Genomic DNA, 144,179 nt, shown 5'->3' with positions numbered 1-144,179 from the left:
ATACCGAAATATAAAATTGCAAAAATGTGCTTAAAAGTTATGACACGTTGCTGAAAACAGCTTCACATGCTATCACAAGCAATCATAAAAACATGAAGGAACAAATTTGTTTTATGTTATTAAACTATTTATATGATGGAATGTTGACTCTCTAATCAGAAAATAAGAATGTTCTAGAAATGTGACACTGATGCCCCCAACATTCCACTGTATCCAGTCAGTCTACCTACGGACAGCTTGACAGCATAACGGAAGTGCAACAAAATTGGGATAAAGGGCCATTTCTATTGTAACAAATGTTATTTTCTTTTGTATAATAGACAATGGCCCCTTTCTCTATTGTTATGGAATGAACTCTATTGTTCTCTTTGTCCTGTTTACTATTAGATGGCCCCCTATCCCTATTCAGTTAGTTCCGACAGATAAAGGCAAATCTTTATGATCCCAAATCCCCTAAGTTGTTGGGGCATAATAACTGAGTAAACTTTCAAATTGAATTTCTACAATAAACTTATCAAACTTTCATTTTTGGAACTGTCCAATTATCAACTTATCAAGATGATATTAAAAGTTAATCAGCCAACAGTAAAGATCCTGGTCAGACTGCATTGACAATGCAGATTGGCCTGTATCCATATTGGTAACAAATGCTAATCAATATTATATATAGTTCCTTCACAACAACTTTAAGGAAGTCTTCTCTTTCTAACTGATATGAGGAGCAAGACTTTTTCATTGCTAACTTTGTAAAATAGATTGTCTCTGATTTAAATTTGAAAATATGGGATTAAGATATTGTATCCTCTTATATCATTCAGGCAATTATACATAAAGTGGCTCAACTGTATGGAAGTGTAAGCTGGCCTTTCTAAGGTTAGCATAAATAATCTAAAAGTAAGGTTAAACTTTTTTTGTATCTCAAGACATTAATCATGACCAAAAAGACCACCCTCTATTTACTTCAGAAGGTGCATGCATTCTACCAGAATGATTTGCTTATACATGAATCTTATGTCCTCTCCTGCTTTAGTTTGGTGTCTTCTGGATGCCCTGCTGGTAGGGCTGGATTTTGTCTTGCCTTGCCTTGTCTTGTTGATCTTTGTTCTTCTTTTCTTTAGGATTTAAGCTTCTTACTGATATTTTTTTTAACCATTTGGTCAAAGACAAATAATGTTTCAATTAATTTAGTTGTAAAAGTCTATAGTTATATGCTGGAAACATCTAAGCAGAGTCCATCTATTAGTTGTTCTTAGATAAATGACTTAAACTGGCAAAATCTCCACATTCCACTGTTTTGTCAGTTTATGTATGGACAACAGGTTAGCAAGAAAACTGGATGGAAACTGGATGGACAGAAGGCGCCAAATCTATATCTCCCCATGCTGCCTCGCCCCTTAGTAATGGGGCATGGATATGGATGCCTAAACATTCCACTGTTTTGCAAGTCAACAGACAGATAGAATGACAGTAAGACATTATGACAAATGAACAAGGGTAACTCTTTATGCCCCCTCACTCCTACCCCAAGAAGGGGAGGGGGAGCAAGAAACAAAACAAAAACAGAGAGCAAAATTCTATAATCTTGACAGTAAGCTTAATAAACTTCTTCTAACACATTTATACACCAGTTAACACAGACATAATTCATTGGCTATTACTCTTCTACTATCTAAATAATAGTGAACTGGAAATGTAAAATAGCAACATCACCGGCCTGTAAAATCTCTTTAATCAAAACAAATCTAGACAAATATACACAATACGATTAACAACATTTTAAAACTTTTAAATATTCCATACAACTCTGCAGGGAATCTTCCATAATGATCCTAAAAGTGGAACATTTGGCTAATTTTCGCAGTATTTCAATTATTTGAGAAATGCTGATTGATCAAGACCCACATTATGATGACTTAAGCACCTGCTAATAAACCAATACAGAGAAAAGAAAATATGCCAAAAAGCACACACTCTATGTGGCTTTTCAAAATGATTGCTTGGTTTTTGCTTGTTTGTTTGTTTTTGGTTTCTTTTCCTTGTGAAATTTAGACAAGCTTGCTTTGTAAAGTGAATGAACTGTTGGCCCTTATTGAATTAGACACACAAAAAACCTCTCTTATATTGGCCAGCAATTTTAATTGTGGTGCCAGCCTTATGAATTCAAATAACAAAAACTCCCATGATGTCTGCAGATGTCATAATTTGAGTATTTCAAAGCAAGATATTGTTGCATTCTATTGGTTACATTCACCATTTTCCAGCAGTTAAAGTCCTATGACAAGATGTTGCAAGGGTTGTTCCAGGAAAAAAAGTTTGATTTTGAAAAGATGTAACAAAAGAACAGCAAATATGTTCAAAAATCAATACCACATGCATTTGAAATTTATTTGTTGGAGAAATTATATTGTCAACCCTTTGATTGATAAAAGACTTGTGGGCTTGAGAGCCAGCTGTAAAACTCAGCCCAACCAGGTGTACATGACAGCACTCTATACTGTTGATAACAAATTAACTTTAACATAAAAAAAGTCCTATAAAAAACTAATGAACCAATCAAAATTAAGTACAGAGGGTGTGTCTCTTAAACCAACTTAGTTACCCAATAGGGCACATTGACATTTTCAATACATGCATAAATATAAAGCAAAATTATTATGTTCAGGGCTTCCATTCTTTGAATCATAGCGGCCGTTTAATAATATTAGGCTTCTTCCCCTCCGGAAAATTATTTTAAATCATGCAAGTTCCCCAAAATTCAGTTTATTTCAATTTTTATCTTCCTGTTTTCCATAAATGAATATTTATATACATTGTATAATATTTTTATCCCCAATTTAATGGGAAGGGCCCTATCCCCTACCTGTGAAGAAAAAAACCCTGATGTTTCAGAAATCATGAAAGCTTGATATGGAAATTCAGCGACTGAAAGTTCAAGTTTCTGTATAAAAATAACTTGAATACCAATAAAAGTCACAACTGTTGTAAATTTGAAGCAACAACATTTCTCAGAAACACCTACACAAAATCAAACTGCAAGAAATACAAAGCAAATAATGAATTTTATATCTAGCAACAGGAATAAAATGTTGCTGAAAATAACACATTTTAAATCGTTTACAGGTGTTTTTCACATTGCTCAAGTAAAAATTCAGGTACTCATTCAGCTATCAAATTTGATTCAGCTGATACAAAATTTATACACTGTAGACAATTCCTAGAATTTGGTGAAATTAATGTGTTATTTTTTGTTATTGTTATTTTTATGGATAATAAAATAAAAACATATCTTTTAAAAACACATAATACTTTTTCACTTTTCTGTCTTTTAAAATCAGTCATACAATGTTCAAGGTTAGTAAAATTGAAAAAACTTGAAGATAAGGATTTAAACCCTTAGCTTGCTGGAGGCAACTTATTCAGTTTAGGTTTAATTTTAAAATTTACCTAAATTTATGAAATGCAATGGTTTATGTTCAGATTGACTGATGGACAAGTCCATTTAAGATACTTGGTTCATAAACAAAGATTTGTAAAGGGAGGTAATATTCATAAACAAAGATTTGTAAAGGGAGATAATATTCATAAACAAAGATTTGTAAAGGGAGGTAATATTCATAAACAAAGATTTGTAAAGGGAGGTAATATTCATAAACAAAGATTTCATTAATACAAAGATAGAACAATTATTTTATGACTTTTTAAAACAATGAAAGTCCTTTAATAAATAATGTTTCCAACATTTATGTAATCTTTTTATTTATTTTTATTAAATTACTTCTTTGAATTCTAACTTAGGACTACACTTAAAACATTTTTTCTGAAAAAGGTCAGTCTGTTGTTCTTATTTTTTGTCAAAATATATAAAATGTGACCTTGACCTTAAGAGTCATTTTTTAAATCCTTGACCACCATTGACCTTGAATTCATGTTGTTATCATAATTTGTAAGGGTGTAAATATGTATCGAATCTGTTACATCATCATCATATTCTATTTTTGTAACTTATTTAATTATAATAATAATGCAATTGTTTTGTTTTTTAAATATTATTATGATGTAGTCTTTTTTTCTAATTTAAAACTGCTTTTTTATGCAGCTACAGATTTGTAACTTGTTTTGTTTTTTGTTATTTTTTGATTTTATGTTATTTAAATCATGTACAAATTTGTGTTATAAAGTGTCTGTAGTATGAATCATTGTGACTTTTGTGGTCAAGGTCATGACCTTCAATTATTAAGGTCACTAAAATTCCTTTCTGAATTTCTGAATGTCAGACATTACATGTTACTGCTGTAATATTTTATATAATCTCTTTGAGAAATGAAATTTGAGTAAATTTCTTTTTATTCTATATTCATGGATAACAAAGGGACTTAACTCTTCAAAAAATAAAACAAGAGAAACGACTCTTGAAAAGAGTATTTAAATACTTACAATATAAAATGTCTAATTAAAATTTTGTTAAAAAAACAAAATTTCAAAATGAACAATATACTGTGAGTGATATAGTTTGTATCTAACTGATGAAGTACAGAACTTCATCAGTTCATAATGAAATACTAATGAATATGCGATTAAATGAATAGAAAATGAAAGATCATTAAATTTTTATACAATAAATAAACTCAGCGACCTTGAAAGGTCAATGCATTACTAGAAAAGTCACAATGATTTTCTACAATACTTGCTCTGCCATTTTATATCATTATTTTATCACCAGCCAGTTCAACAACCTTCCAACATCACCATATTTATTCCAATATATGCCACCAAGAGATCATTTTTGCCTAAAGTTTAAGGGTCATGTGGGAAATCAACCACGCCTGAAGTAAAACTTCTCCTGAAACAAACCTGTGCTCAATATTCAACCCTTGATAAGGGCCCATAAATAAAAACTGTCCTTAAACATAACTTCTTCATCTATCATTTGAACTAAACATCTCTTAATAGTGTTATATTCAAAAAAGTCAAGAAAGACAAACCATTTTAATTTCCTGAACCATATACATGTACTTATATTTTTCAAACAATCATCATTCTTGAAAATTCTTCCTAAGTAAAAAAGATCGTTGGAAACATAATGCTCTAAAATTCGCCAAGACATCGATTATTCTCTACCCTGCCTCATCAATCCTTGTGGCATTTATTGGAATATATATGGTAAATGGAGATAATTAAATTCTCTTAAAAAACCTAGTAAAGTTTTATGCAATTTGTTTCTTAATAAACTCTGGTATCAATACATAATTGGTGTTGTTTGTTCTTGCCTTGTTTCATTAACAATATAATTTCCCACCTTGATTGATGGTTAAAGAAGCTTAAATACCTCCAAATTCATGGCTTTATGGATAATTTTAAGAAGTTTCAAGGCACTTACCTCCAAATTCATTGCTTTATGGATAATTTTAAGAAGTTTAAGGGAGCTTTCCTCCAAATTCATGGCTTCATAATTATATAATTTAATGAGGTTAAAGGAGCTTTATGTAACCTCCAAATTCATGGCTTCATAGATAATTTAATGAGGTTAAAGGAGCTTTATGTAACCTCCAAATTCATGGCTTCATAGACAATTTAATGAGGTTAAAGGAGCTAAGTTTCAAATTCATGGCTTCATAGATAACTTTAAGGAGGTTATTTCAGCAAAATTATTCAATAAGAAATGCAAAGTATTAAATAAATTGTGAAAATTTGCAAGTTAGTTAAATTATTTACATAATTATTGGTGGCTTTTAATTGGTTGAGGTGTCTGCCTCTCAACAATGGAAAAGTGGGTTTGAGCCCTAATAGGGTTACCATGTTTCCTTGAATGACACCGGTGCTGTTAAGTTTTGTTTGTTTGTTTGATTGGGTTTTACTTCACACTGACACAGTATAATAGACATATGGTGACATTCCAGCTTTACTAGAGGAGGGAGACCTCAGGTGCCCTTCTGTGCATTATTTCAGGCATGAACGGGCACCTGAGTAGAACCATCGATGTTCTGTAAGCTAGCTGGATAGCTTCCTCACATGAAAGAATCCAAAGTTCTTGTTGGGATTCGAACCCACAGCAGTGAGGGGCAAGTGGTTTGAAGTCAACTTGTTACATAATCCAGCTTGGATAAATCATCACCTTAGTGCAATAACTGGTTAACTCCTATTAAATTTATAAGGACTTAACTTGTTATTTCACAAAAGTGACAAAATATGGTTAGACTAAACTAAAAACATAATATTTTCTCAAGTATGAATTTTGGGAAATTTTGTATATACATCAGGAGGTGTGCCCCTTTAAGAAGTAATTTGTTCGTCTATTACTGAATTAATCTTCTCTTGAAATATTTATATAAAAAATTACAAAAAAGCGTCAAATGAAATTGCTATGATTAATTCTCTACATATTAGATACAGGTGATGCTTTTTTTACTTCTTATTTCTAGAACTAAGTTCAAACTTGAAACTATGGTGTTCTGTTCAGGCTATCACCTATGTATCTTCAACCTAAAACTTGAAAACACTAAAAACATGAAAGTACGGAAACAAAAACTACAAAAAACTTGAAGATATGAACAGGAAAACAAGAAAACACAAACCATGAAAGTACCAGGACAAAAATGTCAAAATCATAATCTAAAAAAAATAATGTTATATAATTTCTCATGTCTTTCAATGATATTCACTTCATACTTTTGCCTCCTCATACTTTATAGAGATTTTTGTGTTTTAACATTTCAGATAAACTTCATTTATAGGTGATGGCCTTAACAGAACACCATATGAAACTATTCTGACTATCTCCCAATGTCTATATGAAATTGACTAATTAATGTCTGGGCTGTTTGAACTTGAATTAAGCTGTATTTCATGATTGCTTCAACAACAATACTGACTGGGAATATTATTTAAAAGATCAGACATTTCCATTCAAATTTGAAATCAGAGTTCAAGCAAGTTTCAACAAGTAATATATAATTAAATCAAATATAAAATTGTTCATGCAAAAGTGACAATTATATATATAAATATATTTCTAAAATAAGCATTTACATATACAGTCGAACTTCGTTCGCTCGAACTCGGAGGGCCTGTGCAAATTTGTTCGAGAGATCGGTAGTTCGAGCCAACCGAGGTCGAACTATTATTACGTTGATCATATGCCTAAATGTTTATAGCATACATTGGTCGACTGATAAATACGTAAATATAAGTGTTTGTTAGTACATTTGTTCGTCGAATATGTCATATTCAGAATTATTATCCCAGTGTTTTCAATTATGTATTAACGGTATGTTGTGTTAATCTATATTCATGCATATTGTAATTGGTTGAGTTCGATTGGGCAATCAGACTAAACTTGTTGAACAATGTTCAAAATATATTTATATGTTTATAATGGGATTTTTTAATTTTACAAAATAAATTAATGAAATATTTAAGAAAAAGTTTTACAGCAGCATTTATTTGTAGTCATTTACTTAAATAAACACACGTACAAGTATCATTCAATAAATACATAACACTATTACAATTCACGTTATATAACACTATTACAATTCACGTTATATGAACTACGGTTGTAATTAAAGCCGTCCGGATAAACGTCATTCTTTATTAGCATTTGCATATTTCACTTATTTCACAAGTTCTTTTCTTTTTATGGTTACCATAAATGGCAAATAAACAATATAATTGTAACAAACAAATCGGTGACAACCGCTCTTATTTTGTATCAATTAACCTTAATTGCCTTTGTCATAATCACAAGGTGTTAAAAACATGTGTCGCTGACTGTCATTTATTTAGGACATGTCGACTTGTCTTCTCGTGTTTGACCGAAAAGGTGTGATTTTCACTATATATCTGCCGAAGGGACCAGAGATCAGGTTCGAGAGTTCGAGCGATCGGTGTTCGAGCGATCCGAGGTAGAACAATATATATTATATAGGAATTTTGCCGGGACCGGGCGATGCGTTCGAGCGAAGGGAGGTATTCGAGCGATCCGAGTTCGAGCGAACGAAGTTTAACTGTATTCTAAGCATTTATACATAAAATTGAATGATTCATTTAACATTTACGACCATAAAAGACATTGTTGCTAAGACAGCATTGATACTTTAATATGATACAGCAACAAGATTGTGCTGAGATAACATAACAATGGTAAGAGGTGGTGATACTTTAATATGATACAGCAGCAATATGGTGCTGAGATAACATGATAATGGTAAGAGGTGTTGATACTTTAATATGATACAGCAACAAGATGATACTGAGATTACAGGATAATGGTTAGAGGTAGTGATACTTTAATATGATACAGCAATAAGTAGGTGCTGAAATAACATGATAATGGTCTGAGGTAGTAATACTTTAATATAACACAGCTTCAAGATTGTGCTGAAATAACATGATAATGGTAAGAGGTAGTGATACTTTAATATGATACAGCAACAAGATGGTGCTGAGAAAACATGATAATGGTAAGAGGTGGTGATACTTTAATATGATACAGCAACAAGATGATACTGAGATTACAGGATAATGGTTAGAGGTAGTGATACTTTAATATGATACAGCAATAAGTAGGTGCTGAAATAACAAGATAATGGTAAGAGTTAGTAATACTTTAATATTATACAGCAACAAGATGTTGCTGAGATAACATGGTAATGGTAAGAGGTAGTGATACTTTAATGTGATGCATCAACATTACAAGATGATTATGAGATAATGATAATGGTAAGAGGTAGTGATACTTTAATATGAAACAAGATAATTCTGAGATAACATTATAGTGGTAAGAGGTTGTGATACTTTAATATGATTCAGCAAGAGGATATTGCTGAGGTAACATGATGATTGTAAAAGGCAGTGTTACTTTAATTTGGTACAGCAACAAGATGGTGCCGAGATAATATGATTATGGTCAGAAGTAAACATACTTCAACATGGTATTACAACAAGATGATAATAAAAGCAAGAGATGGTGGTGAGAGAGAACAGAACTATGGTAAGAGGTAGTAAAACCCCAACATGATAGAGCAACAGGATGGTCCTGAGATAAATTAATAATAGAAAGAGATCATGAGACTTCATCATGATCCAGCAACAAGATGGTGCTGATCTTGTTGCTGAGATAACAGAATAATCATAAGGTGATACTCCAACATGGTACAACAACAAGATAATACTGAGATAACAAAATTAGAGTAAAAAGATAATGATACTTCAACATGATACTGCAACAAGATATTGCTTCAGTAACTGATTCAACATGATTATTATCACAAAATTTCTACTCCTCCAGAAAAAAAACCCAAAATCTCATTCACTCAAAAATTCCATTCAGTTTCAAGACAATGTTTGATTTAGTAGATTTTTATCTGCTGAATGAAGTTTTCTCTTCATTCAGTTTATTTATTAATAACATCAATTGCTATATAACTGCATTATGACATTATCTTGTGCAGCTAGGCAGTGCATATTTGCAAGGCAATTTTGTGGTGAGAAGAAATTCTACTGAACAAAGATAGGAAAAAAACACACACATAAAAACCCAAGAAAATATTCAAAGTACAGAACACATTTCTATAATGTTCCATACAGGAATAAGTTTTGCAAACAGATTATAACATGATGATGTAAGATTAGAACAGCTTCAGGATACTGGTAGAACATACAATAGCATTAAAAAAATGCTTATCCAATCAATACTGATGCATTTTGGCAACAATCTCATAGATATTCACAAGTATCTTTCTGTTTATAACAGCAAATAACAGCTCTATAGATATAGGTGCAACATTGCAACATTTCTTCCCCTAAAGGCACACTTCACACACTTATGATTTGGCCAGGTAGAAATATATGCAAAAGCATATGGTCTCACCAAAACGGCTTTCCGAAAAAACCCACGGCATGTTGTTCATGTAAACATGGTGCAAAACGATACTGTTTATTTGTCATCTTTTCATATATATAGTACGAAATATGCTTACAATGTAAGACACATTCTTTCTGCAGCTTTTATCATGTAGGTGCATCACTTGGCATCAACGCAATAACAATATCGTAGGATTATCTACAAATAACTGGCGATAACATGGAAGTCTAGCTGAACAATATTTAAAACACATGTCTGATGGTTTTTGTGACTTCCTGAGAATGGTTTGCATTTTTGAATAATCGTGAACACCCTAGCGAAAAAGAAATCATGTTATATGATTAAACATGATAAGATGTGTACAAACATGTTTTTTTCTTCATTGACCATGTTAGTCAATCATGTCTTATAAACATGTTTGACCATCAAACATGATTGTGGATGAAAATTACAATTTGTTCAATAAAACATCTGTATTTATTTCAACTAATATTATAATGACTTTCAGGGAGAGGTAAAAATCATAAACATTGTTTTTTTTTTCTGCAAACAATCTTACAAGAAATCAACATATTCAATCATGAATAAACATGATAAATTTATTAAAAAAATATCAAACAAATCTCTCTTTTTTCTTGTTACTTTCATCAAATAAGTTATTCTTTTGGATAAAAAAGTATCCATACATTTCAACTTTGTGTAAAAATAGCCTTAAACGCTTTAATAATTACTGACACATTGACCCATTTATTACTAAGAGAATAACATAGTCATACATGATCAAACATGGCTGAACATGATAAATTCCAAGTCAATATTTTTTAACAAATAAGCATTTTTTAAATTACATCTTACAACAGGATTTTACTTTCTGTGAAAACACTGATAAAAAGAATAGTTTCAGTTGTTTTGTTTACAATTTTTTTATAGGAAAGCAAACATGTTTAAACATGACTGAATTTTGAATATAACAAAATTTTTAGACAGCTCAGAGCATGATTCATCATTCAGCATCTCCTTGGTTATAATCCTAGAATCCATCTGCCAGGTCATAAATGGAGGTTAAACATATTGTCCCCATTTTCAACAGTTTTACAGCATTTATCGGAATACAAGATAAGCATTGATATAAAGCATCAAAGGGCACTGGGAAGAAGTAAATGTAGCAAAATTAATTAAAATGGTAAATTAAGGTGGGATCTTAATTTCAGAAGCCGGGGATTATGTACCACAATATGAGGCATAAATTGATAGTGGGATATATTACTTTTTACTGTAGCCATAAAAGCTAAATTACTAGGTAAGCTAAAAGTTTAGGTACAAAAATCACATAATTATGTTCCTACCAGTTACAAATATACATGTACATGTACAACAGACAAAATAAAATATTCCATACAGGACGCTGTTTGGCGCAAGTAAAAAAAAACTCAGTTAAGAATTACCAATTTTTTCATATGAAGGTTCTGGTTGCAAAGCAGAGCTCAAACTCGCCATCCACCATTTTTGGCAGACAAGAGTTACTGAAAATACTACTTAAACTTGAAAAAATTTATCAAAACAAAGGATAATATCTTGGAATAGAAAATATTTTCATGAAATTGAACACCTATGAAAGAATCTGAATTTATTTGTATCCGAAATCAATACTTTTTAGTTAACATATCATTTTAGTATCTATTATGAAAGACAGATTTGAAGAAGTGACCCGTAAATCACTACCACAGGGATTGTGCCTATAATATTTAACACTCAATGTCACATTAAAGTTGTATTTTGTAATATTAGACTTATATAAATTTACTGTCTCCAACTGCGATTCAAATGATGCAATCTAAAATACGCCAGTCACTTGAACAAATTTGGAACACAACTTACTTAAAAAATGTATTTTCAGTTTGAATAACAAACACTTCTTCAATTATCTTATCTATTAAACAACATGAACATCCTCTTCAGTTTTCATTCTTAACAGATCATCTGAGATGGTATCCAACATCACAAAAAGGATGTACTTGTTCTGTTGTTGTACATATATGTCCAACAGCAAACAACTTCTCATCCACAATATTTTCTATGAAATATGATATAGCTAATATCACACTATCCAGGCACAAAACAGTGTAACAGTTTTTTTCATTTGTTTGTACTTTTCGGAATAAAGAAATTTTCCTTTGTCCTAATATTCTGTGTGTTATTCTATAATCTTTTACATTGTTCAAACCAATCTTAGCAAGAACACAGCATTGTTGTTCTTTAGATGCAAAATTTCCTTTTGAATATTCAGTGCCAGAGGGTTTTTCATCACCGACATAAGTTAACCAGTTTTATTTGGACAAACTCTTGATAGAAAATCTAACCAACAGGGTTCGCATCAGCAATCATTTCTGTACTTTTAGTTCTGACATACAGATCTGTTAACTTGAAGTTTATTGTTTACATCCAAATTTATGTCCGAATTACTCTTTCTTGTATTTTTATGGTCAGAGAAATTGTCACACTCATACATGTTTAAGGGAGCACTCTACAGTTAATTTCAAGTTCCTCAGCCGTCAATGTCCTACAAGCAATACGTCTATTTATTCTGATACCAAACTACACAACCTGGAAAAAGAAAACACATTTTGTTGAGAACATATATGACATAATTAAGATTGCAAATCTACAAAGAAATTATCCCATCTGCAATAGGCAGGCAGTAAAAAAAATGCAATTCATTCCGTTGAAGCCCAAAATCTACAGTGGACGGAGCCCCAAAACAACACATTTCATCCCTCTGGCAAAAAATCAAATATACAGGCTAAAGGAATACCGTCTCTGCTTTAGCAACTTTCTATACATGCAAAATATCACAAAGTAACTGGTACTCAACCTTGTAGATTTTTTGCTACTGCTTTTTGTTTTGTTTTGGGTTTTACGTCACATCGACACAGTATAGGTCATATCGGGACGTTCCAGCTTTACTGGTGGAGGAAGACCTCAGGTGCCCTTCCGTGCATTATTTCAGGCACAAACGGGCACCTGAGTAGAACCACCGACGTTCCGTAAGCTAGCTGGATAGCTTCCTCACATGAAAGAATCCAAAGTCCCTGTCGGGATTCGAACCCTCAGCGGTGACGGGCAAGTGGTTTGAAGTCAACGACCTTAACCACTCGGCCATGGACGCCCTAAAAGTTGTCCTTATAAAATTAAATTAAAAAAAATAATATGATGGACACTTGTATGAAATAAAAAAAAAATTATACCCTAAAAATTTAATTTTGGACAACAAATATTATCATATCTTTATCATTAATTGCAATTATTAATGAATCTAGATCAGCAAATCAAATTTCACAAGTTAATTTTCTTAAAAATGTAAATAAAAGACAGTTACAGCCGGCTTATTCAAGTTATTTTATAAAAAATAATTTATTTTCTCATTACAAAAATAATTATATATTAGGCAAACAAAGATGAACATTACTATATTTGCCTTTTATTTGGGTGTATCTATTCTGGGTATAGTCGGAAACAGGACGATTCGGCCCCAAACCAAATCGGCCCCAGTCGAAAAATCGGCCCCTGGACGTTTCGGCCCTTTTCCACGAGACGTTTCGGCCCCACTATAGTATATTGCTTGATTGATTAACAACAATTAATTTAATAACAATTAAACAATTATGACACTTTAATTCTTTAAATAATTGTTTATCATCTTTTGATCTCTTGAACCATTTAGATGTACGTCAATGTTTTTAAAGGTGTAACAAACAATAAAGGCAGGTTACTTAATTTATAAAACAAACCATATATAATTGTTTGTTTGTGTATTATATTTTTTCAAATAAAGTTTTTGTTCTGTTCTGTTTGTATTAATAAAATATTATCTATATATGTTGTAAATAATTGTTTGTTTGTGTAATTGTATTATATTTTTTTAAATAAAGTTTTTGTTCTGTTCTGTTTGTATTAATAAAATATTATCTATATATGTTGTAAATAATTTTTTTTGTGTATTATATTTTTTATATTAATTGATTCATTTAATCATTGAAATGCTATTAATATATCGGTTTAAAATACAGTACATATTCTGGGGCCGATTTGGTAAAGGGCCGAAACGTCCGGGGCCGAAACGTCTTGGGTAGTTTTGGGCCGATACGTCTTGGGGCCGAAACGTCTCGAAATCGTATAGTCTGGGTACTTCGTGCGGGTCGATTTGTGCCGCCGGTTTACCATGTTTCCGTAGCCAAATATCCCCATAAATACCCCTCGGAATTAATTTCATTCAAGGACGGCCATCGCCAAATATTTGCAACATTCCTTTTTTCTCTAGGTCTATGGTATTTTGCCTCGCGGGCAGAAACTTCATGATGAGAATTTTTTTGTTTTGTTTTTTACGGAAGTACAAACTAGCCGGTCACTCGTTTTCTAAAATCTGATTCGACAATCACAACTTGTTCGACCAATCAGAAGCGTTGATTCATACCAAGGTGCGTAATGCACACAATTGTTCATAATGCACAAAAAAACTTTTTGTATTTAACGAAAGTCAAACGGACAAAAGCATCACCTGTTTATAAAATCAAATGGGCAATAGAGTTCTTACAGTTCTCACTCGAGATAAGAGGCAACCTATACCCCTCAGAAATCTAAACGGATTTACGCGATTCACAAAAATCCTGGAGGCTGGCTAAAATACGGAACTTACGGACTATTCCGGATGTTATTCTAATAATAAATATACAGCTAGCAAACGGGTTGCAGCATTTGCCATGGTGTCAGAACAAAACATATTGTTATATATAATGACATTTACCTTCTTCAGCTTCTAAAAACCTCGAAATCCACCAAAATCGCATGTTTACAGTTTCTTCAAGTGTTATCTTTCTATACTTCCGGTTTAGAAAATCACGTTACCTTCAGCGCCACCTAACCCAAAGTTTATATTTAGCAACCAATAGAATACAAGAATACATGTGCGGTTAGTTTTAAACGAGGGAAAAATCAAAATGGCTGAAAAATGAATGTGCTTATTTATTGGACTTTGGAGAACAACTGGTCGTTTGTCAGCACTGCCGCTGATCGGGGAGGGTTAATGCCTTGGACAAGAACATTTGCCATGTTCCAGGAGGAATGGTATCCTGCTATACCCATCGCAAGTAAGTTCTTCATCTGCACGCATGCTTCCGAGCACAATGACAATCTTGATAATTAAAATAAGACTGATCTTGCTTTCAATTAAAATTCAAAAGGTCATCCAAAATATACCTAGCAAAATGCCAGTCTTCTGGAAAGTTATCGGTCCAGACGGCCGACCGAAAATTTGGCAACCTGTCCGGATTTTTTTAAAGGAACAATCGACCATATATCTGGAGATTTTTGAGGAAATTATTTAAATTCTCATAGCCACAAAATTTCCACTTATAAATGAATGAAACTTAACTTAAAAAAGAGATTTTAACTGTCAAATTATAAAGTTTTTTTGTCATTTATTAACAATTTTTTCGGATAGCATGAAGTCCGGATAAGTACAGAAATAAAATGATTTATTTTGCTTGTGGCACTAGCACACGAATTTTGCCCGTTCTAACTTAATACAATTGAAAATACATTCTTATATTAATATGTATTGATTAATGTACCCACTTCCTGAAATCAGCATTTAATTTCAGCACCCACTAATTTCAATTGTCACATGTTGTCGCGATCCGATATTTTGATGATAAAACATTTTTTTAATAATAAAAGGTTTAAAAGTATGTAGGTGAATAAAACTGAATTACTATAGTAGCAGAAAACATTATTCAAAGTCAGTGCTTTCTTTGGCAGGTTTGCAACATTTGATCATCTGGAGGATGTCCTGGAGAGGTATGTTCTTCACCATCGAAGAAATTCAAAACCATAGTGCAGCTGGTAAAAAGGCCAACAAAGACAAAGTTTGATCCTGCCAAATTTAACTAAATCAGCAAGCTCGTTCAAAAACATTTTGATATCACTGACAAGGAAGTGGTCATTAAGACACAAAATGTGAAGCAGAAGTATTCCAAGTGACAATGTAAATCAAGTATTCATAATGAAAATTAACTTTTGTGCTGAAAAAAAAGAAAGAAAAGAAATAAAAAAGAATTGTGTCCAGGGTTCTGATCTTAAAAGGTGTAATTTAAGTATTACCTCATCTGAGCGTACTCCAGATGAACTTTTGTGATTGCCTTTGTCTGTTGACCTGTGCTGATGTTAAACAATGTCAGCTCTGTTCCTTTGACCTGTGCTGGTTTAAAACAATGTCAGCTTTGTTCTTTTGGAAATGTTTGAACATGTTTGAAAATGTCAAATGACCCCTTGATTTGGATATATTAACATGTTCTACCATGTTATGGGATCTTGATTTGTATATGTTTAAACATGTTTAGATGTGTTTGGATCATATTGCCATTTAATGTGAATGTTTAAACATGTTCCATCATGTTTTGGGGACATTTTTAATCATGTTTAGATGTGTTTGAAAGTAAAGTAGTAGTAACATGATCAACCATATTAAAACATGTTCTGTGAACGTTTTCAAACATGTCCAAAGCATGATTGCTGGATAGAACAAAAACATGTCAAAATGTGATTGACCATGTTACTCTTTTTTTGATCATCAAACATGACTAATCACGATTGTTGACTGATCATGTTAGATCATGGTGCCATTTCACGTGCATGTTTAAACATGTTTAAAACCTGTTCAAAACATGTTCAAACATTTCGAAATAACATGTAAGAACGTGTTTAAAACATGTTAAGACATGTTTCAATCATGAAATTTTCGCTAGGGCATTATTAAAGAACGTAAAGAAACTGAATCTTTTACAAAACAATACTAAAATAGACTTCAGCATGTCTTAAAATAATATCTCAAGATGTCAACAGCTGCATATTATGAAGTCAGAAAACAATCCTAATACCTGTTAATAAAGCACAGGATACAATTTTATAATTAAGCAAAGGGCAGTAACTCAGTAAACATTCATGTTAGATTATGGGTCTCCTCAATCAGTTACCTACATGCACGAGTAAATTGATCCACTTAAAGTACAATTTTTGTACCTTCACTGGTAAATGGCATATCATATAAAATTACACAAACTATTCTGTTCACATAACTTTTAAGTTAAAAAATTACTTTAATGTCAAAAGTTAAAACTACCACATTATCACAAATGATCTATATTAAGTTACTTTTTCATTTACAAGCATAAACATGTAGAAACTGCATCTAACAGGCAATAACAGAACCACTGTATCTGTAATCTAGGTGCTATTTTGTTCAACCATTTGTTAAAATGTTTTCTTTAGTTTTCTATTGTCTTTTTTTAACAGATTCATATTTTACTGTATTGTTTTTGTTTGTTTTTCGGTGCACCAACACAAGTCATGTAGCGCTGAAGCAGGAAGATGATTTTGGCTAACCTCGGGTGTTACAAACTTAAAGCAAAACCAGGGGTTGAAACAATCTCACCTGCTGGAGCTTAGAATTGCAGAGATTCCAGATATTTGAACCCATTTAGTTGCCCCTTACGATCACGTAGGGTTAAAACAATGGCTTCTATTCCCATGCCTCAATGCTTAAAGGCAACCCCTAAGCCAAAAGGGTTTCATATTTTGTCATAACCTGAAGTCAAATATAACTTATGTTTATATAACTCTATCCAATCAAAAAAATTATTATTCCAAAACATCATTTAAAATATGAATATCTGCAGTCTTATAAGTGAACTAGAAACAAAAGAACCAATAACTTGTAGTCTTATAAGTGAACTAGAAACAAAATGAACCAATAACTGGTAGTCTTATAAGTGAACTAGAAACAAAATGAACCAATAACTGGTAGTCTTATAAGTGAACTAGAAACAAAATGAACCAATAACTGGTAGTCTTATAAGTGAACTAGAAACAAAATGAACCAATAACTGGTAGTCTTATAAGTGAACTAGAAACAAAATGAACCAATAACTGGTAGTCTTATAAGTGAACTAGAAACAAAATGAACCAATAACTTGTAGTCTTATAAGTGAACTAAAAACAAAATGAACCAATAACTTTTAGTCTTATAAGTGAACTAGAAACAAAATGAACCAAAAACTTGTAATCTTATAAGTGAACTAGAAACAAAATGAACCAATAACTTGTAGTCTTATAAGTGAACTAGAAACAAAATGAACCAATAACTGGTAGTCTTATAAGTGAACTAGAAACAAAATGAACCAATAACTGGTAGTCTTCAAAGTGAACTAGAAACAAAATGAACGAATAACTAGTAGTCTTCTAAGTGAACTCAAAACAAAATGAACCAATAACTTGCAGTCTTATAAGTGAACTAGAAACAAAATGAACCTTAATAACTGGTAGTCTTATAAGTGAACTAAAACAAATTGAACCAATAACTGGTAATTTTATAAAAGAACTAAAACAAAATGAACCAATAACTTGTAGTCTTATAAGTGAACAAGAAACAAAATGAACCAATAACTGGTAGTCTTATAAGTGAACTAGAACCAAAATTAACCTATAACTTGTAGTCTTATAAGTGAACTAGAAACAAAATTAACCTATAACTTGTAGTCTTATAAATGAACTAGAATCAAAATTTACCTATAACTTGTAGTCTTATAAGTGAACTAGAAACAAAATGAACCAATAACTGGTAGTCTTATAAGTGATATAGAAACAAAATGAACCAATAACTGGTAGTCTTATAAGTGAACTAGAAACAAAATGAACCAATAACTGGTAGTCTTCTAAGTAAACTTGAAACAAAATGAACCAATAACTGGTAGTCTTATAAGTGAACTAGAAACAAAATGAACCAATAACTGGTAGTCTTATAAGTGAACTAGAAACAAAATGAACCAATAACTGGTAGTCTTCTAAGTAAACTAGAAACAAAATGAACCAATAACTGGTAGTCTTATAAGTGAACTAGAAACAAAATGAACCAATAACTGGTAGTCTTCTAAGTAAACTAGAAACAAAATGAACCAATAACTTGTAGGCTTATAAGTGAACTAGAAACAAAAATGAACCAATAACTGGTAGTCTTATAAGTAAACTAGAAACAAAATGAATCAATAACTGGTAGTCTTCTAAGTAAACTAGAAACAAAATTGAACCAATAACTTGTAGTCTTATAAGTGAACTAGAAACAAAATGAACCAATAACTGGTAGTCTTCTAATTAAACTAGAAACAAAATGAACCAATAACTGGTAGTCTTATAAGTAAACTAGAAACAAAATGAACCAATAACTGGTAGTCTTATAAGTGAACTAGAAACAAAATGAACCAATAACTGGTAGTCTTCTAATTAAACTAGAAACAAAATGAACCAATAACTGGTAGTCTTATAAGTGAACTAGAAACAAAATGAACCAATAACTGGTAGTCTTATAAGTAAACTAGAAACAAAATGAATCAATAACTGGTAGTCTTCTAAGTAAACTAGAAACAAAATGAACCAATAACTGGTAGTCTTATAAGTGAACTAGAAACAAAATGAACCAATAACTGGTAGTCTTATAAGTGAACTAGAAACAAAATGAACCAATAACTTGTAGTCTTATAAGTAAACTAGAAACAAAATGAACCAATAACTGGTAGTCTTCTAATTAAACTAGAAACAAAATGAACTTTATTAATGTTAAATATGGTATATTCATATAGGTGTATAAATTTTCCAATTACCTGCCAGTGGGTGTTGCCATCATTACTTTATTGTTCCAGTTTATTCTATTTTTGTGATAATATCTATGAGCTCCATTAGATATAAATTTTTTAAAAGTTGTAATAGTGTACAGGTCAGTCACTTTTTATTGTAAATAATCTATTGTTTCTTTTATTACATGTAATTAAATTTTAAAAGTGGTCCTAAAAAGTGGCCGTTAAACGGTGAGACAACTATATATTGCTTATTTATTTACATTTTTAATATATTTTAGTACATATTTCTTAAATACTGACTGTACACTATCACTTATTTTTATTGTCCCTGGTACATGATCAATCAAAATTGGGTTGTGGCTACATGATACCTACAATGTCACATAAAGACTCCATTTTATCCTCCCTATCTATATTTTTATCCCTTGTAAATAATAAACAGCTGGTCTGTTTGTAAATATATAATATATCTTCTTAATTTTTATTCATTCTTATATAGGGTACAATCTATAACATACTATATGGTAAAATTGAGCCCTATTCAATAATATGGAGCAAAGGCTATATAGGGCTCAATCAAGTATGAAGTCCTCTTTTATTTGTTAATAAGAGGACTTCATCACATTAGGGATGTCTTATTCTATTTCAAAACTAGCATAACAAGTCCCTATGGATTATAATGCTGTTCTTTTTTTTCTTAAAGACAACCTTAATGTTAGCAAAGACTCCATATAAGATTGTACCCATATAAACAAATATTTTATAAAACAGTTTATACTGTGATCTACATGTACTCAATGACAAAAATGGAGCATACGTCAATTCATTGAGTAGAACAAGTATGAGGCAGCTTTTTTCTTCTCTAAAAGGCAGTACTCATCACATTGTAGGTAACCAAGCAAGTTATTAATAGCCATTTTAGGGTATAATCTTTCTATCTCTCTATATTCTTTTTGTATAGGTCTATAGAGAGTCTAGAATAACAATATAATTACTGAATATCATTGTTATTCTTATAAGATCATGTACCAATTGTATCAGTACTATTCCCCTCCTTGTTTTTAAATATTTAAACAGCGGTGTCGTGGTTGGTCTCCAACAGACACCGTTGTTACTATTTTTAGCATTATATGGGAGACGGTGCAGAAATGTCAATACAGAGACCACGTGGTCTAGACCACAAAATTCTTCAAGCTAAGCTCCAAAATCGGATAGTAAATGCGCCAATGAATTCTGTTTACTATCAACCAATCATATCTTATCCTTAATTAGCCATACAAATCACACCATTTTTCGGCCAATCAAAATTTACCTACTAAACGTGGTTCGGCGCTATCTGTCAAAATCGTTTCTGCATTGTTCTCCCTACGAAAAGTAAATTATTAAATGATGGCCAATTGTAAAAAACTATGTTCTCGGGCGTGTTGCTAAGGTTTATACTTATAAACCTTCTCATGTGCTAAATAAAGTTTATAAAAAACTAAGATATACAAATCTAACTGTGTTGGTCTGTTATAGAAGGCGTACGCGTATAAGCGTCTTCCCCCCTTTTAATATTTGTTTTAACATTATAAATATGATTTGCAATAAATGAAGCTATCATTAAACATAATTATTAGGGGTTTTTTTTGTTCACTATATAGAAGACGTCCGCGTATAAGCGTCTTCCCCCCTTTTTAATTTAAGTTTAAATTTTAAATACAGCTTTTTAATCTTAGTGTGGGATGTAATCCCACCGTTTTCCGGCCCCATTCAGTGCAATTATTTTGCATTGTTGGGGCAGGAAATATTGTACTCACTAGTCACATATGCAGATATTAACTTAAATAAAGTGTTTTCCCTTTAATAAATGAAGCATATGCTCGCCCATATGGTTTTAAACCGGTGGCGAGGGTAAATAAACTCAACACACACACACAATTAACCTATAACTTGTAGTCTTATAAATGAACTAGAAACAAAATTAACCTGTAACTTGTAGTCTTATAAATGAACTAGAATCAAAATTAACCTATAACTTGTAGTCTTATAAGTGAACTAGAAACAAAATGAACCAATAACTGGTAGTCTTATAAGTGAACTAGAAACAAAATTAACCTATAACTTGTAGTCTTATAAATGAACTAGAAACATAATGAACCAATAACTGGTAGTCTTATAAGTGAACTAGAAACAAAATGAACCAATAACTGGTAGTCTTATAAGTGAAATAGAAACAAAATGAACCAATAACTGGTAGTCTTATAAGTGAACTAGAAACAAAATTAACCTATAACTTGTAGTCTTATAAATGAACTAGAAACAAAATGAACCAATAACTGGTAGTCTTATAAGTGAACTATAAACAAAATGAACCAATAAGTGGTAGTCTTCTAAGTGAAATAGAAACAAAATGAACCAATAAGTGGTAGTCTTCTAAGTGAAATAGAAACAAAATGAACCAATAACTTGTAGTCTTATAAGTGAACTAGAAACAAAATGAACCAATAAGTGGTAGTCTTATAAGTGAACTATTAACAAAATGAACCAATAAGTGGTAGTCTTATAAGTGAAATAGAAACAAAATGAACCAATAACTGGTAGTCTTATAAGTGAAATAGAAACAAAATGAACCAATAACTTGTAGTCTTATAAGTGAACTAGAAACAAAATGAACCAATAACTGGTAGTCTTATAAGTGAACTAGAAACAAAATGAACCAATAACTGGTAGTCTTATAAGTGAACTAGAAACAAAATGAACCAATAAGTGGTAGTCTTCTAAGTGAAATAGAAACAAAATGAACCAATAACTTGTAATCTTATAAGTGAAATAGAAACAAAATGAACCAATAACTGGTAGTCTTCTAAGTAAACTAGAAACAAAATAAACCAATAACTGGTAGTCTTATAAGTAAACTAGAAACAAAATGAATCAATAACTGGTAGTCTTATAAGTGAACTAGAAACAAAATAAACCAATAACTGGTAGTCTTCTAAGTAAACTAGAAACAAAATGAACCAATAACTGGTAGTCTTATAAGTGAACTAGAAACAAAATGAATCAATAACTGGTAGTCTTATAAGTAAACTAGAAACAAAATGAACCAATAACTTGTAGTCTTATAAGTGAACTAGAAACAAAATAACCCAATAATTATAAGTGAACTAGAAACAAAATGAACCAATAACTTGAAGTCTTATAAGTGAACTAGAAACAAAATGAACCAATAAATGGTAGTCGTATAAGTGAACTAGAAACAAAATAACCCATTAACTGGTATTCTTATAAGTGAACAAGAAACAAAATGAACCAATAACTGGTAGTCTTATAAGTGAACTAGAAACAAAATGAACCATTGAATAACTGGTAGTCTTATAAGTGAACTAGAAATAAAATGAACCAATAACTGGTAGTCTTATAAGTGAACTAGAAACAAAATGAACCAATAAATGGTAGTCTTATAAGTGAAATAGAAACAAAATGAACCAATAACTGGTAGTCTTATAAGTGAACAAGAAACAAAATGAACCAATAACTGGTAGTCTTATAAGTAAATTAGAAACAAAATGAACCAATAACTTGTAGTCTTATAAGTGAACTAGAAACAAAATGAACCATTGAATAACTGGTAGTCTTATAAGTGAACTAGAAATAAAATGAACCAATAACTGGTAGTCTTATAAGTGAACTAGAAACAAAATGAACCAATAACTTTTAGTCTTATAAGTGAACTAGAAACAAAATGAACCATTGAATAACTGGTAGTCTTATAAGTGAACTAGAAATAAAATGAACCAATAACTGGTAGTCTTATAAGTGAACTAGAAACAAAATGAACCAATAACTGGTAGTCTTATAAGTGAACTAGAAACAAAATGAACCATTGAATAACTGGTAGTCTCATATATAGATATATTTATATAATACTGCAATTCTACTGTAATTCAAATAACTCAGACAAATACAGTATACAAACTCAGTATCATAAGGTAATTGTTGCTTTCTCTACAGGATATCTTCTCCTGATTACCCCTGTTTAGCAAGCTATCCATAATGAGGGGTGATAAATCAGGTCTATGGTGATAAAATGTCGGATTTTACACGAATTTTTATGTAATTAAACATCTGTATGATATAAAAAATGAGGTATTGAATCAATAAGAATATTTTCTTGTTTCAAGTACTGCTTCTAAGAAAAAATAGACCCAATTTTCTCTTGGATAATCATTTTTTTGGAGGGTGAAATCCATTCAGATCTAAAGGAGATAGAATTTTTTTCAGGGAAAATACAATACATTAAACTTGTTATGTTTACAAAATCCATTAGAATAATTTAGTGATAACAAAAAACTGACTAAAACACTAAACTTTAATTTTGTCTGCATAAAAATTAAAGAGATAATGCTATAGAAAGTCTTTTTTTGCCAAATAAATCTAGGAATATTTCAAAGTACCACTTACGAGATTCAATACACAATATTTGATTGGTTTTAAGCATCATTTAGTGTTTTAAGTCATATGTCAATTTAGAAGCCTTTGTTTCAATTGTTCGAACCGATGACCCCTGGATTACATTTATCTGATGCTCTTCCTTTTGAGTCAACCGGGTGGGCAAGCAGTTTCAGGATTTTGTATGTTTGGTTCAGTTTTACATGCACCAACACAATCTTAAGGTCATTATATAATGGTACCGAAACAGGAAAGATGTTTTTGGCTAACCTCTGGACTTAAAGCAACACCATGGGTCGAAACCACCTTACCTGCTGGAGCTAAGAGATGCAGAGAGTGCATAGAAGTAAATCGAAACCCATTTAGTCACCTCTTACGATCACACAGGGGATAAACGGCGGCTGCAATTCTGATGCCTTAACCCTTAATTAAATGCAACCCCTCAGTTAAGGGATTTAATACTAAAATGTGAAAGTTTAACCAATCAACACAGTAAAGAATGTTAATAGAACACTAAACATATGTAAAGGATACTTATTGTTGCAGCTAGGTTTTAAATTAAGGCTTATTACCCCTTGCTTTGCTAAATATCTTAAATGGATTTGTCTATTTTCCATCTGGACAAAACCATTCATAAGTTTTTTTTAAGGAAAATTTCAAAATATGTAAATAATAATTTAGTAAATAGCATACAAAGCAGACCATGATAATATGGCATGGATCACTGTGCTGGCTGATATTGGTCTGCACTGGTTGCATGGGTAGAATCAGTTGCTGCTTTATTAGCAGGCTAAGTGTTAAAGAACTGATTGGAATTTGAAAATAAGCAATCTTGAAGTTGCCACAGGAAGGCCAAGTATTTAATCATTCTTCAATGAGCCAGACGGCTTTAAAAACAAAATCACCACACTGACAATGTAAAGGGAAATGAAAATAACACCAGCTGCATAAACATAATAATCATGGTAATATATGAGATAATCTGTATACTTTCTAACAGGTTTACTGCTGATTTCTATCAAAATTTCATAAAGTACAAGCACCGTGATGCAATTTAGTATTGCTGCCAGATAATACAACGAACAAACAAAAAATACTCCACTTCGCAAAAATAAGTCTGCACAAACAATTTAAGATAATTATTCTGATTCTGCTATTTTTTCTTTAATTATTCTTTACTAACTTCTTAAGCACCAATTTGAAAAATTTTTTTATGATCATCGAACAGTTCTGAGAGAGGTATTTTTTGGGGGGATTTTTTTTTTTTTTTTTTTTTTTTGGGGGGGGGCATGTTTTATTTCAAGCATTCTTTAAACACTATCTATCGGTATCTAGGACAAGAGAAAATAAATTAAAGCAAGATGATAATAAAAGATAATTTTTAAGTATGTTATCTGCAGAGATAACAAGTGTGCCAACTCCGGAACAGTAACAAGTTAACAGTGATTAGGCCTGCTATTACTGTCTTAAATCAGTGTAAAATGAGACTTCATGCAAATATGATGGAAATTTGAGATTTTTGTAGTCATCTTTTACATCTTTACACAACTTTAAAAATTGATAGATCCCTACTGCTTACTATACCAATAGATGTAAGTTCATGTAACCACAAACATCAACATGCGTTCTTTTATTTATAAATATGTTGTGGTGAAATTCTTATTGAATCCACTAATCTGATAGTTAAAATTAGACAGGTCAGTGATCTATGTATTGTAGGTAAGCAGATTTTTTTAATAAAACATATTAATACAAAAATATGAAAAATGTGACTTAAAGGCCCATTAAGCCTAAAAATCCTATATTTTGTATTGTTCAAAAACTCTTACAGTCCTGTTACAGTTTCCAAAACAATACACATTGGCCATATAACTGAGCTTTCTTTTGCTACATCTGCATCTTGGTGATAAGTACAGAACTGTTATAAAGAATTATTATTCTGTATGGAAGAGAAAATACTTTTATCGATACATTTTGATACTCTTATCAGGACTAGGCAATTTTCTTCAGGTGATAAGTAAGGCTCCTTTGATCTTTCAAAAGAGCGAAATTGGGACACAATGCAGAAAATGTGTGCCTACACAATCGTGATGAGCCCTGGACATTATTTATTTGTATATGTATTAAAAATAGAAAGTATGTCATCATTTGCCGACTCGAATACATGGTGTAGTATAGTACATAGAAGTACCACTGTTTAAACGGTATCGTTTCAGTTCTTAGCAATCGTGTAAACGTTTACAGAAAATTGTAAACGTGGGAGCCTTAGTGATAAGCATTTCACATGATCTTGATCTATTATTACAATATTTCATACATGTATGCCCTTTCGGAACAGTGAAAACTTGATTCATTTCTGACGCATAATGCGCCTTTAACACGTAAATAATGCTCTAAATTATTTATTAAAATTACAATCATATTTAGCTTAAACTCTCATCAGTGTTCTAATAGAAATATGGATAAATTCATTATAGCAAAGGGAAATAACTCTTGATGTAAAATCAAGGGAGATAACTTAAATATTACATCAAGGGAGATAATTTACAACATACTATAAATATTTACATTTTGCTAGTTATTTGATGGAGTTTAAATGATAATATATAGGTTTGAAAAATTATTTACATCTACAAAATGCTTTTCAAAAACACTAGTTCTTAGAAATTATACAAGAGCATAAAAATAGATTACAATCAAATGGGAGAGAATAAGTATTCATACAGTGCTAACTTATAAAATAACAAAACAATAACATAATTATTAATTAATTAATTATACGGTAAATTTCGCTTGTAACAATATCCAGGGGACTGCCTGATTTATATCACTATATCCGGATACCATTATATCTGAGAGGCAACGTATTCAAAAACAAGAGTCGAGACCACAGCAACAGCATTGTTATAAGCAGTAAGTTTGTTGTTAGCGATATGGTTATACATAAGTGGTGTTTACTGTATATATATACATTTGTGTATATCTTTTTTTTTTGTACCCTTACATATCAGAGGATATTTAACAGCTAGAAACACAACTAAAAATTCTGATGATGAAAATGATTTGGCTTAAAGTGCGATAATGAAATGATTCTAGAGAAGATGTTGATAAAGATGACAACAATATCAATACTAAAGCAGTCAGTCACCACTTAGAATCCGGGTCAGCTCGGCCCTAAAACGTACTCGGCCCCCGAGTCAGCTCGGCCCGATTCCAACTCGGCACGGGTCAACTCGGCCCACTTTTTAATTATTAATATTTAGGTTTGTGTTATCACTTTTTATAGTCATTATTGTAATTATTGATAAAACACAGATTGACAGTTTTAGAACTACATGTAGCAGCAGACAGGCTTTTCTTATCAATAGAATTGCGAGTAAAGATAATCGATGCGTATCTCACTGTTTTTCTGACACGTGGTAGGTTTAACCAGGTACGTATATAAATGTACCTGCCTTAATTTAAATACCTTCAGTGTCAAACAATGTGTTGAAATATATACTGAGAGGAAGCTAAGATCACCAGCTTTTATAATTAGCGTAACAAATTTTAAAATCGGACATTTAATCGCACCAAACTAGCGATTTAAACACGGCTGAATTTGCATTCTTTTGCATTCAAAGGGAAACTAAGGGAAACAAGTCTTGCTTTTTCACTCAATATACCTCGGACCTTATTTACGTAGTTTGACAGAGAGAGTTTATAAATATGAGACAGATAACTAAAAAAAAATCTAAATATACTTTATTTCGACCTAAGTACAATGTATAATTATATAATAATAAGATATTTCTTATTATTCTTTTACCTCAACAACATGCAAAGCAAAGTTAATACGTTATATATATATTTGTAAAGTGGGCCGAGTTGACCCGTGCCGAGTTGACCCGTGCCGAGTTGGTATAGGGCCGAGTTGACTCTTTTCCACCACTTACCTTGGCCCATTAATCTCTTCCTTTACATGCTTGTTTAGATGGAGACTGTCATGTACAAGTTTTTCAATGCTGGGATCCGTATTTGTAAGGTGACAATCTATTTGCTCATCAGCCTAAAATATATAGGATAAGAAATGGGATAAATATCTTCTTAGCTAAATTGTGTTTTTTTCGGGTTTTTCTTTAAAAAAAAAAAAGGTTGTAAGGCAACATTTCAGTTATACTGGTGGAGGAAAACATTTAAACATTTAGGAGACCTTCTATGCATTATTGTAGACACAAACAGGCACCTGAGTAGAACCACCATCATTATTCAAGCAAATTGGATAGATTCCTCACATAAACAAGTTTAAGGTGCCTAGAAACGAAAGATTCAAACCAACAGCAGTGAAAACCAAGTGAATTGAAATTAGAAACCTTATCTACAGCATTTAATTACCAACGAATAAACATAGTTTTACTGATTGATTCTGTGACCTTATTTTTTTTTCTTTGCTTATGGTTGTGCTTTAAGTTGCACCAACACAGTATACTGTATAGTGACTTTCCAGCTTTAATGTTGAAGGAAGACCTCAGGTGCATTATTTCAGGCATGAACTGGCATCTGATAGAACCACACACATTCTCTAAGCTTGCTGAATAGCTTCCTCACATGAGAGAATCCAAAAACCCTGTCAGGATTTGAACCTACAGCAGTGAGGAGCAATGGTTTGAAGTCAGTGACCTTAACTACTCGAACATGGATGCCCTGTGACTTTATTTGGTGACTATACATGCTAAGGCATTTTTCTCTTCCAAAAAAAAGATTTAATATTAGTAGTATTATTATTATTAGTAGTATTAAATAATATTTTGTCAATACTTTTCTGTTACAATGTATTTTTCTACTTTTAAAGCCTCTACTGCTTGCAAACCCTGTCTAGCAGTATGGGAGTCTTGTACTGCAAGACCTAACGCTTTTTTCCCCAAATCCCATGCTTAATATTATCACTTAATAAGCTAAGCCATTCAAGAATCATATAAAGATTGTGTGTTAGCAATGTTGGCTACATAAAAACAACAATTCATGTAACATTTCAGGATTTTATGAGTATAAAAGCACCCTGTAAAATACACTGTAAAATACCAAAGAAGGCATGCATGTGAGACAAAGGGTCACAAAGCCTTAATAGAAAACATTGCAGAAAATAGAATTAACCACTATCATTCTCAACCCATAGCCTGCTGGCTGCAACTGAATCAAACCATGTGACCATTGCAAACCAAAATCAGTCAACACATATGTGCCTTCAGATCATGGTCTCTACTGTTCACTTTTCCAGTCTTAAAATTTTCCCTAAAAATGATAAATGTTTTTATATACCAAGTTTGATTACAAGGGTGTCCAAAAACAATCCCAATTGGAGTCTTAAAAGGACTGCACTGAGGTTTAAAAACCTAAAAACATAACATTTGCATTTCTTACATAGATAAGCTGGGGCACTTTAAACAGAAATATATGCAAAGATAGTTAAGAAATATACTTTAAAAAAAAATTGAAAATCGTATTTTTATGATTTTCTTAGCCCAATTTGAGTGAAAAGCGTTTAAACGTTTTTTCATTTTAGGCCATTTTTTACAATATGAATAATTATTCTGGAAAAAAGAAGTCCGCGAATGATCTGAAATTTTGTACAAAAATTGGTGGTCTAAACCTACAACAAATGGTACATTTATCTGGAAAAAATATTTTCAGTCCCATCATGTCAAAAAACCTCAGTGGAGTCTCTTTAATATAAGCTTGTTATATACATGTACCAAGTTTGATTACAATATATCATCCCAAACTCTAGTCATTGTCCAGAAATCATTTCTCTATCTTTAGTAACAGTGACATTGACCTTGACCTAAGGGGGTCCAAAAGGAATCTCAACTGGGTTCTTCATATAAGCTTGCTATATACCAAGTTTGACTAAAATATCTCATCCCTAACTGTAGTTATTGTCCGGAAATTATTTTTTTATTTTTAGTAAACCGGACCTTGACCAAAGAGGGTTCAAAAGGTAACCCAACCAGGGTCTTCATATAAGCTTGCTACATACTAAGTTTGATTACAATATCTCATTTCCTAAATGTAGTTATTGTCCAGAAACTATTTTTCTATTTTTAGTAACAGTCACCTTGACCCAAGGCAGTCCAAAAGCAATCCCAACAGGGGTTTTCACATAACGTAGCTATATACCAAGTTTGATTATAATAACTCATTCCAAACTCTAGTTATCATCCATAAACCATGAAAAGGACCAACTGAAAGACAAACTGACTTCAATATAATAATACCCCCTAAACTTTGTATGTGGGCCAGGGGTATAGTAATTCCTTGCTGAAAAGAGCAATTTTTATTACAAAACTGGTTAATATTCATAACAGGTAAGCAGCGAACAAAATAAAGATATATAAATTCAGCACCACTTTACACTAATGAATATAATGTTTAATTAGTCTATAAAATTAATTTCTTACTTTAGGCAATAGGATAATGTAGCTCTTATTTAAGGATAAGTAATTTCAGAAACATTCACCTATTAATTCATTACAGAATATAAAAGTAATTTCTGAAAGATTTGCCTATTAATTCATTACGGAGTATAAACAAAATTCCGCAATGATACAATTTTCACGAATTAACAAGTTTCTGTAAAGTCCCACCTGGAAATTCTTCACGGGGAGCAAAAAAGAGTATCGGAAAAAAAGAAAGGCATTCCAATAGGTAGAGACCTAAAAAAAACATTTATTTGGTTGCAAACAATTTTGCCAAATGTAAACAATTAGAGAACGACTCTAATAATTTGCCATCGGCAAACGTTATTACATCATGTGGATTTTATTTTGTCTGAAGTGCCGTATTTTCTTTTAATTTTCTCATTCTGACACGATCGAATGGCAACAACAACAACAAGACAAGATGGAAACATTCGCCTAAAATTGCTCCAAATGAGATTTGCAGCTTAAACGTGGCTTAGTTAAATTTGGTGAAGATTCAAGAAGGATTGGACATTAATTGAAGAAAATCACAAACAAAATATTCATTTGCATACACAGTACATCTAGTGTGTGTGAAAAAAAAATTGATTATTCTATTAATTATTCTATTTTGGAATGGCCCATTATCAAGTTATTAACCCTTCAACTGCCAAATGAACTTGTCCATCTTCTATTTTGGAATGGTCCATTATCAAATTAAGGGATATCAAGATGAATAATACCTGAATGGACTTGTCCATCTTCTATTTAGGGCTTGTCCAATTTCTATTTTTGGACTTGTCCAACTTCTATTTTGGAACGGTCCATTATCAAGTTAACATAAGAAATCTTAATTTAAAGACTTACAAAGTTCATAATACAGTATAAATTACAACAAAATTTGTCACTGATATGACAGATCTTATTTGTGTAGGACTGGTACAGTCCCAATATCAGTATCCAAAAACTACAGTTCAGCAGTCAACGGAATAGAGTCTGGATATCAGAGTGCCATTTTTGTGAAAATACAGCAAAACTCAACCAATCATAACGGTTCAACATGTATTTGAAAAGCAGATTTGCTCAACATAAATCCTGGAAAATTTGAACCACCTTCAAACAGCCAAATTTTTTTAATGAAAGAAACTTGGATTGCCTTTTCCTCAGTAGGAGCTTTAGTATTGAATAGAATCCTTTGAAAAATCAAGATTGTTTGTTTGTTTGTTTCATTTTACGCCTTTTCCCAACAGTATTTCAGTCATATAGGCGGGTAGTTTCCTAACCATCATTCCTGGAGAGTTACACAAGTACTAGACTACCTTCCCCCGCACTTAACTACCAAAGCATCTCCCGGGGATCAAACCCACGCCAGAGAGGTAACTGGATTAGAAGTCATCGACTCTAACCCCTCGACCACGGAGGCGGTTGAAAAATCAAGAAAGGAGATCAACAAACAGGAGCTGTCAGATAGAAAGCTTGATGAACTAGATTGTATTCTCAGGGTTTGAAATTAAATCAAAATCAATGCAGAAATATACAATGTAATGTATGTGTTAACAAAGTGGAAAAAAATCAGTGAAATTCAATTCAAGAGTTATGGTTCTTGGTCAGACACCTATAATCAAGACAAAAAGACATGCCTGAGGTTTAAAATACTATTTGTTTTGTTTTGATTGGTTCTACAGCGCACCAACTCAGTTTAGGTCATATGGCCCCAAAATAGGAAAGTAATTTGGCTAACCTCACCTGCTGGAGCTATGAGATGCATAGACTTCAGTAATTCGAGCCCGTATAGTTGCCTCTTACGATCACACAAGGGTAAACGATGGCTGCAATTCTGATGCCTCAACCCTTAAAGGCAACCCCTCAGCCACAAGGGGGAGGTTTTAAATAAACACCTCAGGTACTTGTGGAGAAAGAACTTGCTAGGCAACTTTAACAAGGAATTTCTTCGTAACTATCATAAAGGGGTATAATTAAGTAAAAATCCATGCTAGAGTTATGTGTCTTGTGTGGGGATATACATGCATAACTAACTGTTCACAAAGATATACCAGTATGTGCTGTTTCAAGCGAATAATTGTTTCAAGTGAATAACTTTAGAAGTTTACAAGACAGGAGCTTGCAGGGACTTTGGATTTTTAATGTAACGAAACAATCCAGCTTTCTTACTTCTACTCAGGTGCCTGTTTGTGCTTGATTTGATGCATGGAGGGGCATCTGAGGTGTTACTCAACTAAGAGTTCTGGAAAGTCATTGTATCATCACCTTAGTGTAGTAACGAATTAACTTCTTATATAACATAATAGGAGTTAGACTGTTACTGCACTAAGGTAACGATATGACCTTAACAGTATCTGTGCAACTAAAAATCCAACAAAACATACAGAACAAAGTTAACTGTCATGGCTAACTTATACATGTACATGTATAACATATGAAATTCATACATATGCTTTTATGCATTAAAGGGACTCCACTGAGGTTTTTGACATGATGGGACTGAAAATATTTTTTCCAGATAATTGTACCATTTGATGTAGGTTTAGACCACTAATCTTTGTGCAAAATTTCAGATCATTTGCGCACACCGTTTTTCCAGAATAATTATTCAAATAGTAAAAAACTGACCTAAACTGACAAGCGTTTAAACGCTTTTCACTCAAATTAGGCTAAGAAAATCATAAAAGTACCATTTTCAATCTATTTCAAAGTATATTTCTTAACTATCTTTGCATATATTACTGTTTAAAGTGCCCCATCTCATTTATGTAAGAAATTCAAATTTTATGTCTTTAGACTTTTAAACCTCAGTGGAGTCCCTTTAATATTTGCAGAAAAAAAGGTATTCATACCATGTATTGATTTAACTAGTTTTTCTACAAGAATTTCTAAGAACATCTGCTTCAATGTGTATGAGAACTGATCAGTGACAAGATACTGAATTGCTTAATGGACTGCAATATCTTAATTGTTTAATCAAGGTCAACATCAAGGCATGAAAGAAATTTTTTCAACGCACATCAGTACATTTAAGCAATTCTGTAATCCATAACTTGATTAGGATAGCTAGAAAAAAAAGCTAGAAAGTAAAAAGCCTATATATCTTTTATCTTATTATTTATCTTTTATTGCAAGTTTTCATATTTTTCAATTTTGACTTTCTTTAATTTCAAAGAATCCTTAATCCTTAATGTTCTTTGCAGATAAACTGAAAATCTACCTCCAGAAATTTTTTAATATTGTTGTATCAAAGAAGTAAAAGGGAGATTACCTGTATCCAGACTTCCTTGTTGAGGTAGGAGAAAGGTTCAGGAGGGTTATCTCCCTTTAATGATGGTAGCACACTGAAGTCAATGGTGTTTTTGTCCAATCTAGGAGGAGTTCCTGTAAGTTAAATAAGAAAACAATAAGGCATGATTATAATCAATTTTAAAGTAAATATCACAGGCTAGAAATAAAACATCACATGGAACGTAAAACTATATATAAGCTTTGTACATGTATTTTTTCAATTGTGACTTTTGTTTTAAATGTTGAGTTAAGTCTAACTCAATCCTTAACTTGATGAATTTGTGTGATGAATATTCTTTCCTTTAAATCTATTCTATGGATTTCAATGGATTTCAATGATGAAATGCAAAAACAGGCTACCAACAGTATAGACCCGATGAGACTATGAATGTGCTTTTGGCTTGGCTCTATACTGTGACAAAGGCCAATCAATTTCTGTTTCCAGGTTAATGTACTTGAGTAAAAAAAAATCAAAAATTGCTTTTCTTAGTATGCTGACCAGTGAATATTATAGATAATTTTATTACACCATCTTGCCTCTTTTTCATATTCATAGTCCAAAAATTTCATATCAAATTTCTACTGTACTTAGTATAGTCTAGTGCTCATTAATTTTGTATTTTCAGGTTCATAACATCCATATCAAACCCATATCATACTCAAAATATCAAAGTTTCTGTCAAAAAGACAAAGTGACCTAGTGCTTAACGCATCAGACTAATGCTATCTTTGTGGCTTCAGCTCCAAATAGGGGCAAGCTATTTTTTGCGTGAGCCTGAAACTTTACACTGATTGCACAATGCATATCATGTATGATAAACTCATTGTATAAACTGCACATATTCCATTCACAAATAGGATTTGACGGAAAGAAAATTATTACTGTTAAAACACTGACTTACTGACCCAGAATGATGTTGCTGATGTCACAGCATTATTCTTGATTATATAATAGTTTGAATACAAGATGGTGTATACTTATGTAATTAAAGAGTCATTCAGAGTATTTTGACCTGTACTAGTATTTGACCTTGAAGGTTTTTATTAAGAGAGTTTCTGTCTCTCATGAGACAATGACTTTAAATAAAGAAAAACTTGTCAGAATGTATAATTAAGGAATTTTCAAACCTGTTTTCAGTCGCCCTACAGTAAAACCGACGTCTTCAAGACTTTTTGCCAGACCCACAGCTGGAGCGTCTCCCATGCGTCCCGCCGGGGTCACCGATAAACCGATATTGATACAGCCTCGTAGAAATGTTCCGGTTGTCAAGACAACTGTCTTACTGTAAACCATCTCTCCAGATTCTTCAAAAAATAAACATCAAATTCAGTATTCAGATTAAATTGAATTCAAGAAAATAATTTCACAATGACACCCATTCACAATTTCTTAGGCAAATGAGTTTTCCATTTATTTTCTACATGGAAGTAAATAATATGATAATTTTTAACAAGAACTGATATGTGTTTGATATGTTAGTTTTAACATTTTAATACAAGAGAATAATTCTAATTCTGTAAAGGATGCATTCCAGTTGGTGGCACCAATCCGATTGAAATCAGCTCTTAAATAACGCTACGCATCAGGATCTGATGATCAGCAATAGGTTGTCACCTTCTTCTGAATTTTCAAACAGCCAATCATCAGCGAACTTTCACAATTTTGAAAACAATGTGGTTTCTAATTCTAACCGCTGGAAAACAAATAAATTTTCACATTTTCGAGAACAAACATGGCCTTCTCCATATGGCCTGCAGGTAAACTGGCAAAACAATATTGCCCAATAGAAAATGAGTCTACTGTTTCCAGTTAACTTGTTTTCAAATACTTCAAACAATTTTTTTTCAACAAAAATCAACAATTTGTTTTACTTCCACAGGCAACTAAATTTTGATATTTTGTCTAATGCCTATCTGTAAAAACTGATTTGATTGCATGGTTAAAAATAGCTTTCTCGGGAAATCTGATTCATTATAAAGGTGAAACATATACTGTGGTCATCAGATCTACATGTAAGAAATAAGCAGATCTGAACTTTAGTCAGGTTGCTGGTGGCACAAGACCTCTGGTGCCCCTATGTGCATTATTTCAGGTACATGCAGGAACCTGTGAGTATCACCACCGTCTTTCATTGGTTCAAACACTATTTGGGTCACAATGATATTTCCTAATAATACATGTACTACACCAGTATTGGATTGTGTTGAGTGCTCCATATAAGCTAAACGGTTACATAATGACCGAGCTAAAATAAATAATGTTTGAACTTATACTATAATAAGTTAATAAGTCAGCAAATTTATATTATATTAATAAATATGTAAATCTACTTGCACTGAATCAATCTGAAAATAACACATTTATGAGAAACTTTCTACAAACTGTTCAATCACCACTTGTGCATGATTTTTTTATTTTCCATCATCAAAGGACACATCATAAACGTTATAAGTTACATATCAGTATAGGTCCATTTGTTTGTTATAATTCTTTGCCTACCAATCTCTTGTCCTGCTTTGTTATCATATATCAACAAAAAAATCTACATAAAAGCTTCCTAGTACATACCTAAAATCACTCCTTTACACATTTTTTTATTTACAGAATGACTGTCAATGGGAGAAGATTCCAGTAAAAGATCTTCTACCGGCGATTCTTTTACAGTTAAATTGTCCATATTTAAAACCATCTCTTGCATGTGTTGTTTATATAATTTTCTGTCAACCTGAGCTCTGGGTCCCTTGGAAAAAAATAAACAAATTTAGAATGTCCAACTCCATATGAGTACAATGTATATGCAATTAAATTAATACTGAAGCTGCATGAAGCCAGTTTTACTTAATTTGTGTAATTATGTCTTAATTTAATCATGGCTTATTGTAAAAAAAAATTTTTTGAAAAAAGTCAATGTATAGTACTGAAAATAAAAATTTGAATGTTGCCCATTAGAAAAAGAAGGCTTATGGACTTGCTATTTTCATTTATGTTTTAAATGAACAATGTAACAAAACACAGGTAGCTCAAATATTTGTTTAAAATAAAGGTAACTTAAATGATTGCACAAATGATTGCTTTTTAAACATGTAGGAATAATGTCAAATGTTGGCTTTACAAAGGGACAAATCAAATGTTGGCTTTACAAAGAGAAAAGTCTAATGTTGGCTTTACAAATGAATAAGACAAATGCTGGCTTAGCCTGGGTTCCAGTCTGTCGATTTTTTTTATGTGCTTCTGTTCGGCAAATCGACACTATCAAAACCAGAGATGTTGTGTTATCTATGACGATCGAGTATGAAATAGCGCGTAAGTTATGAATAAGCAAAAAAAAATATCAACGCCTGAATCCCAGGCTAATGCTGGCTTTACAAAGAGATAAGTCAAATGTTGGCTTTACAAAGGGATAAGATAAATGCTGACTTTGGAAATGGATAAGACAAATGATTGCTTTACATACATGTAGGAATAATGTCAAATGTTTGCGTTACAAAAGGACAAGTAAATGTTGGCTTTGCAACAGTACATGTCAAATGTTGGCTTTACAAAGGGATGTCAAATGCTGGATTTACCAAGGCAGAATTCAAATGTTTACTTTACAAAAGAACTGGTAAAATATTTGCTTTATATATTTACATGTACATAAAACTCAGGGGGTAAGTTTAGTTTACAAAGATACAAGCCAACCATGTGCTTTACAAAGGGTTAAGTTAAGGATTTAGGAGAAGAACTTTATAAGATTTCATATCTTTCATTCTAATCCATTTCAAAATTGTATATATTGAATGCATGTATTTTATGTACTGTGTATGATTATGAATAAAATGCTTATAAACTAAACTAGAGGGTAAAGTTAAGCATAAGCTTTTCAAAAGGGTTAGTTAACTGTTTGCATATGTATAGCAGAAAGTTAAAGCTATCCTACTGAACTTGAATAATGGACTTGCCCTGCTTTGACTTTGGAACAGTCTATTCATAGTGTCAGGGATTTCAATGTCAAAGATCAAGCAGCAAACAGTATAGGCTATACTGGTAGCATAGGTCAATTACTATCTCCACTAGCACTCAAAGAAGTTGTGAATTGATTTTTGTAGTAAATTTATATAACACTTACCCACACAGCAGCACCTTTTCTTTTGTTTAATACTTTATAATTCAGTCCAGATTTATCTGAAGAAAAAAGATAAATCAGAACAACCTATGAAGGATTTGGAAAATGTTTCATAAATCATAAACAAAGAGGCAAACGCATTAACCATTTAAAAAAAAATATTCATGGACAAACATACAAACAATTTGAAAATGTTTCGTGGACTTATTTTGCAGTTTCAACAGTCATTCTACACAAAGACCTACACATATGGTAGGCTATTGATAAATTAAAAATTTATGTCAATTCCCAGATTCAAAATTCATTGTGGAATTTTCCACAAACCATGCTTAACATTTAACAGCATCATTTTTTTCAAAGAAGGGTCAATTTCATGAAAACATTCATTTGACCCATTCTGTAATTGTTGTGGTTAAAATTCACAAGGGTACTTTAAATAAAAATTGTTTGAATCATCTTAATTTTTGATAATTTTACTATTTTCCAAGTTCATTGAAATAGGATGACTTTCATACTTACATTCTCACTAAATAAAAAAAATCTTAATTGAAAAACCTTTTGAATGAATTAAATTTTAATGACATGCCTTATTTGAAGTTATAGTAAAGTTGAATTTAGGGCATTTTAGCATCTGATATACATGTATTAAGTTATAATCCACTAAGGCCACTGACCACAGATAACAGCACAGAGTCCATCCAAGGCATCCACTTCTCTCATGAGATGACCTTTACCAATACCTCCAAACGATGGATTGCAAGACATCTCACCTATAATGTAATTACAATTATTATCTTACATGTATTATTATGACAGCTTGCAATCTAGAAATTATTTGATTATAAAATGTATGTATTGTGAAGCAAACGTAGTCAGCAAAACAGATCCCGTAGATTAAAGAATGAAGATGCTTTCAAAAATTTTGATGTCAAAATCCAGTTACACTGTAGCAATTTAGGTTGCACATTAATATTACTGATTAGCTGTTAGCAATAGAGCATAAAGGGGCAATACTTCCTCGAGTGATCTGATGATTCAACATCCTGAGCATTATTACTTGGTATGTTTTTTTTTACATAATATTTCTACTCTATTCAAACTTCTATGCTGAATCTAACTGATGATACAATGTGAGCAAACATCTGAATTAAATGCCTTGAGAAAGTGCTAAAACACCTGTATTTCATTTTTATTTTCTTCTATCTATTTAGCTTTTTCCATAACTCGGCTTCTAATTCGTAAATACTAACATATTAAAAATGTCAATTTTATTTAATCATATATATATACAGCATGATATCTAGTTAAGTACAAAATTGACAAACAAAACCTATAGTTTCTTTCTTGTGGGTAACTAGTAAAGTGTTTCTGCCCATCCTTGCAGCTGCCCCTGCAGCCTCCACTCCTGCATGTCCAGCTCCCACAACTATTACGTCATACTCTGGCACAGATGTTGAGGATGAGGTTACAGACTCCACACTGTATTTACGACCGATTCTTTTCCTCAAGCAAACACTCGACAACGACTTATGAAGTTTAATAAGTTTCCTATAGTTTACCAACATCATTTTGATATCCGAATATTAATTATCCGAAACAGCTATACCTTGACAAACTATACAAACATACATTTAAAGGTGATATAATGATAAAAGCCTTATTAAACATATAAATAAAACAACTGTTTCATTTTTGTAGCAAATATGCTATGTTTTATGTCTCAAAAATATAAATATAAAGAAAATTCCAACATGTTTAACTTTCCCGATATTTTTAAACGGTGTTACAGTAAATTATTCAATCGTTACCGTACAGAATTTGTACCGACTTTGAAATAGTCTGAAAAAGTACAAGCTGACCTTTGGGCCCGGACTATTTTAGACTCCTGATGCATGATTCATATCACTTTAGTATAGGTCTATGAGGCACTGATACAAGCCAAAAACTTAATCTCTATGACATTTGACAAAGATTTTTTTTGCATTCTCTAAGTTATAACCCACTAACCAACTGATCACAGATGACCGCACAGTCCATCCAAGGCATCCACTTCTCTCATTAGATAACCTTCACCAATAACTCCAAAGACTGATTACAAATTTATCTAACATGTGTTTGACAGCTTTCTTCTAGCAATTATTTGAGTATAAAATTGTGAATCAAATGTAAAGTCAGATCCATAAGAATAAAGAATGAAGATGGTAAGTTAAATCCACAAGTGAAAAAGGCAGCGATACCAGCCCAAAACTTAATCTCTATTACATATGGTTATTTGTAGTATATTATAATTATATACATATGTATATATACTGTCTAAAATGGATATAGACATAGGTGCCTATACCAGGAGATTATCCTGGGACAGACCCCGAGGTCTGGAAACTCCCTACAATGAATTGCTGATTATGACAGAGAGGTCGGGATAAGTAATTTATATTACTGTATAAAATATAGTCATAAGGGTCTATATTCCAGGAGATTACCTGTAGATTCACACAAGAATGTTTCAAATAGTTTTTCCTATATAGCTATTCATAAAGTAACTGAATATAAAGGACAGGGCTATGAATTATTGAAATTGTGTAGAGGGCCATATGTTAATGCTGCATTATAAATAGTTATTCTCTGGACGTAGTACAATGTAGTTTCTGAAATTTGTCATATTTAAGGTATAATTTACACGTGGCTTACATACAATTCAATATAATAAACATTGTCCCTGTACATTGAATATTATGATAAGAAAGTGATTGTCTAACTCTGCTGAATGAAGAAAGTCTTAAGTGTATCTCTGAGCCCAATTTTTAAGCATATGAAGGCATGAACCCATGTAAAACCACATGCTTGATGCAAGCTAGTTGAAGATCTACATCTATTTAACAAATGAAAAGGACTTGAAGGAGACGAATTGGTCATAAGAGTAAAACGATGTTCTTCTTTTAGTCCCCTACCGGTTTACCGGAGGGGACTTTAGGTTTACCCTCCGTCCGTCTGTCCGTTCGTCATTCCGTCCGTCCGTCTGTCCGTACAAACCAGAGCTACATATGGGGGTTTGGTCTATTGTTCTCATAACAATAGATGTCATTGATGTCATTCATTCCGTTTCTCTTGTGGGGTTATTTTCTGCATTGTGGAGTTAAAAAGAACAAAAGAAATAACAAAAGAAACCCCCATAATGTAGCTCTGGTAAGAATGTCCGTCCGTCAGTCCATCCGTCCACAAAACTAGATCCCGCGATAACGCAAAAAGTAATGAAAATATTTTTCTGAAACTTGATATATGGATAGATGGCGGTATGGAGATTATGCACATCTTTTTCTTTTCTTCCTATGTTGAAAATTTTAGTTGCTATGGCAACAAATAAACTGAAAATATGGCAAATTTTACACATAACCTTGATCCAGTGATAACGCAAAAAGTAATGAAAATATTTTTATGAAACTTGATATATGGATAGATGGCAGACTGGAGATTATGCACGTCTTTTTCTTTTCTTCCTATGTTGAAAATTCTGGTTGCTATGGCAACAAATAGACTGAAAATATGGCAAATTTTACACATAACCTGGATCCAGTGATAATGCAAAAAGTACTGAAAATATTTTTTATGAAACTTAAAATATGGTCAGATGGCAGACTGGAGATTATGCACATCCTTTTCCTTTCTTTCTATGTTGAAAATTCTGGTTACTATGGCAACAAATAGACTGAATTTCAAGATTATTGATTCTAGTTTTTACGTTTTATCACTATAAGTTCTTTATTTCTTAAGGTATTTTCTTCAAACTTTAAATATAAGTTTCTAGTCATCAACCACATCATATGTGACAAGGTTTACAACTCAACTTACAAATTTATCAGAATTTCCTCCCTTGATCTTAAAATTTTCATGAAAAAATATTGTTTTTTTAATAACTTCTTTTTTTCTGAATGTATCTACTTCAAACTTCATATATATGTTTCTTATTATCATTCAGCATTTGTGAGAAAGTTCAATACTCTAGCAAAACTATTTCCAGAATTATGCCCCTTTTGAACTTAGACTTTTTTCGAGAAATTGGTAATTTTTACTCCAACTGCTTCAATCATTATAGGATTTTCTTCTAACTCCCACATCATGATAATATGACAAGGTTTATAAATCTAGCATCCATATTTCCAGAATAATCTTCTCCTAAAACTTTGAATTTTTCTTATTTGTTCTTTTAACTTTCTTTTACTTCAAATTCAAAATAAACATTCATTATCAATACCTTCATTACTAATTGTTCTTTGTTACACTCACCTCATGTATGACGTCTTGCATCTTTATTTCAAGAGATATCTCCTTTTTAAGAATTTTGCTTTTAAAAAGGTTATATTTTAATCACAGGGATGTTTAGAAAAATAACTTTAGAGTGTCCTTCAGTCCGTCCGTCTGTCTGTACATAAAAACTGTTTCCTGTGATCACTTTTAAAGAACTTTTTCAACAAATTTACTTAAAATAGAAACATAAGTGAATGGCCAATGGCCCTTCAGAATGTTGCTGGGGTCCTATCCGGTAGGGGACTTATGGATTGCTTGCAATACTATGATAATTGCTTGTTAATTTTGGCTTACGGTCCATATCAACAATTAATAAATTTACAAGCATATACATTACAAACATGACATGATGTAGTTATAGAAACACCAATTCTATGTAAAAAGTTGTAAGCGTGGCATTTGGATATGTAGGTCCCTCTAGTGTAAGGGTTCAAGACACCATTTGCATGGCTTCAAGTGTTCACATTTGAGCAAAGGTGAGTCAAGATTTAGTAGCACAATTAATTTACGAGACTTTAATGGAGGGTTATACCCCATGTGATATACTATGATAAACACGCTAATAAAATGAATATGCAATCTAATAAGTGTTTACCTATGCTATTATACAACTTACTATGTGATTACTATTATTATTGCAGTCTGCTGATTTACATACATTGATAATTGTGTATAATAAATTTAATAATTATATTTCATTGTTTTATTTCAGGGTTGCATGCTTTGAAATTGATCTCTTAAAAAATCTCAATGTCCGCCTCATACTTGAAATATTTTTTATGGATTTACCAAGTGTACCTATCAATGAAGAAAAAGGGAAAAAGATCCCTAAAGAAACACAGTCCATTTCTTCATCATCACGATCTACTTCCTGTTCTTCTTCATGCTAATTGTATGGCATAACGTGTGGTATATCTCATATCAAAACCATTTCAAGTTTATTTACTAAATTTGGAAAACTTAGACATAAATGTGGTGTAAAATCTCTGAATACCATTTTTGCAGAAGTATTAAAAAACTGTCAAATTCTCATACAACAAGAATTTTATCGAGACAGAAAGATAATAGTGGTTATTATTTTTGCTATAATTAAGACAATTGTATGTGCATGTTACGTGTTTTCTTTTATTCTTGGTCTATTCTAACTACATGTATACAAGAGAGTATCTTAAGAGATTTTGTTTATGAAGATGAATTTATTTGGAATATTGTATGTTCTAGGATAGCACTGACTTACGGTTCACATTTCTACCGAATAACAGTATAATACTAAATATTTTACAATTTAAGTACAAATTTATGAACAAAAAATAGTTAATGCAACTTTCAGACAATGCTTTTGTGTTCTAAACAAATGAAGGTGAGCTATGTTTGGTGATTTATCATAAAGTGCAAAGAATGTTTGACTGGTTAATATTACTTTCTTTAAAATCAATCCATTTAAATAAGTGATCCATTGTATCACTTTATCTTTATAGTAAAATAATATTTTAATCCCTCTGACGTTTCTTTTTAATCAACAAAGTTACTAACCTTAATATATTACATTGAAACACGGATTTATATTACGTTATATTGCATTTATATAGGGTTAACTGGGAGTGTCCGATCCCTGTAATATAAATCTGTGGTTGAAATAAATCAAACATTTAAACTATTTATTTATTTTTCAACAATTACAAAGTTGTTTATCAGTAATAATGACATTGTTTTGACGTTTGTTATTGCGTAATAACTGTGAAATGAAAAATTAAATCAAATTTGATATTGATGTGTGTCGCAAAAATGCGGAATGAGGGGTGAAGTGTTTTACCGATTTTGGGGATAAATCTTCAAAGTCTTATTTGTTATATTATGAGTCAACATATTCATAAATTAAGTTTTGTTTTATTTTTTTGCATTTATATTTATTTTGTTTTACTTTTTTGCAGTTATTTCCTTTCAACTATGTAGATGAAATATGATTAGCCAGGAGAGTGCCAAGCATCTAAATTTGTAAAATATAGAGATACGGTATGAGACGGATTTTCTTATAGGTTTTTCTCATGTATTCTCGCGAGAAAATGTCACAGTCGCGTGATCCAATATGGTGACCTCAGGAATAATTTTGCAATGTTTATTTTAGAAATTTCAGTGTAATTTAGTGTAATTAACAATGTAAACTCTGATCATGGGTGGAAAAGATTCAAAATTATCGTATATTAGCCAGGAGGAGGCTTTAAAAAGAGGTATATAGTGACAAACTAATTGTACAAAGCTTTTTCTTGTAAATTCGTTAAAACTTCCTGAAAATTATCTTTTTTTTATTATCAAAATGATAAAAACGATCTTTCGAAAGTGTAACTGTACGTTTTTCATAATTTCGTTTCACAGTCATTAATAAAAATAAATATATATATCATTGCATTTATCAAACAATTCATAGAAGAAAATAGCCTTGCTGATATTTAAAAAAAAAAAAATAATTGCAATTTGAATCAAGTGTAAGTGTAACATACCCCAGATGATAAACAATACTAACACACTTTCTGATTTGGCTACTGCCCCCACACTCCTACTTTAATACATGCTTTTTTTCAAAGCTACAACACAATTCAGAATAGTACACTACTTCATTTACTTTAAAAACAGAATAAAAGCATAGTAACAAAATTGCATGCACACTTGGGTCTGCTAACCTAGTTTTTATAAGATTATAATATGAAAAGGCAAAGCCTCAAAGCGAGCTCGATTTTCTTTTACCTTATAAGCGTTCATTTTTATTTTACATTTTCCGTATTAATTTTGTCATTCGTTATTTTACACACTGCTTCTGTTTATTCTGGTTCCTCCTTTCTATTATGGTTCCCATATAAGTGCGCTGGACACCAGTCTACGCTTCCATTTTCAATCAGAGTACATCGGCTTGTATCGTTATCTTGTAATTCGAAAAGTTGCGATGTGTCAATACAGTACTTCGGACAAGTTTTCAAAACCATCACCTAGCAGGTACTCGCGTTACCGTAAAGCTCTCTTTGCTAGCAGGCCCTTTGGGCCCACTCGTCCAGCTTGCTAATAATATTTCTATCCAAGTAATAAATGGATTCTCAGCTCTCTCAGAAACGCATATTTGAGCGTATGTTAACTTTTTATGCACATTTTCTGCAGATGGACACTAGAAAAATCAGATCATCAGTCCCTTGTAGTTGTAAACACAAAAATCTGCGTGTCATTGTGTCTTTAAACTATGCAATATCTAGCTGCTACTGTGTAAGATTTAAGGCGGGCCTCTATGCTAGTCAACCGTTATGCGTCCACAGCCAATCAAAATGCCAGTTTTTCTGATAATCTAATTGATTGCAGCTAAAGTCGCCAGTGATTTTTCTCATTTAATTGGGAAGAGGCCTTATCCTCTTGATTTTGGGAAAACTTATCGCTAAAATTTTTGATTTGGGAAGTAAAAAAGCTGGTTTAAGTTAAGATTTTTGGGAAAACTGCATGATTTAAAAGAAAATTTCAATTGGGAAGAGGCCTTTTTTCGGAGTCTGTTATATAAGTAGGAAAATCACTGGTCGCATACATGTTGTTTTTAATTTTTCTCAAGCGACAAACACGGCATAGTCAATTAGTGATTTTATTGACCCTATGATAGAGCTGTCATCGATAGAGAGGATATCGATGTATCGTTGATATTTTTCTGTCGATCAATTATCGATACACATTTGTAAAAATCGATCATTTTTTTTCTATGAATAATGAAAATTCGACCAAAACATAAACAAAAGCAGGTGGCAATGTCTAACACCAAGCTGTTGTAACATAATGGACACATTTCATCGCAGTGATGACAAAAAATGGTTAGGAATAAGTCCCACAAAGGACATTTATAAACACAACATATTTGTATGAACAGAAAAATTATATTTTACTAGGAATGAACGTTAATTATATACAAGAATTAAGAACTATATACCGGTGTATCGCTGATATTTGTCATCCAATATTGATGTATCGTCAATATGCTTTACTATGAATCAATGACAGCTCTACCCTTTGAAGTCATAAATGTCAATTTGTAATATTTGACTGTTTGATGGGATACTTGTTGGAGACCTGTGCACCCACTTTTCACAGATGTATAGCTTATGCTACTCGAGTTTTATTTGCCATTAGTTAATTTAACAACGGATGGATTTACCGATATAAATATTGATTATAAGATCGTAAACATGCAAATTGTTGTAGAAATATTAAATGGACAATTTCGGATCGCCCATATTCAATTTATTCAAAAGTAAAGAAAAGTTTACGATGACATAATAACATATCTGCCGAAGATATAGTTTACAATACAAATTTAAAATTAATTGCTTATACGTGTATGTGTTCAGAGAGCTGTCATTGAATAAATTTTTGATCAAGATATCTATCAAAATATTTATTCTAATGATTTTTTGAAGAACTGAAAGATGTTTTCTGATTGTAACTGATTTTGAATCAATTCAAACTAGCAACAGTTATACCGATAAATTTGTTAAAAATTGATTCCGTGCTAAAAATGACAGTTGAAATTAGGTTGTAACGGTTTGACAGTAGGAAAAAACAGTTACTTAAATGGTCAACCCATCAACGGTTAATTAGTAAGGCTAATGAAATTATTGTTCAATTTGCATTGACTTTTTCAATTAAAAATATACATCAAACATTAATTATAAAATAATGTTCATCACACATTTATATCATGGTGATTTACAAGTTTCTTTGAGGAATATTTTTGACACATCTTTTTAAAAGCACTCCACTAAGTTTTTTTAACATGACAGAATTGGAAATATTTTTCTGAGATTTTTGTACTATTTAATGTAGATCTGGACAAATAACTTGTGTGCACATTTTTCCCACTCCCCATTTTTCCAAAATCTTCATTTTCATTGAGTAAAATGACCCAAAAATGAAAAGCATTGTAATGCTTTTCACCCAAACCAGACTAAGAAGCACACAAAAAATCCATTTTCAATTTAATTCTGGGCATATTTTTTTATTACTCTTTTCAGATTTTTCCATTTAAAGTGCTTCACATAATGTAAGAATTTCAGATTTTATATTTTAGGCTTTTTGACCTCAGTGCAGCTCCTTTAAAACTACTTAATCAGAAGGTCCTTTGTTTTACATAATAGTACAACAGTCCAAACATCAGCAAAATAAATTATGGATGTTTCGACAGCCTGTCATTTTGTCAAACTGTCAGAATGTTCAATTTTAAATGGGTAGTTGCAGTTTTTGTTAACATTTTTTTATAACTACTTTATTATTAAATTGAAAAATTACAATGCTCAGAATCATTGTAAACCTACTGGAAAAACATGTAGTTTTCAAACTTGTGTATTGTTAACTTAGAATCATTTTATGCTTTTCAGATGTAATTCATTAGTAATAAGTAACAGAAGTTTGTATTTATTTTGCAATAGCAATCAGTGCCAATCATTTAGGTAATGGTACAATATTTACTCAAGAAAGTAACCAGGGAAAACTAAGAAAGTAAAATGAAGTCTTAATTTTGAAACTTATAAATGTACATTTTAGATGAAATGCGCAGGTCAATTATGAATTTGGTCATGGTTCGATGATTTTTGGCAGAGGTACATGTATGCCCCTTTCACTTTGAAAATAATATGAATTTATTTTCTGTTTCCGTTCATTATCCCTCCAACTGTATTACACATTCAACTCAAATTCAAATACGGATATGATATAAGAATACACTGGTCAAGTTCGAATTTGGTCATTGTTTGATGATAGCTGACAGAGGTACATGTATGCCTCTTGAACTTTGAGAAAAATCAGAAAATTTTTGTTTCCTTCATTATCTCACCAATGGTTGTACACTTTCAACTCAAATTTGACATATAGACTGATACATCTTAGGAATAAGCAGAACAAGATTGAATTTGGTCGTGGTGCAATGATTTTGGACAAAGTTATCTCTCTTGAAAGTTGGAAAAGTTTGAATTTTCAGTTTCAGCACTCATACTTTTGTGGAAATGTATGTAGTCATTATTTTGGCTACAAATATGCAATAAGCAATTTTCAAAAGATTAACACTGAATAGTGTCAGTGCCTAGTACTTTGTATAAAAATGGATTGTGTTAACATTGAATAGTTTTAAGGGCCTTGAACTTTAAACGAAAAAAATAGTTTGTGCAAACAAATTTGGAACTAAATATTATAACATATGAAATTTTGGCTGCATGCGGGGTCATCCGTGGCGTGACAACACATTTCTGGTTTTAATATGAAGTGCAGAAATTAAATCAACTCTCAGTACTTCCCTTGTAGAATTAGAATTTAACCACTTTGCAGAAGGAAATACTTCATCCTTACCTAGATTAATGGCTAAAATTCTCAGACCAGACAAAACAATATGTTATTATAAGTTAGTGAATATATATAATAAGATATTTATTAATTTTCATGAACTTTTTGAGGAAGGTCTTGATAAATAATGAGTGTTTAAAATTTCAGATAATTTAAATCTTTCATTATTTCAGTGAAAAATGACCAAAAATAGAAAAGTGTTTAAAAGCTTTTAGTCCAAAACGGATTAAATAAGAGTTTTACAAAAATTTGTTTTCCATTTCATTTTGAGTATATTTCTTTATTAATTTTTGAATGTCTTTCCATTTGAAGCCCCAGTTGATCTAAATAAAATTAAATCTGAATTAAAATGTATGAAAGAAAAATAAATTCAGATTTTATGTTTATATTTGTGGACCTCAGTGGATTTCCTTTAATTTATTGTCTAAAAATCTTGATAAATTCTTCAAGATTTTCTGACTTTGTTTCAGTGACAGATGCTGAGTTGAAGAGACTTAAAGATGCATTTAAGAGAGTTTCTACCCTTAGTGGATTTATGACAGAGACTGTGTTTATGAGGGAAGTTCTATGGGATGGAGTACCAACAAAGATTGCCCAGGTGTGATATTTATAATGATATATACCTGATATAAGTTGTTACAAGTTTTCTGTTTCTGTTTGATCCGCACCTACATTAAGTCTTGACAATCATGACATACATAGAGGATATTGAATGAGTGTCAGTTTAATACTGAATTTATTTAACGAGTTGAATAAAATGATATTATGTAAACCTCTGGCGAGCATAATATTATTTAATTTGACGAGTTCAATAAATTCAGTAATGAACTTACACGAATTTAATATTCTATTATCACATAACAAAAATAACGACCGTTTGAAGTGAAAAAAGCCATTTTTATTGACGCGCCTATAACTCTAATATTTTAACGCTATGTTTGTATAACGCAAATGACGTCACATCAAAATATATATATGCAGCGCAGTGCAATACCATTTTTACGGAGTCGCAAAATCGGCACGGGTATGTGATGAAGTATTTTTGACAAGGGTTTCTTTATTAAACTCTTGAATTTAAACTCTATTTGAGATCCCTGATCTTGAGTCATTATGCTTTAAAATGATTTTTATTTTGGATGCATGAATAGTTTTAAATGGTGTAAAGCAATATTTGGCTGTTTTTCCTGGCTGTAGAATAATTGTTTGCACCTTTATACATGTACATGTATAAGAACCATACTGAAGAACCGAAATGGTAAAAATAATATTTGTAAATTTCCAAATAACCAAGTGATGGATGTGAAAACTCATCATTGAAGATATTGATTGCAATTTTTGAAATAATATGTAATTTTGTGTTTTTAGTTGCTTTTTAAAGCATTTGGAGGGAACTCCAAGGGATTGTCATTTAAGGAGTTGCTTGCTGGAATGGTTGTCCTTACAAAGGGCACAAAAGAAGAGAAAATCAAATGTAAGTATGAATTATATACATTATAAATAGATCTATACTGCCTTTTGAACCCAAGCCCAATTACCCTTAACCCATCATTAATCTATCATCTTGATTAGGTATGCAAGGTATTAATTATAAAAGTATATAAATGTTTTTATGGAGAACTGATTTTTTTAGCTGTTAACTGGTCCTCTTTCTTATTCAATGAAATATCTGTTAATAAAACTCATTTTACTTAATTTTTGGAGAAATATTCTTCAGCAAAACAGATGTACCTTAGTTGGATAATAGTGTAAAATATGTGATCAGATAAGGACAATATGACAATATTACTAATACCAAAAAAGCTCAGTAAAGAGCCAGGCCAGTCACATCTGTGCAGTCTGACCAGGCTCTAAACTGTTGGTAGCTCGGGTTTGAGTCAAATGAACTGTCTCAAAGTCAAAGGAATGCAAACCATTACTCAAATCCAAACAGGTTAAAGGCTTAGCTAGATAAAAAATACTATTAATTAAACAATGAAACAATAGGAGATAACCTGTTACTGCACTAAGATGACAGTGAATGCCATTATGTAAATATTCAACACTTATGGGAACCTTTTAAAAAGTATTGTTTATTCTTATTTTGAAAAAAAAAATCTATTGTTGAAGAAAATTGAAATATTTTACTTATTTTTATGCAAAATTGTTGCAATAATTATTTTAAACTTGTACATTGTATTATACATTGTAAGTTTTATATAATAAAAGTTTTTTAGCTCACACCAATATTTCTATATACATGTACAAATTTGCTATTTAACATTATGGTTGTATGTCATGGATATTTACCCAATTGAGTTTTTTAAAATCCATGGGGTCAAGGTCACTGACACTCACATTATTATAACATTATTTTCCTGCTAGCATTATTATCAACTCATTATTGACATCTTTCCCAAGGGTGTCAGTGGCCGAATGGTTAAGGTCGTTGATTTCAAACCACTTGCCCCTTACTCCTGTGGGTTTGAAACCCACCAGGGACTTATGATTCTTTCAGGTGAAGAAGTTATCCAGCTAGCTTACAGAACATCAGTGGTTCTACTCAGGTGCCTGTTTGTGCAGCCTTAAATAATATATGGAGGGGCATCTGAGGTCCTACTCCACCAGTTAAGCTACAACCTTTACAGTGTAGGTGCAACGTTAAACCCAACTTTCGCTACGCATTTGACTATGATTTATTTGTTTTAATCAGCATTGAGTATTAAGGGGTCACTGCAGTAACCAATATTCTTGTTATTATCAACTCAACCTAATTGTTAAAGTTGACACATAATTTTGATATCTAGATAAAAAGACAGGTGTTGAATAACAAGAAAAACATACATGATATGAAAGTAAAACCTTATGAGGGACAGTTGACTTCCCTACTTATTGTAAAATAGACTTGCCTTTCTTTGAATTTAGAACTATCCGTTATCTGTACATCTTTAAACTATGTTCTGGTTTAGATTAAACATATTTATTTAAGCTCGAATGCGAAACAAGTTCTTGCAACTTATATTCATCACTTTCCAGTCCACTTCCTGCAACCAACCAGTACTGGTGTCATTTGAAGAAACATGGTCGTGACGCAATTAGGGCTCGAACCCATGATCTTTTTTTTTGACCAGGCTCTGCTTTCAACCCTTTTGTGTGAATTTTTGTAATGGACTTGCCCAATTTGAATTTGGAACAGTCCATTCAAAGTAAAAAGAAATTTAGATATCAGAATATAAAAGTTTAACTACAAACTGTATAGAGTCTGGTCGTGCAAGCTGGCTTGGTTCTATTATGTATAATGGTGGCTTAAGCTAATCATTTCAATGCCATCATATTAATGGTTTAATATTTTGATATTCATATTTATTGAAATTTCTTCAGCTTTAGTACTGAATTGCTGCAATTATTATTGAAAAAAAAAATAGCAGCAATACTACAATGTTCTTTACAATTGCTGCAAAAACTGTCAATGATAAATCTACAAATAGATTCTGATACCTATTTCTGTTTTGTTGTTTGTATAATTAATGTTTACAATTTGCACTGTGGTTACTTGTTGTTTGAACAATTTTGAATTATTAATTTGTTCATGATACAGTGGGATGACTGATGTACATGTAATTGAAATCCCAAATTTAAAGGCAAGGCAAGTCTCACCAAGCTTATTACAAAAAATCCAGGCTAATGCAGTGTGAAGAAGTCTCACAGTTTACCTGATTAGTGTGTGTGAAATACATAGTTGACATTTGAAAAACAAATTAATCAGCTATTTAGTGGCAAATATAGAGTCGGCTATTGATTAAACAGCAGGCATAAGGCTCGGAAATAGCTCTACAACTCATCCCTGTCCGTACTGAATCCAATAGTCAATATTCACAGTAGATGAACTTTGCTGCCATTAATTAATATGGTAATCTGTTGATAATGTGACTGATCAAAGTTATAAGTCTGTGCACAGAGATTGTGATGTCAGTATTCGTACAGGAAAAAATGGGTAAAACCCATCTCGATTTTTTAATTGCCAGTATTCGGTGTCAGGTTTTCAGGGCTTATGCAGAGGTAGTTGAGGTGTGTGTCCAGAAAGGCAAAAAGTGGTCACAGTTTTATTTTTCCTTCATTTCTATATGGTTACCACTTTTATTAAGTAGTCTTATTTTAACAATGCAAAATATCACTTAAGAATAGCAAAGTTGGGGCGTCAGGACTCTAAAGTTGAGGGTCCTTTGTGATTTCCTTCAAGTCCTGACCACAAGCCTCAGTTGTCTGTGTTGTTTAAAGTTAACTGTTATATAATATACATGTATTGACAAATGTCAAGGCCATTCATAATGATTTGTACCATTTTCCCTCGCTACATGTACCGGTATATGGTAATTCATGAGTAGAAGTTGTTATTTTATTGTGGAATAGAAACTGGTACTTGTGGAAAGGATTTAAAGAACATTCTGTCACTTTAGCTGTGAAAATACTGAATGTACTATTTGATGTCTTACAAAAAGAAATTAAATCAATTATATTTCCAAGATACTTGATTGTCTTAGGTTTTACCACTGTACATTTTGCAAGCGCACTTTTCCGCAACATTTAATTGCAGCACAAATGTGAAATTAGCATTTTGTCTGTCTGCAAATTCCAATAGGGATTAGAAAACAGGGTTAATAGTCTGTGAGGAAGGTATTTGTAATCCTTAGTGCAGCATGTTTTCATCACAATGGTTTAGCAGAAGATAATGCCTTCTGTGTTATTAATTCTTCACTTCTGATTAATGTGGAGAAATTGTTGGTTTCATGCTGAGATCATAATTATACTGGAAAATACTCTTTGAACATTCCCAGCAATGAAAATTTAAGGAATGGAATCTGTCTAAATGCAAGTTTTCTATTTGCAAATTTTTGTTAATTAATCAAGAAAAGAAATGTATTTTACTATACAAGCTGACAACATTCCCGGGCTCCTATGGCAAGAAATTGATCCTGAAATGAATTCGGCTTTTATCATATATGATAATGTGAAGGAGAAGTGCATTATGTATTTAGATATTTTCTGAAAAACAGAAAATATCAAGTCAAACTAGCAAAGTATGTATAGTGACTACATGGCAAGAACTTTTTCTGTGAAAAGAAGCCATTGTGGATATCAACAACAATGGGTCAACTTTACCATATTACTCTATTACAAGACAGGGTTGTGTTTGTTCAATTCAGACATGTTTTTATCTTCTTCATAATTATATTTACTCCAGAATTAGGAATAAGTTTGGTTTTTCCTCTCAAATTATAGGGTACAAACATTTACATTTCCAGCTTTCAAAATAAGTGCCGGTTGAATGATAAATTGTAAACAGTAGTGCACCATGAAGCTATAAGCAGATTAATCATTATGAAAGTCCATGTAAAAAATGTTACATTCAGTCATATGTGTGGCCTGTCTAGTGGATGAGAAGATAAGGTAAATTGACAATGCCAAACAAACTTAAAATATATTCAAAAATGTACAATGATTATGACATTTTGCAATATATATATTTATTATTGTAAAAGTACAAAGGTGCTCTTTAGAAAATGTGCATGATAATAATATGATTAAATTGCATGACTAATACTGGAGTAAAATTTCCTTCCAATTAATATTTAAAAGAGCTGCGCCATGGCAAAACCAACATTATGCATTTAAATTATTACGCAATTACATGCATAACCTTCAGAATTTTTCTTAATTTGATGATTGATCATTCAAATTTTGAGCATGTTCAAGTATTATTACTGTTTGATTTTTCAAAAATATTTTTTTCTGTTGAATTTATTAAATTAATTTTACAACTAGCCACTGCCAGTATTAATATATTAGCAATTAAAGGGACCTTGCCTGATGATTTTAAGATCTTTTTATCGGAGTAATAGGATTATAATTGTATGAAAACTGGCAACCCGGGAAAATGGTCATTTGCAAATGCTGCCTTATAAGCTCAGGATTTATGTTTTATATATTAAAATCCCTCTAACTTTGAATGGACTATTCCAAATATAGGCTAGCATGGCTATACTGGTGGCAAAGGCCAGTCACTTTAATGTGGTTCCAGCAGATTAAACTTTAGAGAAAAAAAAGAAAGAAATAAAGGTGGAATTTGTTTATGAGAAAACTTTTTAGACCCTTATAGCACCTAAAAAGTCTTAGAGCTGAACTGTGACCTTGGCTACAATGTTTATAACCCCTGAATCTGAAATGGTTTCAGTGAGTCGAGTCTGGGATTATAATTTTTATCATCATGTCACATTAATATTTTTGCATTTGATAAAAAGGTCACTTTAATTTATATCATGATATTGACTGTAAGTTTGATAGTAACTATGATGGATTTAGTAACTTGGTTATAATATGACATACATGTATTAGTATACAAACTATGGTCACACTATAAGTGTATTATACTATACAATCCATGGTCCGTCTGTAATTAAATTCTGATTGGTTGATTTTAGATGTTAAATCTTTAATGTAGGTCTGGGTAAAATTTCAGATCATTAATTTTGCTCTTTCCATTTTCCAGATTACCATATAAGTACTTTTTTCTGCAGGAACTTTATTTCTGCGGTTCATTATATAACGACACCGCAGATTTAAAAACCGCAGAAAATTCAGTTTTTCCCTATTGTAACGGTATGTTGGAATATGTCAACTCTGGTATTGTATAAATACATAACCATGTACCGTTATCACCCTTTGTAGATGGGAAATTTTCTTTATGCATCAGTCGTGAATTTATTATTAGAAAAAAATTGTTACTTTGCTTGTTCTTTTTTATTCCAAATAAATATCATGTTTGTATAATTTTCGCTCACCCTAAGCTTGATTTCTTTTTTGTAAAATAAAACTGTTCAGGTTTGATGGATGCAATAAACATAATATTATCCTTTTGTATTAATGTACACTATGTGTGATTTTGCCGTTGATTATTTTTCACACTTCATATTTTTACACATACAGTATTAAAATTGTTGTCATGGCACGTTTTTTATTTTTGTTTATTAACGTGTATATATAGATACAATATGATTATGACAAAAGACATTATCTGTTGTCTGCAGGTTATCCGGAAGTTATGTACCTGTTACGTCAACAAATCTTGAAATGTTGTTTGTTTTTATCGGTTAATTTTGTAAAAATATCTTAATTAAAACGCAGAAATGAAAAGCATCAATGCGAGAATGATGACACCACAGAAATAAGAAACGCAGAAATTTAAAACCCCTTATTTTAACAAAAATCGCCGAATATTAAGCCCGCAGAAATAAGTACTTATATGGTAATTGTGAAAAATGACGCAAAAATCAGCTTAGAATAGCACAAAAATACGATTTTAAATTTAATACTTGAGTATTCTTATTTCTTAATTACTTTTGCATACATTTCTGTTTCTAAGTGCCCCACCAGATTTATGTAAGAAATTTAAATTTTATGTTTTTATGCTTCTGGACCTTGGTGGAGTTCCTTAAAGTATACGAGGGGTTATCCAAAAATTAGTGGACTTTTTAAATATCTCATGAACGTCAACGTCTATTGTAATGAAATTTTATCAGCATACATTGTGGAATATTATCAACACATTTTGAAAGGAACAGTTAATTGTGTCGATAAATAGTGATTTTATATTGCTTTTAAATAACCACATACACGGCACCCGGCGCACGGTAGAAAAACGCAGTAAGTCATCGTATATTTGTTGCTAAAAAACTAAAAAATTAACGTAGAAAACTCGCTGAACATCGCATGTTTCTTCTATGATGTCATTTAAGTAATTCTTTAAAATAATGGACGTCATTTCCGTTTATTTTTGTTGATATCGCTAGAAACGTCAGACTCCTTTATTGTTTACAACGGGAAAATGACGGACACGCGGTAATTAGAAAATTTGCGAGATCATATAACGATCATAAATTTTTGTTGTAATTTAGGGATGACACCTACAAAAACATTTGATAAAAATCAGCAGACGAACAGAGAAAAGAAAATTTCACGATCAGTAGTGTTAAAGTGGCATAAGAAATTTAGTGATGAACATTACTTTGAGAAGCAGTAACCGTCATTGACTGTGTAACGTTGTGACACAAGTTGTACGTTAATATTATGACATTGACGTCAATAACTTTTTGGAGTGCGCCGCTGTCGACGACATGTGTTTATGTAAAATTAAATATTGTTGTAATATAAGAAGCTACTAACATGATTTTTTTCTGTGTTTATTTGTTATTTATTCTTCTAAGCAGTGTAGGAATTTCAAAATAATATCTCATATATATTTTACGCAACAAAGAAAGTCCACAAATTTTTGGATAACCCCTCGTACTTTCAGAATATGATTCATTATTATGTACATAGCAACAATTTTATCACACTGTAGCGGATAGAGCTGATGCAAAGTCATTACTGTTGTAATTGATTTACAATAGATAATATTAGATAAAGAGGACATTGTTATTATGGAGAATAACACTGTGTCAATGTATTATGATCCTTTTGTTTACTTATTGCTCTTTGGAACAATTTAGCTACATTGATTTGAATAAGGATAACCTTTCAGAAGAGTACTGTTACATGATATATCATCAGATCTGGTTGCAAACCACTGGCACTGGTGGAATTTCTATTTTAATTTACATATAATACTGCAACAAATAGTCTTGTTGTGACTTTCTAACTTAACTGACATAGACTTTCACAATTTGTTCAAAATTAGCAATTATGGGTTGAAATTGTTTTGACAGACCTGACCACCCTATAGGCATGCTTGAGGCTGTGACCTAATATTTGTGTTTTTATATCCCATTTCATAGTTAACAGCGGTCTCATATGTCGTCAAAATACTTGTAGAGCTTAAACTTTAAGCCTGGTAGATTGACATGGCAGTACAGGCTGACCTAAATCTGTGTCATGATAGCTACAGGTATCCAAAGGATGAAATAACTGACTGAAAAAATTACAGTCTGGCACTAAACCAAACCTCAATTACTAGCTTGACGAACTTTGTTGCAAAATTCATGTCAATTATTGATGAAGTAATTATCGTAAGCAAATAAGAAATAATTTGTGTTTTTCAGAGATTGAAATCTAGAATATTCAAAGTATAGTCTTTTTTGTTGAAATAAAATTAGCAGTTTCCGACTTAGACTTTACTACCTGGGCGTGTAAGGTTAGGTTATTTTTAGATTTTTGCCATCTATAATGTCATGACGATTCTCCGGGGATGTAAACCGACAGCTAAGCAGAAATCTCCTCTGTTATAAATACCAGTTGTCTGTATTTGGTTATTTCATTTTATGCTTAGTAACATTCAGTTATTTGATTTTATGCTGACTTGGGGAAAAATATATAAGAGCAATTGATTAATTTTAATAGAGAATGTTACTAACTGACTTAATGTGAATAAAAATTTATTAATTGCTGTTGTTGTTATAAGGTGGTGTTGTTTTTTTATTTTTTCATTTAAAGTGATATGACAATATGTCAGAAAACTATAAAAATATATTCTAGGTACAATGATTTTATTTATGTCACACTGAAGCAGTAAATGTCAAATGGTTACTTTTCCAGCTCTGTATCTGTGGATAGAAAACCGAAGACCTTTCCATTTATTATTTCATGCATGGGCCTAGCTGCCTATACGCATGCATGACCTTGAAAGTACACAGGAACCTTAGGGTGCAGCTTACGTGTACAGTACTAGCATGTCGGTATTAAAAATGATTGATTTTATTGAAAGTAATAAAAATTGTCAGATTTAAAAAATGTCTGTTTATTTTAACGCTATTCTGTCCATAATGATTAATAATTGTCACTTCAGCGTCTTCTGACGTTCCAATTTCCAAGTCTGTTCGAATCTTCCCCCATAATGCTTTGCTCTTTTCGTCTGCATTTTGGCCTTTAGCCGCCTCTAAATGACAACCCGGAGCATATAGTATTATGATTGACTTTGGCTGGTTAAAAAAAGAAAACTATTCTATTTCTATCCTTTAAGGAAACGTAGGTGCAATATTTTATTTTTGGAGAACAAATTAATTTTAGTCTTCCCTAAAGCCTAAAGAAACACTTCATAATTCTCAAAATATAAAGTTGATTACACAAATTCAGCGAAGTTGTTAAAGACAGGATCCTGAAACTTGATATTCAGAATGAAACTTCTTTGTGAAAGCTTTCCGAGACACATTGTTTGTTATTGCTTGTTGCTATTGCAGAATTCATTTATTGCAACAGAACATCAAAAAGTAATATGTTGGACTTTAGGTAGATCAGCAAATTTGTTTGAATCGATAGTAAAAAAATGATATATTTGCATAATTGTCCTATATTTAATCTTAAATGTTGTCAAGTTGGAGTCTTGTTATTAAAGCCGGAAGGATATTTTGTAATCAAAATGTTAATTTCTCTAGAGTAGGTTTTTCGGGAGGATCGGAAATGAGTGCATGACAAATTATTTTATAATCCTTGAGAGAGCAGCATTTTTCTGTAAGGTCTGTGATTAATTTGCTCCTTGATTTAACTGGCTTAATTTCTATAATGGACTTGTCTAACTTCTATTTTTGGAATGGTCCATTTTCAGACAAGATGAAAATTTGAAGTTATTAGAGCCAGCGGTCAGACTGCATAAAAGCTTATCATTTTCTGATCCAGCTAGATATATTTTGCTTAAGTTCAACCAATTTACTTAGCATTGTCCTGGTAGCTCAATAAATAGTTTTGAACTATGAATGGGACAATTTGGGTTTGATTCCCACACGGTGCCGCGGTGCAGTCACCTTTTGTTATGATTGATCATGAAATCCTTTCTATGGTCATTTGCACTGTACCAGTCTGCTCTGGCATGTATAAACGTTATTAGTTCCTTGTGAAAGTGAAGGCAAGTAGTACTGGTAAACTGCTTGACAGCCTGCCCAGGAATGATGCGGTGGCTCAACTGTGCTCTGGTGAATTCAGTGTGGATTACTTCTGTGATACGGAGTGAAAACTATCATGAACACCACCTCCGATTTACTTAGGAAATTGGTTTTGCATTAAAGTGCATTGTTTGTAATTCAGATGGGGCAAATAATATATTCATTAAATTGATAGTCCTGATTTATTTAGAAATTTAAATTCAAGAAATTCTAAGTTTAAAATGTATAAAGCTATATCACTGCTGCATGCAGTTTACAAAAAAATAATTTGTTTGAATTTTGAAATGAAAAAAAAAGAATAATTCCAAAATACCTGTATGAAAGATTTACAAGAGATCAGGTATTGCACTCTTGTCGTCCAACTAATTTCAATGTCAATGTTCTTGAAATAGACATTAAAATATTACCCTTTACAGAAGTTGAAATAAATGTAATTACTTACTTATAGAAGAAACATGATAAAAAAGCAACTGATAGATCGTCAACTATTGAACAAAGAATAAACACTAAATCAGTCATTTTTTGGGCCATCTGGGTTTGGTGGTTGTCCAGTTTTATGGTCCCTAACCAGTACGTATTTATACACTTACTATAAATATGAATTTAACATTGATATTTTTTGTCAACAGTTTCTTTCATGTAGTAAAAAAAGCAACAAAAAATCCCTTCATCATTGTAAAAATTACAAAAAATTATTCTAAAAAAATTTATTCCTCAATTATTTTTCTTTGCAACATATTGATCGGTCTACCATAATATTCAAAAAGATGGTTTATAGATAAGTATCATGGTATTGTCTATATATGCCATTACTGTATATATAATAGGTTTTTCGTGGCTCGTTGACATTCATCTGATGTTGCTACAGTAGATTATTCAGATACCATTATCTAGTAGGTCATTTATATCATCCATTCCCTGAGCCACTGTCACATTTTCTCAGAGATAAATCAAAGAGAGCGATGCAATTCAGATACTGTTGAAATGTTTTCCCTATATATTCTTACAGAAACATTAATTCTTTGAGATGCAAATATGAACATGGCAGATTTCATATTTGAACTTGCTCTAGATTTCATATTTGAGTAGAGCAAATGTCATATTTGAACATGGCAGATTTCATATTTGAACATGGCAGATTTCATATTTGAACTATGCAGACTTTATATTCGAACTATGCAGACTTCATATTTAAACATGGCAAATTTCATATTTAAACATGGCAGATTTCATATTTGAACTTGGCAGATTTCATATTTGAACATGGCAGATTTCATATTTGAACATGGCAGGTTTCATATTTGAACATGGCATATTTCATATTTAAACATGGCAGATATCATATTTTCATATTTAAACATGGCAGATTTCATAATTGAACATGGCAGATTTCATATTTGAACATGGCAAACTTCATATTTAAACATGGCAGATGTCATATTTGAACATGGCAGATTTCATATTTAAACAAGGCAGATTTCATATTTGAACATTGCAGATTTCATATTTGAACATGGCACATTTCATATTTGAACATGGCACATTTCATATTTGAATATGGCAGATTTCATATTTGAACATGGCAGATTTCATATTTAAACATGGCAGATTTCATATTTTAACATGACAGATTTCATGTTTGAACATGTTGATTATTGTCACATGATACCAAGTTGTATACTTTATTACCATTTAATAAATATCTGGTCAAAAGAAAAGATTTAAACATTTCATTGTGTATTTAGCTTAGCTTGCTTGCTTTAAAAAATGGTATTTAAAGCTAAATTGTCTTATTTGACAAAGAAAGGAAACATATCTATAATTCCTTTACTAAGGAAGTATGGTTAAAGGAGTAAAAGAACAGCTACTGTGGTATCTGTCCATCATTTCTTAATTTTTTAATTTGTGCACACAAAAAATAATCACAGTCAAAAGTTTTGTTTTGATTCCCAATTTGGTATTTTGATACTTTTTTAAATATAGAGTTTAAATCCAATTGAACTGTAAAACAATAACTATGTTAGTTTTGAAACGATTGAATGGAAACTCTTGCTATTTATAAGTTCATGTTCTAAAAGGTTTCTTGAAATTTCTTGAAATTTGATTAAAAGCTGATTGTGTTATGTTATACATGAAGTTCACTACTTCTGCCAAAAAGCCTGCTTTTGAAGTTTTGCCGAATTCGTAAATTTATAATCAGCATGGCTGAGTGGTTAAGGTTGCTGACTTCAAATCAATTCCCCATCAGATAATTTGGACCTTTATAGTGTCATTGTAACTTAAAATCCATTAAATTTTATCTTTAAGCGTTGCTTTTCTGTATGTGATACTCATCAAAGATGTTACCGACTTGTACAGTTTCTGGTTTAAATTAATCAGGTTCCCCATTTTGCAAGGTACTTATTTAATGTAATCAGTTTATTTCATCCTAAATAAGAGGAAACAAGTGAGTTTATCTTTGTTGTGTTTAATTTGTTTTACTACAATGTTATTGATTGAAACAAGATTGTTCTTCTAAAAGGCTAGGATAACCTGTCAAGTCCAAGAGAGAACATGTTGACGTTATTGGAAGAAACTGCAGTAATTTGACGGCATTTATTTACAATTGATACAGACTGAGTGATTTGTTCTGAACTAATGTTACTCGAACTTGAAGTAATTCTAGGGCCTAAATGAATTTGTAGCCAGATTCGCTGAAGCCATGCATATGATTGCGTTCATTGGCCAGCCAGGGAGTATGGTAGTTGTGTGGTAATAATTTGTCTTGGAAGACGATAATTTATCTGAAATTTTGAAGCGATTATTTTGGGTTTAATGGGGGTTTATTATTTATATTTCACGCTGAAAATTCCTATATAGAAACTTTAATAAGGTGTCATGTGAGTGTACAGTGTGAGTAAAATCACAAATTTTTCTGTAAATTTGACAAATATGAAGCAGAAAGAAAAGGTTTATATTATTGATTATAAAATTATTTTCAACAATATGATTTTTTCTAGACACCACCTAAAGTTTTTTGATTATAAGTAAACTATTCATTTTTAGCCACCTTCCTCATGTTACCGGTAATATAAAAAAATCTTAGCTAGGTATATCCATTTAAAAAATGAGAAACTGCGGTTAGCTTGTTTCTAACATTTCTTGTTGATATATTAATATGAGTAATGTTTTATATAATATTTAGGTGATATTTTCACATAATATTCCATTGATATTTGAGACATGTATAATATTTCAGTATACTATTTGATAGGGTATTTCAGTGTTTATTTTGCATACAATAAAGTATTTCAGTTATTTGGTAGAATATTTTGGTGATACATTTGTATTTGGTATAATGCAAAGTATTCCAGTGCTATTTTTGCATATAATATTTATTTCAGTGTTATTTGATATTTCATCTATTGTTGGTAACTTGGTACCTGATATTTAAGTTATATTTTATATAATATCAGTGATATTAATTTTGGTATTATATCTCAGTGATATTTGGTGTGATATCTGGCATAATACATGCAGATAACTGATATTTGGTATAATATATTTCAGTGATATTTGATATAATATTTTAGTGATATTTGAAGTTATATTGCTGATCTTTGGTATAATATATGTCACTGATATTTGATATAATATTTCAGTGATATTTGATATATAATATTTCAGTGATATTTGATATTAATATTTCAGTGATATTTGATATAATATAGCTGATATTTGGTATACTATATTTCAGTGATATTTGGCATGTATGCTGATGAGTCTTTCACAGTGATCAACAAGGATGAGATGGACAGAAAAATTGTTACAACAGAGGATCAGGTTCCTCCATCACTTACACAACTCTTTGCACAGGTATGTCTTACCATTTGACATAACATTACACATTTTAAACTGTTTAATTAACTCTATAAACTTTTTACAGGGTCTGCACAGAAAAATGAATTCAAGAAGTATCGATGATTAAAAGCTATACTTTGACTTTAGGTTAAACTCATTGAACTAGCATAATCTGATATAACAGTGTCACTGTGAATAAAGCAAGAGTTATTACTAAATTTCATTTAGAGTTATGGCCCTTACATTGGCCTAATAAAGTTATCCCAATATCTGTCTGGCTGTAATTGTATTGACATGCTTATGTCACATGTTACAGTTGTATAGCACTAGGCTGATCTGCTTTTCTGTTTAGCATAAGAATATGTTTTAATACTGTTAGGTGCCAGTATATTGAAATATTGAGATGCAAGTATATTGTAATATTGAAACCTTTATCCCTGGTGAAAAGTATTTTATTAGCTCCAGATTCAAGTCAGGTCTAGTCCATTATAGTCATTATGCAAATTAAGTGTGGTAAGAGCTAGTAAAGTGCTTTGGCTTATGTCCATGATAGAGATACATGTACATATATTTCTTGTTAAGTCAGGGGCCATTGTACCTGCTTGTGCCTGTAGTAATGCATGGGAGGGTGCCTACCTCATAGTTACTACTATAACAAGTGTCACAAGTGGTGATTCGGCTGATGGTTAATGTGCAAAACTATTAATCTATCATTCTGGCCCATGGCATAAAACCCTATTCAGGGGCAAGCAGTTGTTTCCTTGAGCAAGAAACTTTATACTCATTTCTTAGTATTGGTTGGTTCCAGGAACAGATTTGTGAGTGTTTTAACAAGCTTATAGCTTCCAACACATTCAAACTAAAACTACAAAGTGTCTTATGAACAATATTAAACAAATTTTATTCTTTCATCACCAACTTGCTCTTTATTTAACAGTTTTCCCAGCATTTTTTTTCTCAAGTAAAGGTGAATAAAAGATAGGTTTTATGATGCATTGTATTGTTGCCCGTATAATAAGAAGCACTTTACAGATATTGCGAAAAATTGGCATTCAGCCATTTGCATCGGCAGTGAATAAAAGTTATATATATCAAAATAAGGAGCACACCTTGTGTAGACTACTCAACAAAAAATTCATTTGTATTTTATGCCATGCAATCTGCACTTTTATGACATGTACTTGTATAATATTATAAATATGTCATGTTAAATCAATAAACTGACACCTTGGTTAAGTGGCAGAATAGTGCAATGTGTTTTTATTATAAGTATTAATAAATAAAGAAGTAGTGGGAAAAAAAAACCCTTAGATCTATATATTGAAGTTGAGTTTGCAAGAACTTTAGAGGGAGGTGTTTTTGGTTGCTTTCTATAAATTAATTTTGAATGGGTACTCATTGTGGCCAGTTTTGTCCAGAGTATGCATTGTATCTGCTTCATGCTTTGAGGAATTTTAAGTATTACTCTGCACAGAAAATGTTCAACACCATCAGTAGTAGTGACACCTACATGAGCCAGGTCTCTAGGTCAAAGGTCAAGGTCACAGTTGAGGTCAAAGGACAACCTCTACATGCATTGAGAGATTTTGTTGTAACTTGGGGCAGATGTTCACAAGCGTGAGGTGGAATGTTGCTTGCAAAATTTAGATACATGTGTCCAAGGTCAAGGTCAAATTTAGAGTTCAGAGGTCAGATAGAAATATGAAAATGTGTGCATGGACAGTTTAGTTTTTTTGAATTAAGAAATGTTCACAGTCATGAGACACTGAGTCTTACCAGCATAATCCAGGTCAATTTATAGAAGGTCAAGGTCACCAGAGATGATGAAATGTCAAGATTTTGACATAACCTTAATTATCTTCTTAATGCAAATGTTTGATAAATTTTAATATTACTTTATACAAAATGTTATCAGCATGAGGTGTAGTGTCATATGCATAAACAAGGTATGTTTCTTTTTGGCATTAAGGCCAAGGTCAGTGCTTTTAGATTAGGAGGAATAATATAGCATTATGCTACATGTGTAAGAATCTGTGTGTTTAATGTGTTAAAAGAAGCTCTCAGTGAAGTAATGAAACAATTTTCTTTATGTTATTATTCTGCAAATATTTTTTTTGCCAAAAAAAATAACATAAAAGATTCATTTAGCAACCCATGTCTTGGAGAATTTTCACAATGTTTCAACAAATTAAATCTTGTCATTATTCTTTTGATGGAAGAATTGAGACACAGCTGGATAAAACTGCATTCTGAGATTTATGTTACATTGAGATTAGACTACTGTAAGATTGCAACATTCCTGCATGTTTTAATTTTTGATATTTCAACAAAATAGTGAACGTATAACAATCCTTTAAATAGAACTGAGCCTCCTTGTTCCAGTTTTTATGGTTGTTGTGTTAACATATTTCTATAAATATACTGAGCCTCCCTGTTTTCTTACTCAATATAATTTGCCAGGGTTAGCAATTTAGCATAATTTTATAAATAAACTGAGCCACTTCCCCCCCCCCCCCTTGTTTTAGTTTTTAAGGTTGCTGAGCCAGGGTTAGCATTATTCTATAAATAGACTGAGACTCCCTGTTTACTGACTCAAAATTATTTGCCTAGGTTAGCATAATAATATATAAATAGATTGAGCCTCCCTGTTCCAGTTTCTAAGGTTGTTGACTCAGATTTATTTGCCCCAAACCCCAATCACATTCATGTGAGCAAATACAGACAATTGGTTGCTTTACTCAAGTGCCATGAAGTTCCTGTATTGGTATTTCAAATACTTCCTGAACCTGAAGGCATGTTTCATTAAGAATGTGAATAGAAAAAGTTAATCTGCAACCTTAGCTATATGGTTTTAAATTAGCTATAGCTCTTATTAGTGCTTCAAATAATTGATATGATGTTCACCTGAAGTCTTCCTGTAGAGCTGGAAAATCACCATATAACTGTCACTCTTTTTGCAGAGGCAGAAAGGATAAATTTAATCCACTTTTTTGATATTTTGTATTTCAGAGTGATCAAATTAATTATGAAACATAAATTTTGTACATGGGTGTACATCTTGTTTTAATATTTTCTTTTTCAGAGTGATCAAATTGATTATGAAACATTCCGTACATGGGTCTACATGAATCCAGATGCAACAATTGTAACGAAATGGCTGCTGACCGAACCAATTTCATTTTCCCTGTCCAGCGACACAGAAACACCAACGTTCTACCAGACACTGGCCGGAGTTACACACTGTAAGTAATTTAATGTAATGAAATCTGATTGATATACAGTCTGACCTGTTTTTAAAAACGGGATAAATGTATAACTATAAATTTTGTAATTCAAGAATAGTGTGGCTGTCTTAATTATTCTGGGTCCAGTTTGTTTGATTGGGTTTTATGTCACACCGACATAGTATTCCAAGGTCATATGGCGACATTGCAGCTTTACTGGTGGAGAAAGAGCTTAGCTGCCCTCCCTTGTATTATTTCAGGCACGAACGGGCATCTAAGTAGAACCACCAATGTTCCGTAAGCTAACTGGATAGCTACCTCACATGAAAGAATCCAAAGTCCCTGTTAGGATTCGAACCTACAGCAGTGAGGGGATTCTTGGATCAGCTCTTGTGTTGGCATAAAACTTGATCAAAATTTCTTTTGCAACTTTTGTATTTAAGATACATACTTGACGACTCTAACCATGACACATTACTCTTGCATGGATTTGGTTTAAAATTATCTCCCCTTTTTGAACATAGATAATTCCTGAATGGTTCTTGTTTAACAGTATCAAGCACTGAGAATAATCAAGTGTTCTGTCTGTCTGACAGCTCTTGTCAGGATAGGTAATTTAATTCCGAGGTTTGTAACAAGACTTGGAGAAAAACTATGGTATCAAACCATTGAAAATGGAAAATATGTAGGGTTTGATATTGTATAATAAGATATTTTTGTGAGGCCAAAAGTTTGGGAAATCAACGTTTTTGACTTATTGGAGAGTTTAATAATTATGAATTTCTACTGTCAATTTAGTTGAATTTATACAATACTGAAAACTTTGGTAAACATTATTTTCCTGAAATTCTTCAATTAAAAAAATTTGCAAAATTTAATATTTTGTGAAAATTTCAGATTTTTACAGTATCTGGCCATTTCAGTTTTTTTTTTAGATTTCCTCATATTCAAGTATTAATTGAAATTTATCAATGTTCAAAATAAACTCAGAATCATGTGCAAGATTTATTTAATAGATCAATTATTATAATTGATTAATTGATCAATTTACGTATTTTGAATTTCATCAAATATTGATTACTTGATAAGTTTTAGATTAATATGAATTATAAACTATATTATTAAATTTCATTTGCCAATCCAAAGGAAAAAAGCGGGGGGAGGCATCCATGGCAAGAAGTCATTTAAAGCTGCAAAGCACGTGACTTATCGTACAATGGGGGTGTAAGACAGATTTTTTCTTGTGTGTTGTGTAAACAGTAGATATAAATCCTGTCTGTTTGCCACTAGTATAGAGCCAGTCAAATCTGAGGCTCTTGGTATCTCAATATTTGTATGTTTATATTGAAACAAAAAAAAAACTTTGTATGAGATGTTCCAAATTCAAGGCTAAACCTTAACACTATTTCAGCAGATTAAGGGTTACCCAAATGTGAACAAGTCAAATCTATTTTATATTTTCAGTGGAAGAGACAGATATTAGTGAACTGGAGAAGAAATACTGGATTTTGAAAGCTCAGTCTAAGACAGGGAAATTTGACCAGGAAACATTTAAATCATTTGTCTGTCCTACAATACCAGAATCCCTTTGTGAAGGTAAAATATGACATGCAGTACCTTTAATTATACAATATGGAAAAATTATTTTATACAGATGTAAAATGTTTCTTGAAAAAGAAATAGAGGTGAATTTTAGAAGATGGAAAGCAGGAGTTTATTACATGTTTAATTACTTTACAGTCTGTGTCTAAGAGATGGCATTGCCCATGGAAATTATATAACTGTATGTTGATGAAATGAAAGAGATGTTTGTTTAGATTGTGTATGTTGAGGGAAGATTAAAGGCACATTATGACTCAGAAACAATAAAAAATTTCCTTCGTTTTAAATAGCAAACACGAATTTCATAACATTTGAATAATTCTTTAAGACATGTAAGTTGCTTATAACTTGAAGGATGTAGCACTTCAGCAATGTCAAAAAAAATCAAAATGGGATCCTTAGGCTACATGTTTCATAAAAGAAAAAAAATCTTTTGAAACATTTTCAGTAATGTTATAAAAAAATCCATGCTTCATGTTTATAGAAAAATGAAAATTTAGTGTTCAGTAAATTCTTTGTTTACTTGGCCAGTCTTCAACATGTGAAAATTGTTACCTCTGGTTAACTCTGATGTACTCTATAATATATGAGCCGCGTCACGACAAAACCAACATAATGGGTTTGCGACCAGCATGGATCCAGACCAGCCTGCGCATCCGCGCAGTCTGATCAGGATCCATGCTGTTCGCTTACAAACACTATTACAAGTAGAGAAACTGATAGCGAACAGCATGGATCCTGATCAGACTGCGCGAATGCGCAGGCTGGTCTGGATCCATGCCAGTCGCAAACGCACCATGTTGGTTTTGTCATGACACGGCTCATATTATCTTACACTGGTGTGATAATAAAGGATAATTACAGCTAATCATCAGGTACAACCTGTAGTTTTGGTGCATTAAAGTCTTCAATTACAATCAATTATCACATGTTAAACAGCCTAAAGCAGGTGACAAAACCTTACCTTGTAGAAAAACAAAACATCTCTCAATACAAGATTGAAGTTGACAGCAAAACTATAGAGTACTTTGAACTTTATTCATGTTTACCTGTGCATTATAAATACAATGTGTTACAGATGTAAAATATTTTTTTCAAAGATGATATTAATGGTGTATTTTGCGAAGTGTTATGCAACTCGTATTTAAAAGTGATGTGTCAATCAATTATTAATCATGCGGAAAGTGTTGTGATAGTTTAAAAACATGTTTTAATTCAAAATTATTTTTTTTTATAAAAACAAAATTATGTATAAATATCCATTTTGATGACACTGATATTCATTGACAAGTTTTTAGACCTAGTATTGCCCAGTATTACCCTGAAATATCTGGGTTTTCCCAGTATTTACTGTATTTACTTATGTAGCTGTATATTTGTAAAACCTGGTAATAATAGATTATTGTCATTGTTTTTTTCCATTCCATGTGACCCTTCAAATTACCTAAAGGCTTGATTTGACCCTCGAGATTTTAACTGGCGGGTCAAATTTTGCTAAAATCCTGCAGTTGTTGCCTTGTAATTGGCAAAACTTATGAGACCATATTGGTCAAAATGACCCTCAGGATTCCATGGCTAGCTGAATCCTGTAAATAAACATTTTGTCTTCCAAGGTGGTACAGACTTTTCCATGTGCCTAAAAACGCTATTTTACATATTTTGTATATTATAATTTTCTCTGTGTTATTTTCAGCATTGTTCATGGCATTTGATGAGAATCGTGATAGTCATATAGACTTTAAGGAGATAGCTTGTGGAGTGTCTGCATGCTGCCGTGGTCCCACAATGGAGAGACAAAAATGTAAGTCTTGTGATAACAGTATATTTTGTATTATAACAAAAAATAGCTCAAGTTTGGATGGAAAATATGTCTTTTCTGTATTTTCATCTGAAGAAATTAATTGGTTGATCCCATTTCTTTTTTCATTAGAAGAAATTTTTTTTTAGATATGTAAAAATGTCTTAAATATGCAAGGGTTTTCCCCTAGAAAACTTTAGTGTAGCAATGGAAATTGTAAATCTTTTATCACATTGTTTCTTGTTGTTCTGTCATTTCCTGACTAATAACTCAGATATTTGATATGTTGGTGGTATCTTATAATGACATCTACCATTTAGAGGTGTTTCAGGTCAATCAGGTCAAGGTCAATGAGGCTAAAAATAGATTTTCTTACTTTTCCTTACTTCCCTTTGACATTAGGGACTAGCAATTGCATAACTATTACTCATGTTGATTCCTTAGTGCAATAACTGATTAAGTCCTATCAAATTCAGAAGGACTTATTCCATTACTGCACTAACATGATGATGTTTGCTTTGTTTGACATAGATTTTAGTTAAGTATTTAAGTTATTTCCATCTGTTTAATAAGATAAAGTGCTGTTAGCTAGTAATTATTGCCTCCCATGGACCCCTGCTCCACCCCCTCATTTGAAGCTTTACCAGTATTTTATGTTTTTCTCCATTATCCTAGTTTTAAAACTTTCTAAATCTTGTTTAATTATTTTTCGTAGTGATAGTTCAGATAAATATATTTTTAAAAGTACAAAATGTTCAAGTAAAAATTTTCTGAAAATGTTCCAAGATTTATTTATATCCCTTTTAATTGAAAATTGAATTAATTATATGAGGTAATGGAAGGAAAAGGAGATGGTGTTAAGTTCTATGCCTATGCTTGAGGCAGTAAACAAATTGATTTTAGATAAAACTGAGCTGTAATTTAGATATAATTATTCACATTTACAGGTGAAATTTAAATCACGGAAATATGATAATAGGGCTTTTGTGTAATAATCGGTTTGTACGGTTAATTGTTCTGGAAACAAATAAATAACAATAGGGAGGCAGGTTTATTGGTTTTTATGAGATGATGTTGCTAATTTTCATGATAAGCATAAAACATGGTGTGTTATTACAAAATGTTTATGCCGTCTGCTGCATAATTGAATTAACCTGTACCACGCTAAATATCTTAAATGGACTTGTCCATCTTTCAGTCTGGGCAAAACCATTTATAATTTTTAGGGAAATGTTACAAAATATGTATAGACAGAAAAGCGAACAGTGCAGACCATGATCAGACCACACGGATGTGCCGGCTGATCTTGGTCTGCACTGGCCGCATGGGTAAAACCTGTTGCGGCCAGCAGGCTAAAGTTTAAGCGCAAGTTTTACAAACACTACACACATGCAATAACATGTGCAATTCAAGAATAATGTATGTATTGTTACTATGTATATTTACAGTTTGTTTTAAAATATTTGACACGGATCATGATGGTAAACTGGGTGAGCAAGAGTTACGTGAGATGATAGATTCTCTAGTAGCAATACGGATGGAGAACAAGGATCCTGAACAATTGGTAAATAAACTTAAAAATGAATAATACATAGGTCATGAAGATTTTAATTAGAAGTTTTTAGAAATGAGGCTATTCTATATATGTTTTCTAGTGATAAGATGGAATATGTACATGTTTGTCTTATGGCAGTTGTCATAATCGTTGCCTTGACAGCAGTGTAAAGAAGTCAGTTGAGTTGTATCCAGCTTGTCTTTCTGCTACCTGTTTAGTTTAAACAATATTTATATTTCAAAATGTACAACATAAAAACATGTACATGTATATACAGTAAGCAAAGATTTCATGAATTGCAAAACCAGTCGTGTGCAACTAATGTAAAATCCTTTCCACTGTCTGTTACCATTTAAATTCATCAATGAATTTTATATGATGACAGCAGTTCTATCTAATGACACATAATTGTTTGAAATAAGTCAGAAATGGAATAACACTGTTGAAGCAGTAAAATAATATGTGACTTGATAAACTCTCGATAGTACATGTATTTTGAAAAGCAGACGATGAAGGTTTTAAGGAGCTTTGCCGAATTATTTGTCTTTTGTCTTGAATTTTGCAATCTTTGGAAACCCCTTGTGTAATGGATTTTTCCTGCTTTGAATTTTGAACAGTCCATATATAATAAACTTAAAGTGATTTCAGTATTAAAACAGAAAATTAAGGTACCAGTAGTAGAGATAGGAGCTTCGGCCGACTGCATGGACTTACAAGCTGACTTGGCTGTATACTTGTGGCCTATGCTAATCAGCTTTGGTTCCAGCAGGGTCAAGCTGGATAAACCCTTGCTAATATTGATTTTTTTTCAGTGAGACTAAAAAAAGTGTTTGAGCACAATATTAAATTCTGTATTTCTGTATTCTGGTTTATATCACACAATGTGCTTGAATGCTTAGATGCTAAACTCTCACCTTTTCTACCAGCCGAAACGTACTTCAAGTCATCAAGTTCACACAGTCACTGATTTACTTACGAAAATGAATGAAAAATATAATAATTTGCGAAAAATGCAACATTTTTCTACTTTGTGATCATGATTTCTGCAAGCATCTGCATTGTTAAGTTCTTTTTTTTGTTACAGGAGAGTGATGCCTTTCTTAAGATGGATCCAAACATGGTTGCCAAGGAGATTGTGTCATGTCATGATTCTGATAAAGATGGGTTCATCACTATGGAAGAATACCTAGTGTGGACGGTGAATAATGTGCTCTGTGATGATTTCCTTGACCTACTTAGTCAGGTAAGATATTTTTAGCATTTCAAGGTCATTTTAAGGCCATTTATGTTTATTTTCTATATCACATTGCAGTTAAAGCTCTGCCAAGTTATTCTAAAGGTTTATTAAGGTTGAAAGGTTGATTTTTCAAAAAAAAATTACAGAAATGTTTATTAAATGCTACAGTATGTCCATTAAAGAATATGTCATTGCAAGGTCAAGGATTTTGTGTATATGTGTGGAAAATCATTGATAACAGTGTGATATAATTTATATCACTCACTGAAGAAGAAAAAGTGTTGTAAATATTTTTAAGTTTTATTTGAAATTTTATTTGCATTTCACATGTAAAAATGTTCAATATTTCAAACTTTTCAAGGACTTTTATTTTATGTTTTCCTAACACAAAAGTATACATGTAATTTAAACTTTTAACTATAACAGTATGCATTAATATGGCATTATACCACATGGTTAAAGGTGAAGGATAAATCAGTGGATTATTAGAGATATAAATGTATGTTCAATGTACTTCATAATATAGCTATTTTTCATTCTTTGTAACAGATTTGCCATGTAGTTCTTGGTCTTAAACCTGAAACTCCTGAAGAAGAAGGGAAGATAATTCTGTAAGTTTTTATTGTTTTCCTTAACCAATTGTTATGCTGAATGAAAAGGCTTTCAAAGTAGTCATTTTGTGCTTTGGTAAAGTGTCAACATTACCAATGCAGCTTAGTCATTTAGTCAATTCACCCCTGGAACCTGCGGACTTTATGTATAGGATTTGCTTAGATTTGAATTTCGAATGATTCTTCAAATGTTTGAGAGATTTCAATATCAAATTACAAAATACATGTACAAAAATTGAGCTACCAGTAGGATAGAGCCTATACTGGTTGCAAAGGATATTCCAGCAGGTTCAGGATTAAGTTAGAGGAAACAGTTGTGGTTTTGAACCCACCAGAGACTTCATATTTTTATGTGAAGAAAGTATGGAGCTCTATTCTCAGGTGCCTGTTGGTGCTTTCTAAATTTGCTTGGAGGGGCACCTTAGATCATACAATACAAGTACAAGTACATTTTTGGAAAGTTGGGGGAGGGGGGCAACAACAAAAAAACAACAACAAAAAACAAAACAAAAAACAGCAATAATTGAGGCTAACATGTTGTTTAGAAAAATGGAATGTTGAAATGCAATTGAGTTTGCTATGATACCATCGTTTAATGTGAATGATTTAATGTTGTATTTTATTTTTCCAAGATACAAACAATATTTGTACATATGGTCTGCAAAAAAAAAAAAATATTTCAAATCTGTTTATCATAATCCAGGGATTGGTTAGCAAGAGAAGATAGAAAGAAAAAGAAAGTTGGACAAGTGTGGTACCTTATTTCAATACAGTGGTGGAATGCATGGAAAAGCTATGTCACATATAAAGTCACGGAAGAAAACGGGGTGATAACGGAAGCACCTGCACGCAGTAGTTCTAACGATGCTCGTCATAGATTACTTACACAGTGTAAAAATCCGACAGGATGTCTACCGTGGGACGATGAAAATGTAATAATGGTGAATGTTAATAAAACAAACTCTGTATGTGAGACACCTTTGGTCGGAGATTCGCGAGAATCTTCCAATCAGTTTAATAGTCATACGTTTCCAAGGACGTCACATTCGTTGACGAGTACGCCTAAAAAGTATAGGTTATCTCCAGAAGTTGAGCACAAGACGAGGAGCCCGAGTGCATCCCCGAAGTTGAAGAAAAGAGTGGTTATTCCACCAAAACCTAGTAAAATAGACAACAGCTCCCTTGTTATACCAAATCAGTATAAGGTAAGTGCTTGGTTAATTATACATTTAAGTCTTGTATCAGGACGTTATTATACTATATGTTCCTCTACTCTAACTTATAATTGAGCTAGTTTAATTGGACTGATTGAAGAGAAGTGAGGCTTTCTATTATTAGAGTTTTCTTTAGCTGTCTCATTTATAATTGACCTCTGTAGGTGCCGATGCAAAATTTTTACACAAATGTTCATACACAGAGTCATACTTGTATGTCACTGACCAAGACAAATAACATTAGCATGGTTCTTTATTGTATTATTCCCTTTTTTATCAATTTAACGAAGTTCTGCTTGGTTTAAAGCAGTGAGAGTTGTTGAATGCTCTGTCTGTGTGACAAAAACCATTATTCTTCAAATGATATTTACAAATTATTCAAATCTTGATCACTGGTAGCAGATATTGAATATTTGTATGAAATTAAACTGTATAGTTTTTTACATGGATATATTAGCTACATACATGTTGCAGGTGATGACCTTGACAAATGAGGGAGGTCGATTGAAGAGAGATGTTATGATGGTAGATGGGAAAGATTTTAAATTAGTACCTGAACCAGTCTGGAAGGCTCTATCTACATGGTATGGGGGCTGTCCAGCATTACCTAGAACTGTGAGTACTCCTTTCAAAGTTTTTTTTCTAGCATCAATATGAAAAAAAATGGATCTGTTGGACATACAGTCAACTATCGTTATCTCGACAACGCTTTTTAGCTCGACTATTCGATAAGAATAAGTAGAGCTATTGCAGTCACCCGAGCGTCGGCGTCAGTGTCTGCGTCTGCGTCGGCGTAACCACTTATGTTAAAGTTTTTGTAATAGTTCAAATATTTTCAAAGTCCATTGACATATGGCTTTGAAACTTTGCACACTTGTTCACCATCATGACCCCAACTTGTAGACAGGAGGAGGTAACTCTATCAAGCATTTTGACAGAATTATGCCCCTTTTTGGACTTAGAATTTATGTTAAAGTTTTTGTAATACCTCAAATATTTTCAAAGTTCATTGACATATGGCTTTGAAACTGTTCACACTTGTTCACCATCATTACCCCAACCTGTAAACAGGAGGATGTAACTGTATCAAGCATTTTTTTTACTATCAAGCACTAAGAATATTCGAGCGTTGCTGTCCTACCGACAGCTCTTGTTAAGCCCCTGACTACAAAATTATATGAATAATGATGTTCACTAGCATAATTAGGGTTGACAGCAAAAAGTGTTGTAAGACCTTCTTTATTAGCTCGACTATTCGATAAGAATAAGTAGAGCTATTGTAGTCACCCAAGCGTCAGCGTCGGCGTAACCACTTATGTTAAAGTTTTTGTAATAGTTCAAATATTTTCAAAGTCCATTCACATATGGCTTTGAAACTTTGCATACTTGTTCACCATCATTACCCCAACCTGTAAACAGGAGGAGATAACTGTATCAAGCATTTTGACAGAATTATGCTCCTTTTTCGACTTAGAATTTACGTTAAAGTTTTTGTAATACCTCAAATATTTTCGAAGTCCATTGACATATGGCTTTGAAACTTTGCACACTTGTTCACCATCATTACCCCAACCTGTAAACAGGAGGAGGTAACTGTATCAAGCATTTTTTTTTTTACTATCAAGCACTAAGTATAGTCGAGCGTTGCTGTCCTACCGACAGCTCTTGTTTCGATATTTCGTTATCTCGATGCAATTTTGAAAGTCCCGATTTTCTTCCTTCTTTATCTATATTGGATATATTTGTTTATCTCGATATTTTTATTTTGATATTTTCAGTATCTCGATGTAAAATTTCAGCCCCTAAAGTTATTTTCACACTACTATCCTTTGTTTATCTCGACAAATAATTTTCTTCTTGTGAAAAACACAAACTAGACGATAATTGCTCAATAGCGTGTGTCATTATGATGATTATGTTTGTAACAAGTTTAGCTGTTATTATAAAAGTTAATCTAATTAGCGTGTTGATTGACTTATGTCCAAAATGACCGAATTTTTACGTTCTTTATAAATATTGGAACACAGTATTAATTCATTATGACTTTTAACTGTAAATGAAATAGTGAAAGTATAGAAACGTTATCGTTACAATATTGTTTTACACAAAAAAATCAAACAGCGGTCGAACAATCCCGATAACTTACGGATCAACCACACTAAAAACAATGTTTTCACTATTTTGGTGTATTACATTACTGAGTAAACCTCACTATGTGTTTTTATCACAGACACCCGTATTTCCGCTGGTAAACATCCGCTAATATTCCTTTGTTAAAAATTGACTTTGAAATACTAGGCTTATAAAAAGAAGACATGGAGATATCATAATTTATTTGGCATAAGGTATGCACATGTCTTTTGTAAAAATCAGCTTCTGCCTTGTTCAAACCCTAATATGTTTATCTCGACATTTCATTATCTCGATATTTTTTGGACGGTCCCGATGACTTCGAGATAACGAGAGTCGACTGTATGTTTGTTTATTATAAGCTTGATTGGATCTCACTATGTACTTTATTAGTGATGTTGTTATATGTTGTGAAAAGTCAATCCAATTGTTGACATATTGCCTGGTCAGATAGCCGAGATAGGACATATATTATATATAAAATGGCTATGAATCCTACCTATTTTATGTCATACCTATGCCAGCCACAAGCCATAGAAGAAGACAAACCTGTTTATATATACAGTTAAAGTGATATTATGCACATCAAAGGGTATATAGTGAGAGAACAGCAGAACATCAAAATAAGTTCACATTTTGCCACAATTCCTTTCAATTTTATAATCTTCTTCGCATAAACAATAAATAACTCACATGGCATAAAAATTTCTGTAAATATTCATCGGAATATACCTGTAACGTTCAATTTAGAAAAAAAAGTGGGACAGTCTTTTTATATTATAGGCAGATTTACAATTAGTCCTAAATGTTTTCCATTATCAACTGTTGGTCAATCACCATTATACCATGCAATCTTTTGAAATGTATAGTCAATTCAGCTCAAATTGATAATAAAACAATGAGCATAATGTCTCTTTAACTAAACTCTATACTGCCAGCTCAGGTTATAGGTAGTTTTCACTCCCAATCACGGCAGTGAGCCACATTGAATTTACCAGAGCACAGATCAGTCACTGCATCATTCTAGGCAGGCTGACAGGCTGTTTACCAGTACTAGTAGCTTTCACTTTCATAAGGAACTGATAACTTCTATACATGCCAGAGCAGAGGTACTGTGCAAATGATCGTAGACAAGATTTCATGCATAAATTACAAGGAAAGTGACCTGCAACGTCAAGGAGTAACACCTTGGTGCCTGATTCACAGTCCAACGACTTCCTTTCAGCTCAAAGTTAATATTTGATGTAAAAATCCATCATTCTATCTTAAACATTTACATTGTAAGGCTTAACAGTATTAACAGATTGGCAATCCATACAGTATCATCAGTTGAAATGCTGTTAAAATTGGTTCTATTTTCAGCCTGTAGATAAAATATCCCTCTTGACCCTCCAAATCATTAATTGTTTTCATTGATATCTGTTGCCTCAGATAAAAATGAAAATCTTGGATTTCAAGATTAAACAAATACATCTTTGTTCCTTATCCCATTCATTATCATCAGTTTATTTTTAATTTATCAATTTTAGCTTGATTCAATGTACAAAATTTTATTATCTTTGGAATGATATATACAGTCAGGACTCATTATAACGACACTGTTGGTTCCCAAAGGATATGTCAGTATATCGAATTTGTCAGTATATTGAATTTCATCATTCATCATGTAATGGTATGCTTATTCAATGGTATCTGAACATTATGTATGGTATCTGAACATTATATATTTAGATCTATAATAAACATCTATTATAAAAAGATTTTTGAGTTTATGTTTTCCTTTTATTATACACATTACATATCATAAAAATAATAAAACAACTTTATTAAAATAGTAACAACTAAAATAGCTAAAAATTGATATGAAAATGATAACACTTTATAAAATAAAAAGCAGTCCGTTGACGTTTAGCTGGAAGTTCTGCAATTGTTTTAATAAAAAAGTCACAAGTTTGCAAGTGTAACAAAATTCAGCTGACAACAATACGTTGGTATTGTCATAAGGTGTAACAATCCACTCACCAAGCTACAATACATTTTAACACCTTGCGGCTTTTGTTCACGGCTCTATGATATGCGCGCTTGACTGTCCAAGTGCCAGTTTAACGGGTACCAATTGTATAGAAAATAACACGTTTGGTTTCCAATTTTATTGTGTCGGTGTTGGAATACGAATTTTCCGTTATAAAGGATTTTAATAGCGTTGAAAAAAATTGGTTCCCACTAATTCACGGTCGTTATTTGAATTTGTCAGTATAATGGATTCCGATGTATTGAGTCCTGACTGTATTTATAGGTGATACCAACTGGAAAGGGAGATTTGAACCCAGAACTTGAGCTTTATCCGGTAATGGTTCGGTTATTGAGACACCAGACTCAAGCTCAGCGTCCAGTACAGACTACTTCTATTACCAGTGTGATGACAGGGTTAGGTGGAATGGCAATTAGTGAGTTATTATATATTGACTTTGTAAGATTAGTTTGTTTGTTTTGATTGGGTTTTACGTCACACCAACACAGTATAGGCGACATTGCAGTTTTACTGGTGGATAAAGACCTCAGGTGCCCTTCCGTGCATTACTTCAGGCACAAATAGGCACCTGAGTAGAACCATTGATGTTCCATAACCTAGCTTGATAGCTTCCTCACATGAAAGAATCCAAAGTCCCTGTCAGGATTTGAACCCACAGCAGTGAGAGCGATTGATTTGAAGTCAACAACCTTTGTAAGAAGGAATTGCAATTAATGAGTTATAATATATTGACTTTGTAGGAAGGAATGACAGTCAATGGGTTATAATTTAAGATGGTCCTGAACTGCAAACAGTTTGCAAGTTGAATTGCCATAGTTATGTTTGCTTCAAATTGAGAAAAGGTCAAGGGTTTGGGCTTTGCATTTCTGTATATTAATGTGTCAGAAAATTGGGATTTATTTAGGCAAAAAAGCATAATTATATTGCAACTGATAAATAACATACCTAAAGGTTTACTCACTCCTTTTTCCCAGAATAATTATTCTCATTGAGAAGAATGACCCAAAAATTGAAAAACGTTGCAATGCTTTTAATTAAATTGTGCTTAGAATAGCACAAAAAAACAATTTTCAGTGGATTTCTGAGCCTATTTCTTCATTATCTTTTGCCTATCTTCTTGTTTTAAATGCCCCAAGTGGTCTATGTAATAATTTAAAATTTTATCTTTTTAGGCGTTTGGACCTCAGTGGAGTTCCTTTAAAAGAATTGTTATTTTATTTTCTCACTATTAATAATATGAGCTGCGTCACAACAAAACCAACGTAATGCATTTGCGACCAGCATGGATCCAGACCAGCCTGCGCTTCCACGCAGTCTGATCAGGATCCATGCTGTTTGCTATCAGTTTCTCTACTTGAAATAGGGTTGGTAAGCGAACAGCATGGATCCTGATCAGACTGTGCGGCAGCACAGGCTGGTCTGGATCTATGCTGGTCGCACACCCACTATGTTGGTTTTGTCATGACGCGACTCAATTATTATTGTTATTTTTTCAGGTACTATGAACAGTTTTACAAATCACCATCAACAACCAAAGAAATACCTGGCATTTACAGCGTGTTTTAGTAAATGTCATACCATGCAACAAGTGTATGATTTCCTATGTACAAAATTACGTTTCACAAGAGAAGATTTACGACTGTGGAAAATAAGCAGCAAAGATGAGGTACATTATGTTGAAATAATCAACTGAACTTACATGATTAAGATAGAAATTGAATTTCTTAGACTTTTTAAAGGCTAAATAGCATTACTTACTCCAGTGGAATAACTCCTTATTGGTCCTTATTAACCTCTGGAAAAAAAATCATGAGTTTGTAGAACATTTTGTACGTCAAATAAGTTATAGAAATAAAAGAGAAACTGTTTTATACAGTTAAAGGTTATTTGTTGATAACCACTGATTGGCAGTTTGGCCGAATGAATTTTAGTGATCTCCCTTTAATTGTTTAATCAAATACAGTCTTTGATACTGAAAGCAAAAAATCTTAAGCTAAATCTTATTATTACTTTGCATCCATTTCAAATACTGGAAAGGATAACTCTTGCCTTTACTTTTAGTTCCAGATATTGTAGTTGTCTCCCTTAAATTGTATAAAGAATGTTTTATATTTTTATTACAGAACAATATGATGATGTTGGATGATGAAACATTAACTGTGGAACATGCAGGGATTGAGGACTCACAACAAATTTTAATTGAAGGTAACAGGACAGAAAACTAAATAATAATAATGATAAAAAATAAATCATTTTTACAAAAAGTTGATCATAGTAAAAATATTACTTTCTTTATGAATAACATAAAGTTTATCTGGAATTACAGTTCTTATAAGATTAAGGCATTTACATCCTTACTACAAAACAGGAACGAAAGAAGGCCAATCTGCATTGTTCATCATCTCAGTGCACTAACAGCTTAACTAATTTTAAATAATATAAGGAGTTCAGCCATTACTGCACCAAGATGACAATAGGAGCATTTTTCTATTTGTCTCTACTGTTGGCTAAACAATTAAACTTCTTTTATCCTGAAATCCTTTAAATCACTAATGAATTGTTCCTTGTTTAAAATAAGCCCATTTAACAAAGTTAGTAATATGTGGGTTCATGTATGTTAGTTTAATTAAACAGAAACAATTGTAATTACTGCTATGAATAAATGTCATTTAAATATTATTTGGAAAAAAAAAGAATTTTGATGTATTATAAATAAAGTTCATTAAAATATGATTTTTAAAAAGTGAATTTTAATATATTTTATAGTGAGGAACAAGGATCTGACATGGCCAGAAGAGATGTCACAATTAGCAAAGAACAAAAACATGAAGAAAGATCAAGGTAAAATATTCTGGTATCTCAGAAATTGCTTAACCCATGCAGTAACACAGCAGCAACACAGCAGCATGGCAGAATGGGAAATGTATGAGACTGGTAATCCAATGATTGCTGGCTGCACGGGTTTAAACCCTGTCTGTGTGGGTTGCTGTTGTTTCTTTAAACAAGAAACTTAAGACTTGTTTGTTTTAAGGAACAGATTCAAGAGTGAGACAGTTGAACAAGAACTGATTTTGATTTAGTTCATTTATTTTTGTAATATCTGATACTACTGTCTGGTACCACGTTTTGTGATGGCATTTGTATTTGGTATGCTGAGGACAAATTTGTATTGGGGAAAAAAGTTAAATGAGTGAAATTATGGTTTTGTTATTGGTTCATTAATTGGAGATATTGCTATGTAGTAGATTTTTTTTTGTAAAAATTACATTAATAGGAGTTATTGCTGTATAGTAAAGATGATACTTGTGATATTAATGCATCTTTGATGAATATATGTCAATGATCTTTATTATATGTGATATGATGTTTTATTACAGTGCCGACGGAACCTGGGGCGACAGGTTTAAACAACTTAGGGAACACATGTTTTATGAATGCTGCAGTACAATGTGTGTCCAACACTCAACCTCTCACTAGATACTTTAAAGAAGGCTTTTATCAGTATGAACTAAACAGGTATGGTTATCAAATTTTGAAAATTTGTTGATTCTCAGCTGACAATATAGAGGGTGCAAAAGTATATTAAGCCAGGTCAGACTGTTCCGAGTTATTAAGTTGAATTGGCTTTGAATTGTTACCAAAAGGCATTTTAAATTCATATAATTATCTAAGGTTTAATCAGGTTTTGTCAATATCGAAGCAGACAACAGTGTCGGGCTAGCCTTGGATTGTATTTGTTACCTAGGCCTGCCTGTATGCACCTATAACTAGGGTAGGTAAATGATTGTATTTCTTAAATTGTAAGCATGTCAGCTTACTTAGCTGAATAAAGACAGTGTTAATTTTGTAATTCAGGGGACTCAGATTTGATCCTCGGGCTAGCAAGGTGAAATTTCTTAGTGACAATTGATCTTGTATAAGTTTTGTTTATGTTTAATTGGGTTTAACGTCACACTGACACATTATAGGTCATATGGCGACGTTTCAGCTTTACTGGTGGAGGAAGATATCAGGTGCCCTTCTGTGTATTATTTCAGGCACAAACGGGCACCTGAGTAGAACCACCGACGTTCCGTAAGCTAGCTGGATAGCTTTCTCACATGAAAGAATCCAATCTTGTATAAAGAGTAATGGTTAGTTGTCTCTCAAAGCTGATTTAAAAATATGAGATATGTAGTTGGTCACTTGAGGAGAAATTAGTTATTGTTTGGAATGCTGGTTAGGTGGACCGACTGCCAAGATATGACTAAAAAATATGTCAAAGTCAGCATAAATAGTGCCAGATAGACAAAAAAAAAATTAAACATTAACAAATTAAAAAACACAACATAAAAAAACACAACAATAAAAAAGTGGAAAAAAAACAACATATTTTTTTTCCAGAACAAATCCGTTGGGTATGAAAGGACATATAGCTCAGAGGTATGGGGATCTGGTCAAAGATATGTGGAGTGGTACAACTAAAACAACAGCACCTTTGAAATTAAGGGTATGTTTACAAAATGTTCCCATTATTAATAGAGGGTTTATGCACCTTTGTTTCCTTGCATATTTAATGTTTGAGAAAACATGAGAACACATTAAAAGCCCAAGCTCTCAAGTTGAAGAATTTAATCGGTCAGAGATAATCTGCAGATGTTATTGCATGAAAAAGATGCATTAGTGCTATTCTTGCATAACAGTATAACTCTAATTCTGTAATTCCATGTGTCATTATCTGTTTGTTACTCTATAAAGAAACTATTGTTCATGCTTTCCACATGATATTGTGATGTCATTTGACAGTTATGTTTTGATAATAAAACTGCCGGGGCCAGTGTTTACAATATGCTATTTTTACACTGGCACCCTGATGCATGCATATTAAAAAATGTGAAACAACAGCACACGCTCAGATGATTTTATCTGTAAATGCATGTTTTCTGTTCTGTTAATGTATACCAGCATGTGCAGATTTAATGCAAGTATTTGGTATATTTACCATTATTTCTTATCTTATGCATTATCCAGGTCTTACTCATATATTTTAGAACACATGTATGATACTGGTTTTTTAACACAAGATCCCTTTAAAATATAGTATAGTTATGTATGAAACATACTTGTAAATGCTTGCCCTTATGGGCTTTTTTGAATGTCAAGGGTATAGATAAAGCATATATATTAACCCATATTGGACAACTTATTTTACCTATGCAACCAGTGCAGACCAAGATCAGCTAGTACTTTTCTAAAATCTGATCATGGTCTGCACTGTTTGATATTCACTCAGTACTCATTTAAGATTTTTTTTTCTAAAGTTGATAAATGGGTTTTTTTTCAGATTGAAAAATGGACAAGTCTTTTATCAAGAATTAAGTAGTTTAAATGTTTTAATGTATCTGATATAATTTCTTGTTGTATTACAGTGGACTATAGGAAAGTATGCACCCCGTTTTAATGGCTTCCAACAGCATGACTCTCAGGAATTGCTAAGTTTTCTGCTAGATGGCCTACATGAAGACTTGAATAGAGTACATGATAAACCATATGTAGAACTGAAAGATTCTGATGGGAGACCAGATGAAATTGTTGCTCAAGAGGTGCGTAATTTTCAAATTTTCAGCTGCAATTTTGTGCTTACTGGGTATTAGTTTTGGCATCAGAAAATCAGTTATTGTAAAATAATATTAGACTCTGTATATTATATTTTTATACATCCCCCTCCCAACACACACACTAACACACTTATTTAAAAGGGCAAGTGGGGAAACCAGAAGAAGGAAACAGCCATCTTTTTCATGTCCTGTATCCAACAGAATGCAATGGTTTTAATTTTTTACGCTAAAAATAATCTGATCAAGAGTATGGAGGAACTTGCATATATCTTATCATTTGATAGTGCATTCAGTTTGTTATGATTGTACCAGGGTATCTAAGTCCTATTCTTTGCTATTATCCCAGGAAAGTAGGGGTGATTACAACGGAATGGTGAATAAAAGATTTTGGACTGTTGTCTGTAGAATGAGTAGTTGGTTATAGTTTACTTTGTCTCATATGTATCTGTATTTTAGACATTTTATCATTGAAAAGTCTGTTTAGATAGACTGTATACCATATTCACTTGTATTTTGTAGGCCTGGGATAACCATTTGCTGCGTAACCAGTCTGTGATAGTAGATTTATTCCATGGTCAGTTAAAATCGCAGGTTAGATGTAAGGAATGTGGTCACACCAGTGTTAGGTTTGATCCCTTCAACTATTTGTCTTTACCATTACCCATGGAAAGCTGTATACACCTTGAAATTATTGGTAAGTCTGTATTGTATTGTAATGCATACTGTGAATTCACTTAATTTTGTGTCCATGAAATTTCATGGTTTTGTCACTAAAGGCATTTTTGTGGAATCTTAATTCAATGGATTGTAAAAAAATAATTTCATCTTTCTTTTTTTATGGTTGAAATATATAAATGAGGTTAACTAAATTAATATATATGTGTTGTATGTGAACATATGTAATATAGAACTGTTGATTGTTCATAAAAACGCTTGTGATACATGTATATTTTTATGCCCCCCTTCGAAGAAGAGGGGGTATATTGTTTTGCTAATGTCGGTCTGTCCGTCGGTCTGTCCGTCGGTAGACCACATGGTTTCCGCTGATTATCTTGAAAAGTATTTATCACAAAGTCTTCATATTTCACATAGTGATTGGTCATAACTAGTAGATGACCCTTATTGATTTTGGGGTCACTAGGTCAAAGGTCAAGGTCACAGGGACCTTAAATGTCAAAATGGTTTCCGCTGATTATCTTGAAAAGTATGTATCACAAAGTCTTCATATTTCACATAGTGATTGGTCATCACTAGTAGATGACCCCTATTGATTTTGGGGTCACTAGGTCAAAGGTCAAGGTCACAGGGGCCTTAAATGTCAAAATGGTTTCCGCTGATTATCTTGAAAAAGTATGTATCACAAAGTCTTCATATTTCACATAGTGATTGGTCATCACTAGTAGATGACCCCTATTGATTTTGGGGTCACTAGGTCAAAGGTCAAGGTCACAGGGACCTTAAATGTCAAAATGGTTGCCGCTGATTATCTTGAAAAGTATGTATCACAAAGTCTTCATATTTCACACAGTGATTGGTCATAACTAGTAGATGACCCCTATTGATTTTGGGGTCACTAGGTCAAAGGTCAAGGTCACAGGGGCCTTAAATGTAAAAAGGGTTTCCGCTGATAATCTTGAAAAGTATGTATCACAAAGTCTTCATATTTCACATACTGATTGGTCATCACTAGCAGATGACCCCTATTGATTTTGGGGTCACTAGGTCAAAGGTCAAGGTCACAGGGACCTTAAAATGTCAAAAGGGTTTCCGCTGATTATCTTGAAAAGTATTTATCACAAAGTCTTCATATTTCACATAATGATTGGTCATAACTAGTAGATGACACCTATTAATTTTGGGGTCACTAGGTTTAAGGTCAAGGTCACAGGGGCCTTAAATATCAAAAGGGTTTTAGCTGATTATCTTGAAAAGTATTCATCACAAAGTCTTCATATTTCACATAGTGATTGGTCATCACTAGTAGATGACCCCTATTGATTTTGGGGTCACTAGGTCAAAGGTCAAGGTCACAGGGGCCTTAAATGTCAATATGGTTTCCGCTGATTATCTTGAAAAAGTATGTATCACAAAGTCTTCATATTTCACATAGTGATTGGTCATCACTAGTAGATGACCCCTATTGATTTTGGGGTCACAAGGTCAAGGTCACAGGGACCTTAAATGTCAAAATGGTTGCCGCTGATTATCTTGAAAAGAATGTATCACAAAGTCTTCATATTTCACACAGTGATTGGTCATAACTAGTAGATGACCCCTATTGATTTTGGGGTCACTAGGTCAAAGTTCAAGGTCACAGGGGACTTAAATGTCAAAAGGGTTTCCGCTGATAATCTTGAAAAGTATGTATCACAAAGTCTTCATATTTCACATACTGATTTGTCATCACTAGCAGATGACCCCTATTGATTTTGGGGTCACTAGGTCAAAGGTCAAGGTCACAGGGACCTTAAAATGTCAAAATGGTTTCCGCTGATTATCTTGAAAAGTATTTATCACAAAGTCTTCATATTTCACATAATGATTGGTCATAACTAGTAGATGACACCTATTAATTTTGGGGTCACTAGGTTTAAGGTCAAGGTCACAGGGGCCTTAAATGTCAAAAGGGTTTTAGCTGATTATCTTGAAAAGTATTCATCACAGTCTTCATATTTCACCTAGTTATTGGTCATAAGTAGTAGATGACCTCTAACGATTTAGGGGTCATTAGGTCAAAGGTCAATGTCACATGGGCCTTAAATTTCAAAATGGTTTCTGTTGATTTTTCCATAATTGAACACTTCCATGTACCCATTTTTGGCAAGTTTCTGTAATAAAATTACCAATTATGTGAGTCAATTGCTAGAAAGGGGGGTATATGTGTCGTTCGACATTCTAATCTTGTTGTTAATATAATTCATAAATTTTGCATATTAACTATGGGCTTGTAGGATGCCCTCGGCCTACATATACTTTTTGACAAGAAAAATAAAATAATATGAAACTTGCCAAACCTGTAAAAACATATAGACATGAAATCCCTATAATATATACAAATTATTTCAGTGATGAGATTGGATGGTTCTGTGCCGGTGAAATACGGTCTACGGTTAAACATGGATGAGAAATACAAGGCATTAAAGAAGGAGCTTAGTAAATTAGCCGACATATCGCCCGAACAAATACTGCTTGTAGAAATAGTTGGTCCTGTTGTCAAGGTATGTAAATGTCCATGTTGTTTACATATTCCTCTACCAGTAAAGCGAAAAAGTCACCATATTACTATAACAGTGTAAGTGTGACGTAAAACACACTAACAATAGGGGACTAGTCATGCATTCATAGTAAACTTGCTGTTTTTAAACTCCCTCTACCTAGTATTTTATAAGAATTTTTTTTTATGCCCCCAAAAAGTGGGAGCATATAGCGTTGCACTTGTCCGTACGTCTGTCCGTCCGTACGTCCAAAATCTTGTGAACGCAACTCCTCTTAAACCGGATGGCAGATTTTGCTTAAACTTTCAAGGATGATCAACCTTAATGTGTAGATGGTAGTAAAGGAAGGAATTTTTGCTGCGACCAAATTTAACTGAATTATGGCCCTTTGTTGATTTTTTCACTATAAACCATATAGAAATTTTGTGAACGCAACTCCTCTTAAACTGGATGGCAGATTTTGCTTAAACTTCCAGGGATGAACAACCTTAATGTGTAGATGGTAGTTAAGGAAGAAATTTTTGCTGCGACCAAATTTAACAGAATTATGGCCCTTTGTTGATTTTTTCACTATATACCATATATAAGTTGTCAGTTTTTTATTTTGAATCTGGAAGTTGAATATTTGATGACTCTATCTAGTGGTTAAGGTGTCTTATTTTGATCCTACTAAAAATTGTAGGTGAGAGTTATACTTGGTGATGATTGTGTTTCCTAATATGACACTAATACCGGTAACCTCCAGGAAGAAGACGGCAGACCATTTCATATACACTTCAAACTTCTGTCATAAATAAGCTCAAATTAATATGTTGAGACTTACTTATTACGTGTGACTTACATGTATGGCATAGAAAACCCCATTTGACAGATGAAATGAAAACAAAACAAAGAATTATTGAAACTCTTATTTATTAAAGGATTAACCATTTCTATTTGACATACATGGACATAGGCTTATATTCAAATTACAATATTTGTTTAAAACAGCTTGCCTTTAAATTCATGCTTATTTTCATGTTTATGTAGAAAGTGTCTCAATAGTAAAAATTGTCTAGCTGCATGTTATGGATTGTGTATTATTAATTTTGGGATATCAACATAAATATTGAAACTTTGTCAGCCAAGAGTATAACATCTGGTCAGACAGCTTAGATGTACAGGCTAACCTGGCTCTATACTGTTAGCAAAGGTTAATTACTTTGGTTACAGCAGAGTAAGGGCTAAATATAGTTTTCTTTAATTTTGATTTTAGGCAATAGAGGATATTGAATGAGTGTAGGTTTAATACTATATTTATTGAACGAGTTGAATAAAATCATATTATGCGAGCCTCTGGCGAGCATAATATTGTTTTATTCAACAAGTTCAATAAATGTAGTATTGAATCTACACGAATATGATATTCTATTTATCACATATATAAAATAAGAACAGTAAAGTGTTATCAAGAGTTATTTTTCTTTGACGCACCTATAGTGTAACGCTAACATTAGCGCGCTTTAACGCTATGTTTATGTAGCGCAAATGACGTGACGTCAAAGTGTTATTACACTAGTGTAATATTGTCTAGTGTAATACCGTTTTTATTAAATGGCTTTATTACACTCCTGCGCCGCGGTTTATGTGATAAATGTAAATAACAAAATTTGGATAGAAATTATTATCCTGTCCAAACTCTATTACTTCTACAGGAGAACATCTTCCATATATCCTGCCGGAACTTTCTATTCATAAATGAATAAATGACTGGATTAGCAGCGTTGTTAATGAAGTATAGGTAGAATATTATAACTGTTTTTTTCTCCAGTGCCTTATGGCGTAATCAAAACATTGGTAAAAAATTGCCATATAATTTATACACTGTTTTTTTAATGCATTGCATTAAGCCTTTTTGTTGTTTTGAATGTGAGCTGACCTATTTTTCATTGGCCCAAAGGGCTTGTTTTCTGGATTGGCCCTGCTGAAAGTTATGGTTGCATTATTGGTACTTGGGAATGGCTTAAGTCTCTGATTGGCGTGGTTTATTGTAAGATGGTCATTGTGACACAATGTCATTCTTGATTTCAACCAATGGAATGTTAGGTTGCATCCCACTTCTTGCCATTCCATTTGATTTAGAAAACAATGAGTTTCTATGGTGACAGTTATCTTCCTGTTTATGATTTGGAGTGCTGGATGACGTTGTAGAGTTTTCTACAATTTTTATAGTAATAACTTGTTCATCAGCTTTCTTTGTCACAAATTTTGTTCTTTTGAAGTGATTCTTCATAGTATTAAGTCTTGTTGTTAAAAAATTTTTATGCTGCATTCCTTGGTTACTGGTATTAATTTTCAGCATATTTGGTCGTTCACTTTTGGAAAAACCAACAAATGGTAACACTGTTGTTCCTTGTCCAATTTGCTTTGATTGTGATGAAGATAGCCCTGTGGAATTGTGAATTCTTGTAGAATGTCTGTAAACCATTGCAAATATAAGCATATACAGGACTATTATTGTTAAGATTAATAGTCCAAATAGCGATGTAACAATTTGCCAGTACAGGAATAGACTGTCCACTGATATTAGCTGATCGTTAGGCATGCAGACGTCCATGTTGATAAGCCCACCCTCTTCAGTCTCCATGTAAGTGCCGACTCCCAGCATTGGCGGAACACCGAGGGCGATCCCTGTCACCATAGTTACCAGAATCATTGTCATAGTAACATTTTTGCTTCCATCTTGATGAGTCTTCTTGTACACTAGCAGAAACCTGTCCAAAGCTATAGCAGCTAAAATCATGGCCGACGAGATAATGGCCCAGTTGCGCATTAATTCCCATAATTTACAAATCAGGTCGCTTTTGAATTCAAACAGCCATTCTTTTAATAACGTTCCTGGGATAACAATGATACAGGCAATCAGGTCTATAATCGCCAGTGTTAACACGAGATACGTTGATGTACGTTTTTTTACCGTCCGGGAAAATACCAGAATAACGAGAATGTTACCAATGACACCTATGATCCCAATTAGGGACAGAATAATGGTCAAAGGTCGCAGAACAAACAGCCGACTTTTCCGAACTCTGTCCCATAAACAGTCAAGAGCACAGTCGTCATTCCAGTCCCAGGGGTCTGTGTAGTTCAATTGCTCTTCATAAAATGTAGGTGAAGTTGTCATGGCAACAATCGCTGTATCCTGTATAAAAAGAAAAAATGTTCAACTTTTACCCACACTACTGGCATGCGAGCAGTTCCCGTACAAAAATCATAGTTACTTAATCATTATTTTTTATTACGCTCACTCACCAATATTTGAATGTTACACATCAATATTCGGCTCGTCACACAAATCATGGAAATTCCATCATGTTCTAAACATAGAATAACCCTTACTTATGAGGCCTCATATGGGGGTACCGAAATTATCCATTATTTTGTTAATGAAAAGAAGTAGTTCCCGTACATAAAATCTAACCCATTATAATTATACAATTTTATTATATCGGACCTATTTTTCATTTACAATTTTGAACAGACCATTATCTAAGAGTAAATAGATGTAATTCAGGAAATAGAGCGTAGACTAAACGCGGGTATCTATTACCCGGTTACCGTTACCCTACGCATTTCATATGCAGTAACATGCTTGTATGCATGATATTTTACGCATCAAAGCCACAAAATTATTATTTATAGTAATATTGGTCAACATTCTGATAATTAAACAATTTTTCAATCTCATTGCCTACTTATTTGTAAACAGGTGGTATTAGTGGAAAACCCTTTAACAAGCCTCACGTGTAAGTATTGTTGCGCATGCGCGCAAGGACGGAATCCCCCAGAGAAAACAAGGTCACGTTTTGACGACGCACAGGTGAAAGTGATTTAAAATGAGACTTTATATACGTACTGCCGAACTGACAATTAGATTTTGTCTCGTTTATGTATTTGCTTGATTTGAAATGAATTTTTGAAGAATGCAAGTAAAAATCAAGCGTTTAAATGAAAAATACGGGTACTGCTTCTGTACGGGAACTGCTCGCATGCCAGTAAATACGTTAAACTGAGTTGTCTATCTCTTATAATCAGCACAAAGTACTCATAGTTTTTAGGCAAAATTTTGAAATAAAACTGACTGAAAGGCAAACAATGAAATAAAAACTGACTGAAAGGCAAACAATGAAATAGAAATTGACTGAAAGGCAAACAATGTAAACTATGCATATCTTGTTTTGCACTGTCACATAGGTAAATTCAGTTGCTGCCCTCAACTTAAATAAAAAATATTAAATTGAACCTAATTGTGATAAAAAAAGTTTTATAGTTGATCTAAAACTAGGTTCATATTCTTTTACTATATAGAAATAATATTATACTAACATGAAATCTGTTTTAAATGGTTAAAGATGGTTAATTGTTGTAATTGAATATAGAAATAAACTTTAATTTATCATTCAAGTAGTGATTGAAATGTGTAATTTCCTATGTTTCCTAAATTATTTTAATTTATTTAATGAATAAATGAAAAAAATATTTATTTTAGTATATTTTTTTTATATACGAAAAATGACAAAATGTTGTTGTTTTTCAAATATAATTCCTAAAAATTGTTAATCTATTTAAATAAAAAAAAAGAAAAATGATAAAAATGTGATTTTCTGGTTATTTCAAAATTTGACCTAGCCTTTTCATATTTTATGCATCTTTCTATTCTTTTCTTTTCCTTAGAATTTCTAGGTGCTTGGTGGTTTGTCAAGGAACAAATTGGGTAAAATAATACACATGTACATAAAAATATTTTTCTGTGATAAAAAAAAGTATGATTTAATTTGAAGTTGTGCTGGTTTGAAAAAAAGTTATTTCATAGTTTTGCACCAAAACTATAAGGAAATGCATTAAATTGGTTATTTTATTTTATTAATTGTAGAAGTTTATTTTATTGCAAGGTTGATCATGCACTCTTTAATTATACTGACAAAATTGATCTAATCTGCGCTGTATTGCAAAAATTAATTTAATGAAATACAATGAAATCTGCAAACCTGATATTTCCTTCCAAATTATCCACTGTTAAGTTGATCATTCTTTTGTAAGATTTGTCATGAGGCTGTGGAGGAAAGTTGTTGAGTTTTGATTGAAGTTTAGGCCAAGCTTATTAAGATTTTGTAAGCTTTGGTTCTTGTGTCAACAAATTCTGTATATATAACTTTTCTTTGTAATGATCTTCTTGGACTTGGGGGGAAATTTGTAAAAAAGGTACAATTAAAAAATTGATTTGTGCATAATAACAGTTGTTAGTTTTTAGATAAAAGATATATTGAAAAATAATAGAAGCAGGCATAATTTTCATTGAATTTCATGAATAAAAGATGCATTAAATGACTACAAATGAAGAAACAGTAAGAGTATCACTATCCATAATTATTTTCACAATTTTTACAAAGAATTTAAGGAGGGGCGTCCGTGGGCGAGTGGTTAAGGTTGTTGACTTCAAACCACTTGCCCCTCACCACTGTGAGTTCGAATCCCTAAAGGGACTTTGGATTCTTTCATGTGAGGAAGCTATCCAGCTAGCTTACGGAACGTCTGTGGTTCTACTCAGGTGCCTGTTCGTGCCTGAAATAATGCACAGAAGGGCACCTGAGGTTTTCCTCCACCAGTAAAGCTGAAACGTTATGATATGACCTATACTGTGTCAATGTGAAGTAAAACCCAATACAAAACAAACAAAGAATTTAAAAAAAAAAAAAAAAACTTTTTAAGCTTCCTACTAAATCTGTACAATCTATTACTTGCAATTCATTACGTAAATGAAATGTTTATAAATTAATTTTGTTTAAACTAATAGAAAAAAAATTGTTTCCCATTTTTTATGATATGTCTATAGTTTTTTTTTTCTGTGATAAGATACCAAAAATTAAAAAAAATCAGAAATAAGAAAAATATGATAGCATTTTTGAGGCATGAAAAGAAAGAAAAGAAAAAAAGAAGAAAAAATTCTACATAAAACATGTAATTATATTTTTGTGGCCTTACTCAGTACTCAGTTTCCAATCTATGAATGATAAATGGAGAGTTTCTGAAAGTCTGAAAGTGCTATGATATTACAGATGTCATTTATGCCAAGTGCATACACCTTATAAGGTCATATAGGTCAGATATGATTGACAGGTTGACCATATTAACTCTGATTGTTTTCCTTGTATAGATCTGACCATATGGTGCAGCTTTCTGTTAGCAGTTTATACAGATATAAACATCATGATGAGATAATATTGTGATCATTTACTGATAGGACATTATTTTATGGCACAAATTAACAGTATCTCTAAAACAGAAAGAAAAAATATTTTAGAGCATTTTTTTATGGCACAAATTAACAGTATCTCAAAAACAAAAAGAAAAAATATTTTAGGGCATTATTTTATGGCACAAATTAACAGTATCTCAAAAACAAAAAAAAATATATTTTAAATATAGGTATATTTGAACTTCGAGGAGTTTTATAGAATCTTGAAAAAAATGTTTTGTTGATAGAAAGTGGTATATACTGATGTGGTGCCATGATAAGATGGATAAAGGTTGATAATTTGCTTAGAAATAGAATATAATTTAATGAAAAAAACATGGTTCACAATTTGATGTACACATATCACTTATAGTTATAAATGTAGTTTGCAAATTAAGTATTTTTGGAATAAAAATCAAAGTAGAAATTGTTGTAATAAAATTTATGCCTTTTGTGGAAAAAATATTATTTTGGGAGGTGTATATCTGTAAAGTTGTTACCATTTTGTATAGACACAGTAGTAGCAAAATCATGATGAAAAAATAATGTTCTAGCATTAAATATTTCTATCACTGGATTGATAATTGGCTTACAAAGTAAGTGCAAGACATTAATGAAGAAGATTTTTAAGAGCTTTTATCCAATTTTTGAATCTCATGAATTCTTTCATTGCATTAACAGAAAATAAATGGAATCTGATAATTCTTGCTGTAATTTCATGCAATGTCAAGTGAGGTGAACTAATTCCCAATGTTTGCCCATGATTATAATCAAGTATTTCTTATAGATGACTTTGGTTTTATTAAATAATCAATTGATTATGGATATTTCAATTTTTGTTATGAATGGAGTTGAGTCAGTGGGGTTACTTTGATTAGAATAACAGTTGATTCTGTTCTTAGGACTTTGACCATCTGGTGGATAGATTTTCTCTTGTTTTGCTGTATGTCTTGGCTTGAGTTGAGCTTGTTCTGTTGAAAATGGCATATTTAGGTTATGATAATAATGCGATTGTTAGCCAATACAGATGTAGTAAAAATTAAGTAAATCACACAAACCCGAAGTCAATTTATAAACCGTGCATATTCTATTGAATGGCAAAAAAAAGGTTACCAAGACAAGAGATATAAACTGTAATTCTTAAAACATTCTGTCATCTCATGAAAATGATAAATTAAGCAAACTTGTCCTGAAGTATATACATGTATTCAGATTAAAATTGGTTATCATTCTTCTTGTATAAAATTATGCAATATTAATTATTTACCTAACAGCTGTCCTATATAGATGTGTAAATCAAATTTTTGGAACTGAATTAAGTTATATTACAAATTGCATGTCATGTCACATAGATATAAGTTTCCAGGATTTATTTTCTGAATGTCATGATTTCAGATACACAAACACCATTTCTGTCTAAAGTAAGTAAAATGCTTAAAGTCCGATTTGGGAATATTTTTCAATTTTCTAAGTTTTACCTATGTTTTTTGTTCATAGAAACTTCAGATTGAATTTTGAGACAGAACATATCATTTGAAAAATGTAATGCTATGTTAACATGCAGGTATGGTATTGAAGATTCAGATTAAATATATACATGACTGTATTTCTCCTTTCAGACACTGCCACATGATAATCAGAAGGTACGTAACCTGCTAGGTGGCTCCCTCTATGCATATGAACTACCTCCTGTAGAAGATATTGAACCAATCACAGCTGAGGACGAAACTTCGGAGAAAAAATCAAACATTGGTCTTAGTGAAATACAGCGCGGCATATCAAGTATGTAATATTTGATGATATAGTTCTGTTGAATCAATCACTAGCAATGTGTCTGTTACATTTTAATATTTCATCACATACCTGTGCCACTTTTGCAACTCGGTAAAAATGGTATTGCAGGGATGTGCATATATTTTGACATGTAAAAATGATATTGCAGGGATGTGCTAATATTTTGACATGTAAAAAATTAATGGTATTGCAGGATGTGCATATATTTTGACATGACCTCAGAGGCTCACATAATACAAATTTATTCAACTCATTCAATAAATTCAGTTCTGAACCTACACATATTTAATATCCTCTATATCAACAATGTTTCAGTAGCTTAAATGCATATCTTGCATATTTGCATATCTCCTAATGGTTTGTGTCGTGACGCCTCTTATTCAAGCAAGGAGCAACAGAAAAGGAAAATATAAATCTCATCACCATTTATAATTATAAATTAATCAAAGGAAGTCACAACGAAATTATTATTGTTAACATCAATAATGTCATTTCATTTGTTTACATGATAATTGTTACTAATAATACAATTTCTTCACTTCCATACTTTGTATGAAGAGACTTAAACATGTTAATACTCTGTAATATCATATAACATATCATATCATCATGGGAATCAGTCAAAATGTTGGTAAAGTTAGTAAATCAATTCAAATGTTCTTGTTTTAAACTAGAAAATGTCATCAAACCAAGTACAAAATAATTGACACAATTCATTTTAGTTAAAAAAAATGAATTTTTTTGATTGAAAAAATTTATTGATTGTTTTCATCTTCAGAAAAACCAACTGCAGCAAATGGACATATAGGGCGATTACAGCCAGCACTAAATGGTTTAGATCGTGGGAGTAATTCGGCAACAAGTACCCCCACCCACTCTCGTAACAACAGCAGTACGAGTCTTAACATGAGTATGAACAGTAGTGTTAGTTTAGAATCGGGACAAAAATCGGTCGGTGACGTGTTCAGTGGATTTGTAATAGCTGTGCATAGGAAAATGGTAAATGTTTATCTAACTTGATGAAGTTATAACTCTTTTAATTCAAGTAAAGTAGTACAAGAAAGAAATAAATTTTACATATAATAAAAAAATAGTGCTTAATTTTGGGAAAATCTGTTAAGAATATTCAATAAGTTATGCTAACAGATTAAACATAATATTAATTGTTAACCCAAGATTCAATTTTTCTTATATTAGTTTGTGAATACTGTTAAAATTTTTATTTTTAAAACTAATTATAATTTGTATGAAGCATACGAAAACAATTAACATTGACCCTGCTGAATTTCTGAAATGGTCTAGTCCAGTTTTCATGTCACTATTCGGGATGTCAAGATTAAAATAAGTTAGCCAACAGTATAGAGTCTGGTCAGACTTCAGGGATGTGCAAGCTGGCCTGGCTCTTTACTGGTGACAAACACTAATGATTTTTGACTTCATTAGGGTAAGGATTAAAAAATAATTAGAAAACATGTAACGATTTTTTTCCAGACATTGATGGACTTGTACTTCCTGTCATCACAAAAGACCCGCCCTAGTTTGTTTGGCACGCCCATTATTTTGCCATGTGATGAGAAAGCGTCCAATCAGGATCTGTATGAGTTTATATGGAAACAAGTTGCTAGAATAGTCAGTCCCCTTCCCCCGTCAGAGGCCAAACTGTCCAACCATGCTCTTGACTGGTAAATAAAGCCTTTATGATTTTATATAGATTATATTTCTTTTCAGGTACAATGCCTGTATATATTTTTTTCTCACTCTTAGTGTTTTCATTTTATGAAAATTTGAATTAAATGAAAGGTAATTTGATCATTTTCTCACCCAACATCAGAGGTTCTCGTGTTGTTTCAAAAATACATGTAGAAACAGAAATAAACATATAAAAAGTGAAACAGAAATAAACATATAAAAAGTGAACAATATTTATTTCCTACGTTTCCCAGAAACCTATTTTAATACATGTATGTCATGTATATAAATGTATATTATGTCCAAATTTACAATACTAGACACAAAAAGTGTGAAGATAATGTACATGTATAGATAAATATAAATAAATCATATTTTCATTACAGTGATGATAGTCTGGGTTATGAGTACCCATTCACACTGAAAGTAGTTCAAAAAGATGGCTTCACATGTGCCTGGTGTCCTTGGTACAGGTAAGTTGAAGGTCATAATTGTAAGTAGGTCCAAACCCGTCAGGGGCAAGTCGTTGTTTCCTTCAAGAAACTTTACACTCATTGCTCAGTACTGGTTGGTTCCAGGAATGGATTCGAAAGTATGTCTATAAGCTTATAGCTTCCTACACAATCAAACTAAAATAAATTCTGTATAAATTAAAATAAGTAGGTCAGTAGGTCATTGATAAAAAAAGTGAATACAAAATTACAGAATAATATCTAAGATAATTATTATGAATTAGTTAGATTAAGTTAATGTCAAATTATCTAACTCTCACCCTTTTGAGGTATTCTGATCTGTTCATCATTGAAAAGTGGATTTTTCATTATAACAACAAGTATTTTTGCATATCTGACTAGTGTTTCTGTTAGTTTTACCCTGGCCCGAAATTTCAGCAAGCTTCGGTAACGCCCAATGGGCAGAGTACTCAAAGGACGGATATTCCAATTTGAACCTTGACATGTGACAGATGTTATTAATTATAATATTACCAATTTCTTGCAGTTTTTCATGTGTCTTGAATGTACAAAATCTAGATCTGTTGAAAAAAATTTAAGGCCATATGTGAGAATGAATATCCTAAAAACACAAGTACTGTAAATTCTGTCCTTGATTATTTATTTACCAAGTTTTATGTTATTTAAATGCTAAACTTGAAAAAAAAATTTTTTTAAACAAGTTATACAATTTATTTTCAGGTTTTGTCGGGGCTGCAATATAGTATGTAATACGGAAAAATTCAATTTTGGTAGTTCATTTATTGCTGTAGATTGGGAACCAACTGCTTTACATCTTAGGTACCAGACCACATGTGAACGGGTAAGTTATCTCGGTCAATGCTTTCCTTTCTTTCAATGATTTATCAAATGGATACATATCATTGTTAGACTGAATGAATCGTATCTCTTGACATTTTCCCAAATGATTGCAAGAAAATTTTAATATTTGTCAGTTGATGGTTATGCACAGATAATAATTATTCTGACCTAGAGGTCAAGGTCACTAAGGTTATGGTCAAGGCAATATTTTAGCAAAAGAAATTGATACTGTTTTTGTCCAGCTGGTCTGTTTGTCTGTCTGCAGACGCACATAACCTTGGCCATAACATATTTTTTACTGAAATTTGACATTTGTCTCTAATTGACCTTGACCTTCAAGGTCAAGACATTTAAAATGATTAAAATTTTAATGTAATTTTCTTAACAAGTAATAAAGTTTGGACAGGGAAAGAGAATTCATGGTTTGCCAACACACAGAACACACATATTTATTTATCTAATTCCAGTTTTTCGAGGAAAATCCGAGTGTTGCTGAGAGTAGAAAGAAGCAGACGGAACCAATTGACCTTGACACCTGTTTACAGGCATTCACAAAGGAGGAGGAGCTAGGGGAGGATGAACTGTACTATTGTTCTAAATGCAAAAAACACTGCCTTGCTTCAAAGAAACTAGATATTTGGAGACTTCCTTCTGTTCTTGTAAGTGCTGGTACTGTTGGAAGTTGTCTGATAACCAAAGAGAAGTTGTTTGGGAGTTTTATGCCGCCATTTAGGGGGTGGGTGAGATAAAGATTTGATCTTGTCTGAATGTCCCCAAGTTCTGTTGTCATACTGCTAGACTGATACAAAAAAAAGAGTTGAATGTGGGAAATCCATGTTCAATTGACATATTTCTGTGTTTTTCATTGGAATTAAAAAAAAATGTAATGAAAATGTATAAATGAATAAAGACATTTTATGCATTCACTTTTCAAATAATCATGTAAGTTCTAATTTATTTGAACTAATACAATCATCTTTTTTGCAGGAGATAATTTATGACAAGAACATAATTAATCCAAAAGCTTATTGAATTATTATTTTTGAATTCTCTGAGTGAGGTGATAAACTGTTATAATATTTCTATTTCTTTATTTCAGATTGTAAATTTGAAAAGATTTCAATTTTTAAATGGAAGGTGGGTGAAATCGCACAAAATAGTCAATTTTCCCTTAGTAGATTTCGACCCGTCGTGTTACTTAGCCCCACGTAAACATTCCTTATGCAACTGTGGTATCCAAGGCAACAACCAATCAGAAATCAGTCCACATGGAGATGGTCTAGCCGTGCCAAATACAGAGAATGATGTCTCTTGTATCTGTGATAAAAATGATCCAGGTTTGTGTGAAATTTCTTTCCATTTTATTATACATAATGACCTCATTTTATTATACATAATGAATGAATACTGCAAAATCACTATTATTTGTGGGGCACTAATTTTCGTGGTTTTCATGGAGAGGTCAATCCACGAATTTAATGACCAACGGAATTTCCGTTCATCTGCTGTAAGATTATTTTGCATCACATAATTTACATTTTACCTTTTTGAAAATAAACAGTCAGAAAATGTTTGGACAAAATTAAGTGAATTCACAGTATTCCTTTACCTGTTCTAAGGTAACTTTGTTATAGTTGAATGTATATGGAATTCTCTGTGGTGCATTGATTAAGGTTTTAACATTCAAGGTTTCAACATTCAAATAAGTTTTCCCTGATCATTCCTATTTGAATCTTACAAGGGACTTTCAGCTCAAAACTTAACCAGGTGAGAAAACTGCTTACATACAAAGTTCAAGGTCAGTGGTTTAACTTGTATAACTGCTTACATACATACACTTAACAAGTAAATCTGTGTCTGTTTGAAACAAGAAAAAATGCTTAAGTTTAATACACAAAAATATTGTGCACAGATAATCATTTTTAAAAGAAAATATGTTTTTTTTAGTGGAGAGATTTTTAAAACCATTATCTTAAACATCCTATAGAAACCTTTTATCATGTATATTAAATATTAATCAAAACAATCATAAATTTTAAATTTCTGACTTTGCTGTTAAAACATGAATTCGCAAAATAAATCAGGAAGGTTTTCTTTTTCAAATTAAAGATTATGTGAATATTAAGTGATTTACCGTGCTTTGGAGAAATACAGACTGTTATATGTAATTCGGCTTCGTCAAATTCCTTTGATTTACAGAAATAAGTGGGGGTTTTTTTGTAAATAAATAAATTTGCATCATTGTTCAAGAAATACAACATTATTATCCCCCCTTTTAACACAGAGTCTGTATCACCGTCCAGAAGAAAAGATGATGGAGCGATTGAGGAGATGAAACATTCCAAGAAATGTGCTGAGAATAGTTTCCCTAGCAACACTTCCAATTGTCATAGCAACAACAATGCTACATGTAAAACTAAAGGTTGCTCAAAGTTTGTCTATGATCTATGTGCAATGTCTGTAAGTAACAAATTTTTTCATGTTTTTTTTTTTCCAAATCTAAAACCGATACTGCAAAATATATTTTATCGCTTTGCTTTATAAGAAAAGGAATTTGAATTAAACTGTTTCTGAAACATCCTCATAAATGTCAGTTTAATTACAAATAGTGAAGTTATCTAGATTGGTAACATAATATATGTGGTTCTACTTTCGTGCTTTTCAATACCTAAAATAAATGCACTTTAGTATAACCTGTCAAGTGTCTTGGGAATCAAATTGATATAAGCAATGTTCCTTTAACCCTTAACCTGCTAGTGACAACTAAATCTGTCCGCGTCATGTGACCAATGCAGACCAGGATCAGCTGGCACATCTGTGCTGTCTCATCAATCAATTGTCTGCACTGTTTTTGCTGTTCTGTCATTACTTATTTGGAAAATGACCGTAAAACTGTAATGGTTGTGTCCAGCTTAATTAAAGGAACTCCACTCAGGTCCAAAAGCCTAAATATATAAAATTTAAATTTCTTACTTAGATCAGCTTGAGCCCTTAAACAGAAATAAATGCGAAAGGTAGTTAAGAAAAACACTCAGAAATTTAATTGATAATCTTTTTTTTACACTATTCTTTACCAGAAATGAGTGAAAAGCGTTGCAACTCTGTCATTTTTCATAATCAGAATAATCATTCTGGAAAGACAATTTTGCATAAATGTTATCCGTCTAGACCTATATCAAGTGGAACATAAATTTTGAAAAATTATTTTCAACCTCCTCATGACAAACAACCTCAGTGGAAGTCCCTTTTAAACATGCTGTTAGTAGTGTACAGGTAACTTAATATAGCAGTCAAAAGTATCATTCCTTTTAGCGGCACTGTAATTTTTTTTTTTATTTGACAGTGTCATACGGGTATTCTTGGTGGTGGACATTATGTAGCCTTTGCCAAGAATCCAAATCAGAAATGGTACTGTTATAATGACAGTAGTTGTAAGGTAAGTTATGTGTTTATATATGATATGTAGTCAGTCACTTACAGAGAAATTGGTAATTTCTGGTTAGTCAGTTACTCACAGAAAAATTGGTAATTACTGGTTAGTAATCCAGTTATCCAGGAAAAACTGGTTAGATTGACTGACCATTGAGATAAAACCAAAAATGTGTTGAAATCCACTAAAAAGACACAAACCAAACAATCAAAACAATATTCTAGGTTCTCAATGATAAACTACGGTTTTCTTCCTTGTGCAATTGCCAAAGAACTGTACATTTAGTGTGATTACAAATGTCTAAAACATTTTTGTATTTAAGAAATGATAGTTATTAAAGTATTACTAGTGCTGTTCTCGGTGTAAAAACAAAGTTTTACACTGTTTAATACCTGTGCAGGCTTTACTTTACTAGAGATTCCTGCATCAGATGATTACAACAAGAAGTATTGCTTAGCATGTGAAAAGTATTGCCTAAATTGGGTATTTGCTTTAAACAGTTTTATTGCATGAATAAGAATGCATTTATTTAAAACTCTTTTAAATTCATTAAAATGCTTTGTATAAAGCTTTCTTTATTTCGTGTAAAGCTATAACGGAAGAAATATGCTCATGCTAATGTTTAGTATGGCTGATAAACAATACATGATAATGTCGGTACTTCTATTTTTAGGAGGTTCAAGAGAGCCATCTGGACACAAATGCTGCTTATATTTTATTCTACCAACGGAAAGATATCGACGTTTCTTCCTTTATGCCGGAAATCACTAACAAGGATCCGGACACGCAAGAAATAGACGATGAATTTGAGTCTGATTTTAAACGCCTCTGTGTAATTCAATAGCATAAACAGTTTTATATTAAATTATACCAGATATTTTAATGGGGGCATGCAGATATAATAATTATTTATGAAAATATAATATCATACTTCTTTGTCAGAAATATGTAAAGCCAAAAAAAATCATCACCTTAGTGCAATAATAGGTTAACTCCTATGAAATTATAAAAGGAGTTAACTTATAACTGCACTAAGATGACAAAATAACAATTCGAATCAGGTAGTCCAGTCAAACAAATAATTTGAAAAACAACATATTTAGTATTTTGCGAAAAATATTCTGAAAAGAATTTCATAGGAAATATGGGAAAAAAAAGAAGAAAAAGGAAATCTGACACAATGATTTTCTTGGCATTAGTCGTAAAGTAAAAGCAGATTTAAGTTGCATACAATACACTAATTAACTGTTCAGTGTAACCTGTTTTTACAGACCACCAGGAAAAAAAAGACCTTTGTTAAAAGTTCACTTTTAATTGCAATTTAAAGTCACTTCCACTCAAAAGTAGAATATGCTTTAGATACAGGAAATAACTTCACTCTAAAGTGAAACATGTTCTAGGTACAAAAAGTATAAAATATATTTAACTTACAAAGTGATTAAGAGGCAGACCATTTAAGAGATGTTATTTTACAAAATTACAAAAATTTTAACCAAAAAAAATCCCAAAGAAAATTTGTAAAGAAAATAAGTATTCTCTGTGGATTTTCTGCTTTTCTTTCTTTCTTTTTTTGACAGTAAGTGGGAGGGAGCAGGTTTTTTATTGAATAGAGATGAGGTATTTTTCTTAATACTCTCTGTCAAATTAAGTTTCAATTTAAACGTATCATTCAATCTGTAGCTTCATTTTAAACATTGTGCATTATGATATTACAAGATTTATTTTCAGTTTATGCATAAATCCCTCTCCCCCCACCTAAGGGCTGGACACATTTGCAAACTAGGAGCATAAATAAGTATAATCATACAAATTACAAAATGGAGGGTTGAGGCTGCCATCCCTGCGTGATAGTAAGAGGCAATTAAATTGGTTCAAATTACTGGAGTCTATGCATCTCTTAGCTCCAGCAGGTGAGGTGGTTTTGACCCCTAGTATTGCTTTAAGTTTGTTACATCCAAGCTTAGCCAAAATCATCTTTCCTGTTTCTGTGCCATTTAACCTAAAATGTGTATTGGTGCCCTATAAAACCAAACAAAACAAATAAAAACAAAATGGAAAATGGCCTTTGAAGATTACAAACAATAAAACACATTTATATTCATTAAACATGTACCATGATATAAAAAAAAGCTGAAAATGCTATGAGCTGGTTTTTGTGTTGCCTTGAAAAAGGCGACATATAGGGATTACTTTTGTCGGCGTTGTTGTCGGCGTCCTCTTAAGCTTGTCCGGAGCATATGTCAGTCATTATAAGTCGGATTGACTTCAAACTTGGTATACATGCTTCTTACAATGACCCGAAGTGCAGTGCACAAGAACCGGTACTCTGCACTTCTTATTTTTTGAGTTATTGCCCTTTGTTAATTTTCATACTTTATTTTTGTCCGGGCCATTTCTCCTAAAGTATAAAATCTATGGACTTGAAACTTCATAGGATGATAGATCTCATTAAGAAGAAGTGCAGTGCGCAAGAACTGGTACTCTGCGCTTCTTATTTTTTGAGTTATTGCCCTTTGTTAATTTTCATACTTAATTTTTGTCCAGGCCATTTCTCCTAAAGTATAAAAGCTATGGACATGAAACTTCAGAGGATGATAGATCTCATTAAGAAGAAGTGCAGTGCGCAAGAACTGGTACTCTGTGCTTCTTATTTTTTGAGTATAGCCCTTTGTTAATTTTCATACTTTATTTTTGTCCAGGCCATTTCTCATAAATTATAAAAGCTTAAGACTTGAAACTTAATAGGATGATAGATCTTATTGATAAGAAGTGCATTGCACAGAAACTGCTGCTCTGCATTTCTTATTTTTTGATTTATTGCCCTTTGTTGATTTTCAAAATTCATTTTTGTCCTGGCCATTTCTCCTAAACTATATTGTTCACAAGGCGACACATCCGACTCGTGGAGTTCTAGTTATATAAAATAAAACATTTGAAAATGATTCACTGCTGTAAGTAAATGTTAAATTTTTATTATGCTTTGATTATGCTGTGATCACGTAATACTACTAGTATCCTATGATTTCAACCTGAATAGTTCAATCTGCTGTCCTGGAAACACATTTGGCTTAAAAGCAGTGGTGTACTGTTTGAAAAAAAATATTTTTGATGTTTCTTGTTCTGTTCAGTTCTGATTTTTATCACAGACATTGTTCACGAATTGTTTTATCACATGTGAAAATAGTAATATTTACATGTATTTGAAATTTAATGCATGACAAGGTAAAACTTCTATATTTGAAAACTTTAAGTAAGTAATTTAACATTAATTAAAATATGGTAAAGTAATACAAAGCTGTATCAGGTGCATGAAATTTTAACTTGAAGCAATTTAAAATTTTCAAATATCACAAGTTTCAAGTATGGTTTCACATGTGAAATTTATTTTGATTTAAACAGTGCAATTTAAGATGAATCTGTACTTGATGTGTGAAATTTGAATGACTTTGTTGCACATGTGAAAATGTTACTGCTTGCTAATATATATTGAAAAGTTTCATGTGTGTGAAATTTGATAAATTTTTGCACCTTGTGAAATTTATATTAAATATACATTTTAATCTGTACTGTGTGTGTCAAATTTTATTAACCTTGGCACACATGTGTAAATTCAAAGTCTCATTAATATATATTTTAAAGTTTTATATATGTGAACTTTTATTTACTTTGGCACACATGTGAAAATTCAAAGTCTAGCTAATATATAGTTTCCAGTATGATTTTACATATGAAATTTAAGTCAATCTCACATAGTAAAGTAACACAAATCTGTGTGACTGTCATGTGTGAAATTAAATGAATTGAACCCACATGTGAAAATTCCAAGTATGGTTTATTTACTCATATAATACAAGAATTGAATGAACATATTTCACATGTGAATGTTAATCACATATATGTAACATGAGTATGTTTATTTTAAATAATCATTGCATGTGTTAAATATCTCTTTATTCCAGTTCTGAATGGAAAATATAAATCAAAAAGTATTTATATGAATTATTTTAATACTAATTTTATTTCATTCATTTTAAATTTATTTATCTCATTAACACATGTGAAATTAAAGCATATTTATAACAAGTACATTATACAATGAATATGAAAGTTTCAGATACTAAATTTCACATGTGAAATCAGTATACGCCATTCTGTAATTGGCAAGAATATATTTCATGACTTAAAATAGAAATTTGCTCATGTAAAACTTAACTTTCCCCATTCGCACATTGGAAAGCAGATATTTTATGCATTTAAAACAAAATTTCACATGTGAAATTAATTTACTCCAGTCACACATTGGAAAGGATATTTATTATGAATGAAATCAGGAATTTCACATGTGAAGTTAACTAACCGTTTTCATACTACTGAAAGTTAATATTTCTATATGCATCATATCAGCAATTTTTGGATAGATTCTACATGAAGAAATTCTCAGTAGAAAAATTATCACTGTTTTTCACTACACATTGTTTTACCTATGAAATGCTATTGTTAAAAAACACATCAAGTGTGTTACCTCTTAAAGTCAGTTGTGTTTTATTTTGTTATGTTTATAAGAACAATGTTTATCTGTATGTTCTTGAACTAGTCCATCCACTTACCTTTTTGTACTTGTAAATTTATGAACTAAATTATACTCATAATATTGAGGATTTTTTACAATTAAATGTTTGTTAAAGACTGTTTGCAAAGCAAAATGTACGAGTAATGTGACATTGTTGACTAAAGTCCTGTATGTGTAAATTTTATGTCACAAAGATGGTTTGCTAAGGAGAGATCGTTACTATATGGAAGATGTTTATTAAAATCATTGTAAACTTGCCTTAAAATTCTGTACTCTATAGGATGCTGACCTTGTCACCAATGACCTTGTCAGTATAGACTTTGTCACTAATGACCTTGTCAGCAAAGACTTTATTACTAATGGCCATGTCAGCAAAGACTTTGTTACTAATGGCCATGTCAGCAAAGACTTTGTTAGTAATGACTTAGTCAACAAAGATTTTGTCACCAATGACCTTGTCAGCCAAATTTCTTTGTTAAAAGACCATAAATTGTGCTTTTAATATTGATATGGTATCCTGAAGAAGACTATTTGAAATTGACGTTACTAGTCAAGTGTTTAAAGGTGTTCTAATGTCCGTTTTAGGCTTTCGTAGAATTCTAGTGTCTTTCAGACTGTTTTGTTTTAATTAGGATGACACCGATCATCAAAAATTCTTAAATGTAAAGTATATTTATGTTTATGTTTTATGTGTAACATTAATACATAGAAATGTAATTTTTCAGTTTATATATAAATATATTACATATATGAGATTTTATATCGTTGGTTTGAATCGTAAACCTATTATGAAATTTTTGTTTTTCTAGATCATTGTTTTAGATATATTGTTTTTAACGTTCCAGGTTCTTATAAAGAAAAAAATGTGTAAACCAAAACAGTCTTTGTTTTGAATTCAATACCTATATAAAAACACGTATGTTGCTTTAACGACCTGTACATGTATTCTCCCCGCCTATTGCTTTTTATAGATGACATTGAGGTTAAACACTAAATTACCAACTGTTTAGCTCAATAGCTGGAGCATTAGACTGTGAATTGGGTGATTCGGGTTCGATTCCCGGACGGTTCAGGTCACTCGTGATTGATCATGAAATCCTTTCTACGGTCATTCGCACTGTGTCGTTTCTGTGGCGTGTACAGTAGTTGCTAAAATGAAGGCAATAAGTACTGATAAACTGCTTGATGCGGTGGCTGAACTGTGCTCTGGTAAATTCAGTGTGACATGCTGCCATGATCTGAAGGGTAAACTACCAACATCACCATTAACACTGAATTGAATGAGTCTTGATCAGCTAAGAGCAAAAAATATCATTCGTGGAATATTTGTTCAACAACTGCTTGCTATAAGTTAACATTGAAAGACGCTGTGACGCTTCTCCTTTTTTCCCCCCAAGGTACAAATGAAATGCGGTTGCAGTCTGCCACGAAATCTAGTCTTGCAACTGCAGTGTACTACTATATGTCTATAAAACATTAAAACAAAACAGAATAATACCATATTATTTTTACATCCAAATTTATATATCTTTGGTCATCGACTATTATCAGTTTGTGGTTTATAATTTGGAATAGTCCATGTGCAATATACCATTTTGAAGCACGGTGATGTACTGCTGACATTAATATAATATCATATAATGTGTATTACAACGTAATAATTAATCAAAACCATAGAAGTAGCAGGGCAGCGTTTTAACGTACTTACGCCTAAGATTTGCGTAAGTTATAACTTACGTCTGATGTTTTTACGTAAAAGTGTTTTACTAAAGTTTGCGTAAGTAAGAATTTCGTAAGTTTTTAACCCTTTCCCCCATGAGCATATTGTGAAAAATGGCCGTTTTCACTGAAAAGCCTCCTGTTACAAGTTCAAACTGCTATGAAACTATGAAAAATGCTTTAATACTAATCAAACTTGGCACAAATGTTGACTGGACCATTGCCTTTTTAACGACATGCTCAGTCTTAAATTTTCTGTTACCATGGCAACGAGGGGACATCTCAAAATTGCCAAAAATCACTATTATGCCTCGATTTTTTTCCATCAAAATTTATTTCAAAGTGTTGCAACTTCTCAAGGGATTGAGATAGAGTCAAAGGCTTTTCAGCGTTGGTTACACGTTACATTATGATCGACCTGGGGTCATTACTAGCCTCTCACAAGTCCAAAATTTTCTTGGCGATGAGGGGGACTCCGCCCGCCTTCAAACCCCCCTAACAGAAGGGGGCACATCCCCCTTCTGGCAACCCCCTAATGTATCTTTTGGATGGGGGCGGCGCCGAAAAAGTGCTCAATTTTTTTAGCAACATTTCTCAAACGAAAACATGTGTTTGGGGCCCAAATAGGACATTTTTTTCACTATTAGAGGCCTAAAAAAAAGGGGGGGGTCGAAAGTGCGTTGTTTCGCGTATATATGAGGTAAAGGGTTAACAAAAAATGATGAAAAACTTTGGAATCACCTAAAAACTAGTTTTTCCATGTTAACATGTGGTCTTTCAGCTATTTTTGGTGAAAAATTGTTGTTTTGTAACATTTATAATTTTTTTAGTTAACCCTTTCCCCCATGAGCATATTGTGAAAAATGGCCGTTTTCACTGAAAAGCCTCCTGTTACAAGTTACAACTACTATAAAACTATGAAAAATGCTTCAATACTGATGAAACTTGGCACAAATGTTGACTGGACCATTGCCTTTGTAACGACATGCTCAGTCTTTAATTTCCTGTTACCATGGCAACGAGGGGACGTCTCAAAATTGCCAAAAAATCACTATTTTCCATTGTTTTTTCCATCAAAACTGATTTCAAAGTGTTGCATGGAGAGAGTAAAAGGCTTTTCAGTGTTGGTTACACTTTTCCTTACAATCGACCTGAGGCTATTTTTAGCCTGTCACATGTCCAAAATCTTCTTGGCCCCCTTCAAACCCCCGAGTGATCACTTTTTATGAACATTTCTCAAATGAAAACATGTGTTTTGCCCCAAACAGGACATTTTTTCACTATTTGAGACCTAAAAAGGGGGAGGGGCGTCGAAAGTGTGTAGTTTTGCGTTTATATGAGGTAAAGGGTTAAAGTTATTCAGTATTTTGTATGGAAGTCAAAATATTACTTTGATTACACTTTGCTACCTTTATGACAAATAATTTCACAATTCAGAAATAATAAGCATACATTATGCTTTAAAATGCTATATTACTCAGGTTTGAACTTTCTTAAGAAAGAAAAAAATATTTGTGCTGATATATAATGTGCATTTAAAATACTGGAAAAGTGAGTAAAATCTATTTTATACTGGGTTAGAATAAGTCGGTTAATAAAAAATGAGGACCTTTTAAACATCTCTTAACCCCCCCCCCCCCTCACCGGCTTATATACAATTTTTCAGAATAGTTATTGGAATCGTTTACCCTGATAGATTAGAAATATATAACAACACTAAGTCTTAAACTAATAAAATAATTCTCACGGATGTTACATTTTTAAAAGGATTAGTACATACTTTATATGTAAATGAATTAAACAGCTGCAAGACATTGTATAAGTCTATTATTGCTATTTAAATCTTTCATTTTTATTAATGAAATTATCAAGGGTCCTTGATCCGATTTTTTTGCCAAAATTAGAACTGTCGATAAAGTATTAAGATTTTTTCCATTCATAATTTCTCTTCAACGTAAATACCTTTTTTTTACTTTTTTTAGAAAGCAATGAACTGTAGACAAAATATTAACTTTTGCATGTTTATTCTTTTACATGGCAGTTTTACTTACGGTGCTAAATATGAAGGCAGTGCCCTGGTGGTCACAGCCTTTGCCTCTCGATAAAGAAATGGTTTGATCGTGTCCTACCTGAGTCACTATCTCGAGTTGTTAAAATAATAATAAAGCTATTATTTAAAGTAGAGCGTTCATGAATACACATGCAACGTTAAAACCAAACTTAAAGTCAAAAGACATACACAAGTTTTTTGTTTTTCTAAATTCATATTACAATTCTGGAAATAATTATAAAATATACTGTTGTTCTTTGTTTTATCCGTATACTGAAATCTGCTTGGTTAAATATCACGTTTCGAGTTAAGCATTTCCTGCACTAATAGAAGAATTTTTTTGTCTTAAATTCATCACAATGTTATCGGTTAAGGTCGTTGATCTCCAAGGGCTTACTAGTATTCGCACCATACGTGCTATAAAATGTGTGCAAAACCTGCAATTTATTACCTATCAAATATATAAGAAGTTGTTCTGACTTATTATACTCGAATGATTCACATTACTCCTTAGCAAATCTACATGTTCTTGCCTGCTATTTTTTGTTTCCAAAAAAAGATTAGTATCGATAAGAAAAAGCATTTTGTGGCATAGGAAATCTGCCAATTTTATCATTTTATTATTTAATATTTATAATGTCATTTCTATCTAAAAGACGTTTCCTACAAAGATCTGAGTGTTGTATCAAAATCTCGAGTGCAGTGTGGTTATATCGAAAGAGCTTATCCCTGAAAAAAAAATGCAATGCCATTTACCTTTGGACAAAGTGTCCAGCAACGAGGTAGATCTTCAAGGTTACTGGCGTTCTTATAGGATTAAAGCTATGATTATTCAATTAAGGATTAACTGTATTTAGAATGCATTATAGTTAATACAAATTTCTATAGGTGCAACTTTGTGTACCATAAAGCATTTGACACCACAGAAGGCAATAGCCTTTATAATGGCAGTGCTATTCTTTTTTTCTTTATTTTGGCACGATTTTATGCATCACTTACGATATTTTCTAATTGGATCAATGAATCACTTGGAAAAAACAACTTTCATAAGTCACAAACCTTTCTTTAGAAAGAACACACAAAAAAAAATTCTATGAAATTATGCATGTTAAAATAACCAATCAATATCGATATTTTAAATACATGTATTTACTAAACTAATTGTTTCTTGTACAAGCTTTTTACAGTTCTGCAAGGTACATTTTGTTCGTTGAAGTGATTGCTGTTTTAATACGATGTATTCAAGTGGGCCTATATTTTCAAATAAATCTATAAACATTGTTAAAGCTAACGTATATATCGTTACACTCATTTTGAATGAATTTGTGATTTTTTTAATACTAATGAATGTTTTTGGACAAAAATATTTCTTGCAAACATTTTCATGAAACTTAATCATCACATAGCAGAAAGATCAACAAACACATTACATTTATTTAAATAAATCATTTATAAATTTCAAAACAAAATGTTTAATTAAAATAAATAGCAATAAAGAAGTCTTTGACATGACATGATAAGATCAGTAAAATTCACTTACTTTTACGTCATTGTCAACCAGGCTAGAAATAAACACTCACCACAACAAATTAATGACATTATATTCCAAAAAGGTATCGGGGTATTACTCTCTATAATGAGGCAATGAACTATTTTGTTTTTAAATGTAAGAGAAAAATGTCTTCTTCTTTAAAAAAAAATGCCAATTTTACAATTATTGAACGTAATCAGACAGTTCATAATTATATCTCACAGTAAGCTGGATAATTTAACTGATTCTATCAATATGCTCGAGCATTAAGTAAAGCACGTAATATAATGTATGTTTTATTAAATGTGTGTTTTTAAGTAGTAAACTTGTTATCGACTGTTATAAAATGCAAAGTGTGTTTTTTGTAAGATTTGTCAATTATTAATTAATTAATTAATTAATAATTAATTAATAAATTAATAAATTAATAAATTAATTAATTAATTAATTGAGTCATGTATGATTCTTTTACCTTGCACTGAAAGAACGTTGTAGTTGTCTAAAATATCGTGGCTGACTGATGCTCATAGCTCATTGGACGCCTGTTCTTTTGGGTTTTTTATTGTGCATAATTATCAATACAACTTTAATCGCACCTATCATCATCCTTTAATCTTTTAAAATTCATGTTCACTCATTTTTATCATTTAAATAAGGATATTGACCCTATAGTAGTAGTATTGCCTTAAGATTTCATTCATAAGGAGTCCACCGAAATTTTTGAAGAGCAGTTTACGACATAATGCTATTATCACTAATATTATTTTAAAAATTAATCATACATGTATATGGTCATGCTGCGTTGAGTTTCGATTTCTAGTTAGAGGTGAATTACCTAACGAATCTACGGCAGTAGAAATCCATTGATCACCTGGGGGTTAATGGACAGCATAGAATGTGTCTCTGCCTATATAAAAGTCTCTTGGCCAGCAATGGTCATTTATTTGTCCGCAGTGTGGACTAATAGCTGTTTTAAAGTCTTCCTACTGCTGACAAGATTATTAAAGTACTTAGACATTTTCATTTAACATTTTTAGAAAAACTGTATTCAGTGACTAGAAACGAACCATTCGTTTATGTTTTAATATTGTGAAAGTTTGAGCATTATTTTTTGCTTTTCACAGTAAATGACTTTCATGAAAACAGAAGGCAAGTACGAGAGAAGGATATATATAAGTGTTCATTTTAAAGAACTGAAAATATTTTGTAAAGAAATACAAGTTTCATAGAGCGGACAAAAGCAAAAAAGGAAACTTCAATTATAACAATCATGCAATACAAGGTCGGCAGTAAATTTATGTTGGAACTTAAAGAGTCAGATTATAATACCAGCAGCAAAACACCAACACCCGAAGACGAAGTTGACAATGAAGAAAATACAATAGAAGAGATTGCGATGCAACTACGCAAGATAGGGGACGAGGTGGACAAAGAATGTATTGGTTTACCAAAATTGCCATGTTTAACGGATGGGAAACTTGACTGGTTATTCAGTGTCATAAGAAGTCTTTAAACCCGGTGATAAAAGGTTGGCATCTTTATAAGTTCTTTTTTAGTATATACTGAATTAAATTTAATAATTTTGACATTAAAACAGACTTTTGTAATTACACTTTGCATAAGATTTCATTGTATTTTATCTTAAAACCAAAAACTAGTACATTTAAAATCTGTGGAAAAGAACACAAATCTATTAAACACAACTAAATTTATCGATGACATTTCTATCTTTCAGACAGCCATTTCAACTGTGCCATCTGAATCATCATACTTTCATTCCAGCAAAATTCCTTGCCGCTGATGGTGCTAACATTTTACGGGTCATGTTTACTAGTCAGCGTCATTAATAACTCTTGTTGAGTTGTGAACCATTGGAGAAACATATATTGTTATATGTTATATAGAGTTTAATAAACGAGTCTTAAGTATGCTGGACAATATAAGGAAGATAGAACTGCAGAGTAACACATTGATGAATAATAACTGCTTTAGATTATAAAGTCTCAATTGAAATTGTTAATTTGTTAATTACTAATCATATAAATCTGACAATATCATTTGTTAACAGGGCTTCATCGACCAACGAAGACAAATGCAATTTATTTTTTTGCTGGATCTCGATAGTGCTTTTTATTTAACAATTTCTATTTGTTATAAGTCTTTGTATGACACAACTGTCACGAATGTCATGTAGAATATTATTATTTACATATTTGTTTAATTATTTTGTTGTTTTTTTCTTTAGAAAGTTTACATGTTGTTATTTAATATTTACAAATGAGCATTTTGCTTATCGAGATGTGCAATATATGTTTTGTATTTTATTCTTACATAAATAAATAAATAAATAAATAAATATTATATTTGGTAAAAATGTGTTGCGTTATGAATATCGATTTAAATGTTATCTTTTTACAGCATATATAATAATGATGTCTTCTTTGGGTAATCATTAACCATTTATTAGAGGTGCCTTTTGATTGTCTTTCATAGAGATGTCTGTGTTAAATTTGAATCAGAACTCAATAAACACTTATTTGCCATTGTTTTCATTGTACATGTATATTTTCTAAGTTTTAGTCAAATACTGTTTTATTGCTCTTTGAATAAAATTTAAGAACATGTATTTTTTTCACGTAACAACAATTTTAACATAGAAGAAAAGGGTTGAACAACAAGTTCTAGCGACTTAACAGTTTACTATGGTCCTCAGCTCTTTATATTATTGTCTTTTTCTTTGGATAGATACATATGTTTATTATTTTTCATAAAGAGGTCTACGAGGGGCACGGTCACATTCCATATTTAATTAAAAGATAAAAAAACATCAATACCTGTTGTACCTGTTGTTTTTAACATTGGGTGAACATCAGTTACTTATAACGCATACCTCATCAAACTTGATGGGAGAGGATATTCATAAGCTTTTATAGCTTTCTGCTCCATTCAAAACGTATTTTGTAAATATTGTTCACATGTTTAATGTTACGTTGATAACACATGTTTAACCAAACTGGATACTGATGTAGCAATACTTAATATTCATATATTCAGAGACTTATTGATCTAGAATGATACCTCTTTAAACTAAATAATTAATGATTCCGAAAGATACCACATTAAACCGGATAATCTGAAGTAGCTCATATCTGAAGTAATGTATGAACTTTATTTTCTTTTACCGCTCTCGAGGTGACAGGATAGGCTTCACGATAACGCCAAAAAACTCAAAACCTTAGCCATATAATCTTTATTTATATACAATCAGATATATTATATTTCCATTCCAGAAAAATTGTTTAACACTACATGATTTTGTGTTTGTGGTATTTAATTCCTCCTATTTGATCTTTTACTAGTTGTGTATCCAGTATTCCTATTTCAGTACTGTTTCCGCACCCTTTGAGATGTTGCCTGCTTTTTAAATTTGTCTTTTGGCGTTTTGTCTGCTTTATAACCCATGACCCCTTCAAAACTTCATTTCATTTAGTTCCACCTATTGTTTTTATCGTTAAGGGCACACATGTTAATTTACTTAAGGACCATGTGCCGGTTATCATGGAATGGTAGAAACTTTATCACATTGATGGTTCCATACCAACTGCTATATGAACACACGTGAAAGTTTCTCAATTCAAAATGTTACCATTCGCGTGTTTGAATGATGAATTCTGCTTAAGCCGGTGCTAAGGAGCATTTATTATAGCATGCATTAACTACATTATCTATGAAAAAGGCTCGATTAAAAAAAGTTTGCAACATTTTTAATATTGCCATTTTTGGAGTGTTCAGTTTTTGACCATTTGATATTCATTTCATAATTGTTTAAAAAAAATGAATAAATAAAACAATAAAGCATTTTATCACATACCCGTGCCGCTTTTGCGACTCCGTAAAAATGGTATTGCACTACCGTGCATATATTTTGACGTGACGTTATTTTCATTATACAAATGATGACAGAGGCTCGCATAATAGTTTTTTTAAAACTCATTCAATAAATTCAATATTCAATATTTAATACTCATTCAATATCCTCTAATGACGATTTACCGTATCATCTGTTCATCTTTTCCAGATATTTGAGATACTATACAATATTAACACAAATATAAATTGATGATTAAACGTAAATTTTAAACTTGTATAGTCATCTATTATTGTCTACCGTATTTTTTTATATTGTGAGTAGATTCGTAACTTTAGTTCAGCGTATTTATTTTTCCATATATACATTATTCCATTTGGTAAAATGAATTGATCATTAAATACTAAATACATGGACATTAAAGAGAAGAGAAAGGCATGAGATGTTTTATGTTTTTTACTCTCTATAAACACTTTAATTAAGTCAATGACATTAGTTTACTCTCTAAGTATTTATCAACTGTTTTCCTAATGAATCGACTGGATTTCTAATTTATTCAAAATATATAATTTTTTCTGGACATATTACTTTTCCTTTCTTAATAATATGCAAAATAAAACAAACAAAAAATAAATAACTAAATACATTTACAAATAAATTTGTTATATTTTTTATTTTAATTGATTAATTAAATAACTGATTAAATGATTAAAAAAAGAATCAAATAGATAAATAAATAAATTATACCGTTAAAGAATAGTTTTAATATGTACTATAATTGTATGATTGTGTTTTAACTAAAGATATCAACAATAAGCCTTGTGTTCATGTATTTGCCAATAAAATAAAGTAGCATTCATATAAAATTGGTCCTTTATTCATAAACTAACATGGAAACTGTCTACTCATCAAATGTTTTCAAAGGGGTTGTATTAAAATCAAGTAGTCAAAAGCGCCGAATCTCAAAAATGTATAGTGCCGTTGACCTTTTACCAAAATGTCCAGTAACGAGGCAGCTTTTCACGGTTACTGACGTTCTTACTGGATTTAAGCTATAATGTGGATTAAAAAAATAAAATAACCAACTTACAGCTAAAACTATAGAATTTATACAGGTGCAGTTTTCTTTCCCTTTTTGGCACTCTTCAATAAGGCAATAACCGTTATTGATTTTCATTTGGGCACGTTTTTTTCGCATCTGATACTTTGAATCTCTCATATAAAGTTCCTCAGACAAGACACAAAACAATTATTCTATAATACGAGAATCGTCTATCTGTACTTTGTACTTTCATTTTTATAAACTAAATTATTTCTTGTCTAAGCTCAAATATCTCTTTGCAGAGCAAACACTAGTTTTTTCTCCAAAATATGTGCTTACATATCGTTTGCAAATTAATGTGCTTCGTACACATTCCATATTTCTAGTGAATTACTCGATATCGATAAAGACATCTTAAATATCGTTTAAACATACATTGTGAACACCGGTATCTTTCTTTTTTACTGATCAATCATTTACAGAACAAAAACAAAGTTTAAAATAATACATGACCATCTTAACCATAACAAAAATTGATCTGAATTGAGCTGAAGAAACACATACATATTTGAGAGAACGTTTAAAATGATATTTTCGTTTTATTTAAAAGCAATACAATATCCTTTGCAAATTCGTAATGTTCATTGAACTTGCACCATTACGGACAAGAAAGTTACAGATCATCAATCACCAGGATTAACCAATGCTTGTTCCGGAAATGATGCACCGATGTGACAGATTTCCTTGATAAAACTCGAATCAGAAATCTCTCGATCTACAAGGTCCGTGACATATCACTGAGTCACTGCCCCATTAAACTTCCATGCATAGTTCTAAGTCTCTAAGAAAGAAGTTTTGCAAAAAAGAAAACTGCATTTGTTTTAATATCATAAAACCATACCTCGTTACTTAATGGACTTTTTTTCTTTATTTAATAGTGCATCAATTATACTTTACGATACAAACACATCTCATTACAATCGTCCTTTTATACTTTAGAATTCATTTTGCTCTGAATTTAAATAAGGATATTGACCCTATAGTAGTAGTATTGCCATTTAGTTTCATTCATACAGATTCGACCAATATTTTTAAAGAGCATTATCACTAATATTATCTTTAAAATTAATCATATATGGTAACGCTTCTTTGAGTTTCGATTTCTAGTCAGAAGCTAATGACCTGGCGCGGATCTACAGTAGTTAAAAAAATATCGAGTACCTGGGGTTAATGGACGTGATAGAATGTCTCTCTGCCTATATAAGAGACATTTGGCCAGCAATGGTCAGTTATTTGTCAGCAGTGTGGAATACAAGACGGTTACAACTGTCCTTACTGCTGATAAAATTTTGTGAAGTTTGCGTATGTATCCCTACTTGTTTCAGATAATAACTTATATAAAGATAGAAAAGGAATACAAGGAAAAGAGATACAGACGTAATTATTTCAAAGAACTGAAAATATTTTGGAAATAAAGACAAACCGCAAGGCAAAACACCAAACAAAAAAATTTCTTTAATACTGAATCGCAACCATGCAATACAAGGTCGGCAGTAAATTAATGTTGGAACAACAAAAGGAGCCTGGACACAAAACAAACAACAAAACAACAACAACACCACTTGAAGCCGATGTTGGCGTAGACGAAAACACAATAGAAGAGATTGCGATCCAACTACGCAAAATAGGGGACGAAGTGGACAAAGAATGTATTGGTTTCCCAAAATTGCCATGTTTAACGGATGGGAAACTTGATTGGTTATTCTGTGTCATAAGAAGTCTCTAAACCGGTGATGAAAGGTTGGCATCATTTATAAGTTCGTTTTGGTAGTTTATAAAATATAAAATATTACAATTTTGAAATTGAAATAATCACATGCTTGATAAAATTACATAAACGCTCCTTGTATATGCTTTCCTTTTATTGTAGCAAATACCATAATTCGTATATTTACTTTAATGTTATTGAATCTGTACAAAATTAATATTACTTGTCAATTGTAAATAATTGTTATAATGGTTTGATTATTTTTTCAGGTAGCTATTTCAATTGTGCCAACTGATACAAATGTACATTCCAGCAACATTAACTTGTCGCTATGGTGCTAATATTGTACGGGTCATTTTACTAGTCATAATCATCATCTCATCATCTCATCATTAACAAAGGTACTTCTAGAGATATTGCCATTGGAGGAACACAAGTGATATATATACAAGTGCCTTTAATTCAAGTTTGGATGGACTAGTTTTGGATTTGAGTTTTTTTGCGGAAGCTAGAAGTGAATACAAACAATTCTTAAGCAATAGTTTTAAATTATAACGTTTCCTATCGGAATTATTTATTGTTAAATGGGGCTTCATCGACCAACGGAAAGCAGACATCTTCAATCCTTGACTGACTCTGAGTGATTGATATAAGTCAGGTTCACAAAAAGCACGATTCTTTCTCGAGATGGCTTATGGACAGTAGTTGTTGCTTCCGTGATGTTTGGTGTAGACGATAAGTCTACATATAACTTTAACAAGCGACCGAACATATTTACAAAGTATCTATATTATCTAGTCATTGCGCAAACAATCATTTAGATATGCAATACATTCGTATTCACGAGATATTTCTTTACATTATAATCATTGTATTCAATGATTTTACTTGAACAATTTGCATAAGTTACATCAGTTACAGAATGTCATCTAAGACATTATAATTTGATTATCTTTTTTATTTTATAAGAATGTTTACATGTTATTTATTTTTTACATATGAGCTTTTTGTTCATTTAAATGTGCAATATATATTTTGTTCCTGATATTTTTACATTAAATAGTATAAATGCTTCAAAATGTGTTGTGTTATGAATGTCCATATAACAATTTGATCATGATGTATGCTTTTTCCGTATCATTTATGGTAACAGGACTATTTTAAAAAAAATAATTCTTTGGTAATCACAAACCGTCCATGTTAAAGAGGCACTTTTGATTACGTTGCTATGATTTAAGCATAGATGTATTGCCTTTTACTTTTGACATAATGGTTATTTTGACTCAAGTCTGTTATATAAATTAGTGTCTATTTGAGACACAGATGCAGTATTTTTTTCCTATAGAGATGAATACATGTTCGAGACTCGTACTCAGTGTTATTATAAATATTTCAAATATTTTAAAGCACTCTCACTAAATCGGGTATGCCCAAGTTCAATATTGAGAGGTTGTACAAGATCCCAAAGGATACCTCATTAAATCTAGTAATGATATAACAATATCTAGAGACTTATTAATCCCGAAGGATACGAAGAAAGTGAAATTTTAACAGCTGCTAGGTCTATTTTAACCATTTTACGATTTCAAGACAAACATCACTTTATTAATGATATGTACCTTTTATCATTTTACAAAATACATTGTGATTTATTATCAGCTTATAGAAGCGCACTGCAAAATAGTTCAGCTAATTTTGTTAAGCGTTCGAATTTCTGGCAAGTATATAGTTTTGATAATAAGGCACAGCAAACTATTTACTGTTGTAATGTACGAGGTTGAAATTGTTGACGGAGATATGTGTGCTTCTGCATTTGCTCGATTAAAAATATAAATATTTATTGATACTGTTTCACTTTTAAAAAGTTTTTATTTCCTTTCATGCAGTTTCTGTTTTTTGTTTAGTTTAATTAATAATACAAGTTCGTATTACAAAGAATAAAAACCGAATCAAATAAACAAGCCAGCAAAAACAGCATACTATAATAGTTTAAATATTATATTTATTGATATATTTTATGCATCCGTTACAAAATATCGTCTACGTTCAATGATTTTCAAAACATATTGACAAATGTAAAAGCAACTTGGACGATTAAGTTTCCCATATGATTATATCTTTTTTCTTAGTTACTTTTTAAGAATGTCTTTTATTTTCTTCATTTACTTGTTGGCTTTATGCTGGCACAGACAGATTTAAACCCTAATCCAAACAGTATACAATCACCATTTTACTGTGATTTGAAATAATGCGGTATTGATTTTATATAATCATTTCATTTTTACTACACATAAGCGATATTTGTAATATAATATATCAACATACATGTAATTTAACATCATCGTTAATCATGAAAGGCAATCGTCCTTTTGTTTTTATTTTCACGTCTACTTTGAATTATCAGACAGATCTCCTGAATAATAATCGGTTTAAAAACATATTTTATTCACAATGTTAACATAAAGACAGGAAATACATAAAAGTAGAAAGGATCGGACCAAGAGCTGTTATAACTGCTCATGGTTGTTTGCGCCTTTAACAAAAGCTTTACACGTACATATAATACATGGCTTAGTTAATCGCCATATGAACACATCTCCGAATGTTTCAAAATTCAAAATTTTACCAGTTCATATTAAATGTTGAATTATTTTTAAGCCGGTGCTAGAGGGCGTGGACGGTAGCAAATTACCACTACCGTCCATAAAACGAGCCTTGCCATGTAGGGGTTTCTTTTGGGATTCTGTTTATTTTCTCTATTGTATTATAATTGAATTCTGTAAATTGGAAAATTGTAAAAAAAAAAAAAAAAAAAAAAAAAAAAAAAAAAAAACTGAAAAAAGGAGAAAATGATGTACAGAAAAGTTGAAAAAAGAGTAGTGTGTGGATGTTACTATATAACAAATAATACGTGATTTACAATCATGTCTTGGTATAACCTGGCTCAAAAGGGAGTTATGTAAATAGTATGTCTAGGTTTTAAACTAGTAAATTATTTGTTACAATATTTTAGTGTCAGAACGGTAGTTGAAATAACACTTAGTAGGTAAGGTAAGGTCTCCATAAAGAATAACATGCAAAAGAATATATGGTTCAATTCGTTGAATAATGGTACAAAAATCGTTAAATATATGGTAAAAATTTGTTGAATTAATGGTACAAAATCGTTAAATATATGGTACAAATTTGTTAAATCAATGGTACAAAAATCGTTAAATATATGGTACAAATTTGTTAAATTAATGGTACAAAATCGTTAAATATATGGTACAAAATTTGTTAAATATATGGTACAAAATCGTTAAATATATGGTACAAATTCGTTAAATTAATGATACAAAATCTTTACAATTTTGGTACGAATTCGTTAAATATTTGGTACAAATTGATTTAATATATGGTTTAAATTCGTAAAAGTCCAATTATGATTCTGTTGCTTTTTTACATTTAGTACATTTTCAGATTTAGTATTTTGTATGGAAGACAAAATACTACTTTGTTTACATTTTTTGCAATTTTCTGAAAATAATTTTACTTTCAGTGCTAATATCTTCATGAGATATGCATCTAACATGCTCTAACCCATTACTACCGTGCTATCAAACCAATGTTTGCCCTTTCTTGGCATATGTTCATATGGTACAAATTAATTTGTGTATTTAACAAAACAAAATGAATATATAGTACATAATTAATTAAATGTACTCTTTTAATTCAATAAATACATGTTTAAAGGCATCAGATATACGGCAAAAATAAGTAGTAAAACCGTTACAGATTCAATTTGACACAACAAGGAAAAAGTACGTTTCGAGGTAAATGCCAATTGAACCAATTGAATCATCCTTGTGCCTCCTTATATGTCCTCAAAATTTGAATTATTCATTGATCATTTCATACCATATTAGGACGTTATTGCTTCATTCAATTACATAGAGACATTTACTTATAAGTGTCTTAAAGCTTCTTCGCATTGGTATATAAATTCACATGGTTCATTTACCGGATAGTAGTTTAAAACACTTCAGCAAAGGTAATCTCTTTAAGTGTCTCACATTTAAAATGTCTATTTGAGTCCATTAAATGGTAATGTACGATCAAAACACGTCATTCTTATATTTATACTACCCATACAGATGACCCTGTTGTACGATTTCATTTTTAACATTTTTGCTTTGACTAATAAGTCAATAAGAAATCTTTCGTTGAACTTTATTTTCATCAAAAATGACTTACCAATTTTATTGCATGTACATGTATATATACACTTAGAAAATATATACTTAAAATATTTAAATGTACCTTCACTAAGTCTTGTACCATGATATTAAATTAAAAAGAAAACTGCACCAGTAGATATTAAAAAATGAACTTGTACTACGATCTTGTGCCAAGAGATAAAATTGAAAAAAAATTGCAGCTGAACGAAAAGTCTTTAATATCCTTGAGAAGCTACGTTACTATTATTATTATTTCTTACTTTAGAGACGGTCAGTGACAGTACGCTTCAAGTTAATTATTATTCCGTTTCAACATTTGCAATAAACATTTTATTTTGCTGTAATAATATGTAATGATAGTAAATCAAAAATGAACTTTCCAATTTAAAGACTGTCTGGTCCGTTTTTCTATTTTTATTGCAACTGTAAAGACTTTACACATGTGAGCAAAATAAAAACCTGTTATAAATCAATAACAAAAACAAATTAAAGTAATATAACATTTTGTCAATGCAAGAAACCATCTATTATCAAAGCAATTATCAACATACACACAATTATTGAAAATAAAAGCGATATCATCAGAGAGGTTCATTAACTTTGTACCTTTGCCAACAAGGTCTTTGATTTACTACCAAGCCACAAATTGGTATATCAGTACAAAGAGTACAATGTAGTATAACATATGAGTTAACTGCTTTAAGAATAATGAAAACTATTTAAAACGACACAATTTGAATTTTGTAATGCAATTAAAACTTTTAACGGAAAGGCAATTGTCATTTTTAGATGCTTGTTTTGTACATGGTGCATTGCATTGATTTGCGTTTCTGTTGGCATTAATATAGAGAAAAACGGAGTTTCTAAAGAACGTCAAGAACGTCAAAATTGAAAATGTTGCAGGTTTAGTTAATCTGACTGTTCATAGACGTAGTTGCAAGCTACAGTCCACGCCCCTAGCACCGGCATAAACATAGTTCAGCATTTTAACATAATAATAATGAAATTTTGAATATGGAAACATCTGCATATGTGCTCATTCGACTTTTCAACGAGAGGTCAATGATTCTTCTTAGAAGGTTTGCTGACAATTGTTGTATTGCTTTAATATACGCGTTTCTGTGCAGGAAAGCATAAGGTAGACCTTAAACTTAATCGAAACTTGTAATACTTTTTTAATGAGCTAGAACACCTATATATTACTAAAAGTACATATTTGAGTCATTGAGTCTTGTTCCTTCCCATAATGTTTTGTATGCGTTATCCCCTATAAGATATAGAATATTAACCCTACATGTGTAGTTGTATTCTCATTTCATTTTCCTTTTTACCAAAATCATTTTTGATGATAACATTGCTGCATAAAATTTCTAAACTATGAATAGATTTTTTCTCTTTTTTTATATTATTATTATTATTATTATTATAACATTATTAATCATAGAAAACTTGCCAGTATTGAGTTTTGATTAAAAGGTAAATAACCTAACGTACCTACAGAATAAGCAATATTGATCACCTGGGGTTAATAGTCTGTATAGAATCTCTCTATGTCTATATATAAGAGACTTTCGCCACCATTGGTCATTAATTGTTCTACTGTGTAGAATAGACGACGTTTCATATATCATAACTTTGTGGATTCAAAGCGTTAATTTTGCTTGTAGGCATACATGATTTACATGAAAAGTGACAAAAGTTACATGAGAATATTCAAGGAAAGGACGTTCAAACGTGTGCGCTTAAAAGAACTGAATATAATTATACTCTGTAGATGTAAACAGACCAGACGTCGCTGTATAAAAACAGAAATTGAACTTTACATTTCTAGATATATTGATTTCTTACAAGCATGCAATACAGAATCAGCAACAAATTGACCTTGTCATCGGATTTGAACATTTCAGATGAGAAGGCCGTAAGTAAATCGCCGAAAGATGATGACAAAGACAAAGACAAAGACAAAGACGAAAAGACAATAGAAGAGGTTGCGATTCAGCTACGGAGAATAGGGGATGAAGTAGACAGGCAATGCATTGGCTTACCGAAACTTCCGAACATAACGCCTGGGAAGCTTGCTTCAATATACAGTGTCATAAGAATGTTTTAAACCGGTGGACAAAGGTAAGCATCATTTATTGTTAATATTTTGTTGTTGCTGTTTTTTTCCGAATAAAATTGATTTGTTATATTTATTTCTAATAGTTTTATATTGTATTGGAAATACATAATGTATTATGTATTGAAATAAATATATTTAAACTTCATTTGAATGTATCAATGCCCCTAAGGTAATCTGATTATATTAAAATAATATTAAAAAGCATTTCAATCGTTTAATGTATGCATATTTTATGGAAAGAGCATTTATCAATTCTTTATCTTTTTTCTTACAGCTTTTTTCGGACTGTGCCAAACTGACACACATCTAAATTCCAGCAAATTTCATACTTCGTCAATTGTGCTTAATAATTACGGGCTAGAAATAAGTTATCATTTTTAGTGTCATCCACAAACCAACATACAGCTTTTCCCGACTGTGCCAACTGATAAACATCTACATTCCAGCAAGTCATACTTCTTCAATGGTGCTAAATAACTTACGGGTTAGAAATCATTCATCTGTGTCGTCATCAACAAACCAACATACAGCTTTTTAATTCCAGTAGCTCCAGTAGCGAATTTGCAATAGTTTCTAAACGTTGTGGATTTACCTTTTTTGAAAATTATTCTAGTTTACTTCTAGAAACTCGGACACTCGAATATTCTTAGATGTGTTTTCCCTCCTGTGTTGTATAATAACATATCTATAGTTATCATTGCATTTTGAGCTCTTTGCTATATAAACTTTAAACTGTTTGAAGGACAAATACACATACATAGTTCAAAGATAAATGTTATATTGCCATTTAAATGATCAAACCATTCCTTTTGAAAGAACAATGGTAAAATATTTTTGTAAATATTTTTAATATAAACCTTCCAGTGTTTATTCTCACATTTGAAAGGACACATACATATTTTCTAGTCAAATCTTATATCGCCATATCAATGACCCGGTCATTCCTCTTTACAGAATTGCTACAAATATTTTTATTGTTTAAGTAGATATTTGTAAATGATCATATAATGTTCTGTTATTGACGAGAATAAAAACGATCTCATCAAATTCATTAAGATATCTTACTTTCCATAAGTTGTAAAATGTATGTGCCATTGTAAATGTTATCATATGTTTTCTAGGAGCTTGATTTTTGTTATTGGTTATCTTAATTTGCTTAGGTTTATATGTCATTTTAAACTAACAAAATTAAATATAAGCTACATTCTAGTCTAAGTTCATATTATCAAGTAAAGACCAAACTCACCAAAGTATTCCTTTTTACAGATAATATCATATATCATTTTCATTACTATTATGATATTTATTGCATTTTTTATGTTATTGTTATTTATGTACAATGTATAAAATACATTCTAGTCAAAATGGTAAGTGTATACATACACGTAAGTTTACATTGTTTGGACAATTTATGTTTATATAGTGTTCTCTTTTTTGTCAGTTGCTTTTAAGATGCTATATTTAAAATGTTTCTTGTATCAATGCGCAATATGTTTGCTTTTTTGTTCCTTTTTTACATTTATATATATTTATAAATAAATCTAAAATTGCATAACATGTGTTGTTTATTCTATCCGTAAAATGAATCCTAATTAAAGAAAAAAGAGTTTCTTTTCAGCCAGACTAACTTTATTGCAAAGTCTTTTTTGCAATGTCCCATCAACCGTTTGAAATTATCGTCATAAAATTAATTATACTATGCCCATTTGCTATGTTATATATGTTTTTAACTCTGATTGCATTAGTTTGAATTTGCATGTTTTATAGACACAAGTCGTGTAGTTTAAACACTTACACAGATATAGAGTCTTCAAATGTTTTGTTTCCAAGAAAATAGTAAAATACATATTAAATATATTTTGTATTTATTCAAATTATTCATTTGTATTAATTCAAATCAATTATTTATACACAGAAAAGTGCTCCTCTGTGCTACTATCCAAAGTGATGAAAATATAATTGTTGCAAAGCATTTAATATTTTACTTTGGCTTTTTGAAGTTGGTCTATGCAAATGGTGAACATGATGAAAGTATTTATATATACATTTACATACACAGCACTGGAAAATCAGTGAAAGATCCTAATATTTTAAATTGGTATTATTAAACAAGGTCAACATAAGGATGAAGTTTTATAAAATTTAAAGTTTACTAATAAATAAATTCATATTTAAATATCTATATCAAAATTAGTTGTATGAATCTTATGACAAAAGCTCACTATGGCGCAAATGAAGTGTAATATAAGCATATCTCTATCAAAAGTGCACATAAAAATTTACACATTGAAAATCATAAATCCAACGCTTAGATGGATAAAAATAATTATAATGCAACATAGTATTCTTTGTAAATAATATTCTGATTGGATGACATTAGTGTCAAATTAAAAAGAAAAATTGATATTAAATATAGCATTGTCATTAACTTAGCTTCAGTACTATTTGATCTTTGAGTGTCGACTGGCTTTCAATAATCATATTTTCTATTACCTAATGTATATTCAAAAATTACAAATCGCGAGACAAACTGTGAACTTTTAAATCAATCCTACCACAAAATCTATAATATTTGAAATTATCATCTACTAAAGTCATCATTATGTCAATGACCCCCTTCATTGTCCCTGGTTTCGAGCAATTGCTTCAAAGACATTTGTTTATGCAGGTGCCTCATTGTGATTCTAGTTTTTAGACATATACATTAACTCATTCACATACAACATGCAGCCAGTCTGAAAACTTGTTCTCAATTATGAGAATTAAAACATTTTTATATTAACGCAAGTTGTTAACAAAAAGGGGCATGAGTGGTAAAAGAAATGTTTTTTTGTATTTAAAGAATTAAGACAATGTTAAAAATATGCCAAAACAATTTTTTATTCAAAAATTGAACTTTGAAGTTTCAACATATCAATTATTTGACTTGGCTACTTAGATTATTTTCAAAATGTACCATCTGCTAGGACTGTCAAATAAATTGATAATAATGTACATAGTATATTGAGCGTATTGGCTAAAATATTTGCTTTGATATACAGGGTTTCATTTCCATTCTATTTTTCATTACTAAGAATGACTGATATCTTATTTGTCAGAAATATTGATAGCAAATCATTCATATCAGTACTTCTTTCAATTATGCTGAACATAAATTCACGCTCTATATAAAGTAGCATTATTTAACGTACATTTAGTATTTTTGATAAGAAAAATTAAGCGTTGATTCAAGTAAGGTAATATATAGAAATAGTAAAATATTTAGGTTGAAAAGACAATCATTATCATACAAGTTTATATTTAATCGGGGAAAAAAAGATTAAATTATGTATATTTGAAATAATTCTCCTATTACACAATATCAAAATAATATGTTTTAAAAAGTAATAACACTTATCATTGTTTAACAGTATACATTTCTGAAAGTTAAAACTGTTTTAATAATAAAATTGTTTTAAAGGATTCTATCGGTAATGTAGTTTCACAGTTTTCCATTATTTAAGTAAATAAATTCTTTACCGTACATGGAAATTGCCCTAGACAAAATGTGATTTTATGACATTATATGTCAGTAAATGGCATGCTTTCATTTATGAATATAATATTTTAAATATTGTTATAATAAACGAAAATATTTTAAGACCAAATTTGTACATTTTATCGGTGAAGCCATACGTATTTCAATTATGACTTACGTCTTTTTAGGTTACATAAGACTCTGACACACCGCTATATTATCCATTTAATTTTGATTTATTTTATGACTTTACAGAAGTTCTTAAAGTTCTGTAACCTAGATATGTCACATGATTACACTTGAACTTCTTTAATATTTTAAGTGCTTTATTAAGAATTTACGAACACATTTAATGCGTTATAGCAAAGTATAAATGTGCTGTATGACGACAAATCAATCTGCTCGGCTGTCACATAAAGACATCCTGAGAAGCGGTAGCAATGAAACCAATAATTAAAAGATGAAGAGTAATAATCAAATGCGTAAAATCTCCGACGCCTCATGGCACCGTCTTTATCTTCGATAAAGTATTAAAAACATTACTTCAATAAAGTATTAGAAAACACTATGAGCATCATAATATTGGATCTCAATGCAAAACCACATAGTTTACTAAAACACAAGTTACACAATTCTTAAAACTAAGGCATGAAAGAAAAAGTTTAAGTTGTGATTGAAGCGATTGAAGCGAACAAAATCAAAAAGATGGCAATATTGACGTTATTTATTTCAAACTGTTTTTTTAAAGAAATGGAAACATACAAACTTTTTTTTACATCTCATATAATAAAATTTCAGTCTTTAAGCCTTATTCACTGTCCATTTTAAGACAGCTATTTGTACCTTTACTAAATTATTTAGATTTGGACTCTTATTTTTTTCGATTAGATAGATTAAGGATAAAAAAAAAACAGAAAAAGAATAATAATCTTCACTTCAAGTTAATTGACAAAAAGGATACACTTGGTACAATTTGATATAATTATATCAGTTACTCATACAAGTCATGACACGATATGGTACTAATCTCCAAGAGATTACATTACTTATGAAAACTGCACCTGTTGATATTTTACAAGATTAAAGAATAAAGATATCTTAAAGATAATCTGTTAAAATTTTAATTCCAATAGGAATTTCAGAAAAATTGGCTAGCTACCTTTTTGTTCGGACCTACTTTTAAGACGGTCAGCGACATTACATTATTCTTTTCATAAAAGCATTTTGAGGGAGAAACTTGTCCCTTAACACATTAATGAAAAAAGATGCCAAAGACTCTGGTATCGTTGCCAGGTCATGGTTTAACTCAATCAAACAGAGTCTGCAATTCTTATGTTATTTTGTTGTGATTAATGCTTCCGAGGGATCACTTTGTTTCCAGAATTTGTACTTCACAACAGCAGGTGTCAAGTGCCGTGTGGCAGCCGTAAAAAGTTGCCCCATACTTCGCTTCAGTGTTGTTATATTTTCTGGTCCTTTGGGGTCATTGATGATAAACACTATAAAGTGTCGAGAATTGAGTACCGCTCAAGCCGGTGCTAGGGGGCGTGAGGGATGTTGCACTTATTCATTATCTCTCATGTACAGACTCAATCAAACCGAGTCTGCAATTCTTATGTTATTTTGTTGTGATTAATGCTTCCGAGGGATCACTTTGTTTCCAGAATTTTATACACTGCCTAACATGTATCTTATCACCAAGTTTATTAAATATTCTGTCTAAATAATTAACTTATTATCTCTAATGACAACCGCAATATGTAACTTAAACTGTATTTCTGGTGTCTTTCTTTTGTATAATCCAAATACCGTAACGTATGTTGTTTAGGAAATAGATATCAATCATGAGTGCATTTTTGTAGAATAATGCACGGTATTTCGTTCAAATGGTGTATGGATATAATCACGAAGGCCATAGTAATTACATTGCCTTAGTAATTATTTTCAGAACAACTATTATGCTATAATGCACAAACTGTTTTATCATTCAAATCTAACATGCTGATAAAAAAGAGAATTGGTTGAACTACATTGAGCATAGAATAATTTTTCCTGACGTCATTTGGTTTATTGACGTGTAAGCATTCTTTTTATATGCTGTGCATATATCATGTAATAATGCACTTGATTTCCATATCTATGTGTGAAGCGTGTCAGAACCAATCATATATCACTTTAGATAAGAATGAAAGCAAACGCAGCCAAAAGGATATAATCAGCAATGTATATCTACTTTGGACATTATCTGGTTTACTACGAGCAAAGCCAATCATAATTTAAAGTCGTAACTCAAGTTATGCTTGAGAAAAACTTATTTTAAATGACGTCATTTTGAATTTTAAGACAAGTAAGGAAATTAAAATTCAGCAGCTCTAAAAAGTATTATACTCTGTAAAGGTGATTTCATTTGATAGCAATGAACAAAATTGCAGACTTGGCTTGATTCAGTCTGTTCATTAGTGATAATGGAAATATTAATTCTCCCACGCCCTCTAGCACCGGCTTTTACAATAAATAAAGTTTTAGAATCGTTGATCCCGAAGGATCAGGAAAAATATCATAATGATGAAGAGAAGCAATGTACAACATTTTACAGCTTCCATACAGAACTTGCTTTTGCAACTTTAAGTTTAAAAATCTAGACACAGAAGATAGCTTGAGATCAAAGAAAACAAAGTGAAAATTAAAGAATAAAACACTTTTAAACGGAAGACCGATGGCCTTTTTGAGATGCTGGCTTGTATATTCTGACATGTTTCTATACAGTGCATCTAACAAACAGGTCATAAACTTAAATTATATAATGTATTGGTTTATAAATAAATGAATACTGAACTATTACTAAAAGTGTATGATTTGATTTGTTTATCTGTGTTTTTTTTTAACCAAGACCCTAGTACTTGACCTCTTTTTCAATATTTGGTAACGATCATATATTTTTTTTATTTATTTATTAGTTTATTACAGTCTCATCAATGTACACAGTTAAAATACATATAAAATACAATATAAATGCACATTGCCAATCTATAAGATTTACAAGAGACTAAAGGTTGACTTACTATTTACATATAAAATTCTAAAAATCTAAAATACCCTTGCTAATTTAAACCAGAGTTGTGAAGAACATATGATAAAATGAATCTACTGATGTAATTTAAAATATTGGGGTAGCAAAGTACCTCCAAAAATTCTATATAGAAATTATGTTGTGGTTAAATTTAATCAAAATCCGGTTAAGAAGATTATTAGCAAAGGTATTTTCTAGATAGTACATGTATATCTAAGAACACATAAAAGTTATTTAAAATAATGTCAGTTGTATAAAATTAGTTTTCTTCTATTCAATATGTTATATATGATTCTTTCATTGAAGTTCTCATATTATTTAATTTATAAAACAATGTCCTGCGTTACAAACGTTGTAAAATACATGAATGTGTCATTTTAAATGTTATCGTATTTGCTTTATACAGAATTGTATTCTTTGCATTTTCTGAGACACTATATGTCAAACATTATATTATGTCCAAGGCATTATTCAGGTATAGAATTATTTGTTTCCTATATTGATCATCTAAATTTGTAAATGGTTTGATTTTGATTTTAAACAACCAATTTAAATATAAATTACTTTCTAGTCTAAGTCCAAAGCATTCCTTTTTATAATATTTTATAATACATGTTTATCATTTTACTCTTATTGTATTTATTACATATCGTTTGTCATCATGGGTAACATATAAAATATATTCTAGTGAATATTATATTATATATTTCTATAATTGTGTTGTCAACTTAATGACTAAAAGCATTCAAATTTATAGTTATATACGTCGTATAAAGACTTTCTTATTTTGTTAATGTTACATACACGTTTACATTACATTTTATATGATATGCACTTCGCCAGTTCATTTTTAAACTGCTCTATTTGAAATGTTTATGTATTCGTGCAATAATTCTGGTTTTTGTTTGTTCCTTTTTAAATTTCTATATATTTTAATAAGTATAATACAATAATTGCTGAAAACAAATGTTGGTTGTCTTATCAGTAATATAAATGTTAAAGTTATTTTGAACAGTGTATGTACCGTTTAAAATAATCGCCAAATTTTTTTTAATTATATCCCTTTTACTTTCTATTCTGGATAAATTTACGATATTATATTTTCATTTTGCATTATCATAGTTAAAAGCCTCTTTGCATTGGTATAAATTCTGCTCAGTTCATTTACCGAATTCTAGTAGTTTAAAACACTTCAAAAAATATAATCTCTTCAAGTGTTTTGTTTTCAAGTAAGTAGTGAAATACCTATTTAAATATATGCAATTTTCATGTCCTTTCAATAGTTTCCTTCAAAAAAGAACGCACAACTTATGTGTCGCAAACATTTGAATTATACTTTGACCTTATCTAGTAAAGTAGCTAAAACTTTGGATTCCACAAATTCTATTATCTTAAACGTGAAATAAATAATCTGCTATATTTTTCAAAACAAGATACAAAATGTATACTGGACATAAAAATGTTAAAAGTCGTCCTCTTGTACCATCATATATATTTATGATTTTAAAGGTGTTGCTTTGGGGCATTGCTAACCTAGGTTTAAAACATTAAGGGCTTGGCTGCATTTTAATAGTTGGCTTCAAAATTTCCCTATGACCATCTCGATGGTCCGATAACAAACATTTAAGTTGAATAGTTTAGTTGCGTATAATACAATGGTTAATGAAACGCTATACACTCGACTTTGGCAGTTTTTAATTTCCAGAATTCAATACTTTTTATCATGAAAGTTAAAGGACTAGAAGAAGATATTTTGCACAACTCTTGAAAGTGGATACAGATTTTTGTGTGTGAAAAATAATAGTAGATCATTTAAGTACCAATAATGAAAATAAGAAAAATATATATTTAATTTAAGGAAAAATGCAATTGTCATTTCCTTTATAAAATCCGTGGCTACCTCTATTCTTCATACATTATTGCATACAAAACATTTCTGAAACTCACAGAAAATTCTATGTATTTGTTCAGCGATAAGAAACTTATGAATTTAAGTTGATCTATAGACGTGCAGTTTCTTTTCGTTTATATTTAAAGTCAGTTTAATTTAAAAATGAAAAACAATTATGAAAACATCCTTAAATGTGTGATTGTATAAAATGTCCGATTAATGAATGGAATACTTTCAGCAAAGATATTAAATTTGAAGTGTTTTGACTTGATACAAACATATTTGCAGCCACAATCTGTGGAAACATATGATGTATTAGAATCGTAGCAAATGTATTTTAAGTTATATTAGACCTATTTGAAACTTAAGTCTTTTAACCGAGATATGACATAAGAAAACACTTCAATAAATCTGATAAAGTACTTTATTTCAAATTTACAAATACATTCAATTCGACATAGGAAAGTGTATAAACTGTATCATGACAAATCAGTCGCTTTGGTTGTTGTCCTCAAAAGGTGTTAAGAAATTATGGAAAAGGGGAGTGGAATGAGAACAGAACTCTCAGAGCATCTATATATAAAAGAAATAAAACTGCAATATCTCGCACGCTCCCCTGTGACGGCAAAAACAGCATTCAAAAACATATAGAAAGTATTATTGGCACAATTCGGGATCTATCTAAATCCTAATTATTATTATTATTATTATACAAAAAGTAAAAATGTTTTCTGAAATTTATAAACTAAATATGGAATCAACAAGTGTATGATTATTATCATTATCATTATTAAAAGAAGCATTTCGTCATCAGTAATTATTGCATATGAGCATGTGACAATGCAGCACAAAATATTGTTAAAAAGAAAGTTTCGGCCTGTGTAAATAGCTTCAATATTTTCGTTCAATGCTTTATTTGATAACTTCTTACAACCAGTGCCAATGACATTTATTAGAAGAAACAAACGATTCGTAATCGGAAATAAACAAAACGCAAATAGCACAGATACAATCTCTTAATTGATACACATTAAGTCATTTCACATTAAGAAATGCTTAAAGTAATGAGATAATTATATTATCAGCAATGTTCAGTGACATTACATTTATTTCGCAAAATAGGTAATTGACTTTAGTGCGTAACTATCCTAGACAACAACGAGGTTAGAGAAGGTGTGAGAATCTATTAAAACTACAAAAATTAGTAAATAAGCCCTCGAACTAATTTCAAAACTTGAATATCAAATAGAGAAAATAAGAATCCCTAAAGAAAGCCCAAAACGGCAAAATTGAAAATGCTGCAGGTTCGGTTTCGGTCTGTTCATAAATCAAACCCTCTATAGATTGTTGAAGTTTCATGTCCAAATTTATGTGTTTCTGTTAGATACGAGTATATCTAAATTTTAATGCTGACTTCTGCTTTGGCCTGGTTAGAGAAATTCTGGTTGATTCAATCTGAACCTGCAACTATTTTTTTGCATGCTAAGTGATCTTTCATTATCCGATTTAACATTCAAAATGTTCCATCCGTGCAACGAATCGGTTTAATACTTTCTTGATGATGGTATTTTACTGCGATTTAACATGGTTGTGTTTGAAGGGCATTGACCCTCAAGAGGAACTGATTTATTTAGGTGCATTTATAGTATTCATAACTCTAAAAATCAATTGCATATATCGTTCAGTTATTACTAAGTCATTATAATAGGTATTCCTGTTACTAATGTACTGTATTAAGGACTGGAATACTTAGTTCGAGGTAAATATCCTAACGTTCTTGCTGTAAGGCGTAAGAATATCGATTATCTGAGGTAAATGTTCTAACTGCGAGTTTCTCTTTCCCTATAAAACGGACTGTCCACTACTAGTGGTCATTTATTGGTCAGACATTGGTTATAACACTAGAATCCACTTGAAAGGATATTGGTTGTAAAATAAAAAGAAACAAAATCTTACGAGAAGGATTTTACAAACTTGATCAGGAGATAAACGTAATTTAAGGTCTTTAATTTATGAACACTTCAAGAGTACAATTTAAAGTAAAGTTAGTCTTATTTGAGTTATTTTGTTCAAGAACTGGATATTTTTATAAGAATTATTTTAAGAGACTAAAAAGAAAAATAAGTAACGAACTTAAAAATTGGATTTATAATTATAAACAAAAATAAAAAATACAAACATGCAATACAAAATCAGCAAAAAGTGGACATTGTCTGTGGAGTTGAAAATGACGGAAAAGAGTACGGAAAAGAAAATTTATTCCGTTGACCAAAATATTAATACGAAAGATAGAACAGCCTCTGAGCTTGCGGCTAAATTACGCAAAATTGGAGACGAAATGAATGAAGAATTTACCGGTAAAGCAAAAGAAACATCCGGAAAGTTGATGTGGTTAATAAGTGCCATAAAATGTATTTAAAACCGGTGATAAAAAAGGAAAAAAGGTGAGCATTTATTGCACATTTTATCTATTGTATAAGCACATGATTGTGTTAACATTTTGTTATGAATATATATCAAAGTTCATACACAATACCCCTAGTTGTGATTTCGGACGGTAATATGTATCATATATTGATAAAATATTTTTGTATTTATTGTACAAGCATATTTACTTATGTTTAATAACTCGAATTTAAAACAAGTTGTTGTAATTTGGAAATTATGTTATACAAAAAAAAATCGCCGTTACGAGCTTATTATTATACCGTTTCGTTTGAAGTGAAACAATATTTATATCCGATTTATATTTTATGTTTTTCAGGCAGCATAACAAGAACATTCCATAGAACTGTACCCGGTGCTATACTGCTTCAAAGTGCCAACAAATCATCGCATTTTTGTAAACATCGATATTGCTGTCCAAACGTCAGGAAATATTTATTTCTGGCGGGACAAAATAACAAAAGATCACCAGAAAATGTTAAGAAATTATGGGATGTTCAAAAATATGTTTAGTAATCAATAAGTTGTGCAGAAAAGAAAACTGTAGCTGTAGCAATTTATCAATACATCGAATTTTGAGAATGTAATGTTGTACATTCCGATATGTGTTATGTGCATATATATTATATTTTACACATATTTTTTCATATGGACTTTTTGCCTATTCCGTTTGTTTATGTTTAAGGTTTTAAAACATGGAATATCCATATTTGTTTTATTTCTATTCAATTTTCGTGCGATATCTCAAGTGCAATTTTATGACTTTTGTATTTTGTGCAATAAAATATGTCTAAAATATATGTAGCACTTTACTTTAGTTCCTTTGCTTATGAATAATAGCTAATACTCCTATATGATAAACTCTGTTGCCATACATGGAATAAAAAAATAGTTATAAAGAAATAAAGTTGAAATTCCCTTCATTGATTATAGTAAGAAATTTACGATTTGAAATACAAGAGGTGAAGACTCGACCTAAGTCAAACAAATGGTATGAAAGAATGACTTGTTTTCAGACTTAAGAAAACATACCAAATTTTAAAAATCTTCCAAAATATTATTAGCAACAAATCATTGATCAGACATTTATCACGCGTATGAATGCAATCTTAAAAAATATAATTGTTTTTATAACATCATACAACGAATGTTCATTGAATCAATAGTTATGCAAGTAAATATTCGTTATATACTTAAAATCTAGGTGTTTGTTTTCTAATTGACTTAATCATTTACATTTTTTACAATCCTCCTCAATATATCAGTTTACTTCGACTTTGCGTCTCAAATAAAGGGATCTCCGTTTCCAGAAGTTTACACTCATGACAGCAGGTGTTAAGTGCTGTGAGACAGCTGTAAATGGTGCTCCGTTATTTATCTTGTCTTGCTTTATTTTTTCTGGTCCTTCAAGATCATTGATGTTTACACTTGATAATTCAATTATACTTTAACTAGTGCTTAGATCACGTATCCTTGTTTCTCATCAATGGATACAAAAAAGCTAGATCTGCCATTTTCATATACTTGTTATCTTGTCACCACAGAGAGGCGTTCGATGCGAGTGGTTAGTTTAAACATTTTGTTTTTAGAAAATTTACAGGCATGTACCATTTTACATCATATTATACATGTATATGGATAGGAAAACAAGCATAACACTTATATAAATTTCTTTCCATGATAGAGTTTCGTCTTTCTTTGATCAGTGCATGTTTTAATTTTCAATATAGATCTAAATTAACAGAATTTCGAAAAGTATTATGTGGTTTTGACTTTTGATTCATTTTGCCTTTAAAAAAAAGAGTAGAAGATAAGAATAATAATATTAAAACAGTTGTGTCACATAGTTTACCATTGAAATAAAATGTTGGAAATGCTAAGTCGAGAATTATGAATCGAAACACTTTGATGCTTCAATGAAGCCCTAGCCAAGTGTGAACAGATTCTGATTTAAGTTCAAACTTAAGCGATCACTGTCAAAAAGAAGATAATTAAGGGTGAGTACACAGGGTAGGTCGTTAAAGAATTGCTGACGCATAGTGAGAGACCGTTTCAATAGCACCACGTGTACACCAATGAAACGAGATTAAGTTTCTACAATGTAATGCTGCATCCAAGTCTGAGACGTTTATGATTTACTTGGGTTTTCCTACAGCCAAAATTGTACAGCTGTTTTGTCTTTTTAGACGACATATTATTATTGTTGAGTTTGTGTTTGAAAGAACTGACTGTGGGTGCATTTTTATATGTTCAGGTCAAATAACTTCTCCCTCAGAGCTGTGGGTTTGAAGCTCGTCATTGTCTTTGAGTTTTTTTTCATGGGAAGTTACAGAAATTATATAAAAGAAAGGAAGCAAATAAGCATTATAAAACCGTATAGGTTAACGCGTAACTGCCCTGTAGAAATGACAAAATAGAGTCACGCTTAAAAGAAAATATGATGTTTGCCCACTTCCGTCTTGATTTGTTTCAGCTTTTATTATCTTTACTTTGAGTAAATGAAACAGAAAAAAAACTATAATAACAGAAACAATAAACAAATGCAATATCTCATTCATAGATAATTTCGACTTTTATTCATAATATGCAGAGCTTGTATTGCCATGATATAAACACATCACAAATTTGTAAAATTTTACATTTTATACTGAAATCAACACAATTTTGTTTTTCACAATGCACTAAATATTGGTTTTATAAGTAGAAGAAAAAAGTCTGCCTAAATAACTTAAATTATGATTTATGCAATAAATGTTTTCCGTAATTGAAAAAAAAGTTCTTGTGTACAACTGATATTTTATATTTAAATGTAAATAATTGTTAAAATAAACTCGCAGCTTGAAAAAAATTTCATTAGTAGCTCCAAAAACTTTGCATTTATGGTCCCTTTTTGTAGTAAAAATACCAGTCATGTCAAAGCATGATGTTGAAACTTCTACTGTTTGAGATAACTTTGTGTCTTTCGATGATTTGTGGTTATAAATCTTGGACTATCATTGGAAGAACAGCGTTCTACCTGAAAAAGAGAGAATGGTGATTAAAATCGTCTTGACAATGTACAATGTATAAAAAGCTAGTACCTATATTTTTCAAAGTGTTTTGTATGCATGGATGTCTTCATCTTAACTCTAAATCCCTAAAACGTTTGGTTCATTATCTAGTTTTATCTAGTTTTAAACTTAACAGGCTCAATCAAACCGAGCCTGCAACATTTTCAATTTTGCCGTGTTGGGCTTTCTTTAGGGATTCTGTATTTATCTATTTTGCAGCGACATACATTGTATCTTGTAATGATAATTGCATTGGACTCTTCCTAAGATGTAACACAAAAAGAGTTTACCTTAGCTTGAAAAACGACGACAGTTTCTTTATTAAAGTTGGAGGTCTTTCAGGTGGTATTTTATTCGTCCATTCTTCATAAAATGCGTCACTGCTTCTCCGCAAACGCGATGCAACTTTCTTTATTTGTATGTCATTTTTGTCTACTTCCTGATCTTGTGACGATTTTGGCTTATTCAATTGGAAGTTTTCGTCAACTATTATTTCCATGGAAAACGTCCATTTGTAGTTATGCTGGTACTTCATGACTGCTCGTTGTTTACTTTTTAATCTCAATATTAAATCCTATTATATAATTTTCTTTAACAGGATTTATAAAACGTGTATAAAAAGACAAAATCTGTAGGAACACTGTTTGCTTTTAAAACGTCAGTTCTAACACAATTTTTTTACAAAAGTAATGTGTTTGCTGAATATAAAGTCTGTAAAAAGAAGTTGTTTGCTTTTTAAACGTAAAACAGTTTCCAGAAAAAGTCTAATGTTTAATTTGAATGAATGTATTTCTCTTATTTTATCGTCAAGCCTTTAAAATACACTAATATGTACAAAAATAATTCCACTTAATATATATATTTACATGTAACTCACATATGAAATATGCGTTTCGGAAGTAAGCCGAGATTTATATATATACCACTGATTAGTACAGGGTAGTATACTCATTGGTCACGATCTGGTTGGATGGCCAAGTATTGTGGTCAGTACAGGAATCGTTTCCGAGGTCGTTGAACCATAATGGTCATTTTCTATCTCTTTAAGATCTGTAAGGTCAGTGACACTGATTTTAAAACCTGATAACTAATAATCTTACTGTAATTAAGCTAATTACAACAGTATTAGTGTCATTAGTCATTATACGTTTGATGCAATAAGAAATTTTAAATCAAGGATAAACTTTTCCAATGTTTGTTTGACGTGACATAAGGAAATGGCAAAGAAGTGATGTCACACTTACTTCCGGAATAGAGATAACTGACTCGTGGAATAAAAGGTATCTATAGCAACGCAATAAAAAATTTAAAAAATCACTTAAACACGTTCACCTTTCTTTTTATTTGTTTTATCGTTTTAACTTTTGTAATTTTTAATCATTTATGCATTTTGATTTAAAAACGTTTTAAAAAAATAAAATTGTAAATTATAAATAACAATGACTTGTTACTTATATGACTTTCTTTTCTTTAAATTGTTTAAAATTTATTTTTTCAATGACAACTGAGCGGGAAAAATAGCAAATTGTTTGTGTTGAATATTTCTTTGTTTAATAGAAAATGGACAATCAATATTTCCAGCAAACTATAAATCGAATATACAAGTTACATGTATATAACATGGTTATTACTTTAAATATTGAAAATAGAATCTTTCACATTATCTACGTATTTATTTAATTGAAACAGTCATTTGAGAAGAGACTTAACTATTTGAGGAAAATGTATTGATTTATAAATAATTTTGAAATCAGCAGATACTTATTGCTCAAGTGAATATTACGGAAAGTTCTTCATGTTAACCTTCCTATTGAAGAGGAGACATGTAAGCTATCTACGTAATTTATTTGCTGATACAATGCTCTTTTGCATTACATTTAAAAAATCTTGAATGTTTAAATAAAAATTACATTATTTTTTAAAAAATATGTTGAAATCAATTATAACTAACTTGTTATGTAAAAGACTAAAAAAATACAAAACTACAAAATAATGATAACGCAATTATAATCATCTGGTAATCATTTCATGTGACATAGTGATTTTTTCCCCAGTTTTATAATTAGATGACGTTTAAGTCAACGGTTATTTGTTTAACCGTGACTGTTGGTCGACTTTAATTAAAACTCTCTTTATTTGATATATATTTTAAAATTGTATAAATCCAGTGATTTTTTTCCATAAAATTCAATGTCTTAATATAATAAGAAATTTCAAAAAACCCGGTGAATTTGTTGCTTGAATATTGATTTCATGATTTAAGTCGGTACTATAGGACATGGGCGGTAGCTTGCATTTACCACTGCTATTCAGGGTCAATCAAACCGTCTATAAACAGGCACAACAAGACAGATCCTGCAACATTAAAAATTGTGTCATGTTGGGCGTTTCTCATTAAAATTTCTTTTATCAGTTAGGTCAGTTTCTTAACAAATGGCTTAAGTTTGTCATTTTCCATGATGTAACCATTAAAAGTTTAAGGATGGTTTCAGTACATTCCATTTTCACCTTCATTTAAAATAAGATAATTATGTCAAAAAATAAATACAATGATAAAGATAAATATGAACGTCTTAAAAGCCTTCTGACTAGTCTTATAGTACATACCAAAGAAGAAATAAAAACACTGCTAAATCCTTTCTCCATATCTAAAAATATTTATATTAACCTGTTAAGTGGAGCTTAGCTTGTTTAAAAATATTTAAAAGTAGTTTATATCACTATTGTATAAATCCCCACACCTGTCCGTCCTAATGTACTGTCATACTTAATGTACTTTGTCAAATACTGTTATAATATCAAAACAACTGTTGTATCTTATGCTTTACACTATTGTTTATATTATGCTCAAATTTGATATAGATCTATATTGAAAATTGCTACACTGTCTATTTTTAAAATATAAAATCAACATGTTTCGAATTCACACAACGTCAATATGTTAGGTTTTAAACTCTAAACTACCTTAAATATATCGCATAATGTTGTGTATTTAAGTATTATAATGAGCTAACAGTGCGAACATATTTGATTGACACATTTATCAAAAATTCAATTGTTTAAGATGATAAATATTGATAATGCAAAAAATAATTTTAATACATTTTTTCAATATGAAATTGATAAATAAGTGTCTGTAAAATAAAACTCAAAATATTTCTATGTCAATATGCCAGTAGGGAATAAATTCTGTTGTTTAAAAATGGTTACAATTTTGACCGAATATTTAGACAGATTAACTTGTTAAATATATTATCTACTGTAATATACATGTATACTTGCTGAATGCTTTATTTCTTATAACTTTCAAAACGTCGTTTTATCTTTACTTTTACGTTAATTTCCGGCCATTTCCTTAAGTGGTATACAACCACATTGTTAAGCAAGATCATGTTTGTTTGTTGTTTTTTATTTTTTGTGATAAAGTTTAAAACAAAAATGTATGTTTGAATGAAAATGAATTGATGTAACAATTTATGCAGAATTCGACTTTCTATACGTAATAAAATATGACTATTCATGTTAAGTGTGAGTGTTCCATATTTGCTTTGATTATTTGACATTAAGCGTTTAGAAATTTCTGCTGAAATATCAATATAAAACGATTGTAATAAAACGTGTGTGCTAAAAAAATCAAGAAAAAAATCGAAACTAAAATACAGTCATTATCATAAGACACTTATGATTTTTTGAAATATTAAAATAGTGCGTATTTTAAATTTTGATATCATGAATGGCAATCCGCTTTGAAAAAGGATTCATTTTAAGGATTAATTTTTATCCATATAAAGCTATTCTGTCCTTATACGGAACACATTCTTATTGTTCACAGTACATATTATATAGTTACTTAGAGTTAGATAAACATTAGATGGATTAGATAATGCAAAGTGTTCTACAATTAAACGATATTTATATGCAAAATGAATGAAATAGGCAAAACACTTGAAGATATTTTCAGTAGTATTAAAAGAAAACAGTGGAATGCATTAAAAAAGGTTAAAGACCGCTTCTGCATTAACAGGTATTCATTCAGAAGTGTGAAGAAGAGGATTAAGAAGGCAATAACAGACTTATACAATTTGTATCAGCTGCCTAATCCAATTAGATATGTAGAAAGCATAATGACCCGACCGAATTAAGTAACCGTATGAATCATACAATTCATGTTGTAGAAATATGATGTTATCAATTTCAGATCAATATTCGCTGGTGTTTGTTGTTGTCGTTGTTTTTTGATGTTCAATATTCACGTGCTTCGTGATGACACGGTTCCCATTTATATAACAGTGTCCCTTTGTTAGAAAAAATGATTAATTGATAAATTCATTTTCTTTATTCAAATACTTTTAAGCTTTAAGACTACTAAGAAATTGACCAGTGCACGAAGGCGCCATTTAATATATACATAATAAGTTATTCTTAAGTCGATGCTAGGGGGACACTGACGATGGCCTGCAATTACCACTGCAATAACTACGGCTAACCACAAACTAGTATAATCACACCAAGCTTTTTCAAATTTGGCTTTTGTGCTCTGTGCAAAGTTTGCATTTTGTTTCTTTGATTAAGCATAATCCTTGTCGATGATAATGTTTTGTTTATTGAGGCTGAAGAATTAAAAGGCAGGAAAAGGTACATACAATTTTCTTGTAAATGTCAACAACCTTTGTGCGAATATGTATATAAAAATCCCCCTTTGTAATGTACTTATGGTTACTTCGACTTATAGAGGTATGATCTCAGATCGTCCAATAACTGGTTAATAGATGCATACGTGATAAAATGCTGCCAATTGACTACTATATTATAGTGCTAATTTGGCACATATTTATGATATGTGATTATACTACAAACTAAGAAAAAAGGTTCAATGATCGATCTGAATTCGAATACATCTAAATTAGCAAAGGATATGAATAAAGTATAAGATGTTCTTAGTTTGTTTTTTTCTGATGCTTTATACATGTTAGAAACAACGCAAAAGAATGCATTTCAAAGATTTTTTTAAAGAAATTATTTTCTTTGTTTTGGTATCTATGGTAGTATTTTGTAAGATTTACGGAAACGATTTAACTGCCATTGGTTACAAATAAGTTTTAGTGTTGATTTCTTCTAAGCGCCGTGCTCATGGGTGCGTTAGCCTTATTACCTTTGCTCCATGAGCGTGGAACCACGTTAGCCTTAGGATTTAATTTCCTTCTACTGTTTGGTTTCCAATGTCAAATATTAAAATCAAATTAAATGATCTATTACATATACAGGCCTCCGTGCGAGGGATAAGTCATGGATTCTAATTTCTTTCTACCTGCGTTGGTTCGATCCCGGGAGATGTTTAAGTTTAGCGCGAAAGTTTAGTATGTGTACTCTAATACATGGTAGTGA

General features: G+C 31.4%; 2 protein-coding genes across 2 annotated transcripts; one reads left to right on the top strand and one right to left on the bottom strand.

Annotated features, from left to right (window-relative positions):
* Positions 1-27,907: 27,907 nt before the first annotated feature.
* LOC132722190 (protein MTO1 homolog, mitochondrial-like) lies at positions 27,908-39,592 on the bottom strand. Its single transcript, XM_060706640.1, has 7 exons — positions 39,144-39,592; positions 38,488-38,583; positions 37,817-37,872; positions 36,277-36,448; positions 34,836-35,012; positions 33,688-33,800; positions 27,908-28,024 (listed from the first exon to the last, which is right to left on the bottom strand). The coding sequence occupies exons 1-7, from the start codon at positions 39,379-39,381 to the stop codon at positions 27,908-27,910; spliced, it is 969 nt and encodes a 322-aa protein (XP_060562623.1). The 5' UTR covers positions 39,382-39,592.
* Positions 39,593-44,181: 4,589 nt separating this feature from the next.
* On the top strand, positions 44,182-104,101 carry LOC132722192 (ubiquitin carboxyl-terminal hydrolase 32-like). Its single transcript, XM_060706641.1, has 31 exons — positions 44,182-44,346; positions 48,943-49,070; positions 49,838-49,943; positions 63,113-63,231; positions 66,299-66,458; positions 67,905-68,036; positions 69,736-69,843; positions 71,289-71,404; positions 72,480-72,638; positions 73,182-73,243; positions 73,947-74,448; positions 74,932-75,072; positions 78,884-79,034; positions 80,116-80,285; positions 80,743-80,824; positions 81,386-81,460; positions 81,997-82,135; positions 83,003-83,108; positions 84,028-84,201; positions 84,736-84,910; positions 87,283-87,434; positions 95,325-95,487; positions 96,278-96,498; positions 96,991-97,181; positions 97,575-97,661; positions 98,382-98,502; positions 98,969-99,160; positions 99,601-99,838; positions 100,786-100,961; positions 101,845-101,937; positions 102,605-104,101. Exons 1-31 carry the CDS (start codon positions 44,289-44,291, stop codon positions 102,773-102,775), a joined length of 4,668 nt encoding a protein of 1,555 aa, XP_060562624.1. The 5' UTR covers positions 44,182-44,288; the 3' UTR covers positions 102,776-104,101.
* Positions 104,102-144,179: the final 40,078 nt, after the last annotated feature.

This window comes from Ruditapes philippinarum, unplaced genomic scaffold (assembly GCF_026571515.1).
Source record: "Ruditapes philippinarum isolate M1 unplaced genomic scaffold, ASM2657151v2 ctg2842_1_1_1_1, whole genome shotgun sequence".
Lineage (NCBI taxonomy): Eukaryota > Metazoa > Mollusca > Bivalvia > Venerida > Veneridae > Ruditapes > Ruditapes philippinarum.
This window is presented reverse-complemented; position numbering and strand designations above follow the sequence as displayed.

Excerpts from the sequence above, each read along its gene's own strand:
- LOC132722192 (XM_060706641.1), top strand. The coding sequence starts at position 44,289 with ATGGGTGGAAAAGATTCAAAATTATCGTATATTAGCCAGGAGGAGGCT. Across the intron at positions 74,449-74,931 it reads TTATACCAAATCAGTATAAG|GTGATGACCTTGACAAATGA; the intron begins GTAAGTGCTTGG and ends TACATGTTGCAG. Across the intron at positions 80,286-80,742 it reads AAATAAGCAGCAAAGATGAG|AACAATATGATGATGTTGGA; the intron begins GTACATTATGTT and ends TTTTTATTACAG.
- LOC132722190 (XM_060706640.1), bottom strand. The coding sequence starts at position 39,381 with ATGATGTTGGTAAACTATAGGAAACTTATTAAACTTCATAAGTCGTTG. Across the intron at positions 38,584-39,143 it reads CCACAAGAAAGAAACTATAG|GTGAGATGTCTTGCAATCCA; the intron begins GTTTTGTTTGTC and ends ATTACATTATAG. Across the intron at positions 37,873-38,487 it reads ACTCTGTGCTGTTATCTGTG|ATAAATCTGGACTGAATTAT; the intron begins GTCAGTGGCCTT and ends TTTTTTCTTCAG.